At 40.8% G+C, this 144179-nt stretch overlaps 12 protein-coding genes across 14 annotated transcripts; 6 read left to right on the top strand and 6 right to left on the bottom strand.

Moving 5' to 3' along the window:
• Positions 1-10938: 10938 nt before the first annotated feature.
• On the top strand, positions 10939-18204 carry LOC310926685 (schwannomin-interacting protein 1-like; the record flags this gene model as incomplete). The annotated part of the gene is made up of 6 exons (XM_083888871.1): positions 10939-10968; positions 12672-12781; positions 16057-16174; positions 16261-16467; positions 17056-17179; positions 18107-18204. The coding sequence occupies 6 exons, from the start codon at positions 10939-10941 to the stop codon at positions 18202-18204; spliced, it is 687 nt and encodes a 228-aa protein (XP_083744997.1).
• Positions 18205-23333: 5129 nt separating this feature from the next.
• On the top strand, positions 23334-27344 carry LOC310927265 (zona pellucida sperm-binding protein 3-like; the record flags this gene model as incomplete). Its single annotated transcript, XM_083889559.1, has 8 exons — positions 23334-23753; positions 24345-24460; positions 24569-24672; positions 25416-25593; positions 25677-25794; positions 25947-26032; positions 26671-26771; positions 27238-27344. The coding sequence occupies 8 exons, from the start codon at positions 23334-23336 to the stop codon at positions 27342-27344; spliced, it is 1230 nt and encodes a 409-aa protein (XP_083745685.1).
• Positions 27345-30849: 3505 nt separating this feature from the next.
• Positions 30850-31692, bottom strand: LOC310927693 (ADP-ribosylation factor-like protein 14). The gene has a single exon (XM_083890064.1). It carries the CDS (start codon positions 31663-31665, stop codon positions 30934-30936), a length of 732 nt encoding a protein of 243 aa, XP_083746190.1. The 5' UTR covers positions 31666-31692; the 3' UTR covers positions 30850-30933.
• A 3877-nt stretch (positions 31693-35569) lies between these two features.
• On the bottom strand, positions 35570-44992 carry ppm1la (protein phosphatase, Mg2+/Mn2+ dependent, 1La). Its single transcript, XM_083890272.1, has 4 exons — positions 44217-44992; positions 40461-40635; positions 38756-38917; positions 35570-38454 (listed from the first exon to the last, which is right to left on the bottom strand). The coding sequence occupies exons 1-4, from the start codon at positions 44613-44615 to the stop codon at positions 38099-38101; spliced, it is 1092 nt and encodes a 363-aa protein (XP_083746398.1). The 5' UTR covers positions 44616-44992; the 3' UTR covers positions 35570-38098.
• A 3003-nt stretch (positions 44993-47995) lies between these two features.
• On the top strand, positions 47996-49881 carry otol1a (otolin 1a; the record flags this gene model as incomplete). Its single annotated transcript, XM_083889558.1, has 4 exons — positions 47996-48491; positions 48572-48661; positions 48772-48843; positions 48983-49881. The coding sequence occupies 4 exons, from the start codon at positions 47996-47998 to the stop codon at positions 49879-49881; spliced, it is 1557 nt and encodes a 518-aa protein (XP_083745684.1).
• Positions 49882-54173: 4292 nt separating this feature from the next.
• On the bottom strand, positions 54174-58623 carry LOC310928071 (T-cell acute lymphocytic leukemia protein 1; the record flags this gene model as incomplete). Its single annotated transcript, XM_083890541.1, has 4 exons — positions 58556-58623; positions 56466-57011; positions 55619-55707; positions 54174-54697 (listed from the first exon to the last, which is right to left on the bottom strand). Exons 2-4 carry the CDS (start codon positions 56984-56986, stop codon positions 54174-54176), a joined length of 1134 nt encoding a protein of 377 aa, XP_083746667.1. The 5' UTR covers positions 56987-57011; positions 58556-58623.
• A 13024-nt stretch (positions 58624-71647) lies between these two features.
• On the top strand, positions 71648-87403 carry rc3h1b (ring finger and CCCH-type domains 1b). The gene is made up of 20 exons (XM_083890081.1): positions 71648-71696; positions 72923-73347; positions 74783-74903; positions 75267-75506; positions 75638-75813; positions 76199-76399; positions 76551-76683; positions 76812-76930; positions 77216-77328; positions 77436-77681; positions 78243-78454; positions 78561-78973; positions 79302-79457; positions 79625-79780; positions 80136-80358; positions 80813-80909; positions 81359-81449; positions 81810-82022; positions 82185-82288; positions 83748-87403. Exons 2-20 carry the CDS (start codon positions 73117-73119, stop codon positions 83902-83904), a joined length of 3402 nt encoding a protein of 1133 aa, XP_083746207.1. The 5' UTR covers positions 71648-71696; positions 72923-73116; the 3' UTR covers positions 83905-87403.
• Positions 84502-89892, bottom strand: LOC310927263 (putative oxidoreductase ZK1290.5; the record flags this gene model as incomplete). Its single annotated transcript, XM_083889557.1, is given in 6 exon segments — positions 84502-84516; positions 87761-87852; positions 88819-88891; positions 88895-88920; positions 89029-89277; positions 89817-89892. Coding segments are annotated over 6 exon segments (531 nt in total).
• Positions 89893-90475: 583 nt separating this feature from the next.
• On the bottom strand, positions 90476-95952 carry LOC310927893 (glyoxal reductase; the record flags this gene model as incomplete). The annotated part of the gene is made up of 7 exons (XM_083890302.1): positions 90476-91084; positions 92369-92428; positions 92562-92744; positions 93107-93198; positions 93302-93406; positions 94450-94698; positions 95880-95952. 7 exons carry the CDS (start codon positions 95950-95952, stop codon positions 90989-90991), a joined length of 858 nt encoding a protein of 285 aa, XP_083746428.1. The 3' UTR covers positions 90476-90988.
• A 660-nt stretch (positions 95953-96612) lies between these two features.
• Positions 96613-99421, top strand: extl2 (exostosin-like glycosyltransferase 2). The gene is made up of 5 exons (XM_083889922.1): positions 96613-96672; positions 97729-98180; positions 98272-98342; positions 98608-98723; positions 99013-99421. Exons 1-5 carry the CDS (start codon positions 96668-96670, stop codon positions 99416-99418), a joined length of 1050 nt encoding a protein of 349 aa, XP_083746048.1. The 5' UTR covers positions 96613-96667; the 3' UTR covers positions 99419-99421.
• A 1060-nt stretch (positions 99422-100481) lies between these two features.
• parla (presenilin associated, rhomboid-like a) lies at positions 100482-103799 on the bottom strand (the record flags this gene model as incomplete). Its single annotated transcript, XM_083889921.1, has 10 exons — positions 100482-100718; positions 100848-100945; positions 101216-101317; positions 101414-101484; positions 101593-101742; positions 101863-101958; positions 102277-102409; positions 102527-102622; positions 102712-102895; positions 103717-103799. The coding sequence occupies 10 exons, from the start codon at positions 103797-103799 to the stop codon at positions 100565-100567; spliced, it is 1167 nt and encodes a 388-aa protein (XP_083746047.1). The 3' UTR covers positions 100482-100564.
• Positions 103800-114907: 11108 nt separating this feature from the next.
• Positions 114908-139975, top strand: fgf12a (fibroblast growth factor 12a; the record flags this gene model as incomplete). 3 transcript variants are annotated; one of them, XM_083889844.1, is made up of 6 exons in its annotated part: positions 121978-122173; positions 123475-123522; positions 125949-126059; positions 130330-130433; positions 137700-137898; positions 139860-139975. In XM_083889844.1, the coding sequence occupies 6 exons, from the start codon at positions 121978-121980 to the stop codon at positions 139973-139975; spliced, it is 774 nt and encodes a 257-aa protein (XP_083745970.1). The 3 variants fall into 3 exon arrangements, with proteins under 3 accessions (XP_083745972.1, XP_083745970.1, XP_083745971.1); XM_083889846.1 differs by lacking the exons at positions 121978-122173; positions 123475-123522 and adding an exon at positions 114908-114998; XM_083889845.1 differs by lacking the exon at positions 123475-123522.
• Positions 139976-144179: the final 4204 nt, after the last annotated feature.

The raw sequence follows: 144179 nt of genomic DNA, 5'->3' as shown, positions 1-144179 counted from the left end.
TCCCCAGCTTCCGAAGCTTCCTCCCCAGGTTCCGACATTTCCGACTCTTCCTCCCCACCTTCCGAAGCTTCCTCCCCAACTTCCGAAGCTTCCTCCCCAGGTTCTGACGTTTCCGACTCTTCCTCCCCAGGTTCCGAAGCTTTCTCCCCCGGTTCCGACGTTTCCGACTCTTCCTCCCCACCTTCTGAAGCTTCCTCCCCAGTTCCCTTACCAGCTTCCTCCCCAGTTCCCCCTGCATCTTCTGCAGTTCCCTCCACAGATTCCCCAGAAGGATTTCATTCCATATCCAACAACTCCTGTGATAACCACCACAGTAACCCCAGCCACAAAGAAAAGTGAACCCATTCAAGGTCCAGTGCTATATTATCACTCTCCTGAATTTCAGTATAACCCGTTCAATTATGGATATGCTAGCTAGCATGCTGACTGTTTAATAAAATGGTTGAACAACAAGTTACTGTGTGAGTTGTTTTTTTGTTTTTTTTCCTGATCATTATCTGCAGATTTAAGGGTTTTGTTTGCCTGTAAATGGACTTGGAGGTTATCCTACACATTCAAATTAAACAACCTTAATTTTAATGAAGCAATTTCACCACTTGTGAAGTGGTATTGTTTTTCCCTTTTGTAGTTATTGAAGTTATGGTTTGAAAGACCTGGGCCTGCAATCCAACACCATATTTTTTGGGTTGTGTGTGGGGGGGGGGGGGGGGAGTTTTAAATAAACAAATGATCCCAAGAAACTACTCAACATTTCCAGGAGGATGAGCATGTCTGATCTCCGTACACTCCGAAATTAAAATGATAACTGTTCTAAATGTGATGTCCCACCTTATCCACAATCCTTGCTATTGCTGTCTTGCACTATATATTGTAACACACAGATGAAACAATAAGCTGTGAAATACAGTGAAATCCTACAGAGTTTCCATTTGGTTGTATCTATTGTAAAAAACAGGAATGCATCCTGTTACAATTATGGACCATAATTGTCCATAAGTTTACATTATGGCGTTTGCATAGAGTATTGTAAAGTAGTGCAAAATGAGCACCATCATATTGCACACATTGTCAAATAAAGACATTTAGTAAAATTAACTCCTCGAGGATTACTAATGCAAAAACTATTACTGTGATGCATATGCAGATAAAATACACTGTTAGAGATGCATTTGACATCAAATATAAGCTATTCAGTATTGTGCAATAGCCTATTGTCACCATTAAGTTAGTTACATGTATATGTAATGGTCAAGCACGTCTTGTATAAACCAGATATAAATTAGGGTTTCACTCCAGGTTTTAGAGAGTCTTGCTATTGTTCAAAATGTAAATACTAAATACTTGACATGTATACCTTTAGTTTTATTTCTTCTATAAAAGGAAACCGTTTTTTATACTGCATACATATTCCCTGGTTGTATTCTTATAAAGACATTGAGAAATAATTATATGAGGTCATTATAGCATTGTCAGAACAACAAGTTCTTCCTCTTCGATTCTTTTAATAGTGATTAAAGAGTCATTTTGTCCGTGTTCTCTTTGGCCCTTAGTGTATCTTGTTTTAGCTTGCAAGGGCTGGGAGAAAATGTGCTACAGGACAAGGTAGTTAGTGAAGCAGGAGTGATGAAAGAAAGGGCAGGAAACATCCTCATTAATGAGAAAGAGTTGGTCTCTGAGCCAGGATCTGCCTCTGCTGAGGCCTCGGGTTACAATGTTTCGCTAATGTTTAGATTTACTCAGGTGCAACCAATATGTGTTAATTGGAGCACGCAGAACCCGACTTCTGATTGGCTGTGGAAACACCTGCCGCTGCCACTTTACCATACTTAACTCCGTGTCATGCTGTCGTATAGTCGCTCTTAGCCTTTTGTGGACTCAACAGACCAATGTGTGGAGGAAAAATGAAAAGTGCCACTTCTTACTTGGCTGTTGGTCTTCTGACATGCGTTTTGGCGCAAACGATACAGGGTTTTTGGTTGAGGAAAACGGGAAGAAGGGAAGGGGGAATCGGGGCCAGATTTACAGGTGTCCAAGAGGGTAAAATAGTGTTTGGGAGGGTTTTTCAGAAGCGGACGGGCCGTGAATCACCATCAAACTCTTCTGTGGACGACGAATCTGCTTATCAGGCGGACTCTCCAGGTAGATATTTGAAATGTGGTTCATAGGAAAAAAAAAAACAATTCCGCAAAAATGGTATAAGACTATGTTCACACGCCCGCATGTTGCGCGTTTCCTGTCAGTCGTAAATGGTCAGGGGCAGAGTACCAGTCCCAGTGATGTGGCGTGGAAACGCATGGCTACCTCGCTGCAGTGTGGTGGAGAACAGATGAGGTTGAAAGTGGTCGGAGCTGGAGCTGCAAATTTTGCAGTAGACCAAGGTAACTGATGAATTCCAAGAGCCACACATTGTTCTATAATGTATGAATGTTGATTGTTAAATTTTTAATTTCAGGAAACGCAGGGCCACCCATGGCTTTGTCCCAGGTCCCATCCACCTGTGGTTACACCATGCAGAGGAACCCGTTTGCACTTCTCATGTTGGTTCCATATGATGGTTGCAATATGGTTCAAGAGGTAACTTTTTTTCATTTTTATTTTTTTAAATATAAAAGTTCATTTTGAATACACCTTTTGCTTCTAAAAAGTACACAATGTGTTGAAGCAAGGAATGCATAGATGCTTCAAATAGCTCAAATGTGTAGAACAGTGAGCCAGCATGCATTCTGAGCTCTACCATGTTATATTTACGTTTGTAAATCCTGCACCATTTTGTGTTAACTCTTAATTTGTCAAAATGACAGTTTGAATTGAGTTAAGTGAATTTTAGACTTGCAAGATCTGCTCACTTGTTTTGCATGCACTTTGCCTGCACAATGTGCTAAATAATGCTATAGCCTGTATTTTTGTTTAACAGCAAGTTTCTTTTTTCTCTCAAGGGTGGAAGTTACAAGCTGCCAATGCTTTGGAAGGGAATCCCAGTCTCTCTCTGGTGCCCCAGCCCTGCAGAACCTTCTGCAGAACCTTCTCCTGAACCACAACAGCCAATTACCATCCCCCAAGTGACTGTGACGCCTATTCCACCAAAACAGGAGCCTCTAAATCCCCAAAGTCAAATTTCCTACCTGCTTTATCCGTACAATTTAGGGGCTCTACCAGATCCTACACCAGCACCAACGACAAAACCAGTAACGCAGAAGGTCCAACAGTACTCTCTTTTCTATCCACAAAATTATTACTTTCCTAACCCACTTCAGACAACTGCAGTGCCCACAACAGCAGCGCCCACTACTCAGCCACCTGCTGAACCCCAGACTCTCCCCAAATTTCCTCCCCAGTACCCCCCACAATATCCTCTGCATTTTCCTGTCCAGTACCCTCCTCAATTCCCGCCGCAGCTTCCGAAGCTTCCAACATTTCCAACTCTTCCTCCCCATCTTCCGAAGCTTCCTCCCCAGCTTCCGACATTTCCGACTCTTCCTCCCCAGCTTCCGAAGCTTCCTCCCCAGGTTCCGACATTTCCGACTCTTCCTCCCCAGCTTCCGAAGCTTCCTCCCCAGGTTCCGACATTTCCGACTCTTCCTCCCCAACTTCCGAAGCTTCCTCCCCAGCTTCCGACATTTCCGACTCTTCCTCCCCAGCATCCGGAGCTTCCTCCACAGCTTCCGACATTTCCGACTCTTCCTCCCCACCTTCTGAAGCTTCCTCCCCAGTTCCCTTACCAGCTTCCTCCCCAGTTCCCTTACCAGCTTCCTCCCCAGTTCCCTTACCAGCTTCCTCCCCAGTTCCCCCTGCATCTTCTGCAGTTCCCTCCACAGATTCCCCAGAAGGCTTTCATTCCATATCCAACAACTCCTGTGATAACCACCACAGTAACCCCAGCCACAAAGAAAAGTGAACCCATTCAAGGTCCAGTGCTATATTATCACTCTCCTGAATTTCAGTATAACCCGTTCAATTATGGATATGCTAGCTAGCATGCTGACTGTTTAATAAAATGGTTGAACAACAAGTTACTGTGTGAGTTGTTTTTTTGTTTTTTTTTCCTGATCATTATCTGCAGATTTAAGGGTTTTGTTTGCCTGTAAATGGACTTGGAGGTTATCCTACACATTCAAATTAAACAACCTTAATTTTAATGTAGCAATTTCACCATTTCTGAAGTGGTATTGTGGGGGGGTTCAAATAAACAAATGATCCCAAGAAACTACTCAACATTTCCAGGAGGATGAGCATGTCTGATCTCAGTACACTCTGAAATTGATGTGATAACTGTTCTAAATGTGATGTCCCACCTTATCCACAATCTGTGTTATTGCTGTCTTGCACTATATATTGTAACACACAGATGAAACCATAAGCTGTGAAATACAGTGAAATCCTACAGAGTTTCCATAATTTACCAATTTGGTTTTATCTATTGTAAAAAGCAGAAATGCATCCTGTTAAACTTATGGACCATAATTGTCCATAAGTTTACATTATGGCGTTTGCTTAGAGTATTATAAAGTAGTGCAAAATGAGCACTATGATATTGCACCCATTGTCAAAGATATTTAGTAAAATTAACTCCTCGAGGATTACTAATACAAAAACTATTACTGTGATGCAGATAAAATACACAATATAAGCTATTCAGTATTGTGCAATAGCCTTATGTCACCATTAAGTTAGTTGTTCCCTTTGCTGATGCAAAGATAAACATTCTGGGAGCTAAAGCATTAATCATCAAATAATGTGATTAAAATCTGGTTTAAGGTTAAAGTCATACATGTATATGTAATGGTCAAGCACGTCTTGTATAAACCAGATATTAATTAGGGTTTTACTCCAGGTTTTAGAGAGTCTTGCTATTGTTCAAAATGTAAATACTAAATACTTGACAATTATACCTTTAGTTGTATTTCTTCTATAAAAGGAAACAGTTTTTTTTTTACTGCATACATATTCCCTGGTTGTATTCTTATAAAAACATTGAGAAATAATTATATATGGTCATTATAGCATTGTCAGAACAACAAGTTCTTCTTCGATTCTTTTATTAGTGACGAAAGAGCCCTAACAAGGCCACCTGTTGTGATCTTAATGAACAGCACATGTGAGCTGCAGCTGACAACTCTGATTGGTTAATTACCTGGTGCCAGTATGACCCCTTTCCTTCAGTCTATGTGTTTAATAGCTCTCTGTCCCAGACAGCTGTACAGCTCCATTATGGCAGGTGAAGCTAGATGCTGCTGTAGACTACCTCAAACTGTAGCAGTCATTTTGTTCGTGTTCTCTTTAGCCCTTAGTGTATCTTGTTTTAGCTTGCGAGGGCTAGGAGAAAATGTGCTACAGGACAAGGTAGTTAGTGAGGCAGGAGTGATGAAGGAAAGGGCAGAAAACATCTTCATTAATGAGAAAGAGTTGGTCTCCGAGCCAGGATCTGCCTCTGCTGAGGCCTCGCGTAACAATGTTTCGCCACATGTGGACCTGGATCAAGCCGAGGGCTCGGGTGAGTTTTTTTCTCCTGCTTAATTGTATATGCTACATGCAAATATCCATGGAAAAATGAGCAGGATATTCAACAATGTTATGTTGTCTGAAATTTTGAAGAGCTGTTTGCACAGGAATCACAGCTGAATGACGTCATGGTCAATAAAGCAGCATGGGAGCTCTTGAACCCTACACTGCATTGTGGTCAAACCAAGATGAAGTTCAAAGCCATGGGACCTGGTGCTGCTGATTTACAGCTAGACCTTGGTATTGTAACACATCTAAGTTTCTCAAGGAAAGGAGTTTGTTCAAGTTTAGTAAATGTTTGAATAGGAATAACGGCCCTCTACTCTTGCAGGCAACGGATACTCTCTTCCTCTGAACCAAGTGAATGAAAGCTGTGGGTACTCGATGCAACAGAATGCTCTGGGTCTTGTTTTGGTTGTCCCTTATGATGGCTGCAATGTTCTGCAAGAGGTAAACCTCCTTCACTTTTCTCATTGATTAACTAGTTAAAGGTTTCCATGGTAGAAAATACTTAAGTTGTATCACTCTAGTGCTATATATGAAGTTAACTGTTTGGAAACAAAATTTATGGGGATAACCTGTTGTAATAAGATGAAGTCCATTCTCAAGACCATTTACTTCTTGTTAATTTCAGAATGGAAACTATGTGGTCCTGATGAGATGGCTGAATACTCCAGTTAAATTTACCTGCCCCATCTTGCAAAGTATTGAAGAAACACCTGGTTCAGTGACCTCTAATCCTGCTATCCATCCCCAGAAACTTGCTTCACTTCAAAAGCCTTGGAGCTTGAATCGTCAGAAACGACATAATCCACATTCCGCTCCTGACAGTCAATATTATATTTATTGGTATTACAATTACTTGAATTGGCTCCAAACATATTACCCATACTACTATTACTACTACTACTACAACCCTTCTTATTATCCCCTTCCTGCAACTGTGCCACCTGCCACTACCTCCACCACTGGACCAAACATGACGACCACCCAGGCCCCGCCTACTTATTATACTGTCTACTACCCAAATACAGTACCTAACAACTCTGACATTTTCTACTACGCAGTCATTCAGCATTTCTATGGAAAAGATCCATCCATTCCAATGGAACCTACTGCTATGCCCCTTACATCTACAGCTGACACGGCAACACAGAGTCAATCGAGCCCTATGACAACTACAACTATAGCTACAGCTACAACTGCTCCCACCCAACAAACGACTAAAAGGTGTTCTGACACAACACCCACGAGTAGCGCTGGCACCACCACCAGCACCAGCACCAGCAGTAGCACCAGCAGTAGCGACTATCCAGGTCCACAGAATCCCTTTGTACCTTACACGGCCCAAACCTTCAGGCCATATGTTCTGTTCGATGCCTTTAAAAAGACTGGCACGCTTCCAGATTACGAAAAATACATGCCATCAGCTGGTTACAAATCTGGACTCCAGCCTCGAGCATATCCAAACCTATATTGGCAAAGTCTACCGTGGCAAAATCATCCTCCAATTGCCTGGGAAAATCTACAGCCAAAACAAGATTGAAGCCAAATGGTAAGGCTAGATTGATTTTTAATATTTGCATCAGCACAAAGTTTAGGTTCCTCAATCATGTCTGTCTTTCAGGAGCTGCTGTCCTGGAAATTGGACCTCTAATAAACTCGTTTTACTTTTGAACTCTGGCGGTCATCCTTCATTTTATCAAAGTGTCCCTCTTTGTAATATGGTGAAATTACATTTGTGTTTGGTAAATCGACCTGAAGTCAAACATCTGAGGACTTGAAATTGTGGGTTGCAGTAATGAAACTTCTAAAAAATGTGAAATTAAAGCGTGCAACTGCATTTACATTATTTGACAAAAGACTACAGTTCTGTGAAAATATAGTTTCCATGAAGACGGTTAATCTATATTAAAATAGGGATGAGCACAAGTCTGATCCTGTTTTTTTGTTTTCCTCCAATGTGCTACAGCTCCACATAATACTGTGCACAGTCTGTTCTTACACTTCCCTTTGGTCCCTCACCCTGTGACAGGACACCGCCACTTGGATCTTTGCATGTGACCGATGCAGCCATTTCCAGTCTCTATATGTTTATTTCCTGCAACAGTTTTGACATGTACAAAAGCAAGAATAGACAAGAGCGCAGGAATAAAAACTAAGGAGAGGAGACGGGAATCCTAAAATCCATGTGCAGTTGTCATTTCACTTTTGATCATGTCTTCAGTGAAATGCACAGTATGTGCTACACTACTGTTCAAAAGTTTGGGGTCACTTAGAAATGTCCTTTTTTTTGTAGGGAGATCTTTTTTTTTTTTTTACATTAAGTTAGTCAGAAAACACTCTATACATTGTTAATGTCGTAAACGACTATTCTAGCTGTAAACGTCTGGTTTTTTTAAAAAAATGGAATATGTACATTGGTGTATAGAGCTTGCCAGTGTTCTAATGGTACATTGTTTGCTAATCGTGTTAGAAGGCTATTGGATGATTAGAAAACAATTATGTTAGCACAGCTGAAAACAGTTTTGCTTGTTCTTTGACGAAAGCAAAGTTTTAAGGGCAAAATTATTTCCAATCTTGTCAATCTCGTCTCAATGTCTTGACTATTTTCTATTCATTTTGTAACTCTTTCGATTTATGAAAGTGTGACTTTTAGTGGAAAACACAAAAAGTGTATAGGTGACCCCAAGCTTTTGAACTTTTCTAAGATGCTTTACATATTTTGATGTTTTAGAGCATGTTGAAATCCCATTAATCACTTTATCGTTACAAGAACATTAAAGACACCATGGATGGGGAAAAAAAAGAGCGACTGACACTGCCATTATTGTGGTGGTCAACACAGAACTGTGCATTCTGAAGATGCACAGAGAACTGTGCATCTCTTCTGAATATCCTCACTCTATCTTTGGCTATATTTTCAGCCAGAGCACTAAGCTCCTCCCCCACATCTGGCATATGCCCCACCCTCTCCACATAATTTGTCTCCATGCAGGATTATGATGTGGACAGGGGAGAGGTGTTTATATGAAAGGCCACAGTGGGACACTGGTGGGAGGACCGTGGAGATGATGGCAACTGTGATATACCACACCAGAGAGGAGGAAGAGGCTGCATGGTCAACAGTCACAGCTGGGCTGAGGAGCTCCAGGATATGTTTGCACCTCAGCATGTAGACCGTTACGGAAGAGAGCGAACCATACTCTCCAGCATCTCTCTGAGTGATTTTTCCCTGATGTTTGAGCCACACAAGCACTGAAATACTGTCTGTGTATTTTCATTCTTTTACACACATTCCTCTACATCTCGGGGGACAACAGACACAATCATGAGCAGTGAAGGGTTTTAGCACAAGTCCAGGTTTCTTTGAATAACAGATTTCAGAAACTAATACAGTCATTGTTTACTGATGATAGAGTAAACGGTATAAACATGAAATAATTTGCAGTGTAGTTGAGCAGTTAGTTACAGTACATGATATTAATGGCCTGTGAGAAATGTGTGGCATAGAGACACTTTTTGGGATTTGGCCCCTGATGGTGATGACAGATGAAGATGGATTTCAAGTTATAGTGTTTAAAAGAGCCTTTTGCATGGAGTTTGGGGATTAGGTAAATTTTATTTTAAATTGACCGTAGTTATGTGTGTGAGAGTGGATGGTTGTTTGTCTATCGGGCCCTGTGATGCACTGGCGACATGTCCAAGGTGTAGTCCACCTATCGCCCTATGTCAGTCCGTCATGTGGAGGGTGAAGCGGTAGAAGATGGATACATGTTGTTTAAAGGTCTAGTAAATCTTGTAAATGTTTCGGTTTTCCTGGCCTTACAGTAGGCTATTTGTATATACTTTAGGCAACAGCCTTGCTTTAAGTCCTCCATCTTGCACCACCATAACCCTAACCCAACAGCAGACTGAGTGGACTAACCACTGTACCAAAGTGTATGTCTCATTTTGAAAAATGTCTATCTTTATCTATGGGGAACTAATAAGCTGGTGGACATAATTGTTGACAGAGGCGCAGCTTGTGAACAGGCAAGGCAGGCAACTGCTTGGGCCCCCGAGCTGATAGGGGGCCCCCAACACTCCGAGACTGAGGGCTGTTTTTACTGAAATGTGCAGTGACCAGCCGTCTCCCTGCCCCCCTTAAAAAAACAATGGGCGATTTGCAATGACATCTCAGTAGGAAACCTCCCTAAAGGGGCCCCACCTCACTTTAACCTGTGTGAAGTTATTGTTCTGCAAGTTGGAAAATGAAGAGGATTATTTACAGTGTAATGCATATCTTTTTTTTACTCAGTTTATATATGTTTTTTTCAGTTATTTACAGTATTTTATTGTTCTATATATTCATATTGTTTTATGTAGGATCTTTACTAAGTTTATATAGTTTTTTTAAAACTATTTACATTATTTTATTCTTCTTTACATTTATATTTTCACATACTTTTTAATTACAAGGTTTTTTCCATGTTATTTCATTCATTTCGAACCAAAAATGTTTTTAATTCATACATTTTTCGTTGGTGTCAGATTATTTATAACATAATGGTGATGAACATTGGTTGGAAGGGCCCCCTGGGAATTTTTTCTCAGGGCCCCTACAGACTCTAGAATCACCTCTGATTGTTGATGATAACGTCCTTTCTTGTATGTGAAGTGAGGGGGAGGGGTTTGAGCGTTAGAGAGTCCTCCATGTGTTGCAATCTGCAGTTTCACTGTTTGATGTCATTCATTCTTGCACACTGGACCTTTAATCATCCCTCTGCTTCACGGTGACACAGCACCGTATGGGCACACACTATACACGATGCGCGTGTGTTCCTGTGTATGCACATGTGGGCATGAGCGCACTGTGCTCCTCCTTGTTTCTCTTCCAGCTCATCGCACTTGAAATTGTGAAGTGGAATAGGGGGCGGGCAGGGCAATTCCTTCAGGAGGCAAAACAAATAGACAATGTGTAATTAAAAATTCACAGCTCTGTTCCTCTGCCGTGTCAGAGTTGCTGACATTGACATTTAGAGGAGCATTCACTGGCCAACAAAGGCCTCCTTAATGATTTTGTGTTCCAGTTCCATCTATCTCTTTTTTTGGGACACAGGAGCTGCTATTATTTGTTCCTCCCTTTCTAGTATGAAGCAGAGGCTGAGAAAGCATGTGAGGAAGATGGAGGAACAGATAACAGATCAGCAGAGCTCACCCCCCCTCCCCTCTCTCTCCCATCATCCTTCATTTTTCTCTCCTCCTCCACTTCCGCCTCTACCCACTCTTTCCTCTCCAGTTCTCACATGAACCCCCTCCCTCTCTCTCCTGCTCTCTCCTCCCTCCCTCCCTCCCTCTCCTGCATGAAGCTGCAGTATATGAGAGGGTCTCCTGGGTCCAGCTTCACTGCAGTGTAGAGAAAGGCACAGCGTCTGTTTCAGTACGATGCGATAAAGGATGGTGCACCAAGAGAAACGCATTTACCAGGTGCGTGGGTTTATGTTATGTATGACACGGTGTGTAATGTGGAGCGTGGATCATATGTATCATATATTATTCACATGTATACATGATAGGTGTCCATCATGGGTGTGCTGCCGTAGAGGAATCAGCCATACTGGAGCAGATGTTTCTGGTTGTAAAGGGAGTGGGTGTGTTTTTTTATTATTTTTATTATTTGCCTATCTCTGCTTTCACACCTTTTTTGTTATCAGGACTGATTCCATCTCAGCATGATCGATGTTTCTATAAATCGTGTCACCTGACGACCACAATGACAATGACAACCAGTGTTTTTACCATTTCACATTTGTGATCATATAAAAATATGCTTCGTGTGAATTTGTGCATGTATGTATGTATGAAGACAGGTGGTGCTGGTAATGAGGACAACTGGCTGTCTGTAGTAGATAAGCATTAGGCCAAGCGTTTGTCTGAAAGCGATCGACTGTGATTTATGTCCTTACATCACAGTGTCACATAATGACGAGCCACAAAAGGCGATGTGTGTGATGTTTTGGGTTATTTCAGGAATTGGCTTGTCTAATTTTGGTGGTGTTATGGCTTGGTTGGAGATGAGGGTGTGTGTGTTATCGACCCACATTTTGAAATTTGCCACAATATCATAATATAAGATGCGTTTATAGAATGGAAAAATGTTGTGCAGTAGCATTTAATCCGTTATCAATATATAGTCAAGAAATGTGAGGCTTTGAATATCAAAATACCGCAAAATTTTAGATCCTATGAACTGAGATGAAGTGAAAATGACAGATTGAGAGAATAATTTTACCTGGGAATGGATGAGTCGAAAAGGTATTGGAATCTAATCAAGACAAGGAAACTAAATGTGAGGAGAATTAAGAAAATGATAAGAGAGTGAGAAGGTGTGAAATAGTAGAATGATATGGCATTTTAAATGAAGACCTAGCCAAAGAAGACCTTCATTGAAGCCTTGCAGCAGTTATAGTCATGTGATTGCAAGAGATTAACACTGAGTTTGAACATTAATTTCTTTCTGTATTTGGTTATAAGAACAGAAGGAGAAAAAGGTGCATTTAAAACATATAATATATATATATATATGTTTATATTATGTCTGATGTGTGGACTGGAAAAGGTCTATTAGATGCTTTACCATGCTGAATTATTTGTTCTCATTCATTAACTCCTTGGGAGCTGTGATCTATCCCAGGATGCATTTGGTGTTAAGGCAGGAGACATCTCAAACAGATTATTGACAGATTAACAGTAACACGGGGCAAACGCATGCACAGGATACATGCATTAACAATGTTCTATGCACTGCATGTCATGTTGTCTGTACCTGGGAGAAAAGGCACCTGACCTACTTTTAAAAACACGGTTTTATTTGATAATTTAATAATATTATACAATGATAATGACAGCTGGATTATCTTAATGTGCGACCGGCCATAAATTGGATTACAGGGCTTTGCCCATGTCTTTCTATCTACATTTTCTCTGCACAATTGATCCTTATCCCTCCCTTTTCCTTTAATCCTCCTTTCAAAGCAGCCTATTAATAGCTCACATTTCAATATCAGTTTACGCACCCATCTGGATCATTTCCTCCAATGTGTCAAGCAGAGATACAGCCACACCACTTTTATTCACACTCTTTGTACTTGTGCATGATTTTTTTTTTCCTCTCTTGTTTCTGACAACAGGCCCAGAGGAATGAGAGAGAGTCCATCAGGCAGAAACTCGCCCTTGGCAGTTTCTATGACGACGAGCCCGTCATCTACAACAGCTGCAGCAAGAATGGTACTTCCTCTCGGTGGGTTTGAGCCGAGTGTTGGTCTGTGTGTGTGTAAACGTGTGTTACAGTTTGGTCATGAGGGCTTGTTTTAGCCTCAGACAGGTGACACACTTTATTCTGGGAACAAATGTGGAGACATACTCCAACCTAATATGTTGTTGACAAACCAATATATAAGTATGAGTCTAATCATCATTGTAGCAACTAGGTATATTCAAATTTGGCAAATCAAAAAAGTTCAGTTAATCTTAAAGAGCACATTATTAAATTAAATTAAATTAAATTAAATTAAATTAAATTAAATTAAATTAAATTAAATTAAATTAAATTAAATTAAATTAAATTAAATTAAATTAAATTAAATTAAATTAAATTAAATTAGGTAGTCTGAGAAAATGGCTGTTATTTGCTTGTTGGTATGGCTTTATATACTACCTACATTTTTTTGTGTTTTCCATTAAAAGACACTTTTATTCATCAAAAGAGTTGCAAAATGAATAGAAAATATAGTCAAGACAAGATTAGAAATAATGATTTTTATTCAAAATAATAACTTTGGTTTCGTGTTTTTCAGCTGTGCTAATATAATTGTACAAGGGTTTTCTAATCATCCAATAGCCTTCTAACGCGATTAGCAAACACAATGTACCATGGTGGCTGTAAATAGGCCTCTATACACCTATGTACATATTCCATTAAAAACCAGACGTTTGCAGCTAGAATAGTCGTTTACCACATTAACAATGTATAGAGTGTATTTCTGATTAATTTAATGTTATATTCATTGGAAAAAAAGTACTTTTCCTTAAAAAAAAAAAAATGTCTAAGTGCCCCCAAACTTCAGTCACCATTTTTGTTGCCTATGTAATATCTGAGCTCTTTCTACTGGCAAATGCGAGAAGTAATTGAACGACCAGGAGAGGGAGCTGTTCAACAGCTCACTACATTTAACAACTGAGAAAGAAAAAGTAAAGAAAACACCAGAATTCCTTTGACCTTTCACCAAAGTGAAAGAGTTCCTGAAAAGCCACAATCATGTTTACAGTCGGGCTGAGAGAAGTGACATTGGACTGAAACAATACCTTATTGACTTTCAGCAACGGGACAACGATGCGTGAGTGTCAGAAAGAGCTGGCACCGAGGGGGTGGTGCTGTGGTTAACCTCTGATGAAACAGAGATTACCACGCCTCGGCGTCATAAATCAGACATAATTGCAAGGAAATTCTAACAAAAATGATACAGGGAGGTGATTGTCTGTTGCCAAAACGAAAGGTTAAAAAAGAAGAATAAAAATGCTCCAAAAAGTATTGTGGGATGAAACTGTGACATGAGCAGTGACATTATGCAAATGCATTTTGAAGCATTTATTTTTATTGGTGGAAGATCACAGATAAACAAAAACAAAATCCCATCCACACTTCATCCCACTGAAGAAAAAACAAACTCATGACCAAGGCTTACAAACAACACACACACACAATAGGTAAGAACAGAAAAACCTAGATCTTTAATCTAAGTGCAAAAATGACATGATATCCTTAGAGCCAGGTGGAGGATAATGTTGGAATTAGATGATTCCCAGATTTTCCAGATTCCCACTGTTACAAAAGCTGGCATATTCCTCTCATTTAAGTTTCTAACAACACAGAAAACAATATAGATGTTGTTGTTTTTTTTAAGAATATCATGCATTTAATTCCAATCTGATGAAGGGTAGATTACACAGATGGAATCAAATCAAGGGGAATCATTTTCACAATTAAGTGAGGTTTCATATTTCTTATCAAAGTTTATGACGTCCTCTGGGACACACAAGCGATGGAAACTTTGCATTACATCACACATGTTGGTTAACCATCTACAGCACAACTCTGATTTCTTTTCATGACAGCTTTGAAGCACTTTTTTTTATTTGAGGGGGTGACTTAATTCATCGTGGCCGCCTTTTAAGGAAGTACAGATTTAACCAAACGCTGAAAGAAGAAGTGGTTGCTGTTATGAGTCCAGGGCTATGATTGGTGCTCAAGTAGTAATGTGACTTGATCGGAGGTTAAGGTGGACCAGGCCTTAGTTTGGGTTGGAAATTCCAAAACAACCCTGTCCACTCTGTTTTTGTGTGTGTATGTTATTGTTCTTACCCTGTTGAAGGGTTACTTTTGGTTGTTAGGGTCTTTTGTTGAGTGTCGTGATCAGGAATTCAGGGAATTGTCGTTTGAGCTCTTGGAGAAACTGAGGTCAAGGTTTTTCTGCGACTGCTGTGAGGGATCTGCTTTTATGTCTGTGATTCTAATTGTTATGAATCGCAGTTGCTTTCGTTTCTAGTGGATGAGGTCATACTCGGTGGCATTTCTGATGTCTGATGAAGTCTATAGATACCTGGGTATGTAATTATTGAAGGTGTCATTCCAAAACTGCATAGATTGATAGATATACATTAAACCGTTCAAACGTTTGGGGTCATTTTTTTGTGTTTGTTTTTTGTGTGTGTTGCAAAATGAATAGAACATATAGTCAAGACATTGACAAGATTAGAAATAATATGATAAATAATAATTTTGCCCTTCAAACTTTTTCAGCTGTGCTAACATAATTGCACAGGGGTTTTCAGGGGTTTTCTAATCATCCAATAGCCTTCTAATGTGATTAGCAAACACAATGTACCATTAGAACACTGGAAATGGGCCTCTATACATCTATGTACATATTCCATTAAAAAGCAGACGTTTGCAGCTAGAATAGTCGTTTACCACATTAACAATGTATAGGGTGTATTTCTGATTATGTTATATTCATTGAAAAAAAGTACTTTTCCTTCAAAAATAGGGACATTTCTAAGTGACCCCAAACTTTTGAACGGCATTTAACTTTATTAATCCCAAAACTGGGATTTTTTTTCATTGCTACAAGTCTTTTCATAAAACATTGAAAGATGCATGCATTCATAGATTTGGTCCTATTTAGCTGTAAGAGCATAGCTGAAGTCTGATTGAACCAGGCCATATAAATGCACATCATTGAGAATCTACTTATCTTAACTAAAACACAAAAACAGTGAGTGTGGCACTTCCTGAACTTTCTGCTGTCAACGCAAAAGCTCTTTCGGAGAAATTAAATGTGTTGTGGAGAAATATAAAAACCTAAAATCCTTTGGGGCATTTACAAAATCTCTACAATCAATCAGTCATTTTTTCTCACATCTGAACAGGTTTCATTGGGACTGATACATTTTGAGAGTCTCTTAATGAACACACTAACATGTCCTCTCTCATGTTCACTTTGTATTTCACCTCAGGCTGCAGAGTGGAGTGAACCTGCAGGTGTGTTTCGTCAACGACAGCAATAGTGACAAAGACAGTGATGCGGAGGACAGCAGGACAGAAACCAGTCTGGACACACCGTTGTCACCCGTGGTAGGAACACTCTCACCCCGAACACTCTCAATACTCCACGTCATAACCCCTGAGAATATACAGTGTCATGTATACTTCCTCTCCAGAGCAAGCAGAGCTCCTCATTATCAGACCGGGACACAGCGGAGGAGGACTCGGATCCGTTAGATGACTGCAGCGGGTTCTGGCAGGTGCAGCGGAGACTGCAGGAGGAGGCCAAAGTGGCACTGGCTCTAGCTCGACCCATGGCTCGCATGCAGGTCGAGGTGGAGAGGCAAATCCAACTGCACAGACGTTCACCAGTGGCTGACTTGGTTAGTCAGTGGGTGTATATGTCTCTGTGTGTATTTTCGGACAATAAAAACGAAGTCAAAGTGAACTAAAGTAAAAGAGAACTGAGCTGCTATTACAGGAAACACAATACTTATGACAGCACGTGGTAATTGCATGCTGAAAAAGTCAGTTGGGGTTTAAAAGTGAATGTGCATGTGACCACTCTCACAGATTTCCTGAACAAGATTTCAATATTGATTCTCTTAGGGAGATTTACAATTTTGGCATTGTGGATAGTTGATATGAAAGAAATTCTCTGAACTAAAAGCTTCTTTCCCCCCCCTCCTCCGTTCCATTCAAAATGAACTAAGACAATTGCCTCAAGGCCTGGCAGTGTCTTCAGTGGAGGAGCTCCTGGCGTTACTGCCATGTTTTCAACATCATGATGCTCTCACATGGGCAGATCATGTGAGACTAACAATGTTACTCATGGAAAAGTAAACAAAAGAAAGCAACGTTTTTGGTGACGAATACCACAGCTTTAGTCTTTTATCCACATTGTGTGTGCTTTTTGCACATATATGTATTTAACATGCAGTGATCTCCTCTCTATGTGTGTTTATGTGTAGCTTCCCCATTTGCCTCACATCAGCGAGGGCTTGATGAAGAGGAGTTTGAGGCGAGGGGACATGAGAGACATGAGTCTTGGACAGCTGCAGGTCATCACAAATGACTTGCACTCACAGATTCAGAGTGAGTATCAGACACACACACTTCACACAAACAGACACTATTATTTGTATACATATATACTCTCTTTCCAAATAAATGTCTAAGATACACTTTTGCCCCAGTTCTTTAGTGGCTAAATACAAATGTAATTGAGAAAATATTGAATTGCTCATTTGAATGCACTTTAACTGCTCTCAAAATAAAATAAAATAAAAATTACAAAAACAAAACTGAGACTTAAAGGAGCAAAGTTTAAGGAGTACACTCTTTAGTGAGTACAGGTAGAATCTTTTTTATAAAGGTTCCACTAAGAACCCTTTTAAAAACCTTCATTCAAGAAAGGGGGTTTAAAGGGTTCTTTGGATCAAAATGGTTCTTACTGGAACCATTAGTGTTGCCAAGAACCTTGAAAAACCCTTTCCCAAAGAAAGGGTTTTTCAGAAGCAAATGGTTCCAGGTAGAACCTCAGCCCTTGTAGAATGACCCTTTTGGAACCCTTATTTAGTGGAAATGAATGGGGACACAACAGATTTACGGTGGCCTGTTGTTCAGTGAACTACGGTGGCCCGTGCAAACCAGAATGATTCTCGTCTTAGTTTGTGTCGTAATTTTTCCACCTCAAAAGGCAAAACTCGTGTTCTGGCTGGTTTGTCCTTACAGGTCACTGTAGAAACATGGCAGCAGAACATGGTGGCCTCCATCCAGCAAGGCCCATGGCAAAAGTACTAAACCTACAAAAAAGCAATTATACAATCATAATAAGATGCTTGTGGGTAGTAGTTTTATTATTTCTTATTATTTCTGTCAATAAACCCTTGTAAATGTTACAAACTGGGCCTTTAAAAACTAATGTATATATCAAAAAATGAGATTTTTCCAAATGTTCCTCTCCTCTCCAACCAGTAACAATCCCACCAATGCTTTAATCTTGATTATAATTTTACACAGGTTTAAATGAAGAGCTTGTGCAGCTGCTGCTAATGAGGGATGAGCTGCATGTGGAGCAGGACGCCATGTTGGTGGACATAGAGGACCTCACCAGGTGACGCTCTCATATCTCTGTCTGGTCTTTGTCTCATGAGCTGTGTTTGGATATTTACCGGACGTCTTATCGTCATCTTCTTGTTTTTTTTCTTTTTTTCCTGTCATTACAGGCACGCTCACAGCCACCATCGTCACCAGGCAGAGAAATCTCTCTCGAAATAAAACACCCACGACGTCCCCCCCCCAACATGTGTCTGTCTGCACGTCATCAGTGTTACTCATGAAACTCCATCTGTGCTGTTCCTAAAGAGCTGAATACGACACAAATAGTTATTATCACATACGCAGTCGCGTTGCACTACAGGATGTTGTCGAGGGGCAGAGGAGAGCGCTGCTTTCAGCGTGGACACAGCTGAGTTGGTGCGGGCTTCTCACTTCCACTCAGCATGATTAATCATAGCACATTCAGAGAATGGAAACTCTTGACTTCCATCCCCAACACTGATTTACCTCTTGATTGATTTTGCACAGTGCACTCATGAATGCTGGCATGGACTCAAAATGAAGAAGTGTCCAGTCTTCTCTACATCACCTTTTAACACTGAAATCTACCGTCTGAGCTGCTGCGACACAAAACAAACACAAAAATAAATAACACCATGCAGCTTAGCTTCACCGGTCTTGAAAAGATCACACACGATTGGCTGTGACAGTTTCCCACCTGCTTTAAATGCTGTGTGTTAAACATACAAAACATTTGTATTTGTCAAATGCGGTGAAACGAGATACCAAAATGAGGTGTGGGTTCAAAAATGATTTGAGGTCCACACACAGAGAAAGAGACTGAGGAAGCATAACTGAAAGGCATGCTGACACAAACAGCCTCTTCATTAAAATATGCAATGGGATTTTTGCTCTGCTCAATTTACTCAACGCTCATGGAAGTTGAACGTGAAAAAAACAAAGTATAAAACAAATATATTCATAAAACAAAATAAGCTATATCTATTTTACGTGTTTGAAAAGTTTATGGACATACCGTATGTAAATGTTAAACTTTATTGAAAGGACAGAGAACAATACCTTGTCGTCTATCTGTGTTTTAGTGTGTTCACTATAAGCTTTTCAAGAATGTCAATCAATCGACACAAAGGAATCTTTCATTTCCTATCATTTGCTCCATCAGTTGCTCCATCAACGTTCCGTATAATGATTGTATCATGATTGTAAAAAAAAATAAGAAGAGAAAAGAAATAAATGTTTCACTGGTGTGAACTCTGGTATTTCACAAGACTTATTTTGCATTGAGTGTTCCGACTAACTCTGATTCTGACTGTGAGAGTGGAGTTTCTCTATGCTTTCACACTTCTGTTCACACTTATGTAATCTCTTTATTCTGCAATTCATGCGTATTCTTAAATGCAAATTACACTTACAAGTAAGTAAGGGGAATGAGACACTGGGGACAAAACAAACTGCTGTTTTTAGTTTTACAATAGTACCGTTAAAATATGAAATGAGCCTATGGGAAAATGCAACTATTGTGATTAATACGTACATTTTACAATAACTTAGTTCAGTTTCAAAATTATTATAATATGATTTGGCTAGATAAATGTGGTCGGATGATATTAAAAATAATCAGAAATGAGGGGATTGAAACTCACTATCTTGGGGGTCCAACAAGCAAATAGAAGAGATCTGCCACAGCTAATTACCTACACCGAGTAAGACAGGTCCTCAAGAGTCAGATGGTCAGAAAAAGATCCAGTAAGCCATCATTGTCCTGCCCTGCTCGCATGATTACCTGGTCAAAGGAAGAGATACGCGACACTGACCAATACAATACCGTGCAGAACCCTAGGCCTCCGAGGACCCGAGCTTTTAAGGGAGACACGTTGGCAAGTGGTGAATTTATTTTTATTTTATACACATGTATATGGGAGGATAAATCGGTGGATAATGGATGGATGGATATACCGTATATATAAATATAGATAGATATGTATGTGTTTATGTATGTTATTGTGTATTGTTACTCTAAAAGTAGTGATGGTGATGGAATCGAGTGTTACAGATGAAAATGAGAGTATGCTTTCCCCTTTGGAAATGTCAATGTCAACAATGAACAGTCATCAGCTTCAGTGTGAAGCTGCACAGTTACTTCATCGCTGATGTTTCACTTAATGTTAATTCCAGTTTCACTAGAGCACAAGGTGCTATATGGTGGGAAAAGGAAACTGCACAACCCTTGACTCTGCTCTGTCAATTTACTGTTCGGTGTCAACACAAGTCTGTGATTTTTGGGGGAGGGGGGAACCCCTGCGTCACTCTAGAGTATAAAACACATAAGCTGAGCTCAGTTAGACTCAAGAAGAAATCTGCGTCAACCCTCCTCATACAAGATGCTGCTCATCAAACCTTGTGAGTATGCAGTAACTGAATAATATATATTTTTAAAAAGAACAAACATATATGACTAATATTTTGTTTCTTCTCGTTGACAGACCTCAGTCCAGCGCTCGTGCTCCTGGTGCTCAGCTCTTCTCTGTGGCACGTCGCTCAGCCCCTGCCAGTGAAGAGCAAAGGCTTGATAACAGAATCCTGTGTCTTATATGCAAACACTCTCCTACAGAATATCACCGTTGCTCTCACACAGGTAAGCCTCGAAGACACACACAATCTCTTTAATGTCTTTATTTTTTCATAAAGCCTCTGTTTATTTGTTTTTGGTGGGGGACACAGAACGACCTGTTCAGTGGAATCGACTGCTCAAAGCAGAGTGTGGAGATGAACACAGAGACGGACACGCCATCTGTGTGTGCACCAAAGGTACATATGTAATGATGAAAGATGGCACTTTTTTATGTGGACATTCAGTATTCCAGGAAATGAAAACCATATTACAGACACACAGGATATTATATGTCTCAGTGTTTGTCTCACAGGGATTATCAACATGTTCTGGAACCACTACATCAGTATTTGATCAGGTAGGTTAAGTCCTGTCTCTACGATAAACTGTATTATTACTACATAATCTTGTCACTTTATAGATTACCTCATAAAGTAGAGATTTACACCAAGGTGTAAACACATTCAATATAACTAATTGTGATGTTTTGCCATCCAGGAGTCATGTCTGAAAAACATTGTGCAGGATTTGGAGCACTACTACAAATTTCTGGCATCTCAGCCGGACCCTAACAATCAGCTCAGTCCAACAGTTCTGTTCAGCCTCAGAGAATTCATGGAAGTAAGTCATTTTTACACTACATGTCGAAGTTGTAGCACAATATGAAGCAATACTAATAAAATACATGACTGTCCAGTGAGTGGCTAGTTGGATAAAGGGTAGGCAAAGTCACATTGTGCTCAGATTTGTTTTAATTATAGATACATATAAGATAAATAAGATTAATGTAAAGGGCTATACAGTAAGAGGAAGATATTGTAAACAGTGGTAATGAGTTAAATGTCAAACCTTTGCTCTCAACAGAACTGCTTCACATGGTCTGCGTTCACAGATTTGACCTTAAAGCAGGTAAGTGATGCTCACTGTACATTCTGTGGTTTCAAACGTGTAGACAGAACTGTGAATCGATACTTATTCCATATGATAAAACTAGAAAAATGTCTTATACCAGTTGAATGTATTACAGTAATAAACCCTTAACCGTGGCTGCTTCTTATGTTAAAGGATGCTGAAGACCGTCCGAGCACCTACGACGAAAGACTGAGCCTCTGCAAAGTGTTAAAGGGCTTCCACGTCCGCGCCATCACCATCAACAGGGTCGTTGGATACATGCACTCTGGAGATCACACAAAACCTGTGCTCCAATAGATTCAGAAACCTTCACAGAACCACTTTACATCCAATAATGTTACAATCCCACTATCTAGTCTTGACAGAAAACACTCTTAACTACTCTTAATTATCCTTTTATTTTTAAAGGGACCTTATTTATATTTCACAGAAATCTATATTTAACATCAAGATGGTGTGTTTAAGTACTTTGTTTAAAAAGTGTATTTCCAAATTGTGAACTATTTATTTATTCGTAAACATTTTTATTTATGTCACAGACTATTTATTTCCATCTATTTATTATTGTAATATTCTCTGCACTCATTAAATAAATATATTTCCTGCATAATCCTGCTGATGTGTCTTTTATGTATTCAGTGTTATTGGTTTTTGCAGTGTAAATTTAGCCACTTGACCAAAATCCATGGGTTTGGAGTCAGTGACATGGTCATGTGACATAAAACTATTGTAAGTGATTTATTGATATTCTACTGTATTTGGATTTTGAATGACAGAGCAGTGACTTCCTCTGAAGTGAATGTCTGTCAAATATATTTACCTCAAAGCACTAATAGTCCAGATTGTTTTAGAAACTTGATGTAATACTGTGATACGGACTCTGGGCCCAAAAATCAAAACCTATAATCAACTCTTTTTTTTTTTTTTTTTTTTTTAACTCAGTTAAAATGTAGTGAAGTAGAAAAAAAAAAACATACAATTTTAAAAATGACTTGTACATGACTTTGTATTTTACTTGAGTACGTATTGACTCAAGCATTGTACTTAGTTACTTTATAAATCCTATCCGTTACCCCAAAATAGTTTTTTTATATATTTCTACTACCCTCACACCCCACGCAAAGTAACTAAGTAATTTTTACTTAAAGTACATTTCAAATGAGCTACTTTTACTTCTACTTGAGTAATATTTCATCAAAGTATTGGTACTTTTACTTGAGTACAATATTTTAGTACTTTTTCCACCTCTGCTGATTAATTATTCTTTCTTTTAAAATGCAAAGTTTTGAACGTTGGACTGTCAATTTTTATTTTATTTTTTTATTATTGTGTGAGCATCACAAACTGGACTAATATTGCTGTTGTAGTGCCACCTAGTGGAAAAAGTAACCCACTGCACATGTGGCTGCACCACAGAACCTCACCACTCATGTACACACAATTTAAAAAAAAAAAGTTGTAGTAGTTCATTTATTAATTTGAAGTGTTGAATAATAACAGTTTAGTGTTAAACACGTGTGTGAGTTTAGTGAACAGTGGCAGGTGTGTGAGAGCCGGTTAATTGCAATCAGCGTCAGTTCTCTTACACCTGTGTTAGTTAGAGCGAACTCTTCCTCTACACCTGGATTATCTCGAGCCTGAAGGATGGACCTGAACCTGCAGAAACCCTTTGCCTGGCGCATCCTCGTCTTTATCTCACTTTACACATTCGCAGAAACCCGGTTATTAGAGCACAACCGAGGCTCGAGTTCAGCAAACATCCGCACACCGAGTGGCAGTCTTTATCGTCCAAACATCCCGCCGCAGGTGTCTGCAGCCGAACAGCAACAGCAGAGAGCGGAGCTCAGTGTGCGCCCTCGGCCCATCGTCGTCAAATGTCACCCGAACTCGATGGAGGTGGTGGTGCAGGCTGACATGTTTGACACAGGCCTTCAGGTGGACGGTCAACACCTGCGCCTCGGCCCAGATCCAGTATCTGAAGAGAGTTCATGCAGAGCAGTCCAGTCAGGAGAGGCTGAATTCACCATGTGGACTTACCTTGTGGACTGTGGAACTAAACTCTCGGTAAGCACTGAACTGTTCTGTTTTTATGGATTATAGAAGTTTATTTTATGCCAATGTGACGAAAGGAAAAAAAGAAATAATGGTAAAGAATGACAAGATGGCCTATAGTTGAAAATGATCCATTCATCATAATCACTTATTGTGTTGTGTGTTTTAATGTCATATTTTTTTTAGGGTATTTAAGGGTTTTAGTTTGTCTTTGTCTTGAAAACATAGTATCATTTCAGTGTGAGCATTTGTTCAAATACCATGTGAAATGACAAATAAATGGCCTTGAATCTTGATCTTGAAAAAAATAATAATGAAACAAACGCAAAATGGTTACTTACAAACTCACAATATTGAGGGAAGATGTGCTGATGCAAAAATAATGACTGAAAATGACTTGCTAACTTAAAGTAATGAGTATTTAAAAAATCATGATGTCTTCTTTTGAGATACTCTATCTACTTTCCTTTTTTTATTATGGTAATGCAGTCGTTATTTTTCAGCAGAAATGTTCTTCCATAATGAGCAGCCTGACTGTACAGTCGTTGTAGAAATTCTTTACCAATGTTGACATCATTGATCACTGACATTGTTCTTTTCCAGTCAAACAAAGAGAGGATTGTCTACTCCACTGTCCTGGTTTATTCACCTGACACGTCACCCAGTAGTTTGCTTAGATTAGATGGAGCAACAATCCCATTAGAATGCCATTATGAAAAGTAAGCACATTTTGTTACATTTGTTTATATCTGGAGCTTATTTTGCTATTTTAACATTGTTAAGAATTCATCTTGGAATGTTTATGCATGTCTATCTATATATTTCAGGAAATATGGTGTGGACAGTTTTTCTCTGCTTCCTTCCTGGATTCCTCTCGTCTCCACGACATCAGCTCAGAACCAAGTGGATTTCAATTTCCGACTCATGACTGGTATTTACTGAGGGGCAGTTTTTCGGGGTGATCAAGGATCTTCAGAAGTGTCTTAATGCAACATTTGCAATTCTTAGCAGAGGAGCAGACGCACAGTTTTGCAGCTCTTTGTGGGTCTGCCCCAAAAGAACATAGGAATTTGCTGTCAATGTGTCTGTCCACTGTCTTTGTAACTTTATATCTTCTTTTGAGGTTGACCTGTCCAACAAAAAGGGTTGATTTAAATAAAATAATAGTAAGTTTCAAACACAATAAAATTGAACTTATCAAATTTGCGTGCATGCAAAGACTTGCATGCATGCAATGATATTTACTCATATTTCCGTCATGGTCATGGCCTATACATTATCATTATTGTAACATTTGTTAATGAGTACAATAATCTTGTAACACACTGCCCGCTCATGTTAGAAATTGTGAATTTTATACTACTTTTTAAAAAGACCTTTAAACAGTGGTTAAAAACATGTCAGACCTGCTCTCATGGGGTAGCCTCTTTGTGTTTCTGTGTTGTGTATGGACTTTTGACCTTTGTGTGAATCGGTATTGACTTGTGTGGAATTTCTGCATTTTTTTTGTCCACTTGTCATGGTTGCATTCTCTGCATATGTATATATATTTTTATGACCCCTGCTTTAGGACAACGGATGAAATGGAGCAAATGTTTTTGCTGACATGTTGATCAATGTGCATTGTCCTAATCAAATGAATGATATGAAGTAATGCTTTATCATTATTTTTAGATGACTGGCAGTTTCAGAGGGGAGCTCACTCGTATTTCCTCGGTGACCCGATTCATTTCGAAGTGTCTGCCATCATTAGGAATCACTTGCCCCTACGCGTCTACATCGACCGATGTGTTGCCACACCAGATGCTGATGCTGAGGGAACCTTAAAATATGACTTTATTGAGCATCATGGGTGAGCACTGCGACTCAATTTCAAAACACTTCCATTTAGGAACCTTAAAGTGATGATGCATATTTGTTTTCTGCTCTCCACAGATGTCTTACTGACGCTTACCTGACAAACTCCAGCTCCCGTTTCCTACCGAGAGTTGAGGAGCACAAGCTGAGATTTCAGATGGATGCATTCAGGTTTTATCAAGAGCCCAGAAGCCAGGTTGGTGGCTTGCCTGATTTTATTTTCTTTTTTTTTCTTTTTTTTTTTTTTCTTTCCCAATCTTCATTCTATTACAATCTTATGGCTCATCACATTGTTCTGTTCAGTATATAACGCCTATCTGGTTAGTTTGACTAATATCTCTACCACAGGTCTACATAACCTGTTACGTAAAGGCTGTTCCTACCACATCAACAGTCGGCTCACACAACAGGGCCTGCTCTTTAATCGAGAAACGGTACAGTATTAATCCAGTTTGTTCACGTCATCTGAAAGTGTTCTCTCTTTAATTTATTTAAAGCGGAACTCTGCAACTATTTACTAGAGACTTTTTGCGTTTCAGCTCAGTGAGTTGAACCATGACAAATGTATACTTTGTTTCCTGTAGATAAATAATATATTGCTGTTTTATGATCTCCCCATGCACACTTTTACTTTTACTCTTTGGTTGTCAGCAATTTTCAGCGCAGAACTGCCAAGCGTTTTACAGCATTTTGACTGTTTTTTTTCCAAGACACAAACTGTGTGTTCTATGACTATGTGAACACCAAAACTACCAAAAGAAAGAGCAGATTATCTTCAGATTATCAGACGTCATTGGTATTGAATGATTTTATTTGAATTGACGTCTATAGACGTCATTGTCGGCCAATAAGTTAATTAAATACCATGCATCAAAGGTTTTGATTCATTTATCATAACTTATTTAACATTTATTGCTTGAAAAAGTGTCCAGCCATCTTCTACCACTTTAACCTCTACAACAGTTATTCCCAAACGTGGTACGCAAAGTAATGGGGGGGGTGCATGGAGACGAAAGAACTTTCTAATCTCTTCATTTTAATTTAATTAAAAAGAACTTCCCTCCCGGTCCAGATGGCAGTCAGTTGATGGGAACGACCAGGCATGTACAAGCTGCGATATCTCCCAACCATTTGAGGAGGTGTCCCCCACAGAACCCCCCATATCTCTAATCGGTACCAAAGCCTGGTCCATGAAGACTTCACAGGAAAGTTTAATGCAGAAAACACCTGGAGCAGCCAATTATATCCATTTCCGTCCAGGAGGGCATCAGAGCCAACACGGCAATCTTTATCAATCATCTTCTCGATTCATGAAGAGAGCGACAGAAAAAAATCCAGGTTTGCACAACAAATATTTCAATTACATAATTATTCTTCGTTTATTTTTTGATAAATCTACTGTATTTAAAATTGTCTCTTTTCCTAATCTGTCGTTGATGCAGACTCAATAATAACCTTTGTAACCATATCAGGCCGATCAACATGAGAAACACAACAGATTTGTTTTTAATTGAATGATTAACTGACTGAATTATATGAATATACCATTATGATTCATTGAACCATCAGCTGAAAGATCCTTTCAGAGATCCATTTTAATGAGCCCTAATGTGATTTCCTTTTTCTTTTTTTCTTTCAGAGAAAACGATGCAGCTGGGGCCTCTTATTGTCCTCCCATCCAGAAAATTTGTATCTGGGGAAACCAATTCCAAAACTGCACTTTCAACAAAGAATGACACCACCTGAGACCCTGATGGAACATTAGAGACTCTTGATTAAGGGGGGGGGGGGGCTGTGTAGTTGTCACTGCATTTGAAATGGTTTTCCCCCCCGTTTAGTTTCATTCATTAGTAATACTTAATATTTCTGTTACAGTTGGGTTTTTTTCTATAAAAAAGAAACCAAACCTCTTTAATTTCCAAAATATATTATATTTTACCACATCATAATGTTTGCTTGTATCTGTCTTGTGCAAAAACACATGAACATGGATATCTGATCTTTACAAAAAGCCCACATCCTGTAGTTCTTGGCCAAGAATCTGATATGGCTTTAGCAAACAATTTCATTAGTATAGGATTTCAAGCACTCAGACTCATTAGGCTCAAACATCAAAATTGTGTGTTTTTAAAATGCACAATGCATCCTTTTGTCATCCACCCCAAATATTAATCAGACACAATATTGGGTATTTTTGAACCAAATAGAAAAGCAGGTATGCTATTAAGGAGCACTTTCCTCCATTACTACCCACACACTACTCCTCCTGTAATCATATAATTGATTAATCATTGTGAGGTTTAATGGAATATTAAATTTTTCTTGGCTGCCACATCCTGAATGATTAGTCATCCTGGTTCTCTTTAGTAAATGTCTACTCTTGATATTGTGTGTTGTATGATGATTGTTTTTGATTGGGTTGAACAATTTTGAGTAAAGCAAGTATATAGCGTCACTGTTTCCATGTGTTGTTTCCATGCGTGTCGGAGAGAAATCTTTGGTGACAGTCTGGAGGGAGCTCACTGCACTTACAGCCTCATATAGACCGCTGATCAGCCGGAATGGGCGTGTCCGGAGCTTTTAACAGATGACCTGACTTGACCTCTGAATGTACACAAAGCGGTATTAATATTGCAGGTGCAAATGGAAATCCCTCTGCTACTGCCAGCGAGAACATTTAAGATGTTTGCGTTTAGATGTATCAGCACCACGGACAGCGCTCACAACAACGAAGGGCGCTGTCCCTGTTGCTGCTGTCCGTGGTCCTGGAACGACAAACCATGACAAAGCGACTCCCCGGGGACTTTTTTCTCAATGCTTTCGATGCGACTAATTGATTTTCATGGCGCCTGTTTACTTTCATATGAAACAACAAAGCCAATGCATGTTAGCAAGTGTTTACAATGTGCTGGACGGCATCATTATACCTGCTCAGTGTGGAAGGAGTTATTGACGGACTGAAATACTTGGGGGTTAATGAACTTACTTAATGGCGTTAATGTTTATGTATTTGAATATGTTGCAAATGTACCGGATCGCATACGCATTCATGTGTGAGTGAGACAAGTTGTTACATTTAGTGCGGGAATACATGGATGTATGGTTTTCGGCTTCCCATTTTTTTCCCCCCCAATTTTTTTTTTGGTTTCCTGGGCACGCAGTGCCCTCATGATGGCTCTGCGTCAGCCTTTCAACCGACGCATCCTTCAGCGTATTATCGACAAGTGAGTGATCTAGCACGCATCCTGTTTCCCCAAACGTTTCCATCGAGGTTCAAGACAGAAACATCTTCACCTTTAGAACAAAATGGAGATGTTTACCTATAGATGCCAAGTGATGTCGGTGTTCGCTGTTTGCTTTCTTACGAGCGCAACTGTGTTTTCCATTCGAAAATGTGGACAGGACATTTGTCGGGATGATCAGGTCTGCTGCGCGCAGGGCAACGACACCACCGCTGTTACCTGCTGCAAACAATTCGTGGACAGGACTTATTACAACATCGCCATGGTCACCCGGAAACTTTCTGGGGTTCTTATTATGCTGCTTCTCTTCGCTGTGGGATACTTTGTCCAGAGAGTGCTGTGTTCTCGGTCCAGGCAGCTCACGCCGCCGCACAGCGGACACCCAACTGTTACCACGTCCCAAGAACCGCTCGTGGAGAGCTGCTTACCGGACAGCTCCACGCATCTTGCAGCCCCAGCTGCTCTGCTGCCCACATACGAAGAATGCAAACGCCTGCCCACATATGAAGAGACGATGCGGGATGGGAGCAGAGGAGAGCCGGAGACTCGAGAGGGACATGCAACATGACGAGGACGACGCCTAAAGAATGGAAGTTTGAGATTCCATCTTATATTGCATTAAAATGGACATTTATGAAAACATACCAGAACGTTGATTGCACAATAAACGTTTCAAGCCATCAGGTTTGCTTGTACTGCAATTTAATCTTTGATGGATCAATAATGAGGGACTGCTAAGTAACTTCAGTTCAGATTTTAATTATTAAAATCCTCATAATTTATGAGAAACTTAACATTGACTGGATTACTGACCTGCTTAATTGAACTGCAGACTAACATGACACAGGAGCATGTCTTATCCAGTTTTCAAACATTTATTGAATGATGTCATAGAGTGACCATGATGTGTCATCAGAGCTTATGGAAACATGTTGAAATGGGGCCAGCTATTTTCACTGATAACAATAGTACTTGCAGTTTATTTGCAGTTTAAAGCTGAATTTACAAATTCAGCATATGTTTGTGTGGTGGAAAATGGATACAAGTGTAGATCCTTTTTCTGTTCCGGGAAAGATTCCACCAACCTCTAGTCACAGCAGGCAGGAATCCAATATTTTAAATGTACATTGTATAAATTTGTACTCCATATCTTGCACATAGCCCCTTTAACTCATTGGCTGCCAGTCACTTTCGGTGCAAAGTATCCCATACTGCCAAGTGTTTTACAGCATTTTGACTGATTTTCCAAGACCCACAGAACATGTGTTTACATGTAAACACTGAAACCACTTCTCCCATTTAAAGAACGTATACTTCATTGGCAGTCAACAGTTGTATTTGAATTGACGCCTATAGACGTCATTGGCAGCCAGTGCATTAAAAATAAAATGCTCTATTGCAAACGCTTATTGGCAGAAGAGGATTCCTGCAGCAGTCAAAAATGTATCACCACAATATAACATAAAAGTCTCTGCTTCTTATCTGTGACATAAACGCTGTCAGTGCCTGTGAACCAAAGAGTTTAATGTACTTGTCGATCGCTGTGAGAGATAATCAAATTCTGTTTAATTATTGAAAGAAGGTTATGCATAGAGTCAACATCCATGGTGCTCATCAGTGCTTTTAATGAACCATCGTCCATGTTGTATTGTGTCCATAAGAAATGTGTAGCCTCAGATTCTGTAGTTGGTTTGTGTACATATATAAATACTGATTACATACTGATAAATACTGTCAGTCAAATCATTGTCAATGAGTTTACACAAAGCTAATTAAACCGGCTAGCTCTGTACAGCAGTATTTAGATCGTGTGTCACATGGTGAATCTCCTGTGCTGCACACAGGAATGATTTGTTTCATGTCGAGACAGACAGAAAAACAACAAGACTGTAAAGCAACACGTAAAGTGAAACAACCAATCAAACAACCCTGATTTGCAGCACTTTGATGGAGTAAATGCTTATTTACTCTGCACCCTCACATTTTGCAAACCAAAATAGAGGCCCAAAAAGAAATCACCAAACGTTGCACACTGCAGCTTTAAACGAATATAATGGCTATGTTTATGATTCGTAAACAAAGTAAATGAAATCTCAGTGTCTGGTCGCTCTTATATGGTGCACTCTGTCCTTGATGTTTTCTTTCATCGCGCCAGGTTCTGATGAGAATTTGACCATTTGGACCACTCGTTTGAAAGCATCCTCCACGCCAAACCCCGTGGATGCGGAACAAGGCTGGACGAACCAGGCCCGTCCCGAACAAATCTTCTTCAGGTTGATTTTTTCCTTCATTTCCGTTGCAGTCATAGCGCCGTTCACGTCCTGTTTGTTGGCGATGAGAATAAGCGGAAGGCCGGACAGAGGCTCGCTCCTCAGCGTTAATTCCAGCTCCCGTCGCGCCTCTCCCAGACGCTCACGGTCCGCGCTGTCGACGACAAACACCACAGCTGCTGCGTCCTGGTGGAAACTCGTCCAGTGCTCGCGCATGCTGCCCTGGCCACCCACATCCCACAGTGTCACGGCGATGTTCTTGCCCTTCTTTCTCGTCTCGATCATTTCCACGTTGAAGCCGATGGTGGGGACGGTGCTCACACACGCGTTGTGCTTTAGTTTGTAGAGGAGAGTGGATTTACCAGCGTTGTCCAGGCCCAGAAGAAGAACATGGGCTTCAGGTGGCTTAGATCCTCGAAGGCCCATCGCTGCGTGGGGAGGTGAGACAGTCAACTCAAGAGCTGCAAAGTCACATCTTCCCCGTCCAGTATACAGTGTTTGCTCAGTGCGTCGCCCGGTGTTTAATAAATAAACCATTTGCTCCAGGAGGCCCATAACTCACAGATAAAGAGCCACACCAGGGAGCAAAGTTTGCTCCTGACGTTGGTTCCACGCTATTGCGCACTGTAAAATACACTGGTGTAGTAAAGTCAACAATTTTCCATCCATATTTTATACAGTGCATGTGCCATTTTTATGCAAGGGAAGTGTTGTCACAAGGCATATTAGGAAATTGACTCTAATTAGGATAAGCCCATTGAGATGTATCAGAAGTGCACTTAAGTAGTTTGTGAAATGGTGTGTTACAGTTACACTAAAAGAGTCAGTTTATCATCCATCCCATTTAGGCCCCAATGTACTCTGGAATATAGTTAAAGTTAACATTTTCACTGTTAAACTTGCACCAAAAGAGTAAGATTTGTGTTTAAGTAACAATGAGTTGAAGTCAAAAGTTCAGAGTGGATTTGGTCTTAAAGGGGTCATATTATACCCTATTTCTAGTTAAACTAGTTCCCTGGTGTCCTAATGAACATGTCTGTGACATGCTTTGGTCAAAATACCATAAGGATAAAACACCAGAGCAGTTCAATCACCCTGCCAAAACAGCCCTGTTCAGAACGCTCTGCTCAGTAGTATCTCTTTAGGTCCACCTTTATAAAAAAAAGGGACAGGAAATGACATCAGCCACAGAGGCTATTGGGAGCTAACAGCAGTTAGCATTTGGAAAAGTGATCATTTGCAGGCTCTAACAGACACATTGGCGTCATATATAACATGTATGCACTGGACAGATAAATCCTCTGAGGCTGGAAGTTTGTGAAGAACTCTGTGCTGCACTGTGGAGCCAAAAGTAGACCTTTTCAGGTTTTCGGATGCCGTTGCCCGCACTCTCGCGTGTTTTACGGACAAAGTGGAGCTCCGTGAGACAACAATTCCAGGAATTTAGCGCATTGTGACGTCCCAATTAGTGCGGATGTCAACATTGCGTCTTTTATCTCCTGTACTTAAGACTGAAGAGGACCACAAAAACATGAGTCGGTCATTTTTTTTTCACACTTTCCCAACTGATAGGACCTCCAGAGTCCCAAATATAAGGATTTAAATGATTAAAAAGTTGATTTTGCATAATATGTCCTACTTCAATTTGTTGTCAAACAAATGTAAATCTTAAACGTTTCTGAATGTATACGTATGAAGGTGTCACCTTTTCTGTAGTAGAATCGTGAAATAGAGTGCTTATTTACTTCATCTCAGGAATTTAATGTTCACAGTGACAGGTAAACAAAAGAGACACACAAGCTGAAGTCATATGAAAAATACAGTCCTTAAGAACCAAAGACAAAAAAATAAAAATCTTCTCTCTGAAGAACCACTTTAGTCTTCGCATCTCTGTTCAACATTAAAGTCCATCCACTCCCTCTATGAGATCAATATTCAACATCTGATGGATGTTATCGTCTTCATATTACCATCATATTTCTGTAAAACCCCATTAACTCTCTATAGAGCTTCAATAAACAACTCAGTACAGCGAAAGGCTCGAGTTACTGGAAGACATTCAAACTCTTCACTGACCACCACACGTCATACTTAAAAAATAAGATTGATCAAAGTACAATGTGCTGTCGTAAATCACAAGACATTCGTAAAAATAAACTCTGCAAAGGAAGTTTAAGTCAAATTAAACCAAAGGTAAATAAATAAAAGTCAGGCACTGAGGTGGAGGAGGGGGACCATGGACCCAGTCAACCAAATCACAGTGTTTACAAACCACACTGGTTGATTTATAGCAGAGTGGTGGCTTCATCCAAAAGTGGAAGGTCTGACCAACTCTCAGTGCTAACTGACACCTGTGTTTAATCTGATCTACTCCACATTATTCTTGCACGACGCATTAGATATCTTCTCATCATTTCAGTATGACAGTGTCTCATTTGACTAAATCAATCAATTTCAAAGATGATCCAATTCTCCCCACGTCGCGGATACGATATAAATCCACCTCCATCATCATTCACCACCATCCCGGTGCTGCTGCAGCTGGGAGTTAAGACGCCAAAGCTTCAGGGCGCGCAGAGCTTCTGATCACGAGGCGCGTGGACTTAATTTCGTCGCTGAATTCGTTTGAAAGTCTCTCAGAGACTTGATACGTCAATCAGGATCTGGTCCAGTTCTCCTCCGGCTTCACCCACACGCCTCCGGTTGGGTTGTCCATCACGTACACCAGCCCTCTGCTGTCACAGCGGCGTTGGAGCCAAGAAGACCGGGGTGGTGACTTCTCCGGTGCCCGAGTTGAAGAGTGGAGGCAGATGGACTGAGTGGTCACCTTCTTCTCAATGTGGACAACAGTAGCAGACGCCGAACACGCGTCTGCTCTGTGATCCATGTCCACTGTGACAACGCGGTGGAAAAACACTCTCGTCTCCATGGAGGATTTGGAGCCTTGTTGTCCCATACTGCAAATGAAAAAACAATAGAGTCCAGAGACGGTAGATGCTTTAAATCGCTGCTTTTGTATTAGTAGTAGTAGTAGCTGGTCCAGTGGCCCGAGCGCACGCTTATAAAGTGCCAAACCCCATTAAGATCCGTTTAATAGTTCCAGTAAAACTCTGGTGTGACGCACTTGACTGCGTGGTTACGATGCAACACTGACTGCGCGTCTTGAGCGTTTGTATCAGTATGTGTCCCAGTGTCCTATTCCGAGTCTCTGCACCTGGTACAGAGTGTCACTTAAGTTGGCACCATGCTGCAGCTACTGCAGCAGCGAGCGCGTCCGAGCTGCATGGTGTCCTGGAGCGCGCACTGATTTGTACAGAGAGCTATTTGTGGTCCAGCAGAGACATCAGAGACACTCAGAGGACGTCACGGTTTTCCCCCCAAAGCTATTCTGATCTCATTTTCTTTGTTGACCTCTCTGTGATTCCGGTCATAGATAGATAGATAGACAGACCTTGATAGCCTTATACACTACCGTGCAAAAGTTTGAGGTCACTTAGAAATGTCCTTATTTTTAAGGAAAATCACTTTTTCCCCAATGAATATAACATTAAATGTATCAGAAATACACTCTATACATTGCTAATGTGGTAAACGACTATTCTGTGAGACAAACTATGTTTTGTAAACTGTGGGCTATATAAATAAAGATTGATTGATTGTTTGATATTCTAGCTGTAAACGTCTGGTTTTTGATGGAATATAAACATAGGTGTATAGAGGCCCATTTCCAGTGTTCTAATGGTACATTGTGTTTGCTAATCACGTTAGAAGGCTATTGGATGATTAGAAAACCCTTGTGCAATGATGTTAGCACAGCAGAAAACAGTTTTGCTGGTTCTTTGACGAAAGGGCAAAATTATTATTTTGAATAAAAATCATTATTTCTAATCTCGTCAATATCTTGACTATATTTTCTATTCATTTTACGACTCTTTTGATGACTAAAAGTGTGACTTTTAATGGAAAACACAAAACGATTGTATCGGTGACCCCAAACTTTTGAACGGTACAACTTTGACTTGTATTATTATATGGCTATAAACTCACATTGTTGACGTCCGAGACCCACATATAAAAGTACATTTGATGGCCACTCATTTATCAGATATAAGTAAAGTTACTTTAAAGCAGGGGTCGCCAACCTTTTTGAGACCGAGAGCTACCTGAAGGGTAAAGAATAATACAGAGGGCTACCATATAAACATTTTATGCCCCAATTTTTTTTTTCCCCATTTAAATGATTAATATTATGTATTCAATTGCATACACATTCATTCCAAGTGAGGTGAGGTGAAGTGAGCCCGCGGGCACCACGTTGGTGACCCCTGCTTTAAAGAATAAAATATCATAATACAGACTAAATGGTGAGATGTACCTTAATGTCCTTCATATACATCTACTACCCATGTGAATCATAAAAAAATACACTCTCAAATTGACTTGATAGGTATTTATTTTATTGTAAACTTCTGCTCGGCAAGACAAGGCCAGAAACAATGAATATGCAGAATTGTTATTCTCAACAATAAATAAAGCATGAGACAAACTAAGAAAAGCTAAATAGAAAACTGGGCTTCTTTCAGCTTATGTCAAAATCATGTTACAGAGTGATGAAAATGAAAAGTCAGTGGTGGTTTACTGTAACTTCCCTCGACACTGACTGTACTGGTTCAGGAGCAAGATCATATTTCTTGCTCCATAGCGTTCCTGCTGCAGCTGTATACGGTTCACGATGTGTCACCGTGCATGGACGTCTGTGGTGTGGTGTGTCATGTATACGTCTGAGGTGAAAGGCAGCCCACAATCCAGAGACGAACAAACACTGGAATTTGTTCTTTGACATGCGTTAAAGCACATGCCCTCATACAGATGAAAAACGGTTGACAAACTTTAAAAATGTGATTTCAACTGGCAACACTCAAATGAATTGAAACCATAAGGTTAGCAACGTACCTTTGTCAACTATTGTCTTTTTTTCAGTGTGGCTCCATAAAATTGTCACGAGGAGGTAAAGGTCAGGAACTAAACATGTTTCTACATACATTAAAACCCTCTTGTATTACTGAGGATACACAGTATTTACAATTGCTGCTGCTGTATGTAAAAAGAATGTCCCATTCCAAAAAAATAAACATCTGAAAAGTGCATTTTTTTTTTCATCTTTAACTTCTGCATGTGTTTGTCTGCATATGCGCGTGTTGCATGTTTAGGTGGCATTAGGCCCAAAATGTTGACGAGGGGGAGGAGTCGCACAGTTTAACTTCCTCTTACCTAGAAACACACAAATGTTATTTGTAAAGGTCTAGTGTTTTAACAGAGGTGGGTCAGCGTTACAGAGGCCACCATTTTGGACCACCATGTTTTTAACAATGGACAAACTAATTGAAGGCAACATAGGTTTTTCCAACACACTTGGGAGGGGGAGGGTGAGGCGAGGGATATTCAGCTGCAACATGCAACTTCACCCACAAATTATATTAAAACAATAAAAAGGTAATAGCATTTTGAACTGGAATAAAAACTATTTTATTTGTTGCCACACTCCCTTTTATCCCACAACTAATTCATTTCCAGCTCAAAAATAAGTAATATTTGATTTACAAGAGTAGTGAGAGCTCAGTGTGACGTCTCAAAATAACGATGAAATCAAACCCTGGAGCAGATTAACTCTAATCAGCTCTGTCAGATTCCAGTTGCTCTTCAACTCGATATTTATTTTTACACACTGTGATGACGCCAGATTTTAGGAACCGCAGGGTGACGTGAGGCTGAATGCAGCTGGACGACGCAACTACATGTGGTTGACAGTCACCTCTCAAGTCATCATGTCATGAGTTGGAGTTTGAGTGTAGCATTAAAGTGGGAGATCATTTTCTGGAGCCTTTTTTTTTTTTACTGTATTGATTAAAATCCTCTTTGTAACCCGGTTGTAACCAATGAATGAATGCATTGTCACAAAAATGACAGGCCTGTAAAAACACCATCCAATCATATTGAGCGGCCCGATGAAATTAATTGGATCGTGATGCATCGATCAAACTGCCATCCGACCGCCATGCGCGTAACCTTCTCCGTGCACTAATCGCGCATGCACAGAAGACGACGCCCGAGCTTATGCTAGCTTGCTAAGTCCAACGAGACGAGTTACGGCAGACTAGGTGCCAACAGCAGGTGTTGGTCGCAAACGAAAGAAGTTTTTTTGGGAAAAACTACTGCCAAGAAAAAGGCTGATGCAGAGCGATCCAAGACCAGTGTGAACATCGGTGCTGCGCTTGAACGCTGGCGACAACTGAAAGCCCAGAAAGGGCTGCAAAGTGATGCCATGGTGGCTCTGTTTGTACTGGACCGTTAGCTTAACTTTGTCTTTGTGAACTTTTTGAGTGAGTATTTGTTGTTTTTCAACCAAGTATCCAAAAATCTGAATCTGTGTTCGTTACGCGTTCCTGTGATCTGGAGGTGTAGCATCCTGCATCCACTGGAGTCGCTTTTCAAGGGTCAACACTGGGAGTCATGACATAAATTATGAGAGAGCGTCATTAAAATGCAGCAAGCAGTGCGTTCCCGGCAAAAGCGTTTTACAGTGGCTTCCTGTAGTTGCACAAGTGACTCTTAATAGGCACTAGTTGAAGCCTCCTCTAAAGAAGCTTCCAGTGGAGCTGTACCGTTCATGTGCATGTACAGTAAACAGCAATAAATCAGTCCGTCTTAAGTGTGCTGGTTAAGAGAAATCCTCGTTTGGTGTCCAGCATTTATGCATCTCTATTTTACCGATGTATTAGAATCAGTCCATAGTTAAGTCTATATTGTAAATGTACATGCCCTTATCTCAATCATAAACCTACAAACAAACCAAAAATAATAATAAGTCTATACATATTTGCGTGTATTGTTTTCAGTGTCAGTACTTCATATCTGCTCTTGCAGCTCCATCCATAAGATGGGGAAACTCATAGACAACATTGATCACAGAGTGAGCTCTAAACTTGACCTACTCCCCTCCCTTGCTGCTCCCTCCTGCTCCGCTTTTGAATTTCACCACCATGACAGTAATGTTGTCGGGGCAGCCGCGGTAGAAGGACTGGAGAACAATGCTTTTAGCCCCAAAGTGAGGCTCGTTCAGACGCTCCCGGACAAATCGGACGGCCTCTTCGTTACTGAAGGCATCCCACAGGCCATCTGAAGCCAGGATCATGAACTCTGGCTGCAGTTTGTCCAAGTCAAACGTCATGATGTCGGGGTCAGGGATGACGACGTTGAGATTTTTTAGTGGGTAGTCCCCGAGAGAGCGGGACATTGCCAGGATCCCCTGAACCCTCCAGGAGCCATTAAAACTAATGAAACCTCCTGAAAGTGAGGATAAACATTTAAAAAAAATATTAGTTATGTACAATTAGGTGACAATTTAATTTAACACTCACAAAAAGTGCTGTATTGAAACTCCTCTCATTTAATTCGAGATAATGTGATTAATGTTAACTGAAGGAAAATCCTTTAATCACACAGATTAGATGGCCATATGTGACACTGTGTAATGTTTACCACAATGCAGTTCCTAGATTGACCAACAGATGGCAACCAATGTGACCACAGGGAAGTGCAGTGCAGGAGCATGTTATATTTCTTGGTTTGTTGCAGTCTTGCGTACCTGCCCTCTTGATCCTCTTGCGTTCTTTGAGCTGATACGGCTTGTGGTCGTGTGACAGTGCGACGGCGTTCCCATCTTTGTCGCACAGCACGCCACGAGAGTCTCCGACATTTGCCACTGTGAGCTCTCTGTCTGAGAGCAGCGCCACCAGACATGTTGTCCCTGCAGGGGAGACAAAGACGGTAATCAGAGACAGCTGAGGATTCTATATATGTTATTAGAGCTGCAGTTTTGTTGTTGATGTTAATATTCTGCCTCTGTTTGGTCTTCATGAACAGAAATTATGGAACATTATTTGTGGTATTTGTATTGCAAATGAGGTCTGTCGGGCAATACTATCAGACCTGACTTCTGGAGAGTGTGTACAGGGGCAGGTGAAGGCAAGAAGCAATATTTGACTCTGGGATTTAATCTGGGAAACAACTGGGATTTTTTTTTTTGAGCAGTAAAAATCACTTGTGAAACTTTTTGTTGGCACGTTTCTGTGTTTTCAGTCACGCCAACCTGTTTACAGCCATCTCACTTTACAAGCACCTCCTGATCTGTCCTGACATGAAACAAATCACTTCCTGCAATCTCAATTTCTCTTAAGACCACTACGAGAGCTGTGTTAAGCTGTAAGGCTTAATCAGCAGGGTGTAGACTTAATGATTTAATCTAATTTAAAAAGTTTATTGATTCAATTATTTGTTATCATAGTCTCTTTAATGTCATAATTTTTACATATTGCTGAGAACAGTTTAATACATAAATTGATATGTAAGAATTAGACTTGGATACATTCTCATGGCTTAAAATATCATGACAGTAACGATTTAGGTCTTCTAGCACTACTGTCATTACTGTTGAACTGATACAGCTGCAGGTGGAAACCAACAATAAGAAAATTAAAGAAAAAGGTAAAGTAGGCTCACTTCTCTCTGTCTTCTATTCAAGTGAAGTGTAAAAAAAAGATATCAGCTGAGAACTATTGTACTTATCATACAGGAAACTGAGTTAATTTGATTGCCAAGTTCGCGGCATAACGGCCTTTAAGAGGAAGGCAGTAATAACGCTTGAAAGCATCCTTTTTAACATCTCTGCTTTTACCAAGTATACCCCAAAAGAACATGTAACACATTTGAAACATCAGGTCTTGGTCTCAAACCACTCTCAGTTTTGCTTCAGATTATGACAGATCTCTTGACTTGAATTCAGACCAAGACCAACTGACGTATTTGTATGAATCATTATTGTAGTTCAAACGCAACCTGTGTGTAACACAAGTCGTAAGAATGTTAACCCTCGCCAAAAACAACTGCTACCCCTCTCTGTCGCCCTTTTACACAGGATACAGTTATGTTCATGGAGCTTTGCAGAAGCTGTGTGTTTGTCTGGGAAAGAAGATGTTGCCAAGTTGTTGCTTTCTGAATCTGCAAACACAACCACTCACTTGGATGAGACGGTTAGAGAATGCACATAAAAAATGATCAACTGAGCTGCTTTCCCTAAGTACACACAGAAAAGACATTAGAATATTAGTGTTGATTTTGTGTCAAAATGTTATAAATCAAATATTTAACATTTCTTGTTAATTTAAGTAAATGTAGTGAAAGTAATGCTGTGAGATAAAATGAGAGCAAAAATAAATCTTAATATACTGTACTATACTAATACTGTGTGACACATGCAGAAGCTTCCCACCACCACTGTCCATCATCCTCACCTGCTTCATCATGGCTGACAGACAGTTTGTCAATCATCTCTCGATCCACAGCCAGGATGCGCTGCTCGAGGATGCTGTTGTAAGACAGCGCACTCTCTCTCTTCTCTCTCTCGAAGGACTGCAGCTGCTGCTTCAGCGACTCTGGCAGATGGGCCTTCACGTAATCGGCTGCAGCCTGGGAGTGAGAAAAGACAGGGAGGACAGCAAAGAATGTTAGATCACTGATTAAATGACTTTGTATGTCGTGAAGGGGAACACGCGTAGCACCAGCTGGTGTCAATGGGGCCATAGAGGTATAGAGAAAACTAAGTATGACTGACGTCTGGCATCAAAATACATCCTGGATGCATCTCCTGTGACCACATATGATCGGATCTGGTCACAGTTTTAAAGGGGACATATTATACCCTATTTCTCCAAGTTAACTTAGTTCCCTGGTTTCCTAATGAACATGTCTGTGACATACTTTGGTCAAAATACCGTAAAGATGAAGCACCACAGCAGTTCAATCACCCTGCCAAAACAGCCCTGTTCAGAACACTCTGTTTAGTAGTATCTCTTTAGGTCCACTTAAAAAAAAAAAAAAAAAAAAAGTAAAACGAAACTTAAGGAACAGGAAATGACATCAGCCACAGAGGCTACTGGGAGCTAACAGCAGTTAGCATTTGGAAAAGTGATCATTTGCAGGCTCTAGCAGGCACATTGCCGTCATATATAACATGTATCCACTGGACAGATAAATCCTCTGAGGCTGGAAGTTTGTGTAGAACTCTGTGCTGCACTGTGGAGCCAAGAATTAAACTTTTTGCGGACTTCCGGTTTTCGGATACCGTTGCCCTCGCCAGCACTCTTGCGTGTTTTACGGACAAAGCGGAGCTCCACGAGACAATTCCAGGAATTTAGCGCATTGTGACGTCCCAGTCAGCGCAGAAGTCAACACCGTGTGTTTTATCTCCTGTACTTAGACTGAGGAGGACCATGTGTGAGTCGTCTTTTTTCACACTTTGTCGACTGATAGTGCCTCCAGAGTTCCAAATATAAGGATTTAAATTATTAAAAAGTTGACTTTGCATAATATGTCCCCTTTACACACACTGACGTCTTGTGTGTTTGTGAGGACGCAATTCTGTTTTTAATGCCTCTGAATTCACAGATGTACAGAGATGTATATTGTGACAATCAGTGCTATTGTTGGCAGTGACTGCACATAACGTATAAAAGCCAATTCGAGTTTAAAAAAAAAAAAAAAAAAAAAAAAGTCTTTATAGCTGTCTCCTGCCTCTAAAAACCCAATTCACAAATTATTTTTGAGGGGCTTTTATTTTTGTAACACACCTTTTGTGAAAAATCCAGTCCTGTTCACATGTTTGTTATTACCTTACATACATTTAATCTATTAATGTTTAAATGAATTCTCCTCAGCTTGGCAAGTCAATACACTATTGTGTGAACGTGTTACTTATTTGATCTTTGCCAGGTAATATGGTGGATCTGTGCAACTCTAATTTAGAGGAGTGTTTTATTCATTACATAAAGCAAGTGCTCTGTGCTGAATTATTGAACGTCACCAAGCTCACTGGCCTTTCTCCTCCTCTAGTGCTTACTTGTCTGTTTCTTTCTCATTTTCTCTGCCAAGATTTCCATTACGCTAATGCCGTTGAATGAAATGCAAAATGGAAAGGAGAAAAAAAAGCACACCTTAATATCCTTGTAGAAGTCAGATGTTTATAAGACAGTTCAATCTCCATGCTTCTTTGAATCTCTGCAGTGATGTGATTTAGCGGTTGTGAAGCACAGATATGGGATGGCTTACGGCAAGTTTTATTATCTTTACCCTTTAGAACCACTCTCCCTCTCCATGTGCACGTTCCAGCACTGCGGATAATGTTAAAGCAAGGAGGAAGAAGATCAATGTCAATGTGTTTAACCTGCAGCAGAAACTGCCTGTCTCGATCAAGATCTAGTGAACTAAAAGATGTATCATAAACTAAATATTATGACAGGCTGAGACATTCCTAATGATCTCTGAAACCACATTTTCCTGCTCATTCATTTATTTAATTTGAGAGAGAGCGACAGAGACACACAACTGAGTCGACAAATTACTGAAGTAATATTCAATCAGAGGATTGGACCAATTTTGATTTATTGGTCCACACTCAAACTGAGTGATTGATATTCTGGGTCTCTCTCACACCCGATTGAATAATTAGATTCCATCTTCTGTTCCAGTCAGTGTGTGAATACATTTCATGTTTTAGTTCCTGCAGAAAAGCAGTGAAAACTCTGCAGATTCAGCACAGAACAGTTTATTTCCCCTCCACTAATGACACGTTCTTACGTATTGTGTGAAGTGTTGAAGCGGCTTAAGATATTGTGTTTTATTTGGTACTTTGATATCAGAAATGTACAAACACTGACGACCAAAAAACCTGGTCCTCATGAGACAGAAGCTCATTTGTGAGGAACTGGTTAAGTTGTTAAGTCAAGGTGTGGGATAATGCTTTAATTAGGCTGTTCAAATTAATGGATTAAGTCAATGAGAGCCCATAAATGGATAGCTGCACAACATGCATGCATGTGTGTGTGTGTGCATGTAAACATTGCCATAAGCATCACCATGGACTTTCCCAGAAGATAATTTACTTTTCTATTGACTCAAAACATCATCTGTAATTAAATGTAATTACTGATAGCGCTTTGTTTTTTTCTCTTTTTTTATATGTCAATTATGTTTGTAGCTGTGTGTGTTTCCATATACAGCATCAGGGTGAGGTCAGTTGACGCATTTATAGCAGCTGAAGTTAATGACAACACATTTATAAAAAGGACCTGATCAAACAGGGGGAGATGAAACTAGACAATGCAAATGGATACACATTTGAAAAACAGACACAGAGAAAATGAATAAAAACGGGCAGAAAGAGTGATAGATGTGTTCACTATAGGCAGGAAAGACCTGTTTGTGGTTTCTGTCTATCTGGCACAATCCAGTATTTCTGTGTTAATCCAGATCCTGCCCAACACTAACTTGTTAGACGAGAGGAACTATTGTCTCACAATTAAAAAAAAAAAAAAAAAAAAGCTGTTTTTTTATGCCACTTTTGGCAACAGTTTTGATGTGACCTGGTGTTTCTGTGAACACTTTGAAAAGCCCACAAAATCCCATGAAAGCATTAAGACTGGGCTTTGAATATGAAACTTAATAAGGATGATTGTGTATAAAAGCGTCCTATTCAGGAACCTCCTGGGGCAGCAGTGATGCTTAGACAGATGGTGTCCAGGACATATGGTCTTTAAAAAAAAAGTCAGCCATGAGAAACAAAGACAGAACACACACACTCTCTCTCTTTGTGATGAATCCAAGTCAACTCCCTTGCAGTAGAATGGAGGAGGTTTCCACACAAAAGAATACAATGCAGGGGGGAGTGGGGAGGGTATGGCTGCTTCTGAAATGGAATGAAGTGTTGTATGACTGTGACCCAATTCACACATGTTCCCATAGTCAGCTGCATCTCTAGAGGGTTTGCTGTTTGTGCTATAGCCAAGTTTGTAATCTGTTTTGTCATAATGCAGCATAAGTGATGCAAAGAGGTTTTTTTTTGTTTTTTTTAATGGGCTTCAAGGCAGGAATAATCTCTGGTTGTTCCTCTCTGCTCTGAGTCTAAGTGATGCTGAGAAAGTGATGCAGCAGCAGGTCTGTGCTGTGTCTGTGCTGCGTACCCCCACCACCAAACCCCGCACACCCCAGCCTACCTCTCCACCGTGACCGTCGAATATCCCGAAAATGGACGGGTGGGTCTTGTTGGTGATGTCGGTGAGCACCTCGAAGCGGTCCTCCATGTGATCCCTCCTGCCCTGTATGGAGTAGACGGCGACGTTGTTGCTCTTGAAATCCCAGGTCTTGGAGAACTCCGCGTCCAGGACGCTGAGGCCTCCGAGCCGGTCATTCTGCATCATCTCCGCCACCTTCCCCTTCACCATCTTCACGGCATCGCGGCTCGACTTGACGATGGTTTTCACCTCGTCGGTGTGAAAGAAGTAGCTCCACAGCGCCAGACTGATGCACAACAGAAACAACGTCTCCGGCCTGAGGAGGAAATATCGCATGATCCGACCCAAAAGAGACAAGAGCGTCATTGTGTCTCCTATCATCACACGCAGCCAAACGGTGCGCTGCCCCCCTCCCCTTTGGCACAATTCACTCCATCCGCTCAGCGGGTAGATGAAGAAATCGAGTCACCGCACAACGACGTCTGTCAAGAACCGGGTCTGGACATTTACAACGCGGATCAGAGGCGCATTTACGCACTGTACGCTGCTGGATGTCTGAAGAGCAGGACAAGAAACATTCATTGGTTTGCCCCGATGTCCCTCTTCTATCCCCGGACAGTTGCAAGATGGTTCTACGAGTTGAGTCTCCACCAGTCCATTGTTGTACGATGGTTGTTTTTGAGTTTAGAGCCACCTCAGAGACACAGAGGAGTAACGTGAGTCACCGGGAGGCGACAGACAGTCGGTCGACGCTGTGACTTGAAGGTGCCCTCCTTTTCCGCCGTTGACCCCGTTTCCTCTCTCCCAGATATGCGTCTGCTCAGTCTGCGCATAAACACAATCCGAATTCGCACACCTCCATTCTTGAGATGTGTCAAAACCACCAAAGTTAAACCGGGCTAAAACGGGAAGTAATGTGCGGTCAACGTTGAGCAACACAAAGCCAAGCGCCGTGGAAAAAAGACGGCGTGTGTGACTGTCTGATATTTTATTTTGAAGGTTCCTAACGGAAGTGAACGGCGTGACTCGGCTCTGTGTTTGAATGAGCGCTGACAAGAATGCGCAGCTGCAAGCGCGAGCGAAACATTTGAGCCAATGGCGGTGACTGCGGAATCAAATGATGATGTCATCTATCCGTCTATGTATAGAAAAAGCATTCAAGAATAAAACGCAAGAATAATCAACAACATAAGAAAGTAACATATTAATTATAACTAAGCTATAACAGAAAAAAAAAAATGTTCTCTCTCTGCAAGGATTGGGAACGAAGAGTAAACTTAACATCTTTCTGATTTGTATATTCCTATACACACATTTAAAAAAAATACAAAAATGGAAAATATTAGGATTGAGATGATCTATACATTATTTTACTTTGTTGCACACACACACACAAAATTAATTATAAGCAATTATACTAATCATTGAGCCATTGCATGTTGGTGAGAAGTCATTGCACTTAACAAACACTGCCCTCTAGTGGTCTCTAGTTATCTCCAAAGCAGTCACACAGAGCAGTCAACGTCAATCCACATTTTTCCTACCCTGCCAACTTAGTGATATATGACATCTCCAGAGTCCCTCACTGGCATGAGTTTCTCTGCTTAATTAAAATGTTCCTATATGACAATTAAAACACTAAAATCAAATTGAAAAGTGGTATGTCCCTATTAATATAGGGTAATAATACAATTGTGCGTTGGTGACAACTAACCCATATTTAAATAAATAGGAAGAGACTTGTCAATAATGCCAGAGGTGTGTGTCCGCTTTGGCAAAATAGGGTGTTTCACAAATACTTATATTTGCATACAATAAGCACTCAAATAATATAACATAAAGTATGTATTACATCCATTACAATTATGTGTGTGCTCTCTTCAGAAGGGATAGTAATACACTCTGATTTGGAGTCAGTGGGTCACATGAGTCGGAAGCTATGGGGGAAAAGAAATATGGATTTCTATGGATTTATGTTGATAAAAGTAACCCAGAGAAAATATTGATATGAAAATACAAGAAGCACTAAAACCTCAAAACAAAGAGGTCTTTCCTGCACATAAGGTAACAATCTTGTTGACATGTGTTTGAAATGGAAACAATTGACAAACTTTAAGAAACCCTAAACCTGGAGCCTGCAGGATTTGGAGTCACATGACATTTGGTCACATGAAATAGAAGGTTTTGAAAAATAGGTACATTTTAATCATGATTTTCATCTGAAACAAAATCACAACCAATATAAAGAGGTTTCTTCTTGGCATCTACTGCACATATGTTGTTATTATACACAGTAATAACAGAGTTAATGTCAGAGGTTGAAAGTACTGCAACAAACGTCCTGAGCCGTGTGAAGCAGAGCCAGGGTTACCTGAGGCTTCCACAGCCTTTTTTGGGGGGATTTGTTAGATCAAGTGAGCGACTGGTTGGATCAATGTTGCCATGCCGCCTGTTTGGAGACATTGATCCTTCTCCCACTGGATACGTGGTGATCCCTTTCCTGCTTTTGAGGTCCTGCCAAACGCTGTGATCACTTTGTGGGTTTGCATTTGATAACTCTTTCATTCACTACTGTGCAGGGTTTGTGTGTGTAACCAGGACGTGTAGATACACATGTTCTCTGAGAGTGTGTGGGGGCGTCTGTGTTTGTAATTTTATATTTTCGCCTATTTGTGTACAAAGCATCCAAGTGTGTTGTGAATGCCACGGCAGCAGTGTCTGTACACTCCTGGGCCCTGGAATCATATCCCTTATCACAAAGAATAAAGTCTTGCCTTGTGTACAACCTGCTTTATTTCATATCCCTCAGGAGTCACATAATCTGTTCTTGCCAGCCCAGCTACCTCCCAATAACCCCTGGTGTTTTCTGTCCCTTGTTCTCTCATTGGTTTGATGATGCAGGAGTTGGGTACTGAGTGCAATAAAAGGAAGCAGGGAAGCTGCATGAATCACTGGAAGAGGATGGAGTGAAATTTCAACACAACTGACATCAGCAGGTAAGATGCACTTGTTGTACTTGTAATATCCCAGATCATGCTAATTTTATGTTTTATCCCCAAGAAAGTTTTTGGACTGAGCCAGAAAATACTTACACAATACACAATAATGTGGTAGAAAGCACTGTATCTTTTAAAATAGTGACACATTGTCAGGAGTCAAGTGAAACTGTCCAAGAGTTATTTCAGTCAATAAAATCCACACATGCAGCTAAATCAGAATGTTGCAGTGTCAAAGTAACACCCAACGAGTCAATTAACTTAAAATTAGGACCAAAGACACCCTGTATAGGTGTTAAATGCAAATCTTTCAATGGTATTTTAACACTAAAACAATCAAACAACATCTGGATTAGTGTTCACTTTAACCTAGTTTTAGTTTCCCTATTGTATTTTAATCCGAAATGAATTAAATCTACTCTTGATTGGTGTTAAAATGTATATTGTATGTAATATTCCAGTGTATGTGGTTCTAATTTCTCTAACTCTGGTGTTAAATTGGTGTTAAACACTGCAAAAGAAAAAAGAATGATCTGCCACATCCTTTGCTTTCCAAGTTTGAATTACTGCCTTCAGGAGGGTATTTTAGAAAGAATCATTGTGATTGGCACCAATTGCAATTAACAAGTGAAATTGTTAACCCAACCTAACATAATTGCACTGTGTTGTCAGACCTTTTCCAATGTGCTGCATATGTTTTATAAGTAAAACGTCTTCTAACTTCTACTCTCCTTTTTTCACAGATCATTGTACCAAGCACTCACAATGCTATACATCCACCTTGTTTTCCTCACCATGGTCCTTGTGGTCCTGATGGCTGTGCTGACCTCCAGTACCAGAACCACACGCTGGCCCAAGCCTCAAAGCAAGAAGCCCCCTCGAGCTGGAAGCAGCGGAGGTGGAGGTGGAGGTGGTGGTGGAGGTGGTGGTGGAGGTGGAGGTGGAGGTGGTAGAGGACTTGGAAGAACCACCGCAACAGCGTCCTCTTCCAGCAGCCAGTACACAGAGGAGACAACTGAAGTCATGATGGACACTTACTCGTCATTGCCAACAGACAGCACCACCTATTCTAATGATGCTTACTCTACCGAGTTTCATACAGACGCCATAGCACTCCCTGGGAACACCCTTGGCAACTTTACGCTGGACTACAACGAATGTTTCTTCAACTTCTGTGAGTGCTGTCCACCAGAAAAAGGTCCTGTTGGACCCATGGGAGAAACGGGGCCACCAGGACCAGCAGGTGAAACGGGTCCTCCAGGTAAGAATGATTTTTATGTTTGCGTTAATCACACTAGATGTCAAAATCTGCCCTTCCTCTCAGTCGTCTCAGTTTTACAGGGTTGCCAGGGGTGAACGGAGAAACGGGGCCAAGTGGTCTTCCAGGACCACCAGGACAACCTGGAGCCAACGGACACAATGGTACCACAGGTATTACAGGACTTAAGAGCAAATGTTGTTTCTCTCTCAATCTCTGCTTTTTGCAAGAAAAAGAAAATGTACCAGTAGTTTGGGGATGTTATTTTCTCTGTCTTATTAAGGTGAGAAAGGTGATCAAGGACATGGAGGTCTACCTGGGATCGCTGGGATACCAGGAAGACCAGGAGACAAAGGTGTGTAAGCTTCAAAGAAAACTTGTAAAAATATGTATGATTACACTTTTGGTATCCGATCATTACTAATGGAACATTTAATATTTCTAACTTAAAACGCATTTTGGTTTTTTGACGATAACCTCTCCACATACTATAGGAGATCCTGGGCCTAGAGGAGAGAAAGGTGAACGTGGCTTCAGTGGTCTGAAAGGGGACCCGGGAGAAAGAGGAGAGCCTGGCCTGAATGGGACTAAAGGCAGTACTGGGCAAGAGGGGCCTATGGGTCCCCCAGGGATAGCTGGGACGAGGGGTCAGAAAGGTGAACAAGGACCTACAGGCGAGAGTTTACTTGGCGAGAAAGGTGATGTGGGTAGACCTGGGCCTCCTGGTCTGAAAGGTGATGAGGGCCCCCCAGGGATGAATGGAACCGTCGGTGCAAAGGGAGAGGGAGGGGAGCCAGGGCCTCCTGGGCAGAAGGGGGATGTTGGTGCGAGGGGGCCTCCAGGACTACCAGGTGGAAGAGGTTTGTTAGGGCGGAAAGGGGACAAAGGGCCTAAAGGTGGGAGGGGGCTTCGGGGCCCTAAAGGACAACCAGGTGAGAGTGCAGAGTTTGTTCGCTCTGCCTTTAGTGTGGGCTTGTTCCCCAGCCGATCCTTTCCTCCACCTGGTGTCCCTGTGAAGTTTGATAAGGTGTTTTACAATGGGGAAGGGCACTGGGACCAAGCACTCTACAAGTTCAATATCACCCATCCAGGTCTCTACTTGTTCACTTATCACATCACTGTGCGTAATCGGCCCCTGCGTGCTGCCCTGGTGGTTAACGGGATTCGGAAGCTGCGTACTCGGGATTCTCTGTACGGCCAGGACATTGACCAGGCGTCCAACCTCGCCCTGCTGCAGCTGAATGAAGGCGACCAGGTGTGGCTGGAGACGCTGAGAGACTGGAATGGAGTCTATTCCAGCACGGAGGATGACAGCACTTTCTCTGGCTTCTTGCTTTACCCTGAACCTAAACCTACACCTCCTCCTCCTATAGAAAACCAGTTAAACCAGTAATCAGCTCTCATTCTAACTTCTTGTAGACCCTTCTGCACTGCTCTGTCAAAGAAAAGTGCTTCAGCTACACAATTATCTACTCACGTCTGTCGTTCTAATCAAATCAAATTGCTTTGCTGGCCTTGCTGTATTTACAGATGGATGGCGCTTGATTACAGTGCTGTATGCCACACTTGACACTGCATTAAAAAATGTCTCTGCTTGAATGACCCTTGATTTATTTACTTCGAAACAGAAACAGAAGCTTATTTATAAGCCATTAGTCACTGGAACGAGGACAGATAAGCTCTGTCAGTGAGGCCATTACAATTTTGGAAATAATTGAAGTTAATGACATACTGTACAATTGCACTACTTCCCCACTAGAGGGTGTAAGGTGTCTAGGTTTTGTAAAGAAGCTGTGAGCATACAGTGAGTTGTTCTTTCCAAGCATCAGACTGAATATTGCAGTTAAATGTTGCAAACACTAAAGAATATGATGTTTGGTATATGGGTTTCTGTAAGTTATCACTGCTGCATAAAATCAAAAGTAATACTTAGTGGGTACTTGTACACAATGCTCCAATTGTTCACACGGCTAATTATTGTGGAGTCTCATAACTCACATCTCACTCCAACATCTCTATTACTAAAGCTCTGTAACTGCTTAAACACTGAATGACTATGACACTGAACAAAAACTGGAATTTAAGAATAATCAGTAAATAGAACACACTGGAATATTTTCTTAGAAATAAATGATTGATATTGGTGAATTCCATGACAAATGTATGAATACAAAATTACTACTCATAATAATTTTTGTGAAAATGATTCAGACTGCACAAACAAATACATTTCACTCACCTTTTAATAATAACATTTGAAAACATGTTTTTGATGTTGTGTATTTTACGATCAGCTGAATGTACCAATATATATCTTCAGCACTGTGGCAGGACATTATTTTATTTATCCTGTTAAATAATTATTATATCAAAATCTGTTTTATTAATCTGCTCACACACTGATTTGAAATTACAACCAATCTATAAATGAGAATTTCACACACATTCGCGCAAGAGGTTTTACGTGTGTGTATGTCATCTGCAGGTTTTTTTAATGTATTTTGTTGAAAATGCATAATTTTTCTCTTTTTAATTATATTATAACATAGCATATCGTAATCCAAAAAAACATTACAGAATTATATATTGTCAACATCATCAAACACAAGGAGATTGGTTGTAATTTTTTAATAAATGTGACTTTTTTGACAGAATAATTTGCTGCTCAGTATTTCTCTTTTCATTGCATTTGCAGGTAAATTGAATGTTAACTATATTTAGCGCCGTTTGTCATATTTCACTAAGAATATTCAAACAGAGAGTAAGAGGGAAGCCTAGAAAGTCATCTCCATCCACTGGATGAGCTGCATGAGTTTACCTCAGGTTTCTACCTTATTTATGCTGCTGCAGCTTTGGCAGTGTGTGTGTTTGTGTGTATGTTAAAATGTTGTTTTTGCTTGTTTGTTTATAGGCCTATCGGTGGATGTGTGTGTGCCTGTGTGTGCGTGCATTTATGTATTTTCTACTACTCTGTGAAAATATAAATAACTACCTTGGCGGTGTGTGCAGTGTAATCTGCTCCCAGCAGGCTGGATTCCCACTGTGAGAAAGACAGTATATTGTTCCTGCAGCACCACAGATAACAGCTCATTAGCATACTGAATCATTTGGCTGCAAGAGCCACTCTGCCACCCATCTGCACTGAGCTGATAAACACACGCGCGCGCCAGCTCAACAACACACACATACATAAAGATCGACCATACACACACATACACACTCCCATAAACACACACACACACATACACAGCCACCTCTCATTCCCTCTCTTTCAGTCCCTCCCTGCATCCCTCTCTCTCTGTGAGTCAGTGTCTTTTCGAGAGTCGGAAACACTGAGGCAGGTAAATGTTTGGCAGGCATTAACCTAAAGAGGCCCTCAGAGGCATCCCAGCACAGCCAGAGCAGAGCACACAGGAGAGGTCTCCAAACACCTGGATGTCTCTGATCTTCCCTGGAAGCAATTATAGGATTTTTTTTTTTTTTTTTTTTCAGAAATGTCCAAGAGCTGAAGCTGTTTTCATAATGGTACATGGTGGCAAATTCTGCTGTGTAAACAGTGACGATAAGGAAAGTCGACTTCCAAGAAAGTTGCAGAAAGTAACCCTGCTAATTTCTTATTAATGACCACAAGATGGATAGCATTGCTTTTCCACCACAGAGGGCAGGGGGGGACTGGATATGGCAGTATGGCGGTATTACAGTGTGTGCAGACACACTGTAAAACCCACCATACACTGTGTACAGACATAACACTGGGCAAGCGAGTGCAGTGGAGGCTGTGAAAACCACTTTCACAATGGCAGGATATCCTGTAGGTCACAGAGCCACGTAAACCTCCAGGGGAAGTTGTCACTTGTGGGTAGGAAGTGAGGATTCCATCGTCTGCTGGGGGACTTGTGGAGGGGCTTGTGGTTTTAACTACATAAAAACATAAAGCTCAGGTGGGAAACCGCTGTATCATATGTTCTACTCTATAGGGAAATGTGTGCATTATGGACACCCTTATATGATGCAAAAGTACAGTTTTCAGTTTCAATCAAGTCATAGAAATGAACTGAGCTGCATTGAACCGCACCAAACTTGGGTGGATTAAAATGTAATTGAACACAGCTTAATTCAAATTAACTGCAATGAATCCCACAGTATGCTTGAATAAAATTCAATACAAGGCGTTTTCTTCCGTGAGTTTTATTCGGTGGTTTTGTATAAAATTCATTGATTTTAACATTGGATATATTTATAGATACAGCTATCTTACAACAAATATGTCATTACCAAACGTACAATGTCCCTTTACTGCAATTCATAAAATACCATAGTTACCAAAGGTACCAATAGAGACTACTGAGTCCTGCTGAAAAAGCAGAATAACCCCCAACAGTGAGAAAGACTTTACTGTCTTTGTCATAAAACCGCTGGTGTCGTTATTATATGAACAGTGTGTGTGTGTGTGCGTGTGTGTGCGTGCATGCCTGCGTGTCTCTGTTTAGATGCGTATTTGTGAAAAGCTGCAATGAAGGGATTTGTTTGTGTACCTTACTAAACTACAACTGCAATACAGTTTTTTTTTTTTTTTTTAAACACACTGAAAGAGACATTCATATCAAAAGGACTGCGTGGGTCTCCTCATTATTGTGACTCATATTTTGTACACTTTAAGAAACACACTGCATGTCTTGTACCTCCACAGCTATTTCAAATAGATATAACTAGTCTTTTCAGGCAGTGACATTGTTCAAATGCCTGCTCTCAATGCTGCATTTAGTGAAATGTCACCAAAGTGTAAAATAATTAAATGGTACCACATTTGATGTACGAGGTTTTGCTGCTTGTTATTCTCATTTCCTCTGGTTTATTCTCATCTCCTGTCCCAAAAAGACAGTTTTACCTAGTAAACCCATTGACAAACACACTACGGTACATCTTTAACCACATGACTTGAACTCGAGTCACTGTCATTACATTGTGCTGTGGAAATACGATGCTATTTACAATACATACGTAATTCTAGTCTATTCATTTACAGCCTCCAACTGAGGCAAACTTATTTTGTGTCATTGTTCTGACACATTCAATTTGATCGGGGGGAAACAAATCCAGGTTTATTCAGGGACATATATTATTATGTTATTATTGACCTCCAGCAATCTGCTAGCATGTTAGCTCTACTCTGTCCACATCCTTAAATAATCAATAGTGTCATATTACTTCTTGGTGAAGAATCTTTAATTTTGGTTTTGTCCCGTTTTTGTGTTGTATGGGTTAGGGGTTAGGGTTAGGGTTAGGGTTAGGGTAGGGTTAGTGTAACCCTACCCTAACCCCTATCATTACCCTTTCATTGTGTGTTTCGTAGAGTATCCAGTCTTTGGACTTTCAAAAGATGGAAAGTTATAACCCACAGTTCAGTCAAAGACATTAGACATGCAGAATTTACAAGGATCTAAGTCAATTGAACACCAATCGAACCAAGCTATTCATCAGCGCTACCTCAGATGAATTGCAGAGACAGGAATGTACTCATGATCCATTGTGGACTCCACTATCTCACCACATGGTGTTTGATTCTCCTCCCTACTCTAACAACTCAAATCTTACAGGTCCTGAGCATATCCATCTCTGTTATAGACGTTCTCATTGTTCTCTTCCAGCCTCAGGTGCTGTGTCAGTGGTAGGACGGCGTCAGCATCATCGGCGATTGGAACCGTCCAAAGGGCGTCCATTGCGCCTCAGATCTCTGGCGCCGAGATGCAGCGCAGTCCCGCGAGAAGCTGTTAAAGTCCTTGGAGCTGGAGGTGAGTCCTGGTCCTCCATGAAGCTCTCGGGACTGCCCTCAGCATCACCATCAGGCAGGCTTCCACAGCTGGAACCCGGTGACATTGTTTCCAGAAGGTCATCCCTAACCAGACCCACCACTGTGTCCTGATGTGGTCCACCAGGAGGCCCCCCCTCATGGGATCCAACTAGCAGCCCATTTTCCCCATCTGTTGTGCTGCTAACGTTCCTTCCTCCATCTTGGTCCTCGAGGAGGTTTGAGAGGAAGCTGATGTACTTCATCGCAAGACGAAGGATCTCGTTCTTACTCAGCTTCTTGTCTGGAGGGTGAGTGGGGATGAGTTTGCGAAGCTCCGCAAATGCCCCGTTTACGTTCTGCTGTCGCCAACGTTCACGACTGTTGGTGAAGATGCGGCGAACAATCTTGGGCTGACCAGCTGGTGGAGGAGAAGGGGAAGAGGATGGAAATGGAAAGAGTGAGAAACAGAGAGGCACCAGTGTCAAAATACACACAGTAAAATGCTGCGCGGAAAGAGGATAATGTGGTCAGTAACAAAAGCCACAAAAAAACAAGGATTTCATAAAGGTTTTCAAAAGAAAAAGGTAAAAAGAAAAATGTATTATGCTAAAGAAAAGTGTCCACATTTGAACCATGGATTTTTAAATAACAGTATAGAATCTATAGAGCCTTGCAAAAAAATAAATATAGGGCATGTTGCCAAGTACACTGCAAATGTGATACAAAATACATGTTTTGGTTAACATGCTAAACCCCATTTAAGGGCTGTCTGGCTCCATTTAATATGCTGTTTTTTTTACCTGAGGTGTAATTCTTTTTTAAATATACCCTGATGCAGGTACTCACATCCCTCCACCCCCTACAATGGTGTCTTCCAGTCTATTGTCATCCTTGGAACACACCCAGTCTATCTTAATCCTTCAGCCCACTCTGCAGTAAAACCTTGGCATGGAGGCAGCAGCACCTCCATCCTCCACCCCTGCATGTGGCAGTGAGTCCATCCTTCCCACCAGTGGGAAGGATGTTTCATGCTAAATAACCCCACAATCTTCCTGAAAAGATGCCATGCAGGTATATAGTTGGCATATATTATAGGCGTTCATTTATTCCATGAGCTATGATGCATTTGCTCCCTCTTGGATGAAACTCTTACGCCGAGTGATAATTTTTGCAAGACATCTTCTGCGACACTCAGATTAGCTGTAGTGCAGATCCATGTCAGTGGATGGATGACAATGGAGATGAGGACGAAGGGATATTTAGGAGACTATATTGGCAGAAGGAGGACACAGCAGAAAGTGCGTCTTACCATACTTATAAAGATCTAAAATGCACCTACCCTCGTCGAGTTCAACCTCATAGGGCGCCGGGCGGCGCTTTACCCTGTTGCTGGGGTACATGCTGTACTGTTCCGACTCCCCTCCAAGACTGTACAGTAACAGGAAAGAGAAGGAGGTGCACAAGCTTGTGAGAAGACATGGGATCCAGCATGCATCATTTCATTTATGGCATATATTCTGCAGAACATCAGCCATTCCTCACACACACACACACGTTTGTGCAGAGATTATTATGAGAACACTGCATTGACTTCCATTCATGTGTACAGCATAAACATAACATTATCCCTAATCTGAATCTTAACCTATACCTGAATCTAACCAAATTTCAGATATTATAAACCATAGAAATTAGGTTCTGTGTCGAGGTTTATACCAGAAGAGAGAGAGAGGGAGAGAGAAAAAAAGGATTTTGCATTTGACTTCCATTCATGTGGACAGGCTGTAACCAAAACCTTATCTAAACAATAACCAGTTATTAATCTAACAATTCACATCTTCATTCTAACTTTGCCCAGAGCCTCACAAATGAAGTTCTGCCTCATTAAACCCAGGCTTTGGTCTTCATGAGGACTGCTGGTCCTGTCAAGGTCAGTGTTGCCAGAAAAAGGTCCTCGAGAGGCAACAAAAACGAATGCACACACACGTATAAATATGGTATAAACAAACGAAAATACAGATCAATCAAAATACAATCATCATTTCACTGTCTCTTATAGGCTACAATAGAGCAGCATAAAACTCATAGATCCCACTGGTGAACACTCACACTGATCAAAGTAAATGTGCATGCATTAGTAAAAACGCTCTGATTTATTTCCCCCCTTTCTCTTCGTCCACCTTTACCTGTTGATGGCGGCGAGAGGCTGCGCCAGATTGTAGAGCATCGCCCGGGCCGGGACAGGAAACGCGTTTGGACTCAGTTGGACCATTCGAGCGTCGTCTCGGTGCGGCGGAGGCAGCGGCAGCGTTGGAGGTCTGCGAAGTTCCGTGATCGGCACCAAATGGCTTTCAGTCCTGCGCTCCACCGCTTTTATAGCGTCCCTCCTGGAGAGCTCGATCACCGGCACTTCCCTTTTCAGGTCAAGGGCGTTGTGAGAGGCAGTTTCCTTGGCAACGCCGTTGATGATGATGCTGATGTTGGTCCCGTTGCTCGAGTTCTGCAGAGGAACGTCATCCGTCTCTTCTATCCTCCTGAAGCACCCTCCCCTTGCCTCCTCCCCCCTCTCCTCCCTCTTCGGCTTCGTGTCCTCCTTGCAGCCGTTCTGTCTGGAGATGATGGAGAGGTCCTCCCGCATTCCAGGACCGGACTCTGCATCGGGACTTCCAGGACCAGGACGTAGCTCCGGTTTCCGTTTTTCCATCATTTTCACTCACTCGAGTCTTCTACTCCTGCAGAAGATTTTTCATTCGATGGATTAACAGCTCAAAACCCAATTTGTTATATTTTAATACACCACGTAACATTCATATCCAGAGCACTGCCATCTATCATGTCATCTTCTAATCTCAAAATGGTCCGATTCTTGAAAACCAACTTTGCTTTTTTAAATATCATGCTTTTCAAGAACGGAACTACTGGAGGAAACATGCACAACTGGACAAGTTGATCCCTTTTCACACCAGCTTTAGTGTGTGTGAATGTATGTGCTTGACTGTTTCTTGTCTGCCTTATGTTTTCGTAGTAATGTTAATGTTATATATATATACATACATACATATATATATATATATAGATATATATATATAAACATAGTGCTTGTTTTTATATGTAATTCTGCAGGACGACCTTGAAAACCAGAGCTTGGCCCTTTCATGTTTTAAATAAAAAATGATGATTTGCTACATGATGGGGAATTAATTCAATTAGGCTATTATTACTGCAGTCGAACTGAGCATCACCTACTCTATGTTATTTTCAATTAAGATGTCATTATCATCACTGATGTTAGGCAGCATTATTATCATCTGCAGACTTCACATTTACAAAATAAAGAATGTACAAAAAATGCAGTTTTTCACCAGATGCATTCTCTTTTCTTGTACCAAATCAACGAATATTGTTGTCATATTTTTTACACTTTATTATAGCAGATATATTCCCACAAATGACACAACAAGACCAGACTATATAACAATTATGACAGATACAATTATAGTAAAAAATGTGTTCATGTTGTATAGTTGTTTTTATACAGGGTGTTTGACGTTATGCCTTCACTCTGGTGTGTTGTTTTCCTTTTTCTTTCTGTGAATCTCTTATCTACAGGCTGCTTGGCCCTCAGGACCGTTGATGTCCGTTAAACCACACTTGAGCTTTCACATTGGATGTCGTGGAATTAATAATTACAATAAACAATTTCGACTGCGCCTTTTTTAATTATTGGTGAAACTGTCATGTTGTGAACGGACCAAGAAGGGAGCTATTATTTGGTCGAAATAACAAACCTCATCCTTTCATCATATCCACACTAAAACTTTATAAAAAAACAACTGGAATTATACATTGTCAAAGCCACAGATGTTAGAGATGGGTGTGATTTTTTTTTGCGTGTTTTACGCGCGGTGAGGGCCATGGTGCCGAACATCAAAGTAGTGTCATATTAAAGCCCATAGCATTCTGATGTTATTACCTGTGCGTTTCATTCTGTCAATCGACGAATATAAACATCCTCACATGATCAGACCAATAACAGACGCAGCCATTTACAAAACACGGCCACTTTTAATTTCTGTGAATTCTCCAACAGGCCTCGCATCCGTTATATCCCGCACAGTCTCACCCACACGATCGGACAATGGCAGAAATATGTGCTAAAACAATTCGCTCCTGGCACCAACGAAATTTACACGATAGCAACACGATCGCGGCCTCAATCGGAATAATGAATTTGCTCTTTTAAATATAAGAAATGTATTATTGTATGTGCACTTACCGATCCAGCCGTGTTGTTGATGTTACTGTGTAAGTGGAGCCATTTTGTGAGTGGGTCATCCATGTCTGAGCTTTTTTTTTTTTTTTTTTTTCCCTGCCAGTTGTGGAGCTCTGTGTGTATATGTGTGTGTGTGTGTGTGTGTGTGTGTGTGTGTGTGTGTGTGTGTGTGTGTGTGTGTGTGTGTGTGTGTGTGTGTGTGTGTGTGTGTGTGTATTTGTGTGTGTGTGTAGCTGAGTTATTTCTCGCCGCATCCAGTGCGCTCCCTCAGTATGGGGAGCGGAACACAGGCCGCAATGTGGCCGAGTGAGATAAGCGCACGGCAGCGGCCTCTTCATTCCCGATAAGCCCCTAAACCCATTATTTATGAAATGATTCATTATTATTTGGTTGTCGTGGGCTATACAGGCGTGTGGAGGGCAAAGCATTAAAAAAAATGCAAACAGCCACAGCGCAACGGTCTGTAACAACGTAAGGTGGTTTACTGTATGAGCTCTGTGAGGTGTTTAAATTTTTTTTTTTTTTTTTTTTTGATGAAGAAAACAAAAGCTCAGGTTAAGCCTTTGACCCATTGCTATTCTTATACAAAGCCCGTTTTTAAAATAAGATCAAATATAATAGCAGATGGGGCGTTTAACCTACATTTATTTATGTATTTATTTATTTATTTATTTATGTATTTACTATATGTATATATATATACATATATACAGTAGGCTAAATCAATTAACATATATGAGCCTTGAGATTAGATGTCACCGATGCACTATTACTAAGGAAGGGGGAACTAATTATAACGTTGCCTTAATTGGATTAATCAAATAAATAAATAAATAAATACATACATACATACATAAATAACTGGTGCTTCTGCTTGTCATTGTTTGTGTCAGAGGCTTTGGTCGGCGGTTCCCTCCGGGTCCGTGGGGAGTCATGGCTGCGGGAGATAAAAGAGCGCATCAGCTTCTGGTCCATCAGATAAAAGCATCAGCGGCAGCAGCATCAACGGTGACACGCTATCAGAGCACATCCAAGACACACTAAACGGTAACAGGTACACCCATAACAGCGGGTTTCCCCACACTGCTTCTCTTCTTTTTTTTTTTTTTTCCTCATTGTCGACAGTGAAATGTACACATTTGACAAATAATAATTGCTCCAATTCCAAACAACCAATTGCCCTAATTCAGTCAAATAGTCCGGCAAAATTTCAAATATGTCATATAGATGATGATTGCACATGCACATTGTGAAAAAGCAAATTTAAACACGTTTAAAAAAAAAAAGATAAAAAGTCACGATTCACAACAGTCACGACCTTTGAGCAGCAGTCACGACCCTCATCCTACATCCTGTGCTGATCCTCTGACCTTAAATCTTCTGTATCCAGTGACGCCACTCGCCAAAGCACTGACATTAATGGTTTTAAATGTGCACACTCAGCTAAGATGGACTTGGGTATTTCATATTTAAGAGCTTTACGGTGAAAATGACTGGGCACAACTGGGAAATTATTAGTTATTTCAAATCATGTTCATGATGTGACACAATTACATAAGGTAAATAATAACAGTGACACAAATAACAATAAAAGAGCAAAAGGTTTGACAAAATAAAAACAATTTATTATTTTGGAGGCAAATATTATAATGTCCATGAAGCAATTGATGAAGTAAAATAAAAAATGACCATGTAGTGCTCCAAGCAGGACAATCTGATCTATAAATATACTATAGCAAGGGATTGTTTTGTTATATTGGTGCAGCTGCATTACAGAGAAGGGCACTAATGTATAGCATAGGAGAAAGCTCTTCACTATAGGAGGCTGTACAGTGAATAATCATTTGTATTGTAAAGAAAAAAATCACCATAAAAAAGAGCATAAGCAGATTTGGTGAATTCCATTTGTGTACATCTGAACATACATAAAAATATATATAGTGAATGAATTCAGTGCATCACTACTACAAGCAGCTTTGGACCCTGTTATTTAATACAGTCATTATGCATAATAAAGTACTTTAGAGCGATAGGTTCTAGTCCAGGTTTTTAGCATGTTTCCCTGCTCAAACACACCTGATTCAAATGGTCAGCTCGTCAGTAAGTGACCATTTATTTGAATCAGGTGTGTTGGAGCAGGGAAAACACCTAAACCATGCTCCCAATGACCAGGAGTGAGAAGTCCATCAGCAGAGTTTGCAGTGTTGAGCTATAAACTGTGTATCCAGGATCATGCTGTTGTGCCACTGTCTGTCTATCGCTGGTTGCGTCGGGCCGGCATGATCCGAAGCGAAGCGGTGCTCTCCCGGGTCATGAGCCGCGTCACCTGGTCCAGGCTGAGTCCAGCCACCGCTTCTCTGTTCACCTCCAGAATCTCATCCCCTATGCCAAGGAGACCGACATAGGGGCCTTCGTCACTGCCGTCAACCACTTTCTCTACGTAAACACCTGCGAGAGGGAGACAATGTGAGGAAGTAGCAGATGGAGAGAGAAAGGAGACAGAGGATGGATCTGCGTTTGGTGAGCTATATGTAAATATACCATACAGCCATTAGCACACTGTAGAATATTTGACTGCCAGTAAATGACTGTGTCTTGTTCCTGTATCATGTAATAGTGACTTCACATTTATGCCATATTTTACTGTGATTTAGCAGTATTTTACTGCACCTTCACAGTTATTATGTCATCCAGTATATTACATTAATATTATATTATATTAATAATTATTGCACGTTACTGTAGTATTTACTGTAATTATATCATACAATTCCTGTATTATGTAACCATAAATTGACAGCTGTTTACTGTAACTTCACAGTCATGCCATATATTACTAGTCGTATTTTTCTTTGTAAATATATGTATTATTTTTATTTTACTGTAATATCACAGTATTTTTCTGTATTTGTACTGTATTAATGAATTTATTGTAAAATACACACTTGAGATGAGTTGCCTGAAATAGCCACACTTAGGGCAATTCCACAGTACAACACAAAATGCGGTATTATTTTTTGAATTATCACCATTAAAGCTGGTGAAAAGCCTGGAAGTCATTTACAGCACGGGCTATAATTACAGCAGCTTTACCCCGATGAAAATCAATTTATTCCATTTCACAAAATTGAATAGGGGGAATTTCTGCTTCGTTGGCTTAATGATTTTAATACATTTGCCTATAGCCAGATACAGAAAATGTATAATAAAATTATTAGTAAAATCACCCAAGTTACCCGTGTCTGGTCGACCTTTGCCTCTCGAGATGACAAAACCAAAAGGACCGTTTGGGGGTCTGGTGAGCTCCAGGAGGAGGGTTCCATCAGGGAAAGCCTGCATGACTCGGCCCACTGGACGCACTATTCTGGAGGCAAGTACATCGTCAACTCTCAGGGCTCTGTCCAGTTCGAGCTGAGGGCTGTCAGGGCTAGAACAAAGCAGAAATTGTCATTGATTTAGTAAATAAAGGATTACAGTGTAAGGTGTAACCACAAATGATTTCTCTTTACTTACCTGGGCGCCAAGCCGTATGGTATCTGTACCTCTCCCAGTATTGTTGAACGCTCTGTTCTTCTCTCTAAACTCTGCACTGAAGAGGCTTTGCGAAGTTGGGCCAGTGGCAACACCTAGTGGCAAATATACAGAACTGTAACCAACAGTAGAATATTTTCTGTGTATTTTCTAATCATTCGTCTGATTAACAAGCTCCAAACAATGCTACGGTTTTATGGTGTAATTGTTTGTTTGTAAATGTTTTTCAGTGTTTGGTTTCATTTATTTCTATTGGGTGAAATGGTCAGCTTTTAACTTGGATGGCTCTAACATCCAAGTAAGGCAAACTTTAACTGAGGCTGTGATTGGTTGAAACAGGTTGAACGCGTGTTTCATGTACCCTTGCAGCTCCCAAGAGAATATACATCGAGACGTTAAATGACCCAAAAAGGTTCTCCACACTCAGCCACCACCTGGCCACCATAGAAAATGTAAGGAAGCATGAATGCAGTATTTGCTTCACCACCGTTGGACAGCAACACTTCAAAGCTTTGGTTAATCCTCTATAGCAAATAAATAGTGAAAGGAGCTCCACAAATGTGGAACTCAGCGATTATTTATACCTTTTAGAGGTAAAAAGGGTTACACAGTGGTCCAGAAAGGATATAAGAAAGGTCTTATTGCTCACTGTGTGCAGGGCCTGCAGTGAGGGTGTCCTCTGTATGCGGATGGTCGGCTGTGGTCTGCGTGTGGGGCTCGGGGAAGCAGAGCTGACACGGCCGGCAGCCGGGACGCTGAGCTGCTCCATGCTGTTGGATCGGCCTCCTTTAACAAGTCTACCGACGCTATTCAGACCGATGGAGGAAAAGAAGCGGCGCAGGAAAAGCTTCGGCCGTCCATCCAGCTTTCTGCTGAAAAAAGGTTGAATGTCTTATTGTAATATAGAATCAGAAACATAAACACAATAAAATAACTAGCGAAGCTGTTGGTGCTTTTAACTTCCAGAAGAGGGCAGGATTGATTTACTATTCATAGAACACATTTAAAATCATGGGAACTTGTAGGTCAGGGCTATAATCTCCTACCTGTTACCACGGGGATGTTCAAAACATTTTGGGAACAGCACTGTTGGAGGCATGGGACTTATTATTTAAGCTATGACACAAGAGTTGTTGCCTTGTTTTACCTGGACCCATCAGAGTTTTCCTCCCACAAGGCCTCAGCTTTCAGATGCTCAGCTCTCAGCAGCTCAGCTCTGAGGTCCTCAGCCCGGGACAGGCCTCGCAGAGCCGAACGACACTCAGGGCCAGAACCAGGGTCTCCGCTTAAACCTGCTGATAGAAAATAACGTAATGAACTGATGTCATGAAGTCATTATGACCTGCTCTGTTTAATGCACATTTATTAATTTGTTATACTGCATACATTGTTATTGGACTGAACTTGTCATACTGCGTGTGTATACAAGTAAGTAGCAGTAACCATAATTGTTATAGGCATGTTATATATTTATTGCTATCACTTTCTTGTTTTTCTTACAGGGCCACTTTAACACCCAATTATCCCACATGGGCATCTTTATCTCAATCTTTTTTTGTGCTGAAAGTAAAGTTGGTTCACTATTGAAATGTCACTTCTCTTTTACAACATTACTACAACACTTTTACAGTTGGCACTTAGTATTGTTGTTCGTGCAGTCACCGCTCACCGGCTCCATCTGAAGTAACATCCCAGTGTTCAGCTGCTGGCAGGTCTGTGTTGAGTCGGGCTGGTGAGTACCTCAGCGTGAACGGCCTGATACAAGGCACCGGGTTGCTCATTGCTGGTGTTCCTTGTGTCATAGACACCAGACCTGGAGAGTCCAGGAGAGCTGGATGTTGTAACCCGCCCTCTTCACCTTGAGCTGTGGACTGACCAGCTGCAGAGCGATTCCTTGAGCTTGACTTTAAGGCTGACTTTATGGGGAGCGACGGTGCCGGCGATTCCCTCGGTCCACCGGATGCCAGCAAACATGGCTCAAGAGTGATGGGGCTGCCTGGAGCAAATGAAACAGCTCTGCTGGAGTTGATCCTGCTCCTAGGATTGGAGTTACGACGTTGAGCCCATGACGGACCGTAAGGACCATGGCCAGACTCCAGTCGACTTTCTCCTTTCCTGCTCCTTCTTCTAAGTTTCCCGAAACCTGATGACTTCCATCCTGTGCTACTCTCCTTATCTTCCCCCAGCACGTAAGCTCCGGCAAAAGTGACAGTGAGAGAAGCTTTTGGACGTGTACTTCCCTCTGTCTTGTTTGAAGGGACACAGCGTGGAGCAGATTTTCCCTGTGTGTCCTCAGGGTTTCCAGGCTGCTGTGGCTCAGTGCTCTGTGGATCTACTGGTGACAAGACAGGCTGAGGTTCCCTGACTACAGAACCACATGCCTCACATTTCTTCACCAGCACTATTATCTCTTTAATCACCGTTGTGGTCTCAACACTGATTCCTACATCTTCTTTCTTTTGTGGTGCCGGCGTGGAGATACTTCTTTGGCTTCTGCTCCACTCTGAACCACTGCTACTAGAATCCGTATTGCTTTCTTTACTCTTGGACTTGGGGAACCCAGTCCTGCCGCGGTGCCGGACTCTGTCCAAGTACCGAGACTCTGCTTCTTTCTCTGATTCATCCTCAAAACGTACACGTGTGGGTGAACAACCGTACCGTCTGGATCGACCTCCATGTTCAACAGGGGAAGTCTCCCTTTGAGTGGGGACGAGAAGGGGACCAGACACAGTTTGAGCTGGAACATCTTCATTGGGTTGAACAGCTTTCGGCTCTATCACTGGGCTGGGAGGTTCAATTTGCTGCTTCTTTCTGCAATAAGTACGAACAGAAAAGAAAATGAAATGCTGAACATGACATTAAGAAGTGAATTATGAACAGAAGTCAAAGACGCCACTGCTCATGTAAACATTTGTAGACGACTTACACCGCGGATCTGTGATCAGAATGCGAGCGTCTGGAGGGGCCGTCGCCTTTAACCTGATTGGAGCGGGCCTTGAGTCGCGCCCGCTCCAGGAGAAGCTTGGCTTGCTCGTGTCTTGGGCTCAGAGGAAGCTCGTCACTGATTATAAGTGACCTGGACATCATGGGAAAGACAAAGAAAGATGCTTTGGTACAGGAATTATTCACTGAGAAAATCAGAAAGGGAATGAATAGCGCTAAATGCACGACAGGTTATAATCCCATCTGAAGAAATTAAATAGAGGATATCTTCAAATGTGTCTAACTTTTTTGTGTGTTCTGTGAAATTTCTGGAGCACATAATGAAGAGGGAATCAAGCTATGTTTTCAAAGCTGTCTTATGTAATATCGGACAGATATACTGAGGGGAGTGGCGCCAGCGTTGAGCAGCAGAAACGTCATCATCTATCCGTCCTTACACTCAACAGATAAGCTGCTCTGCATTGTGCTTCACCGCCTGTACTTGTCTTTATCCCCTGGCCCAGTGATAAAGATAGCAATGATACACCAGTCATGTGGATTATCCTTGTCGTGGACTGAGTGTGATTCATTCTCTCCTGTGTGTCAAGAGGAGAATACATGGTGTTTGAGTAGATTACAGTTTGTCATGTTAGTGTTTTACCCCAACAGACAAATATAATAATGTATAATTAGCCATGTGTTTTTTGGTGCCTTGCAGCTGTTTCCTTTTGCAGTTTCTAATGATTATGAGCACAATGCACATTGCAATAATACTAATGGTATCTCACGCAATGCCACCATTGCTAATGTTTAAACTAATTGTAAAAACAAATGCAAATTGAAAACATGAGAAATGTGTTTTTAAACACTTTCAAATGAGTGTATCTAATTATTTAATTTGGTTTCAAGTACTTATATCTGTAATAATTACAAAGTTTAAAGAATGTATCCATCATAACGTATTTGTTAGGGTATAAACATCAGCTTCATCAGTTTATTTTTGTATTTCAGGCCTTGTGTAAAATGATTATACCGTGTTGTCACAAAGCTTGATTGTGCAGGAGGCAGGATGTCTGGTAGCTTCAATCTACATCAACAGAATACACTCTAAAAAGGGGACAGTAATAGTATACAGGAGTGATGTGTCATCTACCCTGCTCAAGTGCATGAAGAAGAATAGTGATGCTCACCTCAAATAGGGTTCAAGTTCCTGAGCAACAATGGCTGTGTCTGAGCCGTCCAATATTCCATGGACGCTCGCAACTGTCAGAAAACAAAGGAGGGAAAGAATGAACCTCAGCAGATGTGCTGATGCCCTGAGCTGGAATGAAATCACCATATGGTGTTATATTTTAGGCTTTTTAGGGATCTAAATTTTTACTGTAGCTTGACACAGAACATGTTTGTTTTCACTAGTCTTTTGCCATGTACATTTTAACCTGTAATTACAGTGTAGATTGTGCTAATTTAGAGTCCAGTTTCAATCTAATTTGTGTATTAAAGGACCAATGTGCAAGATCTGGTGCCATCTAACGGTGAGACTGCAGATTGTAACAAATGGAGGACACCTCCGCTCACTCTTCTCATTCCCAAATACTTTGTGTAGGCTGTTGTATAAACATGGCAGTGCAAGATGGTGGCATCCACAGAGCAAGGCCCTTGTGTGCATGTAAAAGGCTTATTCTAAAGCTATTTTTAGCTATTTTTCATCTTTAAAGGTGCATTATGTAATAAATCTAAAGCAACTGGCCGTAAAATCCTCCTAATATGTCACAGAGACTCAGGAATAATGTTCATATCACATGCCGAACTCACCAACAACAGCCAACAAAATATTTTGCAGACTGCAAATCATGTTTATGTTTTGAAATCATGTTTTGGCATGTGGCGCCACCTACCGCCATCTACCAATATTGCAGTCAGTAGAGTCTCAGCTGCTGAGCAACCACGGGTTGCCAGTTATGTCTGAGCTACAATGGCGGAGAAAACGAAACCTAAAAGACCTCTGTATTTTGAATTTGAATGTCGTAACTGTTTTCGGCCACATTCTTACATATGCCGCCTTTAAGTGATTATACACATATGCAAGCAATCTTATAGCTAGTAAGTTCCATTTATGTCAATAAAATCTCCTAAATATTACACACTAGACACTTTAAAGACAACTGTCAAAACACTGATCAGCCAGCGACTATTCGAATAATTAAACTTGTCTATGATCATAAGGATTCCCCTAACTCTTAACAACATAAGTTTTCGAGTTGTCAGTCTCTGTTATCTCTGACTCACACTTAATGTGGTGAAACAACATAAATTATTCAACCACTGAGGCAGTGATAAAGACAAGAGGTTCCGTTCACTGACTTGATGTCTTGCACTGACCTACTCTCTGACACACAAACACACAGCAGACAAAATATTACAGAACAACAGCACGGGAAGCCTCGATGCACACAAAGATATCCATCAGCACACAGCGATACAAAGGCAGGGACACTTCCCCCACAGCCTATTACTAATAATAGCAACACGCTCTTGCACATCTGCACATCTGCACATCTGACATCTGTTCAACACTGAGAATCAGCATGAGGTTTCATTCAACTTTTCCAAATACTGCAGTTGTTATATGCCCAGCTTATGTCATCCACCTTCACGACACAAGATCAGCAACAATATATAACTAAAAGTGTTGTTTTGTTTCTAATATTTATTACAGACAAACCAAAGCAGACTGAATAGTCAGTGTCATCTTTTCAATAACTTCTTAAGGAGTTTTTGTTTTAGCACGTTGCCATCATGTCTTTCCTGTCATATTCTGTTATGAAACGTTTTTTTGTCATGAATCAGTTCATTTGAACCAGTTCTGTACAAAGAACGTTTACTAAATATGCGTAAGACTAAAGATTTTGAGTTTGTTTCAAAGTCACACAAGACAATCGATTCGTCGGTAAACTAATTATAAACCCATTCCAGATGGAGATCAATATATTGTCTGTGATCTGCTTCTAAGGTGATCTCTGAAACCTTTACATTTTCCTTTTGGCCATTAGTAAATTCAATTCAAAAATACTGAATCAATATAAAATAATATTACTTTCTTTCAGTAGACTCACCTTTACTCTCCACTTTTGTGTAGCTGTAACAGCTGGATCGCTCTTCTCCACTCTGCTCTCTCTCCTCCCTGCAGTTTTGGCGTCTTTCCCTTAACTTTGCATAAGCTTTCTGCTTCACCTTCAGCTTCTCATCAGCGGAGAGCAAATCACTCTGTGAAGACGTGCTCTCCCAACTGTCTGAACTGCACAGTCCTTTGTCACCAGCGTCCGCCTCCTTCTGCTCACACCTGTCCAGGAAATGCTCCACACTGTCATTGTGCTTGAATACCGGGGCTGAATAGCTGTCATCCACCTCATCTCCGACAATGTTCACGGCACCTGATTCGGGTTTCGCCTGAAGCTCTTCCAGGGCCTGTAATTGAGTATAGTCCTTCAGTGGAACTGTGGAGGATATTTTTTGAGGGCCTACGCCATTTAGAGGCAATGTTTCTGGTCGTACCACTCTCCAGAAGCCCTTGGGTGGTGCCCAGTGTCTGGTGGACATGGAAGGTGTGGAGGAAGATGATGTAGAATTAGAGATGGTGGCTGATCTTTTGGACAGCACTGGTGGAGGAGGAGTGGATGGTTCATCCTTACTATTGCTTGCTTTATCAGACAGAAGACTCTCCAAACTGGAACATTCCCTAAGGCCACAAGGCTGGTCTGTCATAAAACTACCCTGGCCTTCCTTTCTTTCTGACAACCCTTTGTCAGTTTCCTCTCCACCCTGGGACACCTGTTCCCCTTGTGCTTCAGCTGGAGGACTGTGGATGTCCAACTTGACTTGCACTTCTACCTCCTCCGCTTCATCACTACTGCTCAGGTTCTTTGCAGCCCTCGATTGCCAAGAGGGAGGAGGCAGAGACACGTGACCCTTTCCTCTGGGCCTCTGTCTCAGAGAGACTTCAGATGAAATCCGCCCTATGGGACTGCTGAGCAGCACTCCTGTTTCTGACCTCTCTACTTCCTTCTCTCTGTCCCTCCCTCTTGTCCTCCTCAGTTTGAATGACTTCACATCTGTCTGTAGTGAGGGCACAGAGGGTACAGAAAAAACAGGCTGTGGGACGGGGCCTGTGATGAGAGCCCAGTTAATAGGAGCCCCGGTGGGTGCAGGGGAACTGGATTTTTCCTGGGTATTATCCAACCTCTCCTCCTCCATTGGCCGATCATGCACAGCAACGTCGTAATATATCCTGTAGAAACAAAAGAAAACCCCACAATATTCATTTAAATATATGCAGCTAAAACCATGTCTCTTACATCTGTTCTACATCTCTGTTACCAGCTTTTTATCTGATCTGCAGAGAGAAGCGATATGTAATGTGTGTGTCAGTCACGTTGCCTTATCCACTGATTACTTTGCAGTGGACAGGATAATCCTTTAGAATGAGAATAAGCAACTGCTGCCTGCAACTGAGCCCCCACTTGAATAAACAATATTACATACTGAATCATTTGACAAGCAAAAAAAATCTTCTTCAATACATGCTTTTTTTCAATTATTAGCTATTCAACATTCAGAAATTCTAATTTAAATAAGTTGACTGAGCTGACTTAGATATGCAAAGTCAAATTCTATTATATAATTGACAAATTAACAAATATATTTAACATGATAATGATCAAATTGGCACATTCAAAGCCTACTTTCTGTTACACATAAATCTAACACATACAGCAAATGAGTGTTGTATCCTACCTGGTTATTTAGTGAAGATGTGTCTTCTTTTAAAACACGATTCCTGCGCTGAACATCATGACAAAGTTCACAAAATGTCAAGTGCAGCTGCACAAATGTACCATCCACGAAAAAAACACGCGCGACCCACATGCAGATATGGTTGCAGCTTGCATCGCCATGTCTCCGGCCAGAACAAGCGAGAATATGGAGCAACTTTCACCCCCCGCATAAAAGAGACACTGGGAGAAAAGCTGTCACAGTGTTTAATGTTGTGCCTTCACTCACTCAGCTCCCTCACAGGCAGAGGCAGGCGAACCAGTGGTCTCTCAATCATCATAGGTCCGGTAATCCCTTCAGAAATCAGTGGGATTAGACAAAAATGGAATACAAAAATGCCTGCTTTAATTTCGTCCTTGCCGAATGAAGCTCCCTGTTGCATAAGTACACAGCGCGCGCGCACACACACACACACACTTGTTTTTAAGTCTTAGTGAGGACACCTCATTGACATAATGCATTCCATAGTCCCTTACCTTAACCATCACAACCTAGTGCCTAACCATAACCCCTGACCTAATTCTAACTTAATCCTAAACACAACCCTAAAACCAAAACAGGTCTTAACCCTGAAGCACTTTAAAGTTGTGGGGTCCTTGTGGGGTCCTTGTGGGGACATTTTGACTGGACCTCACAAAGATAGAAATACAAGCACCCACAAAGTAATAAGCCAATGAAAAAGACATGCAGTTGTATGTTATATAAGAATTAAATAAATTATAATGTGGATTGATTTGTTCATCCTTATTTGTCAATATACAGCTGACCCCCACCCCAGATGCCAAACCGTAAACTTGACCTAATTACAATCTTAAATCTCAGCCCTAAACTTACATTCTGCATAATTATGAAAACATATTATTTTTTTATTTTTTTAATAATAACCCTGTGATGAACAGTAAACAATCTAACAAACGTTTTGTATAATTAATGTATTATTAGTATTTTTATTAATATTATTATTATAAGTTGTTGTTGTTGTTGTTGTTGTTGTTGTAATAGTATTACAATTACAACTACTACTAATAATAATAATAATACTAATAATACAACTTCTACTAATAATGATATTACTGTTATTATTATTACTTTTGTTACGATTACAACAACTACTACTAATAATAATAATAATAATAATAATACATAATAATAATAATAATAATAATAATAATAATAATAATAACAAAAATACATAAGGAAATGAACCGAGATTGCAGATCAAAGGCAGCAGCATGAGGACATTATCTGTTTTGTTTTCTCTCATCTTTCTTCTATTTCAGCTCTGGCATCTCTCGGCACAAGTGCACAATTTAGCGTTCATTTTGTAGCAAAATGGGTCCTCTTAGTGTGCTTTTTGTAGCTGTCAGACACGATGGTTTGGCTGTGGTTTCATAATAGGTAGGTACACAAAATACACAAAGACAAAGTTACATCCCTTCCCTATGGCCCATGGATACACACAAAAAGTGAGTGGAGTGATACACTTCTGAAAACAAATGTTTCACATGTCTGTCAGATAAAATGACGGACAGCGAAATAAATGTTGTGGCTCATTGACACGAAAAATACATGCACATAAAAATACAAAATAGAAATTGCCTTTGTATTTAAGGCTCTACGTCGTTGACAAAAGTATACACTAGAGGGTGCCATTGACAAACATAACACATACACACAAGAACACACACACATACACACACTCTGTGCTCAGCTAGCTGTAACCGGCTAGCGAGCCTGTTTTCTAGTCGACACCCTCCCCAAACCTCGGCAGCAGCTAAGCTGCACAGTCGACATGGCAAGAAAATATGGCAACCGTTTTCTGAAAAAGGATGAAAATCTTCCAAGTGTTTTGGAATGAGTGAGTAGCATCGGCAACCTAGACCTATTTTCCGGCTCGGGAAGTAACGGTGGATAGTGTGTATTTTGTTTTAGTCACATCGAATTGACGCATAGCTATGGTTAGATGTTGCTAACACGATAGGTAGCTAAGCTAACACGCTAACCGCTGCTACAGGGAGGAGTACGGTTACTTTGCTACCCTGTTAGCCCTCAGTCCGACGATGGTAGTATATATATGGGCCGTCTTACACTGTGATCAAAACACAGCCGTGCTTTGATCTCGAACATTTAATTAATAACGCTACGAATTTAGTGCACCCAATGGGACATAAATACATCTGAAGATACTTGGTTTGATTGGTAGTTTCGGACGCTAGCGTTACATAATCTCGCTATGGCAAGTCAAATGGCTCCACTTCGCTCTCTTCTCAAGCTAGGGTTTTTCTTGATCAAGAGACGGTATCGGATATAATGCGTTGGCAGTGTAATGATTTCAGGTTCACAATACTAACATTTTCAACACTTAAAATCATTGGCGTGGTAGTAGAAAATAGTTTGTATTAATCAAGCGACGTTTGCTCGCTAACCAGTCTTGCAAACTAGCCACCCATAGCTTAGCTTGGTATAAGTGAGCTAATGCTACCTACAAATTGGTTGCAAATGCTAATTTTAGATACATCAGTGATGTTTGTACAACGAAACGCCAGAGCGATAACAACCATGTTTGCAAACCAGCTACCATACACATAATCGGTGTTTTAGAACAATAGCAGCACATTTATAACTATATTAGCTTCATAACAAGTTAGCGCGGAGAGACTTGTTCGTTAGCCTCCACAGGACCCTTTGTCCACAGTCATAGTGGTAACCAGCTCTTTTAAGTAGGCCACAGAGCAGTTGTTTTGGTTTTTCACAATCGCTTGTTTTATCCGTGTTATTCTGGAAATATGAGCTTCACATGGTTTACATCTGATTTCGCTTTTTACTTTGTTGTTATGACTGAAGAACGATCAGCGGCAAGTAGCCGACGTCAAATATACTTTGTAATACAACCGTTTTGTATGCATGTGGGAAAAGTATTAGCGATGCTACTTCTGATGTACTCGTTCACAGCACATCCACGTTTTCTTGATGCAATCGAATACTGGCGGAGTATTAAACTCATCAGTATGAAACTTCGCTGCATGTAAATATGTGAATAAGGCAAAATTTTAATTAATGTTCTCCTTCTCTTTTGCCCCACAGTATTCATCACGCAATGTGATCCAAAATCCACAATGTGTGAGGACATTTAAGAACGATTAAGTTCGGAAGAAAAATCTTGATTCCAGTGGAATCTTCCATATATATATATATATATACATATATATTATTATATTTTTTCCTCTGTGTAAAAGCTTACATATATTTACACACAGTCGTCCCATCAACATAAAATCATGCCAGTGCAAGCACCACAATGGACGGAGTTCCTGCAGTGTCCCATCTGCACACAGACATTTGAAGAGACTGTTCGCAGGCCCATCAGTCTCGGTTGTGGGCATACTGTCTGCAAGATGTGCCTGAACAAGTTGCACCGCAAGGCCTGTCCCTTTGACCAGACAGCCATCAACACAGACATTGAGCAGCTACCTGTCAACACAGCCCTGTTGCAGCTGGTGGGAGGCCAGGTAAGACACTTGTTTCTGTTTATTTATACAAATGTTTTGCCGGCGATGATATATTCTCAGTTGATATACACTTGTTTATATATACATTATTTTGTAGATGCTTGGTTAGAAGTAACGGCTCAGTGATCAATTTAGACAATGTGGCCAAAAAAGGTTATCGTGATGAAGATTTTTCAATTTTAATGTTGATAACATATTGCAAATAATGTCAGCTAAAGACTGGTTTTAGTCCCCGAGTCCTGGAAACCTTGAGCAACCAGTTAATTGTGGTTTTAGACTTTTTTGAGCAGGAAGTGACGAAACAAAGAAATCAAAGAAATGTGTGGACCAAACAAGACTTTTTTAAGAACATCCTCATTTTGAGGTCTGGGAAACGACAATCAACAGTTTGTGGACCAAAAATCAATTGATAAATAAAATGAAATAAAACAAATAACGATCAACAGATTAATTGATTATTAAGGTAATTATGAGTTGCCCAACATATGTTTTGAGTCTGAGCAGTAGGACATTTTTTGGATTTATTCTTATCTTGACCATATCTTATGTTGGTTTCTTTAATTACTGTTGAATTAGAGTGTTACACAAGTAATTCTACATAGTGTGCACAAAGCTCGGGAATTCCTTTTATGACTCACACTCCCTACATTGAGCAATACATTCTGTATATTCTGGATGTTACAACTGAATATTTCTGAGTCGGTGTTTGACCAACAGGGTGAGGCTCAGCTAATGGTGTTTTGGCTTTGAGGTCAAGTTTCCAGGCATATACCACATAATGGATAATGGCATCAATTATAACTGTTGTGTTTCTGATATGGGCTTGTCGCTCAGCACATTGCCTTGCATGTTTGTGTATACCTAGGTTTGCAGGGTATAATATTTATTCATATTGTTGTGATCGTAGGGAGATGTTAGTCTAGACACTTTTGTTACACTGTTATGTGGTATTACACTGGTATTGGGGGTTGGGGGTCATTGTCTGAAAACTCTATCACATGACTAGCCTCAAAGCTGCAGTTTATTTAGGTGATGATATGGTAGTTGCACTTGTAGTGTAATTTGTTGTCTGTTGGTTATTTAAATTTGCCATCGCATAGCTTGAAAAGTATTACTACGTGCTACTAAATATGATAAAGCATGTGTGAAGTGCTTTTGCTATTTCTTTTATTGCCATAAGCTTGTTGGCAGTCATGACAACATGTAGCTAATTAAGCAGTAGCTTACAGTCCATTGTAATTTCATATTTTTGTTCTGAGGTTCATGTAAACTTGAGAGAAAAGCACAGTACTGTGACATCACAATGGGCAGTTTTATGCAACTGAAAGAGTAAAATAAAGAACATTAAAACTTTGTTGAGACATAATTGTATTAAATTGTTTCAGCGTTTGCCATCTGTTGTTCTAATTCTTCCCTCATCTTTGTTTTGTTGCAGGTTCCTAAGGCTCAACCAGTTGCCTTGATTACCAGTCCAGAAGACTCGCAGCATTATGAGGAGGCCAGGCAGTGTGTGGAGGAGCTGGCCCTCTACCTCAAACCCCTCAGCAACACCCGAGGTATTTATACACATATGAGTAGCACCTCTAGTTCTCCCTTTTATTGTTATTCTTTGCCTTCAGAATAAACCCAGATGGTTGTTTACTACAAGAACTCTGTTGTCTGGGATTTTCAAGTGGTCTTAGATGTGAGAATACTGTTGCTATGGTGACCACTAATGGACATGGCCTTGCTTCCTTTTCAGATATGCTTTCAGTTAGTTTTTTTCTGCATGTTGTTCTCATGTAAAAAGGTAAAATGAGAAGTAAAGAAAGAGAAGTAATCAATTAACCTCTTTATTATTTTCTCAATTTATCAAACGATTGTTTGGTCCATGAAATGTCAGAATACTAATAAAAAAATCTAATCTAATCTCTCACCAGGTGTGGGTCTGAGCAGCACAGCCCAGAGCATGCTGAGTCGACCCATGCAGAGGAAACTGGTTACTTTAGTCCACTGCCAGCTGGTGGAGGAGGAGGGCCGAGTTAGAGCCATGAGAGCTGCCCGCTCTCTTGGTGAACGAACTGTCACCGAGCTCATCTTGCAGCACCAGAATCCACAGCAACTTTCCTCCAATCTGTGGGCTGCGGTTCGTGCACGGGGATGTCAGTTCCTCGGCCCAGGTTAAATGCTTTCCATTACTCTGCAAAGTGAAATTAACCAGTTATTTGTCCATATGCTCTCATTAAATACTTGCTGGCTTTTGCTTATTGACTGTCAAGTTTTGTGTGTGTTGTTGTTGTTTTTCTATCAGCAATGCAAGAGGAAGCTCTAAAGTTGGTTCTCCTTGCTCTGGAGGATGGTTCTGCTCTGTCTAGGAAGGTGTTGGTTCTCTTTGTAGTCCAGAGGCTTGAGCCACGTTTCCCACAGGCCTCTAAAACCAGTATAGGTCATGTGGTGCAGCTGCTCTACAGAGCTTCCTGCTTCAAGGTAGGTCTCTGGCTCAGACCCAGAAGATACTTTCCTAATGACATAGGTTGTAGCTGTTGTTGCTGCTTTACACTGGAACATATTGACCTAACATTTAAGTTACCCTAACCTCACAGATACACATATTGTATTAGTTATATAGTATAAGTATTCATGAGTAAATATGTTTATGAACAACCTTTTGCTATCACTAAGTTGATGCGGCGCTGCTGCCATTCAGGAATTAAAGTAACTATATCAGTTTGCATTATTGTTGACAATAACATACAGGACTAATATGTAATTTTAACTTACTTTAAATGTGTCCTTATTTTTATGGATGCAAAAGAAGTGGGAAGTGTTTTTAGTAACAATGTAACACATTTCTGCATTTGTGACTACCCAGGTAACGAAGCGTGATGAAGATTCCTCCCTGATGCAGCTGAAAGAGGAGTTTCGCACTTATGAGGCTCTACGGCGCGAGCATGACTCTCAGATTGTTCAGATCGCCATGGAGGGAGGGCTGCGCATTGCACCTGACCAGTGGTCTTCTCTGTTGTATGGAGATCAGTCTCACAAGTCACACATGCAGTCCATCATAGATAAGGTGTGTAAGCAAAGTACATATTAGTTTTTGTTAGTATCCCGGGTATACTTGCATCATAGTAGACTCTGCATTAGTTCTGCCTTTTCATTTATTAATCAACTAACCAAAACACTTACTGTCCAATCTCAATCGCTTTGCCTCCCTGTCATAGCTGCAGACCCCGGCATCTTTCGCTCAGAGTGTCCAGGAGCTGACGATTGCACTGCAGAGGACCGGCGACCCAGCTAACCTTAACAGACTGCGGCCCCACCTGGAACTACTGGCCAACATTGATCCCAGTCCTGGTAACAATGATACTGATTTAAATTGAATTTTGGGTTTTGAATTGGCTTATGGGCTTTGTCTGATATTCTGCGTACAGTGTCTGTTTTTGAAATCCATATCTTTGTTCATTCCATTTTTTGTCCTGCAGATGCCCCCCCTCCTACATGGGAGCAGCTTGAGAAGGGCTTGGTAGCAGTGAAGACGGTGGTGCATGGCTTGGTGGATTTCATCCAGAACCACAGCAAGAAAGGAGCTGATCCTCAACAGGTCAGTTTTTCCATCTTAACTTAAAAAGTGCAGAGAATAGTTTCAGAGCCCTTTACAAACATAACGGCTTGTGGTGACCCAGCACCTTACTTCCACTTTAGTTTATTTCCTTCTCAATTTTGCAACAGATTTTTTTTCACTCATTGTCTCCCACTTTATCTGCCACATGAGGGTCACGTGGTGCTGGAGCCCATTGTAGTTCTCATTGGACGAAAGGCCAGGGGTGGACAGGTTGCCAGTCCATCCATGTATTCTAATTCATTAACACTTGCTGTCTCTTTTTAGCCTCCTCAGCACAGCAAGTACAAGACATACATGTGTCGTGACATGAAGCAGAAAGGAGGCTGTCCTCGTGGAGCCAGCTGTACCTTTGCTCACTCTCAGGAAGAACTGGAGAAGTGAGTTTGACAAATAACACCTTGTTATTACCTCTCTTGAATCCCAAATTGTCATGGTTCAGTATTTCAGCATTTTTTAAACACCATGCACTTCTTTTTTGCCTCAGGTATCGTAAGATGAACAAGCGTCTGGCAGCTCGCCTCCCCGGCCAAGGAGGTCTCATGCCAGATGATGGCCTTCCTCTTGATGTGGCAGTGACCCGGAAGCCTTCACCCCTCCCCAATGGCAGTGTTGCACCTTCTCTGCCCCAACTCATCGCTCGTGGCACTGACACAGTCCCATATGAGCTGTTGCGTAAACCTGTTAAGATGGATGGAGTGAATTTGAGTGCCCCTGGATCACCACCTGATGTGTGAGTATGGTGTATTGATTTCATTTTCAGAAGAGGCCGCAATTAATGAAAAATGCATAAATGTCATCAATGATAATTTCCAGACGAACGTTGCTTGTATGAAAAAAATAAGTAAGCCTCTGTTCTGTTTTATCTGACGTTAACCACGAGCCAATACATTGAGAAGCATTTGGTCCTGCTTTGGAAATTGCTACATGCACATATTGCAATATATTTGATTAAACAAGAATATACTACCTAGTAAGTAGGACAATGATATTGGAGGAAATGTACATGCAAAACCCTTGCAAAACGTAATAATCACTTGACATTAAATACTACATCTATAATTATAGTGCTACCTCCATATTTTCTCAAGAACAATTATGCAGCTGTATTATGTAAATGTGTTGTTTTGCACATATGCAAAATACCTTCACATCTGCTGTATTTCACAACAGTTGAGCCTTTATCTATTGAATAATACAATCTGAAAGCATCCGTAAAAGCAGGGTTGGCTACATCTTGACATTCTGACCCTGAACTATTTTAATGAGGAATCTGAAATTCTTTTTTCTACAGTCTGGACTCTGTGTCGAAACCTGGTATGCCACTGCCACCTCATTCTCTGGGCCACAGCAGGATGCCAACTGACCACCTGTCTGGTGTAAAGCACATGCCTGTGGTACCTAGAAGTTCTCCTGTGTACCCGCAGCAACAGCTCCCTGAGATGTGCTATGACACTCGCCCACCACCTTCTGCTTCTCAGTATGAGCCACCGCAATACCAGACAGGTCAGAGTCTAGTGCAGAGACCAATGCATATTGTTAGATGGTTGAAAAACATTGTGTTTTTTACATTTTCATTCACATAAATAAAAACTTGCTGTTTATTTCTCAGGTTATCCCTATCAACCACCCCCACAGTATGTTTCTCGGGATTACATGCGTAATCCTCCTCCCCCAAGTGAGTCAGGACCCCCATACCAAGATCCCTACTCTGGTTATGGCCCCCCAGAGCGCTCATACCAGGCCCCTCACTCTGGCCCATCCTTCTCTTACCCTCATCCTCCTCACTACGACCGGGGTCGCCATGGGACCTACAGTGGTCCACCACCTCCTCCACAGCCTTACCCATCTCAGAGGGACAACCTGGTCAGAATGAGTCCTGCACCATTAGATGTTCCTCCGCCATCAGTTGGTCAGGGAAACTCACTGTACCACCAGGAGCCCAGTGCTCGAGATAGATACCCACCAGACAGCTACTATCCACCAGGTGCCCAGGCTCCACCCATGAGGACCTATGTCAGCAGGGTGAGTTTGTTTGCATTGTTGTTGTTTTTTATATTTGCTTTTTTTAGCTCATTCAGACATCATGCTTGTTGAAATAGTGTTGTCATGATACTAGAATTTCAGACTCGACATTGATACCCAGAAAAATACTTGATACCATTTTGTGGCGTACTACCTTTTAGCCACAACAGTTGCAACATGATACAAGACAGCACTGTCGTATTGATACTGTTGTAAATGAATATATAATCCAATACAAATTTGTAATAATTAATAATACCCGAATTACAAAACTGCAAAAAAATAAACAATAAGTCTATCAGTAACAATATGTCTCTGTTTGTTTTAGGGGCCATCATATAGTGGTCCACAACCCAGCCTGGACTACCTACACCGACGTCGGCAGGAGCTTCTGTCCCAGCTAGAGGAAAGAAAGGTCATCTCCCCTCCACCATTCGCTGCCTCTCCCACTCTTTCTCATCCCTTCCCGAGTGATTACCCTGAGGTGAACACACAACCAACTTCATATGTTTTTACTCGGATTGAGCATTTATCAGTAAAAGTGCACACATGATTCAATAAGTCGTATTTGATGCTACTGTTATTAAATATTGGTAGACTGTGAATGTGTTTTCGTAATGCTTTCTTTTTCCTTCAATGTTGTGTCTGCAGTATGGTGATGAGAACTCCAAAACCATTTTGAAAGGCAGAGAGCCCGACTATACCGGGCAATACTCACCCTGGTCTTGTGAAACCATTGGCTCCTACATTGGCACAAAGGATGCCAAACCCAAAGATGTCATGGTTTCCGGTACCATGGAAATAATGGTGGGTTCTAATGCTGAAATCCATAACCACATCAGTATTTCCTGTGTCGACATTAAGGGTGGGAACACACAAGACTCCTGATTGGAATATTATTCTGTTCTAAATGACCGATGCTGATCTATTGCACTTTCAGTGCAACACAGTATAGTAAATGATTTTAGATGTTTAATTGCATAAGCTATTTCTTAACCAGCACTGACATGTTTTTTGTTCCTTTATTCATTATTCTACTGACAAAACAGTATTTGTTTAACCTCAGCGTGTCAGTTTATGAAATGTTGCTCACACCACATTTTTTTCCTGTGATTTCCTGTGATGCCCATATCATAACCTCTTCTCTCCCCATGTCTGTCAGAACGTGGATGCAAAGAGTCTGAGGGAACCATCGCTGGAGGCTCCTCGGAGGAGTGCAGAAGTGAAGGATGATGACCCCATCATCCCATTTGGCCCTCAGCCCACGGTGTCACGTTTCGGTGCCATCTCCCGCACCTCAAAGACAGGCTATCAGACCACTGGCCCCGTGCAGGCAATGGTCACCAATCCTCAGAACCCAAACTCTAAACACATGGCCATGCCAGGTAAGAAGGTGCCCAGCACGATATTAATGAATGATAAACACAGTTATTCTGTCTGTATCGGAAGATAATTTGTCTCCTAACACACACACTTATGGGACTATATGGGACCTCTTCATGTTTCAGTGACGTTCATATAATTTTACTTTAGTAGAGCACAATATATATTATATGTTATTGGGAATAATTAAAGTTACCCTCCATTAGCTTTTTAAAATAATAATAATGTTAATAAATGTTAATATTGTATTGATTACATTTTTTTTCTCATGTCAAATGTTATCTACATGTTTCTAGCTTATTTACTCAATACTTTAATACTAAAACCTTCCAGAATAAGGAGATTTTCATATAGGGTAATTAGCGTTTATTTGATCCGTTGTTACATATCTTTGGTTTTATATTTCCCCAGTTTGACATAAAAACATTTCTTACAACTAATGTCCCCCCTCACTAGCAACAGAATATACATATGGAAGCCATGGAGGATGGGGTGGAGCGCCATACCCCTCCCACCAGACTGCCACCTCTTCTCAGGGACACTTCAGTGAGCGGTGAGTCACCCCCCCCCCCTTTTTTTTATCCTTTTTTAATATTCATATTTATATATATGGAGATTAATTTAATTTGATGTCATATCAGTAATTTCAGGTTCTATTTTTTAATTGTAGTTTTCAGTATTTGGATGGAGAAGCTCAAAGAAAGTATTAAAAGTAGTGTAAATTATGTGCACATTTGGTATCAGCAGATTGGATTAAAGTCAGAACTTCACTATTAATATGAATATAAATCATTTGAAATAAGACAACTAAAGTCTCCCACACAACATACACTGGAATTAGAGCTGTGTGTGATAGGTTGTGAAGCGAAAGTCGATATTGTTAACACATAACTGCAATCCTCATGGGAAATGAGCATTACGTGCAAGAGAGTGACCGTTTGTCACATTTTAATGACTTTTAATACACTTTTTAACATATCTTATGTTATGTCATCCTCACAGCCTCCCCCTGGCAGACAGAGAACAGTTGAAAATTGAGCTGCAGCAGGTCAACCAGCAGATCAACCAACAGACCCAAATGCACAGCATGGAGGTGTGTATTCTCTCTCAACTATTAAACACTTAAATGACAGGAAAAGTGCAGAAATGTGTTCCCTCAGGACATTTTCCTACTGTTATCATCACAACAATGAACACAAATTCAACCAGTACTTGTTGTTGTAGTTCTAAAGATGCAAGAGTTTCAAATTTACAAACTGCGATGAGATGATGCAAGACAACTCATGTAGGAAAACTCTACATATTAAAGCAACTTAAAATACATCTTTGTCACGATCAAAAATGAGTCGGTGCTGAAATATTCATCCTCTAAAACCAATATTTTTTAATGTCACAAGTGTATTCCTCTATTTCTCACATTGATGCCAGTGCACTTCCTGTTTCACTGTTACAGGCTGCCAGTAATTCTTTAATGCTGCAGAGGGAGGCCAGTGCATTGGCAGGTCAGCCTGTGCAGCCCTGCCAGGCCCAGGCTGCAGTCGTAGCTCAACAACCCAAGTGGCCAACAGGGGGAGCAGGTGTAACTCCCGTCTCCAGTGAACAGCTAAGCCTTGAGCTCCACCAGGTGGAGAGAGAGATTGGGAAAAGGACCCGTGAGATGGCCATGGTAAGGAGAGCGGGTGATGCTTGGCCATACAAAATACATGAAAATGAAGCTTTTTTTTGAACCTCTCATTGTGGAATCCCTGTTAACCCCCCATGTCCTTTGATAAACCACAAATTAAATCTGTACAAATACTCATTCAGTTTTTACTCCTTTGGAAAACAGGAAAACCAAGTAGCACATGATGTTCAGCAGTACAAGATGAAACCTACAGAGAATGGACAACTGGAGCACAAGAGTCAGCTGGAAGAAATCTCCCTGGCTCTTGGGTGAGTAGGTACTTAATTTGAATTTAGGCTAAATCTGTCTGACTGAGATTTAAAAAAAACAAAAAAACATCTGTGTTGAGTCAAGCATGCATCAGAAGTTATCAACACAACATGTGACACTTGTGGTGCACTATATATGCATGTGCTAGTGTAAAGGGGAAGCCGTTTTTCTCCTCTGAGGTTGTTTACTTGTGTTTTGGAAAGTATTACTCAAGAGAAACGACAACGGTGAAAAGTCAGAGCAGCCATGTCTTTTATAACATTGTTGAGGAGAAACTAAACCTGAAAGTAACCGTGAACTCAGCTTTTCCTTCACAGCTGATTGTGGTCTGAAAAGAACCAATCAGAAATCAAATGAGGGGGAAACTTGTCATTGTTTCTAATGGTCTCCATTTTATGCGCATCCAGACTACAAACCTGCCCTTGAGTTTTCAAACTGAAATAGAGCCAGCAGAATTGATGTTTTTTTTTTTTTTTTAAATGAAAAATATGTTTATATATCCTGATGATTCATGTATTTCCTAAAAAGCCTTGTTTATACTCGCCTGAGGCACAGTGATGTGGACCCTCAGACACAGTGGCATCTATGGTTAAGCAGCATATAGTGAAAATGTCTGGATTAACAGGAAGTCAGCCAGATCATGTTTGCTATATATACAGTAAATCACTTGTTTTACACATACCACAAAGCAGTAATAGAGGAAAGCATCCGTGTCTCACTGATACAGCTTCCATGTTCCCTGTGTTGCTTTGTTAATTACTCAATTAAAACCTGTACAAGACTACAGAACAGTGATTTCTCTGGTGCTTCAGAGCTACTTACAATACCGTTCAAAAGTTTGGGGTCACTTATACAATTTTTTTAAACTTTTCAATTAAAAGTCATTCATCAAAAGAGTTGCAAAATGAATAGAAAATATAAGATATCGACAATATTAGAAATAATGATTTTATTAAAAATAATAATTTTGCTTTTGTCAAAGAAACAGCAAAATTGTTTTCAGCTGTGCTAGCATAATTGCACAAGGGTTTTCAAGGGTTTTCTAATCATCCAATAGCTTTCTAATGTGATTAGCAAACACAATGTACCATTAGAACACTGGAGAGATGGTTGCTGGAAATGGGCCTCTATACACCTATGTACATATTCCATTAAAAACCAGACTTTTGCAGCTAGAATAGTCGTTTACCACATTAACAATGTATGGAGTGAATTTTGGATTAATTTAATGTTTTATTAATTGGAAAAAAAGTGTTTTTCATTCACAAAAAAAGGACATTTCTAAGTGACCCCAAACATTTGAACAGTAGTGTATAAAGACTAATCTTTGTGGCCCAATTTTTCGTTTGACGACATAGCGCCGCAACAACTTGTGGAGCCCTCAAGCGAGTAACGAGTAGGCTTAATTTATCTGTCCTCTCTCTAATTCTCACTCTCTCTCTTTCATCCCCATTACAGCGAGGTGTCAAATGGCTCCAGCAGTCTGCAAGAAAGTGCAGTAGGCGGGTCCATGCTGTCACTGACCAATAAGACATCTGCATTGAGTCTGTGCTCTGATCCAGGTGCCACTGGTTCAGAGATGCAGAAGAATGGCGTTGTCCATTCCTGCTCTTAGGGCAGTATACACTTACACACACATACACACACACACATACGATGCTCGATTGAAAAGCATGCACACATACACCCATTCGATTTAGAAGATGAGCAGTATCTGCCGTGATATGAATTTTCTTTCTTTTTGTTCTGTGAATGAGCTTTTTTAATGACTTTCCTTGCCTGGAAACCAGGGCATATGATAACATTTCTTGTGTGTTTCTTTTGCTTTTTTTTGTACTGGGATAATAAATTAACAAGGCTCACAATAGGGAATACCAGAAAGAGAAAATGGTTGTGATGTTGATGGTATTGTAGTAACGTCTTTCAAAAAAAAAGAAAAGAAAAAGGGAAATGACTATTTCCATCCTTTTTATGAATAACAAAAGTGTATTTTTGCATTTCATTTATTCCCCCCTAAGTCTTCTAGACTTGACGAAAATTGTCCCAGCATGCAATGTAAATGAACGGTTAAACACAGAGGAGCAAGCAATCGAGCGCCCTTGCATCACATGACTTCTCGTGTCGCGTGTAGGCTTCGTAGGAAACAACAGAGGTGTGTCGCTTGGTTCTCTTCCCCTTCCTAGAGTCGTAAGAAAAAAAAAAAAGTGGTTGCTCAGATGTAGATGGTCTGAGGAGGGAAAAGCAGCTCAATGTCCCACAATATTCATCAGAAACGGAGATGCAATGTCTTAGATGTCCCCTTTGCACCACATGCACTTCCTCACCTGCCATGTGAATGACGTTTTTTGTTTCTTTTTATATTAATGCATTTTATGAACACACCATAAATCAGTATACTCTATATTTATTTGAAGCATTCTGTTTTAAAGATTGCACCAGGTCTCTTTTGATAACATTTTTTTTGTTTTTTATATATATAAGGGAATCTACTAGTGCTTCTCTTGGTAATTAAGTGACCTGATGTGGTTTTGATTCCAAAGCCTTTAGACTGCGCTCCAAATCATGACACTCAGTCAGTCCGAGATCGTCGTGTTGTGAGATTTTTCACAGCGTACTCTGAATGTTTTTTATTCAGGGAGGCGGGGTCTTTCTCTGTCTGCTTCCGGAGTTGCGTGAAAGAGTGTAACCTTAACTTATTAACACCAGGGTGCAAAAAAAATAAAAAATCGGATTTCCCTCCTTAGAGCGTCTCATCTAGCCACACAAAAGGCCTCCCCATTGGGATTATCTTGTCATTTTTTTCTCCTTAACTTCTATGAAGTTGCCTTCCCTTGTGTCTTTTGTTGAATTCTGTTTAATTTTTTCATGCTTTACATTGTTGCGATTTTGGGGGAGGGGGGGGGCACCTGGAGCCTGACACCTCTGTCTTGTAATGGTTGCGTTCGGAGCGAAATGTGGATTTATCATTTATACTGTTAAAAAATGTGACTGTTGTGCTTTTAGCGACACAGTTCATATCTTGTTTACAGCTGAGGATAATGAACAGCAGTTGGCTACTGAGGAGAAAAGGAAATAAGCTCTCGATTAAGGTATCTCTTCAATATTCTATTTTCATCGCAACGTCCCGTCAGCATCACCACCATTACCACTGTCATAGCTCTTTCTCCGTCATGTGAATCGTTTACTGCTGATGCTCGTACACGGAGCTCTTTGCCTTCTGTAAACAATTAGCATGACGGACAACAATTACTTTTATTATTTTTTTTAGAGCAAAAGAGCCCTTGTTTGTGCTTGAACGGTTGAAGGATAGAGGAGACATTCTGGGTCAAGTCATATATTTAATGTTGAGCCTCTTGTTATAGCCAGACGAGATGTACAGAGGAACTGACAAATCCCGTGTAATCTGGTGAGTGAATTCAGTCGACGACACAAATGATTTTGTGTCTGTAATCCTCGGCTTGATCGGCATCTCTTCCAATTTGTCAGCACATTAATAGCGGCTTTGTTTTGTTTTTTTTTCTTTTGTTTTTTTTTGTTTTTTTGCAACCACACCTCAAGCCTCTGGTTTTTCTTGCTACATTTATTGTTTAGGTACACAGCTCACTTATACATATGAGTATGTATACATACATTAATATACTAAAGCACTATTAATGTGCCACCTCTTATTCTACTCGCTCAGCATTTATATTAAATGATCTCTACTTAGAATCAGCAAAATGGTTGTTTGTTTGTTTGATTTGTGTTCTGTCCACTGGTTGCCAACACAGACTTTATCCTTTCCCAGGCGAAGGACTTCTGTGCGCATTGTGTTTTTCACTTAATCGTTTGTGTTCAAACAAAGATATTCTTTACAGACTATGCTTCCAAAGAAGACAAATTTCTGTAACTTTGGAAAAAATTATGGAGAAGTTTTGTGTGTGCTAGATTGTATTGTAGAAAATGTACCCTAAGTTTTTTCTCCCTCCTTCTGAGTGTGTTGTACTGGGTGATAGTGTTGAGGTATTAGAAATGTGTTGGGGGGTTTTTTGTCCCCCCCATCTCCTACCCCCTCTCCCCCCCAGCGATATTCAGGAAGTCTTTAATGAAAGGTTGGCCTTAAATTATCTTGTAATGCTCCTTTTATTTTGTTTGCATTAGGAGCATGAGATGACCTCAAAAAAAAAAAAATTACTAACACTGAATTGGCATGATTTCCAGTCCCACAGATGAACTAGCCACCACCCCGATCATCATGTTATACAACGCAGTTTTGCAAATGTCAAGGTTTGTTTCAATTTTGTTTGAAGAAATGTTGTCGAATGTGTAGTTTTTCTTTCTGTATTAGACAAGTGAACTTACTGGCCTGAACGTCTTGAATGCATCATGTGACATGGTGTGTAGTCGAGTAGTGAGTGTGATACGTGAGTATCTGAGTGACAATTGATTTTTTTTCTTGTTTTTTTGTTGTTGTTTTTTTTGACAACTTTTCTGACAAAGTTTGCAAGCTCGTTCTTAAAGAATCTCAGTATATGATGACTTTTGCATCGAGGAAATGGCATTTGTTGGTGTTAATTCACTTTGGCGTTTCTCAAATCTGTCAATGCTGATCGACTTCAATGACTTACGGGGTGGTTTACTAAATATCGGTTAGCAGGAGCGTCTCCCCTGTGATGTGCCGCCTCTTCCTCTCATCTAAATGACCAGTTAATCCCTCCACTCCCACCCATGACCACTGAACTCTGTTACTGCTGTTTGAGACTCACATTTTATTCCCTGACTTTCTGGGGAAATTCGCAAATGGCTTTTTTATATAATTACTCCCTTGTAAAAAAAAAAATATCTCTTAAATTAAGGTACAGGTTTGATTTCAGCAAGAAAAAAAAGTTTTTATATGTATATTATACTCCATTAAGGAATGTCTACAATTATCTTCCTCCAATGTGGATGTAGCCATTATTACGCCATTTTATGACTTTGTAAGAGAATTCACTGTGTGAAAATTGGTTTGCATTTTTGTATAATACAATCTGCTTTTTTGTTTGATACGAGAGGGAGGTCAAACTGGAAGTTTGAAGAGAAAAAAAAAATTAACCTGTGAAATTGAGAAAAACAAATGTAACTTATGTACAACAGTGATTCTAAGCTGAGGGGGAAAGATTAAATGATATTGCTAACTCTGAGTGTTTGTGTCATTGTTTTATTGTTTGTTTTGTTTTTTATGGTGGTTAAAAAACAGCCATGTATATTTTTTTCCAATGATCTGCAAAGTTTACAAAAGTGATGCATTAATCACATTAGAACATACACACTGTACTGCCTGTATCAGCAGACTGAAGTAGCTTTGTATAACAGATGCTGACATTCAAAATGAGTGAAAATTCTTCTCACTTGTAATAGGAATAAAATGTGAAATATGTGCTTTAAATTTTTATTTCAGATTTTTTTTTATTCCCCTGTATGTAAGCATCAGGCGCGATACTACTGCTTACTTGGTTAACATGTGGCACGACGGTGCAGTCTTGCTTTAACTGTTCCAGATGGTGAATCATGAAGTTGCTGACCCCAATGGAGCGACACAACCCTGTAGGAACACGGGGAAACGAAGGTGTCTGTGAAGGTTCTCAGTCGCCGTATCTTGAATTCAGGTGAGTGGACTTGATTTAGTTTACTTTGAAGACATTTTACCTCGCATTCAAGAGGCTTCTCTTGTTCTGACTGACCTTTCACCTCTCAATAGAGTCATTCATTCCGTAAACATAATTTCAAAATTATGTTTCAACCTGAGTCAGGGCACTGTCCAAGGAGAGGTGAAACGTCCAGTTGCGTAACTACCCTTGTGTTATATGTGTTATATTAATGTTATACATGAGATGTGAATGGAGTGAATGTGAAGCTGGTCTAGAACGGCCGTCAGATGTTGATGAAAACCGTCATATGACGTATAATATTCAAACAGACAATGTTTGAATAGACAATGTCTACCTGAAAATTGTACTTCATTCGTGGACGTTCATCCATCAGATTTCTGTAGTAATCTTTCAAGAAATCTAGAAATGAATGTTGTGACTGATGGAACTAAGTTACTGCATGTAATCTGAGTTCAAAGTTCGATGCTGAAAACATCCAGTAATTACTATCCATCCATTATCTACCACTTTATCCTCCACCGGAGGGTCGTGGGGGGTGCTGTGCCTATCTCAGCTGACATAGGGTGATAGGCGGGGTGCACGCTGGACTGTTCGCCAGTCCATCACAGGACCACATATACAACCATTCACTCACACTCTCACACATAGGGTCAATTTAGAGTGACCAATTCACCTAATCTGCATGTTTTTGGACTGTGGGAGGCAGCCGGTGAACCCAGAGCAAACCCCACGCACACAAGGGGAGAACATGCAAATTCCTTGCAGAAATGCCCTTGTTCCAACCGGGCCTCAAACCCAGGAACCCGCGTCTTTGTGCTGCAAAGGCAAGAGCGCTAACCACTACACCAACCGCGGGCCCCAGTGATTACTATTTATATTTCATTATTAGTGTATTTTACCTTCTTGATAAAGGTCCTCTAAAGCTCTCCATGCTTCAGCTCTTAGTTGTCTGTTGGAGTGACCAGGTTGCACTTACTCTGGCCAGTGCAACATGTATAGGTCTAAAAAAAATAAAAATGGATTCAGCCAGGGAAACAACAATAAAACAAGTGAGAACATGAGCAGGAGAATAAACAGTAAACATGTGGTAACAAATACTTATAAAGTACCAAGATAATTCACCCCCATCTGAGAGCAAGATTTGTGAAATGCTGACTTGGCAGTTTCATATCCATAGTCCTCTGGCCAGAGTTTATTGGTGAGCCACAGGTGACCTCGTGCTATCCCACAGTCTCTAATGGCTTCAGCCAGCTGTGCCTCAAAGCCACTATACTTCGATGTGTCAATGAGGCGTATGCCGCAGTCACGCAGTGCATACAGAACAGCGTCCTGAGAGAAGCCTCCTATATGTGATGTGCCTTAGGGAGAGAAATACAAATGAAGGATTGCTTGAACAACAACATTTTGTACTGCTCATTTAAGTAATATCAGATAAGAGATAAAACAAATCATTTAAAGGTGCGTTATGTAATAAATCTAAAGCAACTGGCCATAAAATCCTCCTCATATGTCACAGAGACTCAGGAATAATGTTCATATAACAAACTGAACTCACCAACAACAACATTACAGACAAAATATTTGCATAAAAAGAAATATTTTGCAGACTGCAAATCATGTTTTGGCACGTGGCGCCACCTACCGCCGTCTACCAATCATTGCAGTGAGTAGAGTCTCAGCTGCTGAGCAACCACGGGTTGCCAGTTACGTCAGAAAACAAAACCTAAAAGACCTCGGTATTTTGAATTTGAATGTAGTGACCGTTTTTGGCCACATTCTTACATATGGCACCTTTAAGAGACAGAAGATTCTGCAACATGCTTTTCTTTTGAAATTTAAAACCCTGAGATTTGTACAGCGTCCATGGAAGGAATCATTCCTAAAAATGTATACTTACCTATTCCTAGTATTGGCATTTGCATCCCATTTGAAAGTTTGACTGTGGGAGTAGTCCAACCTTGCGCCCCAAACATCGCTGTAACAGTGTGACTGTCCAGACCCCTCTGCCTGTGAGGTTTTTCTGTCAGGAACTCCTATCATGGATCATGTTAGTCCCGCCCAGTTCACACAGCTGACAACCATAATGAGATGCTGTCATTCCACTGATCACAAGCTTGACCTCCTCTTGCAAGGTGATACGAGTCACTTTATTAAAAGTGAGTATTTACTTTTCAATGAACTTCCATGAATGTTTTCTTTCATAATCGGTGTTCACCCCATTCACTTGTACGCCTTTATTTTTAGATAAACCTTCGAATGTAAGCAATAGATGAATTGTGACCCGACTGGTTAAACCAGCTTTGTCCCCAATTCCACAAGTTCCTTCTTCTGTTTTCGTGATGCAATGTTACTTTAGTGATTCATGTGGTACTCGTGTTAACTGCATGGTGATGAGACAACAGAGTGACTACAAATTCTCTGTAACAGGAAGCACACTTTTTACACACAGACTGTTTAATTAAACAATCACACAACACAAACAAGTCACAATTTAACCTCATAACCCTTGGACCAGAGGCCTCAAACCTGTGGCCCCAAATTCAATTTAATTCAGCCCGCAATTTCATATATACATATATATGAATTCTGTTTTTGCCACAGTTGTCCGTATGTTATTGACTTGATTTTTTATTTAATTTTGCACCATAAATGTTATATGATATGATTATCTACAACAAACACTTTTACTGTGAAATATCATCATTTCCCACATAGTTTAACTTCTTTCCCACATGACCAGAATGAACGGTTTATACTGTTTACACTGGGTTTTTATACAGTAATGCACCTTTTACCTTTACCCCCTTGAACCCATCTTTATCTTTAACTTTTAGGCAACATATTGTCGAAAAGAAAAGAAGAAAGGTGTGTTCCCAATGATCTGGCTGTCAAACCACAGTGGAGGAGTGGACCTTGGTCTCAGTTAGTGTGGTCTTAACTCCAACTCTAAATTCTCCTCCACGCCAACTATTAAGCATTGACCTGATTAACTTTTCCTTTATTCCCATTATCAGCTGCTGACAAACCCAGATTCAGGAGAAACACACCGTGTGCTTTTCCAACACTTCATTACTCCACGTCTGTTGGATCCCATGAGACATGTCTCCCGTCATGTAATCTTCGCAACATGGCCATGTCCTCGTCCTCCAGCTGGAAATCAAACACCTGTGCACACGAACAGAGGAAGGGAAGGAGAAAGAGGTAATGAAAGGCATGAGAAAATGAATGACTGTATCAGTCCAGATGATAAACCGCTGGCTTCTGATTGCCTCTATATCTGGTTTCCTAAGAGAGACTGCCACTAATTATCACACACAAAAAAATCAAAACAATCACACTTATCATTGTATTGTCTTCATATAATCACGTGAGTCAAGATCTTTTTTTTTTTTTTAGAAAGAAATACATGACATAATTTACCCCAAGAAAACTCAAGAGAACCTGGTTACAGTGACCTCCAGTGGCGTGAGAGTGAGCTCACATACACAGGAAATCTTACCAAAATCTCTTTTTTCAGACAAAAATTTGGGGGAAAAAAACACCCACTTCCTTGGCAGAAGAAGTAAAAAAAAAAAAAGAAAAGTAAAAAAAAAAAATGTATTTTATTATTTTATAAATCCAGTTTCCTGGATCAAAAGAGTGTGTTGCTTATTTTTAAGTAAGCAGGAAATTGGATTTAAAATGTACAGCATATTGTGATATAGTGCCGGTAAAAACAAGTCTCAAATCAGTCGATATTGATAATTCTCATGATAAAATATCAGATACTTAATGATGGAGTTTTAAAGTTGAAGAGACTTGATTTTAGACCTCTTAATGGACAGTAAACGACAAATACTGACGGAAACTTTTCTGCAAAATTGAGGCAAAACATGTATAGCAATTATTAACGTGTTTTTGTCTTTAAGTGTGGTTGCACAGTGCATAAACATTGATATACATATACTGTACATATGATATACATATACTGAACCTCCCAGCATTAGTGCCCACAACATACTGTAATTCATTTAATATTTAGAGCATGTGTCAAACTCAAGGCGAGTGATTAATTGGTCTTAAAAATCTGTGTTAAAATAGGTCTATGCTGCTTTAAGGCGAGCGTTGACCATAAACTACATTTCCCATAATGCATGGCAATTGCTTTACCCGCAAACTGACGGCATCACCATCGCGGACCGGGTTACATCTACAATGCATCATATTTGCAACTTGAATAAGAAATAAATACAGAAAGTTATTTAACAATATGTTGCGGAGAAGTTACCTTTATCTTAGATTATATTTGGTTACATTTAGTTACATTTATTCTGTATGACGGTTACATCTGGCCCTTTGAGGGTAACCATTATGCTGATGTGGCCCTCAGTGAAAATGAGTTTGACACCCCTGATTTAGAGCACTTAAAAATGCTTTTAAGGACGGCACAAAAGAGTGTGACAAACTCACTTGAAAGTTTTCTTGGATCCTGTTAATTTTGGTGGACTTTGGGATTGTGACAATTCCATTCTGAAAAAACAAACAAAAAAAAAAGAACGAACAATGACATTTCATTTGAAAGGCGTTCACACAAAAGAAGCAGAGTGTTATGTGTCAGGCCCATTCAGCTTTAGGCAGACGATGTTTGAAATAGTGTGACAACCTGAATACTCCAGCGAATACAGATCTGAGCGGGCGTACGGTGGTGCTTTGCTGCGATCTGCAGCACGGTGGGATTCTTCAGGACTTGACCCTTGGCCAGAGGACTGTATCCTTCAAACACGATCCCTTCCTGTCGACAGTACTCTATCAGGTGATTGGGCTGCTGGAAAGGATGGTACTCCACCTATTATGTGACGTCAGAACAAAGTAGTTATTGCATCTGTGTCTAACCTGGACTTCTGACGCACTGACCGTTTATTATTTAACCTGCAAATGAATACGTATTTAAGTTTTCAGAAATTGAAAGACTAAGATTAGCTTATTGATTACCTTTTGCATTTATTTAATATTCAAAGTATGCCTTATTTTTTACTTAAGTGCACTGTCATGCAGATTGTAGAGACGTTATAAACAATGTTCAATACTGACTGCTCTTCTTTTAAAACATCATAACCCTATTTCTTTTATGAATGTTGAAAAATAGACAGATTAAATCTATTCATTTTATTATTATATTTTCTTTAAGTAAAGACCTTAAAAACCCACCTGGTTAACATGTGGCGTCACACTGCAGTCTTCCTTAAGCTGCTCCAGGTGGTGCACCAAAAAGTTGCTCACTCCAATGGCTTTGCACAGTCCTATAGAAACAGAAAATCCCCACACTTTGACTTAATTCTACTGTGTATGGCAACAATGCTTTTGCACACTTCCCCCGTTGTCATGTTTATCCTTGTTCAGTACCTTCTTCATAAAGTTCTTCCAAAGCTCTCCATGTCTCTGCTCTAATTTCTCTGTTAGAGGAGAGACCAGGCGTCAGTAACCCAGGCCAGTGCATCAGGTACAGATCTAAAAACAGATAGAGATCATTTAGATCAGGGGTGAGGGCCACATCAGCATAATGGTTGCCCTCAAAGGGCCAGATGTAACTGTAAAACAGAATAAATGTAACTAAATGTAAACGCACCCTCAGAAAAAGACTTTGAATTGATTTCTCCAGCCACAATTAAGCTAGCTTTCATTGCTGCATCATTTTTGGTTATGGCTTTTGTGAACGGGACCGTACCTATGTTCCCCGGGTCCTGTGTTCCCCGCTTTGTATGTGACCGGGGAACATAGGACCCTTTCTCTAACCCTAACCCTAACCCTACCCTTTTTCAAAAAAGGGTCCTATGTTCCCCTCTCACATACAAAGTGGGGAACATAGGACCTTTTTTGGAGAAACGGGGAACATAGGTACGACCCCTTTGTGAACACATTCTGCTGCGATCGCAGTTTGCCTTTTAATTCTTTGACAATGTGTTGTTTTTCTTGAAGGCTAACTTTGGCATACTTGGCTCCTTGTTTGGTGTCAAAATGCCGACGTAGATTGTAATCTTTTACAACCGGCACCGCCTCATTAAACAAAAGACATACCGGTTTTTCTCCTTGAAGCTTGAATGTATTCACCTTCCCATCTTTCTTGAAACTGCCGTCCATCTGCATCAATCTTTCTCTTCCTGGACATTTTGGGATCATTTGTGGATATTTCTAACTCAATTTCAGTCGTCGCATGATGCATATACAATGATACACTGTAAACTAGTGGCGGGATGCCGTCACTTCACGGGTAACACAATCGCCATGCATTGTGGGAAATGTGGTTTATGGTCAACACACGCCTTAAAGCAGCATAGACCATGCGGGCCACATAAAATGATGTGGCGGGCCGCATCTGGCCCCCGGGCCGCATCTGGCCCCCGGGCCGCATCTGGCCCCCGGGCCGCATCTGGCCCCCGGGCCGCATCTGGCCCCCGGGCCGCATCTGGCCCCCAGGCCTTGAGTTTGACATGTGATTTAGAGGCAAGAACTGCGAATGAAGACATTTTAAATAACCAAACAGCAGCCCATACCAAAATATTCCACCCCCATCAGTGAGCAGGATTCAAGGTAGGCCTTCTTTACTGCTTTGTGTCCATAGTCTCCTGGACACAGTTTGCTGGTGAGCCACAGGTCACTTCGTGTGAGCCCACTTTCTTGAATAGCTTTGCCCAGTTTCTCCTCACAAAAATAGCGTTTGGCTGTGTCAATGTGGCGTATGCCACACTCACTGAGTGCATACACAATGGCTTCATGGGAGAATCCACCGTCATGTGATGTACCTGGTTTAGAGAGAGAGAGAGGGAGATTATCAGACTAAGTGGAGGCAAACCAGTGTCACTGCCGACATAATCTCAAAAATGTCAAATTGTATGTGTATGGTGTTATGACCTAAGGAAGTGACTGTTTTTTAGTTCATTGTGTGAAACCTTAACAGAGGCTTGCTCTGCCCAACTTCTTTCTCCACCTTTCATTTATCCATCCATCAAATTTCTACCGCTTTATCCTCTACACGAGGGTCACAGTGCCAATATCAGCTGACATAGGGCAATAGGCAGGGTACAGCCTAGACCACATATGTCAAACTCGTTTTCACTGAGGGCCACATCAGCATAATGGTTACCCTCAAAGGGCCAGATGCAACTGTCATACAGAATAAATGTAACTAAATGTAACCAAATATAATAATATAAATATTATTCAATTTCACTCGTTGCATGATACATATACCATGATACACTGCGATCTAGTAGCGGGATGCCGTCGCTTTGCAGGTAACACAATCGCCATGCATTGTGGGAAATGTAGTTTATGGTCAATGCACGCCTTAAAGCAGCATAGACCTATTTTAACACAGATTTTTAAGACCGATTAATCACTCCCGGGCCACATAAAATGAAGTGGTGGTCCACATCTGGCCCCCGGGCCTTGAGTTTGACACCTGTGGCCTAGACAGTTCGACCTTTAATTTATTTTATTTGTATTTACAGGAGGACTGTTTTGAGAAACAGTAATGCTACAGCAGGGTTTCTCACTCATGGGGAGCCACTGCCCTGCATTCTTGCTATTGTAGTGTTAGATCAGGTAAACATCGAAAGCCTGCAGGGCAGTGGGTGTGGTTTTTAGTGCCAGCTTGGCACCTAAAACCACACTGACAACCAGTTTGGCACCAACAACCACACCCAAATTTCAGAAAGGACACCATTTACAGAGAATGGTCTGAAAAGGGGAAAATAGGCAGTGAGCAGCAGGGTGAACAATATGCCCTGTTGAGGCCAGAGGTCAGGGGAGGTCACATTTTCATTACAAAATTATAAAAAGCCAAAAGTACCTAAAATTACCACAGTTAACACCAAGGTACACAGAATGTCACTGTTTATCTTCTTGTCTGAATGCACACAGGGTGCTACTTTATTAGATGCCCCCCCCCCCCCCACCACCAAAGTAAATAAATCAAACGCACCTAGTCCATAAATCGGGATCTGCAGACCACAGGACAGTGGGACAGTAGGACAGCTCACTGGTGAAAGTGACATTCTCTCGCTACGCAGTAATCGGCAAAATTACTTAATTTATTTAAATTCTTGACGACACTGAAGTGATTTGTAGCTTGTTTAAAACTTTGAATTGCCACCTACTTAACAACTTAAATAAATAAAAAGTAAAACAAAATAAAAAACATTCCAAGATAACCGGACAATATCTGTCTCGACAGTAGACGCTACAGTTTAGACAACTTTATTTGTCTTTGTGTCTAAGTACAGATGTTAGCATCTCTGGAGGCAGAGGAGATTTGACACCAGTGGGAGATCAGGAAAGTTGTTTTAAGGTCGGACATTTAAGACGCCCCTGTTTTAAAAATGGAATTGTAATGACTATGTGTTTAGTATGTACAGTATATTAGTGCCTTTTTAAATCATTTAAGTTATCGCTTTAAAAAAAAATAAATAAAAAAAAATGCATTTTTTCACTTTTAATCTGAACTAAAACACCTTTTTGTGTGTAGTTTTGAACTATAAAGTGAAATTAATTATGTGGCAGTGTAAATAAAAAATATCCAGACTCAAACCACCTGAGGGTTTGGTCAATATTAACACACAGTGGTCAGTTTTTATAGCACGTGCCTGTATCTGTGCTCAGTTGTGGCTAACGCTAGTTTGTGACCAGTCTCATTCCTTTCAGGCTCTTTGGTTTGAGCCAACATGGCGGCGATATAAAGTCAGCGAGTTGTTTACAATCGGTGCCAACAAAATGAGGTGAGTTCTGTCGAGACTTACAATGGAAACGAATGTAGCAAAGCGCTTAATGTGTAGCATTATGTATAGAATAGCTCTATCGTGATTAAGCAATAAGCACGGCGGTTTCAATGTTTTGCGAATATAAACGGGAAACAATACTGGCACTTGTGTGTGTGTTAAAATTAACACATTTGTTTTATTAAACAATGCAGGCTTTTGTCTCTGAATTACGTTTTAATAGAGGGATTTTATTTGAGAATATTGCAGTGCGTAGGGGGATGCAGCAAATGTGCAGATGTAGCATCATGGCTGCATTGGTTGATTACAGACCCCACACAGAGCCCCCTAGTGTTCAGTGATGGTATTACATATGGGCAGTGAGAGGTAATTTGAAATCTACAAATGCAACAGTATCCTTCTTGTTTTTTGTTTCCATGTATATTAAAATGTCATAACCATTGACTAGGGTTGCGTTACAAATGTTTGTTTACGTGGATTCACTAATTTAAAGAGGTTTTTTTTTAATTGACTCAAGTGTGCAATGGATAGTACTAGTACACCTTTTTAATTAACTGTGAGTGCTTCAGGTAACCTTTACATGTGTGCACAATAGTAGTTGTATAAATGTAGCTTTACTTGTAAAGCTGGCTCATTAGACAGTGCCTCTACACTGGCACCTCCATCAAAGTATGAGCACCATAGGAGAGAAGTTTACCACTTGCATTTGGCATTTTAATCTAAGACAGTTTTGTAGCTTGTAAACGAATGAAAGGTATAAGTAAAGGCAAGGCAAGTTTATTTGTATAGCACCATTCTTACACAAGGCAATTCATAGTGCTTTACAGGCAGGAAATACATTTGAAATTTAAACACAATCAATTAAAAAATCAAGTAAAGAAATTAAAACAAGTAAAGAGCAATTCATTCTCTAAATAAACAGCAATTATACACAATATCTACTATATATTAAGGCAACATTTCATTGAATATGTAAAATGTTGCAGTTGTAACACAAAGTTTAAATTAATTGGGAGGAGAAAAATGACATGTCCTTCGTATCCTCATTTGTTGCAGGGTCCTCCTGCGTTGCTGCGTTGGGCTCCGGCGAACCTATTTGGTTTGTCCAATCCTATTGATCCTCATAGTTGGCGCAGCCTTGACAGCTCTGCTGCCTCCTGCAGAGGAACAAGGAGGCCTCGATGTCCTGGGAGTGCTACGCCGGACAGCATCTCCTAAGGAGAATCCTCCACAGGGTCACCATGATGACAGCACCAACAGGGACAACAAGTTCACCCTCATCATTCAAACATACAATCGCACTGACATTCTTCTTAAACTGCTCAACCATTACCAGGCTGTTCCTCATCTTCAGCGGATTATCATAGTCTGGAACAATGTAAGGGAGGAGGCTCCGCTTAAGTTATGGAACTCCCTGGGTCCTCACCCAGTTCCTGTTGTCTTCAAAGAGCAGGCAAGCAATCGAATGCGGAACAGACTGCAGCCGTTCCCTGAGATCGACACTGATGGTCAGTATATTTACCATTATCATGCGTCATGCACACGCTTCAACATTTTCTCTTTTTAATGCAGTGTAATGTTTCTTTTTCTAACCTTAAGCTGTGCTGCTGCTGGATGATGACACACTGGTCAGTGTTCCTGATACCAGTTTTGCATTCTCAGTCTGGAAGGTAAATATACTTTTGAAACAAAGTGAATGAGACTGATTAGCAATATGTGCTGAAACTTCTCAGAACTGGTACTGATCCAGGTTGCCTTTAAGTATTGATTTTCATGGTTTAAATTGTGTTTTTACAGTGCTTTATACATACTAAAATGTTATTAATAGTAGATCACTGTCAGTTGTGCAGTGCACTCCGATCCTCAAAAAGGTTAGGAACCCCTGCCTTAAACTCGCAATTGCACCATGCACATATTTTATGCTTGGCTCCACAGCAATTCCCAGACCAGATTGTTGGCTTTGTGCCACGGAAACATGTCTCAACACCAAGTGGAGTGTACAGCTATGGCAGCTTTGAACTGCAGGATCCAGAGACAGCTGGTGGTGACAAGTAAGCTTTATCCTTTTTTTTATTCAAACTCAGTACATCACCATGTTTTGTTTCAGCCCCATGTCTTGTTTAGAACATTTCTTTTTCTGTTTCGGAAATATTGCACTGACCATGCTGCCACCCCGATATAAGATCAACCGTGTACCTTAAAACATGTCCATTTGGAAATACTGTTTTTATTCTTATTTATAACGTCTTCACTGATTTGTGAAGTTCTGTTCTGTTGAATTGCCCTGAGGACAATTATTATTTAATTGAATATTCACTGATCTCTATCCACTCACTGCAGATACTCCATGGTGTTAATCGGCGCTGCCTTTTTCCACCACCGCTACCTGCAACTCTTCCAGGACCAACCTGTAGCAGTACATGCACTGGTGGATGACACGCAGAATTGTGATGACATTGCAATGAACTTCGTTGTATCTCTGTATTTGAGGAAACACTTGAAGTCCATAGGCAGAATCAACAAACCCTCTGGGGTCTTTGTAAAACCCGTGGACCTCCGCAACCTGGAAAAAGAGGCCAGCAGTGGGTACCAGGGCATGTGGCATCGTCCTGAGCACCTTCTTCAGAGATCCTACTGTCTCAACAGGCTTACACAGATTTATGGCTTCATGCCTCTTTGCTTCTCCAACCTGATGGTCTCACAGTTTGGATTCCCCAGCTATGCCAACCATAAGAGTGGAGGCTGAGGCTGTGCAGCATCACTGACTGACTTTGACTGAAAGAAAACTCAAGTTTCCATCTGCCGAGTCAACTGATCTGAGGATTTTGGTTAGTTACCCACAAGTATTATTGATATTTATGTACAGTATGTGTGATCTGTGCACTGTCCACATTTCAAAACGGTAAACTGTACTGTTGCCAAAGCTGCATCTTCCCTCAGTATTGTTGTGAAATTAGACACAACAGTTGGTACTCTTAGATTTGCATTTCCAGTTTGCTTTGTTCCTGAATGATTTACAAAAACAATTTTGGTATTGATACATTTATCAGTTTTATTGGGTCATTTTTCTGTGGAGCTTGTGTACTGCATCTACAAATTTAGTAGATTTTGGTAAAAAAAAAAAAAACCTCGAAACAGGAGTATCATGCTACATTTAAGCCTTATGAGTCATGTCTATAATCAGATAAACTGAATCATGGTGTTTATTAAAGTCCACACTGTTTGTAAAGGCAGTATCTGTGGAAGAACAAATAACTTTGTCTAGAATCAAGTGAACACAGATCCGAAACTAAAGTCAATGACTGAAAGGTCATGTGTGGGGGTTAGTGTCCTTACGCTCAGTTTTTCTGTACATGTCTGCCATAGATGCAGGGATTCAAGGCAAAATGACTGATATGAGCAGTATTTCCACTTCACAACTTTGCACAGATGTGCATGTATGTATTTTCAACCAAAGCAAATGATTGACAATATAAACTTGTTTGTTACAACCTCAGGATTGATGTCTGGTACATTTATGGTCTGGCTGGTTTGGCTAAATCGGGGCAACTAATGGAAATGGAGCAGTAGTTAAATAACAATTTTTTTTTTTCATGACATAAAAATATATAAAAAGAACAAATAGCAACATAAGCAGATTTAATTAAATGACAAAAGAATGAAGGTTAAAGAGCTTTACATTATGAAGAGGTAGGTCATATTGCTAGTTTGAAGTGTGACTTCAAACTAACCATCACTAAACATCTGGAAAGTGAAACAAGAGGTTTGAACTCTGACCTGTTTTCCATACTATATTTACTGATAAAAAATACACCTCCTCCATCTCAGCAGTTAAAATGTCTTTGCATATTCTGAGGTTACTGTAGACTTTTACAGGAGGGATTGTCAAGAATTATTGTGGTCTTGGCCCTCCAACATCACCACTGGCTCCAGACCCGCCTCCAGGCCTGGATCCCCCACCTCCAGGAGAACGTATGTCATGCCATAACTTTACAAACAGCCCCCTCTTTCTCCAGATGAGTTTGTGACCATATGCCACATACCATCTGTAGGACAGATAAAAAAACATTTGAGGTGTAATGCATTTCTTGCAGAACAGGGGTTTTGTCATGACCCACCAGTTTAAAAGGAATTTGTTACTGCTCTTGGAAATGATTTAACGGTGCGATACTCACATTCCAAACAGGGCTCCGCCGAGGTGAGCTGCGTGGTCAAAGAACCGCCATCCCAGAATAAGCCCTGCTGCATCTATGGCAACAACTGCTTTCAGCGCCTGAAATACAATTAACAGGAATGTGGTCACAAACAATGCCGTGTAATTTAGACACGCACACATACACCATCACTCGTTCATGCACAGCTCTCTGTTCATTTGGTTTACGCACAGACGCCTGCAGCAAGAATTCAGCATTCAAATGTCATCAGTCTTGTAAATACTTGAATATTCATTACCAAAAAGAGGTTTACTGTATTCATAGGACCACAAGTGCAAATTAAAACACTTAAACAGACTTGTATGTACTATCAAGTGTGTCTTTCTTACACTTCCTGCTGTTAAAGTCACCATAGGGAGGAAGATGATGCCAAGTTTAGCCTCTGGCACTTTAGCACAGACTGCGGCCAGCACTGCCATTACAGCACCAGACTACAGAACAAAACAAAAGGACAGATTAAAATGCTTGAATTACTGTATGTCTTATGTGTGTGTCAAGCTTTGTGACTGGTTTATCAAATATCTTACAGCTCCTAATGATGGGTAGAGACGTCCAGAGGCTGCTTTACACATGTAACTAACCATTGTGGAAATCACACCTGGAAAAAAGACAATTACAGAACAAGATATTGCATAGCATTTCTTTTTATATTTGATTACTTATGTATTTCCCATTCCCGTTCAGGTGACCAGTTAACTCAGCTCACCGGCAGACAGGTAGACGGCGAGAAACTGTTCCTTCCCTAAGAGTGAGACAATGCCAGAGGAGAATGTCCACAGGACATACATGTTAGCCACCATGTGGATGATGGAGTAATGGCTGAAGGAGGACAGGACCATGGGAAGGCAGCGTGTTTCTGGCGGAGACAGAAATGGACACGTTGAATGTGGGTGCTTGCTTACATGCCAGGTACCCCAATTCCAAATATTACAAGAACATGAATGTCACTAGTGTCACTCTGAACAGGCATACTCACTGGAGGCTGGGTTGGAAGTAAAGTACTTAATCATGCTTCTCTGCATCGACGGGATTCGCCACAAACACAGGACCACAGCATTCACTGCAATGATGCCTAGAAAACATTAACAGGGAAAGATCCCATGAAGAAACATTTCAATGCTAGTCTTGTTCTCACCGTGTATGCGCTGGTTTCCTCCTACAGTCCAAAAACATGGAGATTTGGGGATTAGGCAAATTGGACACACTAAATTACCCGTAGGTGTGAATATGAGAGTGAATGGTTGTCTCTGTGGCCCTGTGAGTAGCCTGCCTTTGGCCCCATGTCAGCTGGGATTGGCACCAGCGACCCTCATGTGAAGGATAAAGTGGTAGAAGATGGATAAATGGAATGCTAGTCTCTCGATTTCAGTCTGTTCGCAAAATAAACTACCTGTGACAGTCCTCTGTCCCTCTGTGAGGCTGCTCCAGAAGTCATCCATCATGGACATGAGGAGGATGAGCTGCCGCTGCAAGCCTGACAACTGGTTCCACCAGTCATGCCAGTATGCCATGTCCTGGGTACCCTGATAATATAAGAAAGGAAAAGCTTAAGCACAGCAAGCAGCCAATTGGTTACAGTAATAATACAAGATGGCAGCAGTGAAGGAGAGAGACAACAGCTTTTACCAATGAAACCTCACTTTTTCTGTCCCCTCTTCATCTTTTGCAGTCTGAATCCTTGACCTCAGGTTCTCGTACTGCAGAATGGCAGCAGCACCAAAGGAGCACCCTGTAAACTGACATGAAGTCAGACAACGTCCAGCAGACTCATGCTGTCCAATTTAAATGAGGTAAATCATTCAAGTATCACAAGGAGCGAACCTACCCCAATGGTGAACATTAGCGGTTTGAAGAGGGTCATCCTGGGGGTCACGGGACGAGGTGGGGGACCTGGTGTGCTAGCTTCATGGGGTGAAGGGTTTGTTTCTTTACTGCCATTGCCCTTCTTTGTGTCCGGCCTTTTGGCCTCGCGACGGAAACCACATCTCTGTTGGTTGCAGAGATTGAATCTGCATGGTACATGGTAAAATGGATTTAAACGTAATGTACAGCTCGACTCTATGACTCGACTTTCTTTAAATTTATTTCAAATGATTAAGGGGTGAGGCAATCCAACTTAAAGTATCACAGCACTGGCAGTAGAGACATTAGCTGTTATTTACTTATTCGAGTGTAATTTTTAAGCAACTTTTGAGCATTTTCAGCATTTTGTGGCAATTCGATGTCCTGGTAAAGTATTCCTCTTTTTCCCCCATTCTCTGTAAACCCTAGAGATGGTTGTGTGTCACAATAATGTCACATTCAAATCTCCTTTCTTCACCATTGTGATGCCTGGTTTCAGCTTCAGCAATATGTCCACGTCTTACATGAGCTTTTCTATGACAATATCTAAACGACATGATACAATACTATCTTATTAGTTTCTTTGTCACTGGATCTGTGTTTCAGTTTCCTAGTGAGATGTGCTCATGTTACTATTTTTCTTTTAGTTGCAAACATTGGTTTGTTATATATATTATTATTATTATTATTGTTATATTTTATTTATTTTTTCAGTAAGTACAGTAGGCGTTACACTATAATACAATATACTGAAGTGTTGGTATTACTAAACAGTTCGGTTCCTCCTCCTACTTTGACCAGGAACCAGCGTTATTTCATATTTACCAGGGTTGTAGCAGGAAAATAACACCACAGATGAACAACTGTCCTCAGAGCCGTGGCTCTCATTGCAATGACAGTTAGCTAATAACAAATGTCCGTCAGTGTAATTAGTTTGTTTTAACGTTTGTTTGGGATAAAACACACTGTCACATTCAGATTCACTCACCTGCAGCTTCGTGTCGCAGTGTTACTGGACCTGAAAAACTCTGTTTTGGTCCATTTCATCATCACACAAGCTCTCCACGCCATCTTTGTGATGTTTGTGAAACAAACTTCCGGTCTAAGTCCCTCCCACTGCTTTACTGGTGAGTTTGAGGACTCGTTCAAAATGTCGGACTTTTGAGTTTCACTCGTGAGGTGGAGGATGACATATTTATGTCGTTTACGTGCGCATGTTAATTTATCCATGTTGTCATCTATGTTTTTGTCGAATACGGGAACATATTACGTTTATGCAAAACACATTTGGTGGAATTCTTAAGCAACAGGCAATACTCGCGATTGTCCAGTTTTCCCCCCTCTATCTCTCCCTGCAAGATACAAAATAGATACAGTATATCAATTATCTGGACCAACTCATGCTTCCTTTGGAATAATTTGACTTTAATTGTTAATTTAATTGTGTGAATAGAACATCATATATGAACTATATCAGAATACAAAATGAAAAACTAATTTACCATTCATTGCAATATGAAACTTTTAATCAAAAAAGCCTATTGACCCAATGATTAACAATATTTGATGGACTAATCTGAGAACTTTGAAAGAACCCCTTTCCAGTGTAACATTTGAGAACCACATGTTCTTGTTTATATGGATGTAAAAATGTAGAAATATGCAAAATAACACATAGCTTATCTATATAATATGCTTTTTATTTCACTTCCTTTGAATTATAACACCATCTTGTACAATTTATTGCCCTGTAGAGTGTTATTTTTATCTTTTTATTTTCATATAGTGCACTATTCCCCAAACTGCGAGCCAAACCACGACTGACTTAAATCCCTGATGTGGTTAAAGTTATTCCAAGTGGTTTACTGTAAGTACTAGCACTGGTAACTGTGGACATCTGTTTTGCACATTCATAGGGTGCTCTTCACTCCCCTCTAGTGGTAGAGGAAAGTAATTGTATGGTCACACATGGTAATGGGAGTACTTTTAAGTAATCTGGAGGTATACTGTATTGGTGTAAAGCCAAACATATGTGAATGAAAAAGATTATTGCTATAAATCACCTTTAATTATAAAGAATTTAAATTATACATTAAAGCACACACTGAAATATATAGTTTGATATATATGTGCGTATATTTATATATATATATATATATATATATATATATATATATATATATATATGTATATATTAAATTGTTCAATATTAGACTGTAGTCCATTATTTTCAGATTTTACACAGACACAGTAATTTACTCTAATCCAAATTATAAATATTACATGAAAGTAAAAGTTTTGGGCGTAAGTGGAAGCACTGTATGATATACAGGGCTTAATTTGTTCAGAAGTGATAAAAATATAAGTAATCATTCAAATTTTTATTCTCTGTCTTATTATAAAAAACACACAGTAAGCACACAAAAGTTATTTTTCCCCCCTCTAAAAACCCCAAAAACCTAACAAGTCAGAAGCTGAGCAGTATTGATAGCATTAGCTGCTGCTGTTGGCATCTGGACAAGTTCCACAAACTTCTCACAAGCTTGCCAGTGACTCCACAAATAAGCGAAGAAGGTAGAATTTACCATTAGAGGCTGCACTGCAGTGTCTGCAGCGTAACTGGGCCTCTCCTTCAGTGCACTTGACTCCATGCGCTACTTCAGCTGTGGACAATTTTCTCCACGAAAATCCTGCAATAAAGAGGTGGAGCAAAATGTTTTGAAGAAGTGCTGTTGCAGCTGTATAGGTGATTAATAATGACTGAAGCGGACGGTGCATCCCACTGGGACTTTATAATACAATCGCATCCCGGTGAGGGAATTTGACATTATGCATAAAAGAAGGGGGTGCTGGTTCAGGAAATAGAAAATACAGTGGACAAAGAATGGAGAGCAATATGCCTTTGTCACTGTAGGAACCCAAGGACACAATGCCAAGTTAGGTGATATCCTATGGGTACAGGTCTGGGGCAGGGGAGGACACAGTGGTGAGGGAGAACAGGAATACAAGGAGGAGTGAAGACAAGAGCAGAGGAGGGAAAGGAAGGATTACAGTGATAGGAACAAGCACAGGACAGATTGAGGTGGGGAGGCCAGTAAAAAAAAAAAAGGGTGAGAATCATTAATATTTAAGTGGCAACCAGAGTTAACTAAGGTAGAAGCTGTTTGTGTTCTATATGCTGCAAACCTTGTCACACACACAATATTCTCTCTGAATCTATAGAGGACTTTAGGTTTCTTTCTGATCAATGCAGTGCATTTTTTCCCAGCAGAGGTGTCCTCTTTCAGGTCCTCTCATCGATTCGCTGCGAACCGACGCCAGCCAAAATTTGCCTGTGTCGGCAAAAGGGCACGCGGGGTCTTCGCGAAAGGAAGTGCAATATGTGAAATTTAGAACAACCGTCGTTAAATTGCTTCCATTATTCATCCCACTGCAGTGACGGTAAACGCTCACAGGGATGAATGAAGCAAACTCTGATGCATCTGTGCTGTGATTTGGAGCCACGAGCTGATGCCGAGCATCATTTGGCCTTGAGGCTTCTGTTTCAACACAAAGGGTAGAAACATCTTATACCAGCAGAACATTCTTTTTATACCATCAGAGGAAACTCTAGCTGTTACCATAGCGTCCCATCAGAGTGCTGACAAGGAGCTTTCTACGACACTGATCAATGGACCGCTTAGGTAATATCACACTGTCATTTGTTTTTTTGATGGTTTTCCTGATGATTTTTAAAGCTGAATGTTTGGTGTGTTATCATGCTGTGTAATGTAGAGAGTGAGTGGGATTTCACATCATTTCTGAGGTTTATTTACCCAAAATGACCACAGGAGAGTGCACAGCGTGATACCATAAACACAAAGACACTTTTAATTTAATAAAGCACTTTTACTTTTTCCAGAATGTTTTGGAGGAGTCACTTGAATCAATTTGGGAGCTCTGGGAGTTCACGGCAACATGAGTTGTTTACACAACACTATAACAAGATACTCGAGAGCCTTTTGCACAAACCCATTACACTGGCTCATCCTGAATGCACAGACTGGTGTTTTTACACCTATCAGAATCATAATTCTGCTGCAGGATAATCAAAGAACAGGCACGGTATGGAATCAGATGCTCAGAACATGACTACTGATCTGTGATTGACTCATTAAATATTGATGCCTCTGGGCAAACAATCATCTGCCTGTGGTCAGCAGGTGGGTGAGGATATTCATAACTGTAGATTAGAGGTGGAGATTAATATTCATTTAGCAGTAAATGGTTGAAATAATAATAATCATGTATATCCTCGCACCTTTGTGCATTTCAAAGATTATGTTCCATTCAGAATCTTTATGGTCTTTATAGTCTGAAGGACCATACTGTGCTGTTGTGTGAGTGGATCATGTTGCTCTTTTCATAGACACACAGGCATAGAAGCTATTGATATTGATATATAATAGCCATTCATTTCATTGAATTATAGTCGGTGGGAATGGAAGCCATTGTCATAGTAATCATCTCTATATATGACTCTTCATATATGATATAATACATGTTAAACATCTAATAAAAACACTGTGATGCACATGATTTTGTGCCAGCAGGTCACATGATATGAACGCTATTGAAAGTTATGCTGGTATTTCCTGTTCAAACATGATTTTATTGATAGTCTCTAAACGCTCTGACCTCTGCAGTGAATGTCTACAGAATAGACGGATTAAATTCCCAATATTTAAAAAAAAAATCAAAGTGATGGATTGCTATATAAACAGAGAAGCTCTGCTGTTCAAGCACAATTTCCAGTAATTCTAACCAGCACATGATGGACAAGCACAGTGTTAAGGGACTAGTATAGAACCAGAAAGGATGAGGTTAGACGATTATGGGAAACAGATATTATTAAAGCACAGAATCCATTGCTTATACTGCAGTGAGCAGGCTGATTGAAGAGCATGTGGTAAATAACCACCTATATCTAGCATGGTTGTGTTGCTGGGTGTGGAATTGTTTACTTTAAGTCTATACTCCATGTATGAATTAGATATGTTTTTAATATAAGCGTCACAGGAAAAAAAAACCTGGATTTATTTAGATTCTGGTTGACAAATCCTAAAGTCATCTCTTTAATTCGAACAACCCAGAAAAGAAGAAGAGAAGGAGAAGTGAGACAGATGATGATCGGACAGTTGATTTTTGTCATTTTTTTTAGTCGTGTTTAAGTCTCAACGGCCAGAAAATGAGAGGAAGAAAATGATAATTTAATGAAATTGTCAAATTTGATTCACAAACATTATTTTTATGTGAACTCTGATTGTGGCCTATAGTGATTCTCATGATCAAGCTATTACACACACAAACACACACAGGGATACATATGATATATACAGCTGAGCTATCATATTATATTTATTGTTTTATTTATTATCTTATCATATTATTAGCTGGAAATTGCACTCGAAATAAGATGGTAGTGCCATAATATTACAAATCATTATACTGTGTTGTTACTGTACTCTACTCCTGTTATGTTACTGTTTCAGCACTAGAGTGAAAGAACAGCTCCTGACAAACTCACAGTAGCTACTCCTGCATCAAGAATCAAGAGATACTGTACTGTAGCCTACACTCTGCAGCAAAACACACACACACACGCACACACACACGCACACGCAATCAGTCCCACCCCTCTCTGGTTCTTTACCTTTACTTCGTCAGTCCACCTGACTCAGAAACTCCGCGGGAGGGTCAGTAAGCACGAGCTCCACACTAAAGTGAAGCCTATTCCACTTGACCAGAATCCCAGGGGGGAGCTCGTGTTACAGTTCATGACTTGGAACTTGCCTCTGTCTCCTCTGCTCTCATCTGCTCTCATCTGCTCTGCTGTCTGTGCCCGGCTCGCTGTCCCAGCTCAAGACTCGAGCGCGCTCGTGCTCCAGGCGCAGTCCCTCACCTCACACCGGCAGTGTCTCCAACTTCTGCACCGCTAAGGGACATGGGTGACAAAAACGCCGGTAAGTCAACTTTCACGTGTCTAAGTTATTCTTTTATTTGTTATTAAGAAATGATTAATCGTTGTTTTTATTATTATTATTATCATCAACATTAGTATTGTTATGCGATGCTGGTGTGTGTGCGTGTTCTTCTAAACACACACTGCGGAACACAGTCAGGAAGCCTAGTATCTAACTTTGTCTGCATGCAGTAGCTACTGTAATAATGAAGGGCAGAAGTTGATTGTGTGCATGTGTGGAAAACTGTCCACACATCTCAGCACATGTCTCGCTGCTGCAGCGCGAGGCTGCTGCTGCTGCTGTATCCTCACATAGGTCCGCGCTCTCCCTTTAAGCATCCATGCATCTGGCGCGAGGTGAATTTATCAACATTAGTCCACATGTAGTGAAATGCACGAGAGCTTTAACTTAAATATCCAGGCTGCACGGTGTTTCCAGTGCCGGTGTTGCGCATGGTAAACGACTGAGCTTCCCTTGACTCCATCAGTGCTGTCAGCTGATTTAGACAAAAAAACTGCTGGCTCTCCACTTCTTTTCGGTGAGATGAATGCACACTGCTGTTCCCAGAGCAGCAGCGGTGACATGGCCTCAGAGCTCAGCGAGCGTGTTGTTGACAAAGCTTTTCAACTCTGCCAGTAATGGACTTTACAGATGCAGATGTTTTAAGAGCTGTATAATCCTGTGGTTGCATTACACTGCACATGGAAAAGATGCACAACTTAGTCCGAAAGAGCATGTGGGGTTGGTTGTGTTTGCAGCTTTTGCAGGAAAGAGTAGGGAACCTTGGGCTATAAAGCACAAAATAAGCACATCCCCCACAGTATATTTGGGTAAGGTGCCCTTGTTAAAGTAGGGTAACCTTTCCCTCTCACTCTGTCCTGTTTTCTTGAGGCAAGAATACCTAGAACAAGTTAAACTGGACATGGGGATTCTGTTCTGCACACTTTCCACACCCTCTCAACCAGTGGTGTAGTGTGGTCTACTGTACTGTATACTGTCAGCATGGGTTGCCAAACCAGCAGCACACAAACCTACAAAAAGAGTATGCATATGATGCATTTTTATTATATTTAGTGTTTTTAATGAAAACGACAGTCATCTCTTCCCTTTGTTTGCAAAAACAAATTACATGAGTATAATGTATGTCAAAAAAACAGAGTTGATGCGTATGAATGCCCATTTTTAAGTGGTTATACCGAAATCCTGGCCTTTTTGTTGTGGGTATATACCCTGTATACCTGCGTATCACGTAGACCACACCACTGCTTGTTTTCTTGAAACAAAACTGGGATTAGTACAGGTTTTGTTCATTCATCCCACTCATGGAGGCTGAAAATGCTTTATACTTCACTTTTCGGCACAATATAATTGATGTTGTCTTGTTGTTTCACTAACACACTCTCTGCCACAGCAATTTATCGGTCACCTTGTATTGTAGTTGCTTTTTGATTCATGTGATCTCATTGATCCCTTGTGGGTCTTTTCTTTCACCTCTGCTCTGTGGAAGTTTTTGTGCCACATGTGCAGTTGAACATCAGAACAACGCTGACAATGCAAATCAGTTGAATAACTGTCCTGTATCGGTCATTTTAGTTGAGTTTGCTGTGTTTATGCTCTTTGCCGTGACTCTTGTTGTCTCTATGGCTCCATTTATAATGATGGTCTTATTTATTTACTTGTTTATTCAATCTTTTATATCACAGGTTAGCTGTTAGGAAAACAGTATCAGTGTAATTGTTGTTTTTCTGTGCTGTTGTACCAGTAGTTTCTGCCAGACTTGTCTCCTCTGTAAACATACATGCATTGCAAAAGCAGTTTTTTCTCTGATAATGAATACAGTTTTCTTGTCTAATTATAATTTTTGATAATTTTATTCATTCTTATTTTATTGTTGCATATGAGAATATGCTCCATCTGATCCTGAGCTGTTTAAAGTTAATGGTTATCATATACTGTCTTTACAGGGTGTTAAGTTAAGAGAAAATCATGTTTAAACTGTAATTTTATTGGGAATACTGCACACTAAGAGAGGGTGGAATGGGAGGGCTGTTGACACTTTTTTAGTGAAAATAACAACTTTTTCCATGCTGTGCAAACAAATTATGTAAATATAATCATCAATAATTTTCATGCATGCTTTGCAAAGAAAGAATGTGTACACACAAGTGCTGCTCCCACGCTAAAACGGCTGCAGTGATGTTGTGAATTCACCTGAAACTTTGGAAATAAGTTTTTTAATAATATATAAGTGTAGTGGTTAGCACTCTTGCCTTTGCAGCAAGAAGACCCAGGTTTTGCGACCCAGTTGGAACAAGGGCCTTTCTGAATGGAGTTTGGTATGTTCTCCCAGTGTGTGTGTGTGTGTGTGTGTGTGTGTGTGTGTGTGTGTGTGTGTGTTTTCTCTGGGTTCTCTGGTTTCCTCCCACAGTCCAAAAACATGTAGATTTGGGGATTAGGCAGATTGAATGGTTGTTTGTGTCTATGTGGTCCTGTGATGGACTAGCGACCCATGTCGGTTGGGAATAGAACCGGCGCTCCCTCATGCAGAGGATAAAGTGATGCAAGATGAGTGAGAGAAGCCATAATATATGCATTCTTTATTAGTTTAAAGGGCTGCTGTATACACAGCAGGATTCCCACCCCAGAAGTTGTGTCTTTGATACTGAGAGAGTGAAAACCTCTAACTCTTACCTTATCTGTGACAAGTATCTTGTTGCTGTGTTGTCGTGTACTCTCTCCGAATCCCTAACCTCAAGTTTACACACTTGCCGTTTTTGTGCGAGATTGTTGGCAGCGTCACCTACTGCTTACCATGAACAGTTTTGTTGTACAATGCAGGGCTTGCTTTTGCTTTGCAGAATATGAGAATGCTCTCTGGCATTTCAGCAAATGCGAGTTACCATCAGCAGAGTTGTTGGTATACTTTTTGTCCCCTCTACGCATTCAGGGGTCACCATCTCTGATGATGTTGATGTCATACCCCCCAAAAATTAAAGAAGTGCTGAAACTATGTTTACAATATTTTTGATAAATGTATTGGTGCAAAGCTTTGCAGCTTTACCTGCAGTTCTGCATATATGTAGCTGTAATGTGGATTCTTCACAACTATAAGTATTTTTTTTCGTCTACTGTTACAAATGTAAGCAATCAGTGGTTTTGTATATAATCCCATTAAATGGAATGAACAATTGTCAATGCATTTTTATGTGACTTTTTGAGATAAAACATACAATAACACCATACTTACTGGCAAATGTTAAACCATATAATACTTGTAAAACTGTAAAATATGAACATGTCATATTCTGCTTAATATGTAGATGTGTAAGTATGTTTTAGTTTTGTCCATAGAAATGATCGAAAACATCTTATCGCTCAAATCAATTGATGTGGCACAATATGATAACTAATTAAACTACACAGACTTTGCTAAAATGTGGTGCTTTCTTAAAAGTAATCGGAGTAAATTACTGATAGCATCATCTCATAAAAGTGAACATTTGAACTGTTCTTCTGTTGGCAAATCACAGAAGGTGAAAGGAAAGCTGCCATGAAGAGCATCTTTATGCAGAGTCACCCCAGGCAGGTCTGAGTAAATGTAAATATAGATGGGACAAAACAGTCGTGAACACAATCGAGGGCCATGATTGCACATGGATGATGAGGAAGTGTCACATCAGTTCTGCGCTCATATGTGCATATAAAATCCCTACTTCATTCACAGGCACTATATACTGTAGGTGTACATTCATGTACTTTGTGCATGGAGTTTGCATGTGTTCCCCGTGTGTCCCCCGCGAGGATAAAGTGGTAGAAGATGGATGTGTGAATTGCATATTTACACCATAAATCTGTCAAAGTAAGAAAAAAAAGATTGACCTTCACTGTATTTATCTTACTCTATAAAATGCTGACGTTTTGAAAGTGGATGCCTCCAAAAATCTACCTTACCATACTGAAGAAAAAGGAGTTTTCCTTTTTTTATTATTATTATTTTTGTGTACAGCTCTTGCTTTTATTTTATTTTTCAACTAATCATTAGGACACTTTAGTTTTGTTGGTTATAGTAAATTTAAACATGCTTTAATCATCTCAGCTGATTGAGTGGAAATGAGGTAAATAAACGTATGGCATTCTGGCATAACTACACACGTCTGTGAAGTGATAATAAACAGGTTCACGTAATTCAGACACAATTTGTTTTGCTCACAAATATGCTGTATGTAAACTCAGTTCGATCGACTTGTGTTTTAGTTTGCCCCACATCCTCTGTGCCATAGCCCTCGTTTCTACAGTTCACAGTGCTATATTGTTGTCCTACATATCATAGTGATTGGCTTTGCAGTGAGTCAGAACAGTGTGAGCTGATTATACAGCACCGTCACAATATCTGTGACTCCATAAATGCCAGCTCACTCCCTGCCTTCCTGCCTCGCTGCCACCTCTTTACTCCTCTCTGACCTTCCTGATTTGGATATGGATGCTGGCGGTGAATCCTTTTGCTGACGCAAAAACTAATTTATGTATGATGTGTGTATATATATATTTATATATTTATTTATTTTTAAAACAGCGAGGGCATGTTCTAAAGGTAGTCGAGGTCATAATGTGTGTTGTCCTTGTGGTGTTTGACAAGAAAGAAAACAGTGGTGAGGTATAAATGCAGCAGTATGTAAAGCCAGTGCTGCAGTTGACTGTGGCTGTGAGCAGTAATGTCACTGAGTATAACAAAATCAATCCTTTGTGTTTAGTCTGGTCATTTGTCTCTTATGTCACAGCACCCCCTAGAGTTGGAAGTTGGACCTTCAGTTTCACAACTCGGGCCAATACAGAATGAGATCTAGAATCTTCACGTTTGGATCCTGATTCATAAACAAAATAGACTAAAGAAAGTCACTGAAGCATGTACATAAAACAATTGTGACGTTCACATGTTAGGATGTAAAACTCTGTCCTTTCTGTATTTATTCAGCAGCAAAACACATCTAATGTTTTTTGGTTTACAACATCTGATAAACAGCTTTGGTTACTTTAAGAATGGACAGTCATTGCAGCTAAGGAGTTGGCTCCTTCAACTTATATGCATGAGCCAAATAATCTGGTTTAATAACAGACCTCCAATATCATAAATTAACACTTTAATGCCCTTTTATTTACCAAAGTAGTGTTTACAGACACATTTAATGAAGCAAATTAAGACAAAACAAGACCAGGTTGAGCAAACAAGGTTGTTTTCAAGATTTGAGTAATTTTTCAACAAAATATTTGTAAATATTAACACATTTCATCACTTCCTTCATTATTATTCACTGAAATCAGTCTCACGAAATCACGTGACTGCTTTATGTAAATCAGGACGCCTACTCGTGCACAGAAACTGTGATTTATAGGACTTCTACTACTTCTTCCACTTCTACTGTTGCTGCTGCTGCTGCTGCACTGGTGGTGCTTATAGGAGTTTCATCACGCAGTGACGTGGGCAGTGCCCTGTCCACGGTGGATTTGGAGGAAAAACAACTTAAAAAAAAAAAAAATCCTCCTCCAACATTTTGTGCAAACAGCATCGTGTTGCCACTTTGCACCGCTGCAGTTCAACTTAGGGCTGCATGCCACCATTCCTTCCTTCCTTCATTTTTAGTCCGCAGAGAAAGGTGTGTGTGTGTGTGTGTGTGTGTGTGTGTGTGTGTGTGTGTGTGTGTGTGTGTGTGTGTGTGTGTGTGTGTGTGGGTGCGGGCGCGCGCAAGGGGCGCACAATTAAGAGAGCACATTGTAACGTCCTTGCCTTGCGTTGCCTGCCGTGGCGGAAGAGGAGTGTGCAGAGAGAACACGAATGACAAGAAGAGGATAGACACACACACACACAGAGGGAGCCACGGAGAGAGCGAGAGAGTGTGTGTGTGTGTGTGTGTGTGTGTGTGTGTGAGAGAGAGAGAGAGCGCGGGGGAATCACTCAAGATGCCTCGTTTTAGCGTAATTTGTCCTGCAGACTGTGCCCTTCCGGCGTTTTGAGGGCTGCTGTGAGCCTGGAGAGAGACAGATATATATATGAAAAGAGAGAGAGAGAGAGAGAGAGAGAGAGATGCTGGACGTCTACGCTATCTGCTGCCTGACCCTGCTGTGTTGTGATAGCGTTGTCCGATTGTTTGGATTGAGGAAGGCTCCCATCAAGCCAAATCAATGAGGATTCTGAGGCCATTCCTTCAGAAAGGAGCGCATATGCTGCAGTGTTTCTGTGGACAACGATCGAAGTCGACCACTATCACCAACGGTGAGGAGACACACATACACACACACGCACACGCACACACACACACACACAGAGCAACATATAGCTACCTCTGCATGCTTTCTCTCTTGAGTGATGAAAAGGGGGAGACTTGCATAGGAAGGAGAGGGGATGAGTGGTTTCTTTGGCCACTGAATGTGTGAGTAACATCCTCCGAGTCTGCAGTGGAGAAAGCCTCTCTCCCTCTTCCTCTTCCTCTCTGGTGCTCCTGAGCATCTGTCCCGAGTTATGTGCCGCGGGTATCTGTTGGCAGTCACAGCATCACTAAACTGAGGAGTGGAGAGGAGAGGAGAGTGAAAAAGGCTCCAGATCATCAGACCGAGCTATATTTTGCAGAGTTGTTCCAATGCTGCATGTGAAGCTGGCCAAAAAAATGGGACAATGCAGGCACGAGTAAGTCATTAAAGTTCAGGGGCCTGGAAAGAGAGGAATCCTGCGTGCTTTTAGGGCCCAAACACAGATGGCTGAAGTGCGTTAGGGAACAGGCTCCTATAAACTTTTCATGATGGGATTTCACTTAATTCATCCATATTTCATCTAATTGGAATCAGAGATTGGTGCAGTCCTGACACCAGGATGATGCGATGCTGAGAATTGAACTTTTTTCCCCCATAAAATTTAACCACTGAACAGCTTCAAAAAGACCAATCAACAATAACAACACAACTGTTTGCATACACATTAAGTGGAGTCTGCATAACCTGTAACACAGCATCACTGAAAAAGTAAAGTATGAAGGTAACTTACTTTAGTTTGAAAGAACTTCAGTTCGTTGTCATTTAGGTGTTATTGAAATACTATATTTTCATCCCTTTAGTGCACTTTATGTTGAATGACTTTCAGTCAAAATCAGTAGTCACAACTTTGAGCTCCTCTACTCAGTCCCAGTACAACCGCGTCGTCCTGTAGTCGCACATATTTAATCCGATAATGAAGTTGTCTTCAGCACAGGCCTATAGTGTGGTAACATTTCATCAAACATAGCCATTATAGCTGTCAGCACTGAGTCGAATATCAACGTAAAACAGCATTCATAACTACCCACCACTGGATAAACAGAATGTAAATCATCATTATTGTTCCTGGAAGTTCCTAAAAGCTGTAATCTAGACACAGTTCCAGTGCTACTTCGTTTCATTAAACGTGTTTAGTCTCACTAACAAAGCAGCGAATGCACAAAGTCTCTGGACATGAACCTCTTAAAGATGTCATATCTTCCTGTCACAAACAGCACCAGGAATTCTCTACATTGCTGCACTCCAACACATTAAGAAACACAAACTTGTCCCGGTGTAAAAATCAAACAATGTTTTTTTTACTCCTGTAATGGAACAGTCTCAGTATATAAACTGGCGTCCCTCCCCGTCACTTTCAGTTTGTAAGCTCTCTGCTGGAGCAGCTCTCAAATTCAGGGCAGACAATTAGAAACTCCATTAAGCACAGTTGATTCCTCAGAGGAAGTTGGACCAAAAGCAGCGTGCACAGTGGGATCGTGCCGATATAAAGCTCCATCAGTCCTGATCCTGCATCTCTGCTCACTTACATGAACCTTATGACCTCAATCAAAACTTTGCCACTCAGCTCATTTGTGATCCAAAACCCTGACACACAAATCTACAGTAGTTGGTGTTTGATATGAAGCTGTGTCGCTTGATTTTACATGATTTGCAAACTTAATCTTTCTCTCTCTTTTTTTGTCATTTGATTCCCTTTTAGTTGTTATGCTTGTTTTTAACATAGTACATACGCAAACAATCAGTTCAGATAACAGACTACACTTTCAAGTAGTATTATTATGGAATCATAATCATATTGCTGCCACACCAGCAAACTAAAAGTTTATTGTTAGAAAAATATACAATGATACTGATCTGTCTTTATTTCCCTGATGTGGCAGCGACATGCTTTAGTATTAGTGGTGGGGAAAAAAACGATTCACATAGGAATCGCCATTCTAATCCTCCACGATTCTGAATCGATTCATAAACTTCAAAAATCGATTAAAAAAAAAAATTAGTTTCTATTTTGAAAACCCACACAAAACAATTTGTGTACAGTTTATGTTCGTAACTTCTGGGAGAAAATGGCAGCTAGCCTAAGCTTTTATTAATGCAAGTTATTGTTTTTGTATAGTAAGTAAGTTTTTATTTGTTTTGAATGAATAAATCTTAACTTCAGTCTTAAGTGTGCCTTTGTGTGATCACATTATCACATTATCTTTATACAAACTGTATTGTTTTGATGCCATAATTTGCCTTAACACACTATGCATTGTATACATTTTTGAATCGAGAATCGATTTTGAATCGAATCGTGACCTAAGAATCGGCATCGAATCGTGAGCCACCCGAAGATTCACATCGCTATTTTGTATATTATGGTCAAAACACAAGAAATAATCATTGAAAGAACGATAGATAGATAAATATGTCAATAACAGAGAAGGGAGATAATAATCTTCGCCAAGTGACTGTCTGTGACTAAATGTAAGCAGGTCTCATGCTTTTGTTTTTGTTTTTCTTACAAATTCCAAATGAAGGTGCTTTTCCAAGACTCAATTGTGTCATATAAAAAAAACAAAAAAACAAACAAAAGAAATATGACAGTGAAAACAATTTTTGTTGGATTTTAAAGAGACACTACGTTTTTCACGGATGAAACGAGTGATTGCAACCTTTGTCTGAGGTGATTGTGTAATAATTATTATTATTTTATTTATTTAGCACCTTTCAGGAAACCCCACCTTATGATACAGCAAACAAAGAAATATCAGTCAAATAATGAAAAACCCATCAATGAATATAATATTTACGGAATCAATAATTGAGTGACGTGTAGACGAGAGCCAGGAAACAGAGAGTGTAAGATAATAAATAAATAATAAACATGAATTCCCACATTATGTGAAAGATATTAACAATACGACTATAAAAAGTTCAACTAGAATGCACATTAGAGACAGTTACTACGATATATACAGTATGGGCTTGATATTTACAGTATAAACACAGATTCAACATGAGATATTGTATATGTATACTGCACTTATGTAAATATTATTATATACATATTTAGATATTGCACATCGTCAATTGCAACTAACGCATAACCACCGTTTTTCATGGAAACAGACTTAGAACAAAATAGGGTTTACATACTTAAAGGTGCCATATGTAAGAATGTGGCCAAAAACAGTTGCTACATTCAAATTCAAAATACCGAGGTCTTTCAGGTTTCGTTTTTCTGACGTAACTGGCAACCCGTGGTTGCTCAGCAGCTGAGACTCTACTGACTGCAATGATTGGTAGACGGCGGTAGGTGGCGCCACATGCCAAAACATGATTTCAAAACATAAACTTGATGATTTGCAGTCTGCAAAATATTTGTTTTAATGCAAATATTTTGGCTGTACTGTTGTTGTTGGTGAGTTCAGTTTGTTATATGAACATTATTCCAGAGTCTCTGTGACATATTAGGAGGATTTTAATTTTGCAAAAGTCTATTTTTGTTGGTGTAATGGAATCACTGATAAATGTGTATTTATAAGATGTACAGTACATGCAGTTTTTTGTTGTACGTCATAGGACGCCGGGTCTATGCTTCAGTATACAGGACGTCTATTGCCCTCTGGTTCCTGTAGTGTGACAGTGATCCATGGCTCTTTGCTTCCTGTTGATGATGACAACTACTTTCTGCTTTTGTGAGTCAACAAATCTGTATGGTATCTCAAGGACACGGTGAAGAGTTTAGGAAACATCCACGTGTGTCTGTGTGAACACCTGTGGTTTTTCCACAAGGGGGCAGCAGATATTAAGAATGTCCTCCTGCACACCAGGAAACCCCTGTTGGTGCTTGGTGTTTGGTTCATTTATCTCACTTTATGGAGACATTTAGTTGCTGCTGGTACAACTCTTTTCATGATACGATCTACTACATAAGAACAAGTACATCACACTGTGATTAAACAGCGACTGGATACTGACACCTTTTTATAAAAATAACGAACAATAACTGTTTCCTGTCAACCCTGTCAAAGTAAAACCCATTTTCACTCATCATCTAAATCATTGTCATACATTTTATTTATAGCAGCAGCAGTGTTTTCTCACGTGTGTGGTTCTCTTGCTGCTGGAATGAATCGATCATCAGTTGTCTGCGGTGGTAGAGGGAGGAAGGCTCGCAGACTCTCATTAAGAAGAATACTTCATCTTTCCCTGACACTGTCATATGTCTCATGTCTCATGTCTCTGTACGGATGCTCGACACCACACAGAGTTCCTCCCATTTCTGATGGAAGCTCACTTCATATTGAAGAAACAACCCCCACTTTTTCCCGTTATCATTGTTATTCCCGCATATCATTATCCACTGGAATGATGAATGTTATAGTGGATACATTATGCTGCAGTGTTGTATATTTATTTATTATATTACAATTTTTATTCTATACATCTCTCTCTCTCACACACACACAACTGTCTCTCTATAGTTGTGAGGACACTCATAGACAACTGTGGATTCACTCCTTAATCTAAGTTTAATTCTAACCCTAAAACCAAGTCTTAATTCCTTAAAAAAAAAAGGCCATGTAAAGATGTGAGGACCAGCCAAGACGTCCTCCTAATGAAGAAAAATATGTCCTGAGAGACTATCCGACACACACACATTCTTGCTCATTTGCATATGGACACTCATAGCTCCTTATACCCTAACCTTAACCATCACAAATAAAGGCCTTACCCTAACCTAAACCCTATTCTAACCCTAAAACCAGCCAAAAATGTCCTCATACAAGAACACACACACGCCACTGCACCACCCTGTAAGAGAGAGAGACGCACACAGGGGACACATGAGCTTGTGACCGAAAGGTTGCCTGTTTAAATCCTGGGAATTACCCAGGGCTAGGTACCTCATCGCCCATTGCCTATCCGGGTGCAGATAAGTGTGTGGGTTAAATGGAGAGGTCAGATTCACTTTCATTAATTGGAGTGTGTGTGTGAACAAAAATGGCAAATTCTAATCCTAAAATCCTGTCGGCTCTCACGTCTGATATGAAATATTTTGTGACAGTGTGCAGAGAGAATGTCAAACCGAGTCCCAGAAAAAGCCTGTAAATATTTCATGCTATTTCATCAGAGAGAAGATGGGGGAGTGTGTGTGTGTGAGTGAGTGAGTCAGTGAGAGCCTCTACCCTGTGCATTAATAGATATGAAACCATTAGGTGACATGAACACACACACACACACACACACACACACACACACGCAGGTCATTTTGGGGCCTTTGGACTGATTAAACGTATCATGAGTGATAATTATCTCTTATAGTATACTTTTGCTGCTGTGAATCTGCTTGTGTTTGTCTTCCAGTGTGATCTTTTGACAGTGTGTGTTTGTGTGTTCATCATGGAGCAGTTTCAGTGTAATCTAAGAGTCACTGAGCTGATGTTGGTGATGTTAATCATCTAAACGTTTGATGTGCCATAGTTCATTCCATTTGTCCTTCTCTTGGTTCTGGGTGCATGAGTTGGAGGGCTTGTTGGGTTCATACTCATGTGATGGTGACACCTGTTGCAGGTAAATCATTTTATGGCATGTATTTTTTTTTTTTTGTGGCAAGAAGAAAAATCCAGTGTCAGCTGATTAAGAACATGCACATTTTCATGCACGTGCAGTTCCCTCAGTGGCATCGTGTAACCTGCTCCTTGTGAATTAAAGTGTAATTCACTTTAGTGCACATTATCCCAAATCGTGTTCGATCCAAACCCACTCTCCCCTTTATAAAACCCACACAATTCCCCTTTAGTGTCACACTCGCATATATGTATATGCTTTTTTAAATTATTCTTATTCTTATTCTTATTCGTAGTATTTCACATCTCTATATTCAGATCATCTACCTTTCCTAATATGAACCGCAATCACGTATGATTGCGTTGAACTGGAGAGAGAGGGAGAGATGAGTAGAGAGAGAGCGGGAGAGAGAGAGGGAGCGAGAGAGTCGTCGCTGTACCACACCGACAGCATCCACTCAGGACACACTGAGGAGAATAATGCTCAGTCTACTTTATCATTTGTGCGCTACGACGAAAAGCACTCGGGCGCGCGCCCGCATCAACTAATTGTTGCTTTCAGACGAGAATCCCTCCCCGGAGACTCCAGTCACATCTCTGCAGCATCCTTGCTGAATAAAGCTAAAGCCTTTGCTGCCGATTATTTTTTTTCCCCCCTCCTGTCTTCCATCGGCTGCATTTTGGTGCCATCGACGGAACCGGACGCATGAGCTCAGATATGTGCACAACTGCACAGCGTTCCAGAGCAGCCATGGACGCTATCATTCAGCCCCTGGAGTAATTTATTAAAAGGGGGTTTAAAGAAAAAGAAAAAAAAAAGTTAGGATCCGTTTACGAGCGTCTTGTGCATGGATTCTGGCTGATGCGTAAAAAATATCAGCGGCGTCAGACTGAGGAGGAAACAAGAGAAGAGGCTGATGTGTGTGCAGATGAGGATCGTTCGTGCTCGCCAGACGCGGCGGCGCTGTTCACCTGGAATACCTGAAGCTCTCCAATGACGCGCGGCTGCATCGACTCATCCACACCGACACTGTTGCATATGTTTCCACGTCGGTGCTGCTGACATGTGGGCTTCCCCGTAGGTTTTGTGTGACAGACAGACTGACCGGCTGGGTGTTGTGTGTGCACAAACCGCCGAATTCCGCGGAAGAGGATGCAGCTGCCTGAGGCGCGATGATGCACGGAACTCGCATCAGGATTTCGTGATCAGGATGACATTTGGTTAAAAAAAACATCAACCCCAAAAAACAATCGTGGGCCGAACACACAGACACAAAGTCTCCTGTTTGTCTTGCAGCAAGAAGCTGCTGCACCAAGAGCCGACATCTGCCGAACTAGACTATCTTTTTTTTTAGTTGGGTTTTTTTTGAGACTCGGTTCGGGGAGATGGCTGCGATCGCCAGCTCCCTGATCCGTCAGAAGCGTCAGGCGAGGGAATCGAACAGCGACCGGGTCTCTACTTCGAAACGTCGCCCCAGCCCCAGCAAAGACCCCCGCTCTCTGTGCGAGAGGCATTTCCTGGGGGTCTTCAGCAAAGTCCGCTTCTGCAGCGGCAAGAAAAGACCCGTCCGGAGGCGACCAGGTCAGTGCAGTCGAGTGTTTTTTTTTTTTTTTTTTTTTTTTAACTGATGTGTGATGTTATGTGTGCGTATATGGACGCGGTTCTCTCCCCCCCCCCTATTCAACCCCCCCCCCCACCGCACCCCGCCCCTCTTAGAGCAGCAGAGGCATTACACTGCAGTCAAAAGCTCCACTCAGATCCGAGGGAGAAGCTATAGATTTTCCTCCGCGGTCTATATATATATATATGTATAATATATATATAAAAATCCACCTGTTCCATTATAGGTCTCATTGTTGTCTGTCGACCCACCAACACACACCTCCCCCCCAATAAGAAGAGCAGGACACCGTCTATATAGTGACGTTACCCCCTCTCCCCCTTTTTTCTTTTTTTTTTAAATTTATTGTGATGCTGCTCTGATCAGAATAATCAATTACCCTGAAACAAAAACTGATGGCACACACACTGTATCCCAATCGAAGCCAAACACATAGGTGCACGTGCACTTACACGCATCTCAAACATGATCCAAAAAAAAAAAAAAAAAAAAAAGGCTGCCTCAAGTCTCCATAATTCAATATTAATGCAGATTGGAGTAGAGAGCGCGGGACAAGTTGCACCGCAGTGCACCAAGGCTCTTTTGAGATTAAATGTTTTAATGGTAAATGTTTATTGCAGAGAGGGGAGTCTTACTGCAATGAAGGGGGGGTGGGGGGTATAGCTTCAGTGATTAAGAGGCACTCTGGCAGTGCTGAGAGACACTACATGTATATACTGTATATAGGCTATGCATGCTTTCTTACTTCACTGCTGCCTGTATAGCCTTCTTTTTTATATTCTCCTGGTGCACAGATAAGACAGATGTCTCCTCATCCAGACAATTCTGCTGTGTGATGAACAGCAGTAATATCCACTCAAGAGTGCCCCCCCCCAACCCCCCCCAAGCCATTCAAGATTAAATTAAAAACCCTGTCATTGTGCAGCCTCATCACACGGACAAACAATCTTGGTGCCAAAGAATGTTGAGTTAGAAGCATACGCAGACAGACAGACACTGAGGGACAGGTGGGCAACTACTTTCCCCTGACATACAGCCCGACAGAATGCCCGTCAGCTGTAGATCTCGCACAGACAGATGCTCCGTGTCCCTCTAATCGATCATTCTCATTATTTTTTTTCCCACTGATGCCTTGCCATATATTTGTATATATATACAGTATATAATCAGCCAATGACACTGGAGAGTTCTTCTGAGTTCTGCCTGTTTAAAAAGACTGTTGTTTTTCCTTCTGTCCCATCCTCCCCCTCCCCTTCATAAGATGCACCCTCGAAACCTCCACAGGTGTCCCATAAGGGCTGCAGGCTAGGTCAGTAGCTCAGCCTCCACATCCATGTGTGCTGTGTTTCTTCTCGTCTCCACCCCCATCTCGCGTCCGTGTTGGCTCCCCCTTGGCCAGGGAGTGTGGGGGGGGAGTGGGGAGGCTGGGGAGGATGGGACAGGGTTAGGGCTGGGGGCTTCAACACCTGTCTGACAGCCGACGACCCTGTCTCTCTTGTTGATCTCTCTAGTCTTTCTGTCATCCCTTCCCCCGTGTGGCTTTCTTTTTCAAGCTTAATTTCTTCCCGTATTTCCGTCTATAGCCGAAAACTCTCCCGCAACTGGTCGTTTGTTGCTCCTCTCTGTCTCCTTTCTCTCTCTCTCTCTCTCTCCGTCTCTGCCTCCTCTCATTTCGTATCTGCCTCATTCTCTTTGTCAGTCAATGTCGGATCAGTCTTTATCCCCGCCGCTCGTTCCGTGTCTGTAAATATGTGTCAAGTACTACTGTGTAAGTGTAGTAGAGGTTGTTATTGCAGTGTTTATTAGTGGGTATGTTGTGCTTCTTCCTCCTTGTCAAGCACTTTTATTATCAGAGCAGGTGATCATTCGCCATTTCATGGTCATGACGCCATTTGTCGACATACCTGAACGTGTGTTTGTCCTTCTGTATTAGTATGATGTGAACTTAAAATGGGCTGTATATACACACACAGGCTAATGATCTTTGTGTTACCAGTGAGAGACGTTGTCCACGCACATACACTTGTTATTGTAAACTGCACACATGGGCCCACACGTGCACACTCACCTCCCAGCACACACTCTCTGCTAAATGATTGGAACTGATGAGCTTTCAGCAGTTGCCCAAACCCACTGTGACGCCTTAATTTATGGACGTGAAGTTGTCACATGTGATTTACTGGTGTGTGCGTTGCCGTGTGCTTTCACAAACATGCACACACACGCACATTCTCCTCACCCGGCCTGTGATGAAGGGCTTGTCTCATGAATTGATGGCCCAACCCCAAGAGTAGTTAAGTGGGGGATCAATGGTCATGCGATGTGCAGTTGTGCAAACATGGACCCACTGTAGCAGGGGTTCAAGTCTCTGTGTGCTAAATTCTCTAAGCTTTAAATGTAAAGAGAACTGGAAATGATTGCAGGCGGTTCTGGATGTGCTCTGTTTGTCCAGACACCAAATTAGATTTTTTGGGGATTTTTATATACCTCAACCTGTGCTGTGTGGTGTTATAACCTCCTGCGTGCCCACATACCCGTATTATATTAGTCATATATTTAGAACATATCATGATCCTGCAAAACAAGCATTTTCAGTTCATTTTTATTTAGGAACACACTGTAGCACGAAAGCAAATGCAGATTAAATGCTGACAAAAATGCATAATTAGTTTCTTTTGTCTGGCAGAGAATAAACAATTGATTAATAATACCCACCGTATGATTTCAGTTACATATAAAGAACACAGTTTCTTTGTCTTTCTTTCATTTTATTTGCAGTTAAAATTACTCTCCAGTATTTACCTGTCAAAAGTTGAAAAAACAAGACTTGTTAGCTCCCGTGGTGGTATTTGACTCAGCTTTTCCAAAATAAACTGCTGGATATAACATAGGCTGTGGAGACCACATGCTTTTCTTTCCTTAAGTTATTTTCACATAGGTATCTTTTTTATCCTGGCAATGCCTGAGGCCAAGAGACTTTCTCTGCCATGAGCCGATCCTTATTTCTACCTGCCCGCCTTAAAGCAGAACAGTGGCCATGCGCCAAGTATCACAGCCTCAAAGCTGGAGGTTGGTTCAGGGATATTGTAATAAGACAAAAAACTGTACAACATTAAGTCAGCTTTGTTTAGGTCAATAATTCTTCCTTCTGTGTGAACCTGTTGCCAGGAAATACTCTCCGAGTTAAAGACTGAAACCATTTGCTATCCTTCCCAAATGCTCAGTCGCTTCACACTAAACGAAGAAACCATTGGCATGTGTGCATTTCGTCATTTTTAAAAAGTGTTTCCAAATAATGTCAGGGTTGATTATGTGATGCATAACAAACCGTCTATTGTTGTTTTTCACTTGCAGGTAAGATCATTTTGGCACACTAAGTTTATTTTGAAGGCCACATTGTGCTTAAAATAATGTGTAGCATTATTTGATACTTTTTTTTACACCAGTGAATGTTGAAATGTATTCATTATGCTAATTTAAACTGTGAAAAAGGTGTATAAATACATTATACAGTTGGATAAATAATGTTAATGCACTCCATCTCCCACAGACAAACTGTTCTTACTCTCAATTAACACAGTTTATGTTCGCATTTATTTATTCATCCATTCATTTTTTTTGTCACAATTATGAGACTGTTATTCTGTGGGGATGGGGCTGCGGCTTGGCTTTTCTGTGTGTGCGCGTGTGTGTGTGTGTGTTGTATGTGTGTGTGTGTGCATATGTGTGTTTCAGAGCCGCAGCTGAAAGGCATCGTGACACGACTGTTCAGCCAGCAGGGCTTCTACCTGCAGATGCAGCCGGATGGAACCATCGACGGCAGCAAGGACGAGAACACTGACCACAGTGAGTGGAGCGTGTCGGGGGCTACGGTGCTTCCTGAATGAAACGTTCAATGGCAGTGACTCATTTGGTTATGTAATGCAGTATATTACAGCGCTGTATGTGCCACATGTATCATTTTTAATTCTTATATAACTGATGCCACTTTGGCAGCCCTGAAGCACTCCACAATTAGTTTAAGAAGCCTCCACAGACTGGGATTATCTATTTAAATGCAATAACATGCGCAGATATAAACCTACTCAAATATTTATGTATGTATAGTTTGGATTCCGAAGTCATTCTGACTGATTAAGCTCTGAAAAAGTTATGTTGTTGTGATTGCCACAACAGTGGCCACTCAGCTTCTCCTCTTGTTACAAAGCTGCTTTTCTGATTCACAATATTTTACCATAAATCAACTTTCCATAGACGACTACCAGTGGATAAACAGTCTCTAGGGTGAAGGCCCTTAAAAAATATAAAATCCTTTTATATTTAGTCATTGAGGCGTTTGTGACAATTTCCCCCCAAAGAAGTGAACGATCAAAGAAGAGGAAAACTGATAACCGAGTATGTCAGGGATGAGTGTTCATGAAAAGCGATAATGACAACACTCCCAGTGTGGAGCGAGGCCAGACAGGAAGACCATTCATGACCTTTCTCTTTTCATGCCAATCTTTAAGGAAGCCAGAGCCAAACCTGCTGGACCAGAGCAATCGTGCAGTGAAAAGAACAGTCTCTGTTCTGTGTCACTCGCCATTTTATATTTTATGAGGAGTTAGATCCACTGCAAGAACTACTTAGAGCATAAGGGGCTTCCTGACAAAAAGGATTACTGCACAAAGGAGAACAATTATAATGTCCACATAGCAATGCCCTATTTTTGTTGTAGCAAGAACTGTTTTTTTCCGCCTCCTTTGTATGCTAAGGTTTTGACTGAAGGGTGTTTTTGTTGAATGTGAGGGTTTCCCCAAACACTGCAAGGAAATCCTCTTCTAAAACAGCCCTGCAGGTCCAGGGATGGAGGAGTGCAGTGAATAATTCAGCTAGTAGAAACTAAAAATACCACCCTCTGTGTTTGTACCAATGAATAATTCTTTGTATGAGATGCCTCGAGCTCAGACAGTCCAAAGGATGAGAGGGAGAGAGAGAGAGAGAGGAAACGAAGAGAAGTGAACAAGGTGCACATTTGAAGGTTTTTTCTTTCTTGTAGCAAAATATAAACTGAAATAATGAAAGTAAAAGAGAGTAATGTTACAAATGCTAGAGATAATGACTTTGTATGCAGGTCTTGCACTGAGCTATTGCTTGCCTGGTTGGAATATTAGAATAGATTAGCCCCATCCTTGAACCACACCACCCTTCTAACCTGTAAGATCCTTCTCCGCAGCAGCCGGAGCCCCATCGTTTATTTTGAGTGGCAGGTTCTGTCGCCCCGATGTCAGGTGTCGCATCCATACAAGGTGCAGACGGAGCCCAGAGTCAATTTCTGTTTTTATTATTCAGAATTTCTGCGCTGAATAACAAAACAAACAGGTCTGGTGAAAGCACACAGGGGATCTGAAAGTAGTTTTAGTTCCATGTATGGATGTAAAACAACGTGATGCTGACCTGTGATGATGACATCACCAGCGATATTATTGTCTTGATAACCACTTAACCCCAAAAAAATGATTATCTCTGTCCTCGTCAACAAAACTCAACAATTAATAATTTTAAAAATCGAAAATGCAGTTTGAAAACAACACTATTAGCAATAGCAAATGGAAAAGGCTGCAGTTATTAATTATTCTATTTGTGATTGTTCTATGTACACTCTTAGAAAAATGGGTTCCAAAATGGTCCTTCTACAAGGGCTGAGGTTCTACCTGGTACCATTTACTTCTAAAAAACCCTTTCCTGAAGAAAGGGGTTTTCAAGGGTTCTTGGTAACACTAATGGTTTCAGTAAGAACCATTTTGATCCAGAGAACCCTTTAAAACCCCTTTACTGAATAAAGGGCTTTAAAAGGGTTCTTGGTGGAACCCTCCAAAAGGGTTCTCCTATGAGGACAAGCCGAAGAACCTTATGTGGTTCTACTTAGCACTTTTATTTCTAAGAGTGTATGATCGGAAATTCAAAACATGTCCCAAGACACAAGTCATTATCTTTATCACCCTGCATTCTGATTGGTTAATAGTTTCATTCTGTCATGTATTATTAACGCTACGTCATGTTAAAGATTTATAATGTTTTACACGGTGAATATTGAACTGATACTTGCCAAGATTGAAGATGAATAATTGATTGTTGAGGAAAAAAATGCAGACAAATAGACAAAGATAACAGGTTTTGCCAGAAATGAAGATGTTGGTATCGTATGTAAAAACCTGATTTCATGGTGAGTATTGCCGACTGACTGAAGTACACTTACTAACTGCTGTGGCTGTGGAACACCGTTCCATTAATTAACGCCTGTGTTCCAATTTGTGCAGTTATTAATTTGTCTCCAGTTGATTGCCCTCAGTAATTATCTCCACACACGGAGGCTTCAGAAGGATATTGCTGGCTATGAGATACCTTTTGTCTATCAAGCGCTCACACGCGCCATCTGTGTCTGATACTCTGGGTTTGATTGATGATTTTAAGCAAGACGTCAACCCAGTCACTAATTTCACTCATCAACTTTGGGACAAAGAAGGACAAACGTGGGGGAAAGTAGCCATAAACACCGCACACAAGGACATCTATACTCAAACATCAGTGCTGTATATCAACCCGCTTAGACTCGGGATTAGATTTTGAGACGTGCCCTTGGCATTTAAAGTTTGGCTCAGTGTTTCTCTAAACCTTTTCCGCAGGGTTTTATTTTCTGCTGTGCCAGTATTCTTCACATCAAATACACTTCCTTTACCCTAGCCGCTGGATCAGCTTGCAGCCGATTACCGCCCCACTGAAAGACTTGCTGTTTCATGGATTTGGCTTTATTGAGGTTTTTGAACCAATGTTTTGTGGTTTGATGACAGACGATTGAAATCAGCTGTAATTATGGGATCAATCTAGTCCTGGAGCTGGAAGTAGAAAAGCCTGATATTTAAAATGCATTTTAATGACAGCTCCTGTAACATTTCATTTATTTGGGAGACAAATAAAAGCAGAGACCAACATAGAATAATATAAACAGCTAAATAACATGGTTCATATGTTTCGTCACCTTTCATCCCACTTTCCAGGCTATGGTCTTCAGACCCAGGCTAGAGCCAGACTATATTTTGATTGGTGGATGCACGTTGAGTTTAACAGCCAGTCATCGTATATATAAAGTAAATAGTAAAGCGGGGAAAGGTAGACATATGACAGAAGTGCGTTAACGTTGGAAATCAGAGACTCAGACGCCCGTGACAACAAGGTTTCAGGTGGCAATGGACTAACATTCTGCATTCGTACCCTTACATCAAGCCCTCAAGGGTATACTAAGTGGAAGTGGGGTCAGTGTGTATTAGCCACACCACTGGCCCAAGGTCAGGTTGAAGCCACTGGCAGGCGAAAGCAGCGCATCGATATTTATCAAGTGAAATTGAATCTGCTCAGAGGACGGACCTATGTTGGCACGTTTCCTCTCAGCTTTATCTGATAGTCCCCATCACCACTCCCACAACAATCATGCCAACAGTACAGATTATATAGTGCGACACCGTTAAAAAGTGCACAACGTTCAAAGCGTCTTCACACCTTCGTCTGACCACGGCCTCTAAAAGTCACGTGTCACTCAAGAGGAGATGACAGCAACTCGTATCTACATGTACTGAGTTGATAGGAACTGGAGAACTGGACTTGGTTTTCAGAATTAATAAATTCCCCCATCCCCGATTCCTGTCTTGACATGACTGCATCGCTGTTAGGGCGCATTCACACCAGGGTTGTCTGCGGGGACATGGATTGAGCGGGGAATGCCGAATAACTTCACACCTTCATTTGGTTTGCTTCACTTTCACACTTTTGTAGGAGTTCAGATAAGCTTTCGCACGTGCCTAAATGAAGCAGACTATCCGAGGAAACAAACTCTGGTCCGTTTAAAGCATGACTAAACAGCTCTGGTGTGAAAGCGCCCTTGCAGGTGCCTCAGCGTTGCTGCTGTCCATGTACTTTACTGCTCTACACTGTGATCAGAGGCTCAGATGTCTACTGGGGTAGAAAGCTGGATTGTCCTTTTCTGTCTGATGTGTGTCTTTTGTCTCTCTCTCTTTGTGTATCTGTCTGTCCCCCCCCCCCCCCTCTCTCTCCCTCCCTTCCCTCTCTGTCTGCTCTGCAGCCTTGTTCAATCTTATTCCTGTGGGTCTGAGAGTGGTGGCGATCCAGGGGTTAAAGAGCGGCTTCTACATTGCAATGAATGGCGAGGGCATGCTCTACAGCTCGGTAAGATACAGCCCTTAGGGTTGTGTACCTTTGCCGTCGGCGTGCGCATTAGTTCCTTTACACATGTTGTGTTTTGTTCCCGTTTGTTGTCTCTTTTAATATCCCACTGCAGCAAAGACTCAGCCCAAACCCCTTCATCTCTTGCTCTGTTCAAGAGCCCTTCAGATGTTCTTGTGCTTCTTCTCCCCTTTGTTTTTGAAGCTGCACCGCACGTGTCCTATTTGACATCGAGTTCGCTGCTGAGTCCTTTTTAAATATGCTTTATATTCCTTTACTGGCTACTAAAGGAGGCTAATTATGTAGATATAAACAGAGCGTACTTGCATGGTCTTTTGATGTGAAGGATCGTGAATCTTTGTTTAACTTTCATGCTGAGTTCCATCCAGCATCCCCGCTGTCATGAAAGGATGCTACACACCAAAACACCCTTTCTATATTACTGCAATCTTTGTTTTAGACAATAATTAGAATTCATTATTTTTAAACTCTGCATATGCAGAAAAAAATGTTTAGTTAGGGGAATAAATATTGGGATGAAGACATGGTTCTGCAGCATGTTTGTGGAAATGAGGTGCAGAGGAAGGCAGAGTGTGTGTGTGTGTGTGTGTGTGTGTGTGTGTGTGTGTGTGTGTGTGTGTGTGTGTGTGTGTGTGTGTGTGTGTGTGTGTGTGTGTGTGTGAGAGAGAGAGAGGGGGAGAGGGGACTAAAGAAATTGGTTGGGGACACAGTGTAGACGGAGACAGAGAGATATCTCTGGTCGACATCGTTATATAACCTCCAGTCTTACATTTTCCAATCTAGTTGAGGGTAGTGTTACTGCATTAAACCTCTGCTGAGGGACATGGCAGCCGTGGTGAATAATGAGTAAGAGCTGGACTTCAAAAACCTGCCCATCAATTAGTTGGAAAAAAACCCCACAAAAACCTAGAGAATGAAGGACGCAGTGAGGCTGCTATCTGCTGTAGAGCAACATTCACTGATAAGACTGACACTCTACCACAGCAGGGACAGGAGAACATTATTTCGAATTAAACCAGATAAACGGTGTACATGATTTATTTATTTTCTAAAAAAAAAACAAAAAAAAAAACGTCCACTTGAATGATTGCACAGTCTTGTACAATCCAGCGCCAGAAGAACGAGCGTTCTCGCTCTGAGCGCCACAGATGTATGAGCACTGAGAGGTTCAGGGACGGACAAAGAATAAATGCATAGATTTACGTGACTCATTCAGGTATACACGGCCATTCACGAGTGCACATTCCTACTATGATTCACATAACAACTCTCCGCCCACCACCTATGTGTAATTAAAGTTTAGCTCAGGCCGCATAGCACTCTGTGTATTTGTTAAATTGACTGAGTTGAGTGCACCGTGTGACCCTACTCCACTCATGATGAAATCACCGTGTGCGTCCAAGTACGTGGACTATATTATTATTATTATTATTATTATTAATTAGAAATGATTCAGTGGCTCACTGTCAAACGGTGACAAACATAGCCGCCTGTGTGCCGTTTTTATCGTTATTTTTATGAGCACGGGAACAAACCTTTCTATCAAAGGTACAAGGAGCATGTCGCAAAGGCTAGACGTTTCAGTGGTAACATACTGAAGGCCTTTTTCTTCTTTCTCAAAGCGGATACAGTTATTTAGCCGTATGGTGTGGATTCTACACTGACAAGGCATGGGGAATTAGTATGCATTGCTAAGCATAATGTGGCTGCTACGCTGGAACACAGGGAGACTTTTTAGCCTCGGAAGAGTCACAGAGTGCTCATAAAACGGCTAATTTAAGACGCAAACCTTTGGATGAGAACACAGATGGCCTTGACTTCTCTCTCTCTCTAATTCCCATTATTTACCTGTTTAATTTAGCAGTCGAGAATAATGAGATGGGAGAGGAGGTGGAGGTGTTTCAGGAGGACAGGAAAGTGCAACATTTCTGGTAATTAGTCATACTTTAATGAAATCTCTTGTCGTGCAAAACAGCACTCAAATTTACTTTTATCATTGTTCACCTTTGCCTTTATCTATGCATCACCCGTCCTCCCTCTCTCTGCACTTTCTCATTCATGGTGATTTTTTTGCCTCCCTAAGTGATCAAGTTTCCATCTTGTTTTGTTTTCCTAACATCTGAGAGCAAAGATGCACAGCCTCCTCCGCCTCCCCTCACTGCTTGTAGGGAGATAATTACTGAGCGATATCCTCCTACCTCACTAACACCCTCTCTCCTTTACTTCCCCCCCTCTCCGCTTCTTTGCACTGTCATGTTAGTGAGGGGAAGTGACAGGCTTTAACTCCTGTGTGTTAGAGATTAGATGTTGCTGACTTGCTCCTTTGTGAAAGCCTTTTTCCCCGGCCTTTAACGCAGGTGTCCCCGTACCCGACTAGATTTTAATGGTCAGTTTAATCTCGCTATCGATCGCTTAAGTGGTGAGGACGTGGCCTTTAGTGGTCACAGTTATATATGCTGGACGCTGGTTGGTTTCTGTGAAACTGAAAATGCAGAACTCACAGCTGAGCCCTTTTTGCTGATGATAACCAGGGGTGATAATACTGGTGTGTAGTGTTTAGTGGTGAAGTGCGTGGGCGCTGAATATCTACAACAAAGAGTTCCCTTTCATTATTTATAACACTTCTGAATATGACCTAGTTTACTGCACAGCAGAAACCACTGTACTCTGTTTTCTCCCTCCGTCTCAAACTAAAAATCTATCTATCTATCTATCTATCTATCTATCTATCTATCTATCTATCTATCTATCTATCTATCTATCTATCTATCTATCTATCTATCTATCCATCTATCCATCTATCTATCTATCTATCTATCTATCTATCTATCTATCTATCTATCTATCTATCTATCTATCTATCTATCTATCTATCTATCTATCTATCTATCTATCTATCTATCTATCTATCTATCTATCTATCTATCTATCCATCTATCCATCTATCTATCTGATTTCTGGGAATAGGTATGTGTTTTGGCTTTGAATTCAGCCGTCGGGCCATCAACATCTCTCTGTAGGAACCTTTAGAAGGGCGGAACGGGGTCTTTGCTTCACAGCGACTGAATCACAGAGTGAGGCACAGAAAAAAAAAAAAGATCAAGGGAAAAAGATAAACGGTGAGCCGAGAACAAGAAAAGGAAAAGTTCTTTTTAAGTTGAAGTAATGTCTAGACAATCCCCGACCTGAATCTCTCCTAGAATAATAATGAGCTCCGTGGGACATCCATGGCAAGGCTGGCATTCTCACTGAGTTTAAATCTCTCATACACAGAAATTCTCCATATTCTCATCTTTATCCAGCATTTTAGGACATTTATCAGTGGTGCAGAGCTGCCACTCTTTTCATGTTGACCATAGAGACTGATTTACATTCAGGATGCATTCAGCCCATTTCTGTTGGCAACCCAGTTTTATATCCATTACAAACTGCTCTCCTGCTTCATGTTTCATTAACTTCCTGCACCTGTACCCCCCATCCCACTCCCTATCAGCTCTCTGCACACACATTTCATCTCTCTCAGGCCTGTGCGAGTGCAGTCTCTGGTGTTTTTTGTTTGACATTGTGTGGCAACAAGCTCCCAAGATTAAAATACGATGACACCCGCAATTACAAATAGCGTATGCCATAAAATAAAACTCCTAATAACTCATGCTGGAACAGCGTTTCAGTGACCCCAGTCTCAGTTTACATTCGGCGTGTCACAGCACAGTTTATAGGGTCTCGTGAATGTATTGAACACATTTTCATTTCCATTAAATGGTTGTGAAAGTCAATACTGCTAACATTCATGTTTATGTTGGCTATCAGTCCTCCAGCTTGATAGTTGGTGCATTGCTGAATCTGTATGGGCTTTAATGCCACAAATATCCATCAGCAGAATAGTCTCCCTTATCACCTTCTTCTGATAGACACAGCCATTTGCCGAACTAATTGCCAGTTACCATCACACTGGTTGATTTGATGTGCGAGTGTAACTGGCAACTGATTCCACTGAATGACCCCTCTCAACATATTGTTTCACTTATTTTGCTTGTCTCTCCTGTGTGTGTGTGTGTGGGTTATGGCCTGTAATTGCTGTTTATTTGTTTTTCTGCACTAGATCTGTATACATCATCACACTAAAAATCTGTATAATGATAATGCGCATGTAAAATCACATTGTCTTCCCTTGTGTGGTTTACATTACGTCCATTAAGGGGATCCCATTACTCACAAAAGACTGTGACCCCCGTTCCGTCGCCTCTTATTTGCTCGTCGTCTTCCACAAACAAGGTCCTTTGTGAAAGACTTTCAAGCCACTTACATTCCACTCCATCTCTCCTGAGCCATGGTGCTTTTTAAACTGATGAGGACTGGTCGGTGTCCTTTTCGTGAAGGGTAGGGTGCATGTAATGTATCGCTGCTTCTCCCTATACCCACTCAGACACATACTGTATGATCACACACACACACACACAGAGCCAGACAGGGTCAACGTGACCCCCGTGCCTCAGCAGAGGGTGGAATGTCTGCTCTTAAACAGTGTGTCAGCAGGCCCAGATAAACACAACCACTCCTCCACAGAAGCTGTCCACTCTCCTGAAAGCAGCAAGACGTTTCCACACTGCCAACCATGTTTCCTTCCCCGAGTGTCTTATACATGAGCAGTCACACACACACACATATACACACACACACACACACACTGTGGCTCATTATCTGATCTGTGGTGTGGAGGGCAGCCAAAGCTTCATAGTCTTAGTTAAAACAGCATTTATTTTCACTGGCTACATTTTAAAGTGGAACTCGTTAATATTTTATGGTAAAAAAAAAGACTGTGTTATGCTGCTGTAGTATCAACAAAACCACATTAGATAAGTTCTGCAGATTTCCTCAGCTTCTCAGAGCTTTTTGGTATTCCTGCCACTGCTCGCACAGTATCTGTGCTGTTGTAATTTGGACTCGTCACCCTCAACAACCTTGTCTTCAGCCACAGCAAACTGTTGTTTTCAGAGAAAAAGCTCAGGTTATTCCCCCGTATTCCACTCGTCCAGCAACAACTGGCATCATGCAGAAAAGTTACTAGTTGGAGAAATATGCAGCTGCTACAAGGAGCCAAATAAAGAACTAAACAGACCTAAATGATGAATTAATATCACAAATGCCCTGCCACATATTTAATAATTATTTACTACATAAAATAAACCCACCTTAGGCAAACAATTTGTTTCACAAAAATAAAAAACAGGCTCATTTTCGATAAGGTTGAGTCTAATCAGGGTTTTGAGGTCTTTTCTGAGATTTCCTTCCTTTCTAAGTATACTCAGTGTTTCATCAGTATAAACTACACATTTACGGGTGTATTTTGTTTTCTAGAATTATAAAAAATTAAATATGATGTTTTTGGGTATTTTTAGGTGCCATGTGTAAGAATGTGGCCAAAAACGGTTACTACACTCAATTTCAAAATACCAAGGTCTTTTGGGTTCGTTTTCTCCGCCACTGTAGCTCAGACGTAACTGGCAACCCGTGGTTGCTGGGTAGCTGAGACTCTACTGACTGCAATGATTGGTAGAGGGCGGTAGGTGGCGCCACATGCCGAAACATGAGTTCAAAACATAAACATGATTTGCAGTCTGCAAAATATTTTTTTGTACTGTTGTTGTTGGTGAGTTCAGTTTGTTATATGAACATTATTCCTGTATTCCTATATTAGGAGGATTTTATGGCCAGTTGCTTTGGATTTATTACATAATGCACCTTTAAAATAGTTTTGAGCTTCATAACCCTGTCATGTAATTTTTTTTTTTTTTTTAAATCTTCATTTTAATCAAGAGCAGGCAGAAAATGTTAAGACTGATGTCTGCAAACATGGCTAGATAGAATCTAAACTATTTACACAGACCCTTTTACATAACATTTTGCTAAGCCGCTACTCTCTTTAGTGTTTATCCTTTGCTCTTTCAAGGCCTCTCTCACTCTCAATCTTGCTACACACACACTCACACAGACACACACGTATAGAGTCACCTTCAGCAGGAAGCAGGATTGGGCTGTCGGTCAAGTGGACAACCTTAAAAAGGGCATGGTATCCTGCAGATATTACTGAATAATATACAGCGCCAACACACACAAACACACACACACACACACACACACACACACACACACACACACACACACACACACACACACACACACACACACACACACACCGGTTTGCGAAGCTATTCTTCTAAGGACACTGCATTAACATTGTAGATTCATTTGGACAGCCGAATCAAAACTTTATCCCAAACCTTAACTGCATCCAGTTGATGCCTGACCTTATACTTTTCCTAACAACAATACAAAATGTTAGTCCTACGTTCAACCAGTTCCTCAAAAATGAGGTTCTGCCTCATTAGGGACCAGCTTTTAGTTTCCACGGGGACGACTGGTCCTGACAAGGTCGGTGTTTATGGCTAGAAAAAAAAGTCCTAACAAATACACACAGACACAAACACATGTGCGCGCACACACAGTGTGCAAATTCTACCCAAACTACTGCAACCCAGCGTCCACCAAGCCAGCTGTTCCACTTCACCTGTATCTATTTTGGACACACACGCCTTCACAGTCCTTCAAGCTGATTGGTGTTTTCGTTTTTAATTTCACCTTTTGCAGTCAGGACGTATTCAGACAAAGAGGAGATCAAGGATATGGAGTAAGAATGTATGAAAAAAAAAAATCAAAGACACACTTTTCCGTGTGTCTTTAGTCGGTAACGTTGCGATTTAGCAAATTTAACTAATACTGCAGCTTAGGTCTCTGAAGATTACAGTAATGAACCAAGAACATTGCTTCGCCTCTTGCACTCTGGCAACAAATCTGGCACTGCTCTCTCTTCAGAGGATCCATCATCTTTCCTCACATTCCCCTCCACCTTCTTTTTTGTCCTTGACTTCCTCCTTGATTGATCACTTTAATAATGAAGCCAAGGGATACAGATCTCCCATTGTTTATTGTTATTCTAATAAGACGATCATCCTCGTTATTCCAAGCGCGTGTGTGTGTGTGTGTGTCGTTTGAACTTGCCGATGTATGTTTGCTGGTGATGAAAGCCAATATTGGCTGAGTGAAGCAGACACGGTCTTCATTGAAAATCTTGAATCTGTCCGTTATGTTGCTTGTTATGTTTATGTGGATGCAAATGAATTTTCGGTGTGATTTATACCAACCGCATGCACTCCTTAATGTTCGCATCTGTGTTCCCACTCCCCACAGGAAATGTTCACGCCAGAGTGTAAGTTCAAGGAATCTGTTTTCGAGAACTACTACGTGATCTACTCGTCCACTGTGTACCGTCAGCAGGAGTCGGGTCGAGCTTGGTTCCTTGGCCTCACCAAGGAGGGCCAAGTCATGAAGGGTAATCGGGTCAAGAAGACTAAGCCCTCGTCTCACTTTGTTCCCCGGCCCATTGAAGGTACGAGAAAGCATTAGAAACTGATTTTAAATGTTGTTTAATGCTCCCATCTGTGGCAATGAACGTTTTATCCCATAAACTGTGTGTCCTATCCTGGTAATTGCTTTGAAAGGCCTGTCATAAAAAAACTAAAAAAAAACTTGGACTATTGTAAAAGCTATTACTTAGTTGCTGTATATAATCCATCACATAAGCATTTTCTACTTCACCATCTTCCCATATTATTGCTGAGGTTTAACAGCCGTAAGGCACGAGAAAGATTCTGAATTTTAGAAAAGCTCCTTTTGTTGTTGCAGTTGATATGCTGCTGTTTGTTTTGTTTTAGATGTTTTAGATTTAGAGTCCCCTTGACATCAAAATGACCTCTTTGGTGCTTTAATATATAAAATATGCTCATATAAAACCTAAAGCCGTTTCTCAAGTATTCTTATTGAATTTTAGAGGTTGCTATGCCCAGAAATCTGCTTTAAAGATTTTTGATGACTCATCTTCTACTTGGGAGAGTACAGTGAGTTGCATCCAATCAAGTGCTGTGAGATTCTTTTAATGCCACACACTCAACCCAAAGTACCAACTCCAGTGCAAGGGGTGAGGTCCGGTCTCTCCCTCCTCAGCAGCTTCCAGAATCACGTATCGGTTTAAAAAAAATATGGACACACCCAAAAAATTTCCTCCTTATCATTTTACTCTTCAGAAAGAAAACGTTCAGCTTTCTCCTCCTCTTTTAAAACCGCACACCAGAGCAGTAGCCTTTCTTGTTTAGCCATGTCGTCATGCTGTGTTGCAGCTGTAACGCCCATTCAGCACTATTGGCTTCTCTTATCGCCAATCGATACGGTGACAGGACCCTCTCTAGCAGCTCATTTAAACCATAAATATGTATGTGAAAGCTGCGAGTGAAACTAGAGCCACTTCATGAGGACTTTAACCCTTTAAGGTACTACTCAACCATTTGGTCGACCACACTTTAAGTCACTATATCTCATTGAAAAATGCATCAAGCTGAACTCACTAACACTTAATGTCACTTGCTCTGAATGTTGTACTTTATGAGTTATGCAAACCAGGTTTATTATGTACTGACGTCTCAACCGTTTGGTAGAGGCCTGTATCTGTAATACTGTAGGGTCTAATAAAAAATAAAAAAAATAAATAAATATTGATTGTCGTTGTTATCATTTAAAAAAGTAAATTAAAAAAGACATAATTTTCCTTTGCTTTTTTCTTGGTGCGTACCTTAAAGGGTTAACCCTTAGAATACAGAGTATTTCTCCATTACTGTGTCAAAAATACATACAGTATATACAGAGGCTAGAAGAATGTGCAATATAGAGTGCCTTATATCCTTTTTTTAGTACAACCTAGGCAACCTGATGAAACATTTTCTTCATTTTCACCAACTATATAAACACAACTGAGCAAAAACTTATTAAAAATGTTTTCAATCGGATTGAATTTGTGAAATTTCACTTGGCTCAAAGTTCAAGAAAAGAACAACACTCTAATTAAATAATACTTTTCTTGCGCAATTATTGCTACTTCATATCCCTTCTTAAATGTGATATAAAATGAATCATAGCTTTGACTCAAGACATTTTTAAAGCCTGAATATGTGACCTATAAACACACACCCCCAGGATGTCCATATAAGGAGTTGTGTATTATTCCCACTGCAATTTAATATGAGTGCACGAGTGCACCATACTTTAATGAAGTATGTTTCACGGTTATTCTCAACAGTGCTTTCCAAACATTCAGATATAAAAAAAAAGTGCTGACTTGGCCCTAAGTTCTTGTTTTGTCCCTCCCAGCCTGGAATAGTCGTCCCTCCAGCCTCACACCTGACCTTGTCTCCTTCTTCACATCCATCACTTCCATCTCTACTGTCCCCTTTCTAAAAACTCCTCCTTTCCTTGTCCCCCTCCCTCTTCTCCTCTCCTCTCTCTGCACTTTCCCCACAGTTTGTATGTACAGGGAGCCGTCTATGCACGAGATAGAGGACAAGCACCGCTCCAGAAAGAGCTCAGGGACTCCCACCATGAACGGAGGGAAAGCTGTCAATCAGGACTCCACATAGCAGTGATGGCAGAGGCTTCCATTAGGGGTGTGGTCTCACCGTGACTCAGTGGGAGGGGCCATCGGAATACTCACTTTCCCCGGGAATACAAACCACCTTCCCCTCTGAAAAACATTGTGATGACAACGAGGAGCTACATATTACTGTACAAGACCAGAAAAACAAAAACTGAACACTTGCCTGTGAAATACTTTTAGACAAATTACTATGAAACCAGAGGATATATATATATATATATATATGTATGTATGTATATATATATGTAAAAGATATTTTCAATCAGGACTTGACCAACATTTTATGCAAAAAAAAAAGAAGCTGTGATAAACAGACAAAGAATGGTGGTCTCTCTTCACACAAATACACATATTTATCATTTCCAATTTATGCTGTGAAAAACAAGCTTTAATACATGTTCGATTTTCATATATTGATCCCCCCCCAAATACTGCTGCACTCTCATCATAATTTCTAATCTATTTTTATCACCACACTTACAATCATGGTTATTCATCATGGCTTTTCTTTTTTTTTCTTTTTTTTTAGATAAAAAATATTCATTTATTTATTTTTAATTACTCCTGTTTTTTCTCTCTTTCTCGCAGTTCGATCTTGACTGCACTGTCACACTACCTGCTCTGGTGTGAGGGTAAGAGCGTATGTATTTGGTACTCCAACGGAGTCCTTATAGGGTGGGATGTACTTCACTCAGGTGTGTAATGTATGTTAGACTAATGAGACTGAATAGACAGTTAGGGCTGTTTGAAAAATGTGGACATGAACTGTCCCTGTGTTGTCCCGCTGTGATGGGACAGACGGAACGGATACAAGCAATATAATAGGGTGCAGTCTGGTGTGTCCCTTCAATAATTGTAATAACGTGACAACACATCTCTGTGATTGGTGTGCACGTCAGTAAAGAAGACCGACAGAGAAAGTTGCATAAGGAGGTAAAAGTTTGTTTTGATAGAGCATCGTTTGCAAGAATTATCAGGGTTTTAATGAAAGAGATGTCCAAACTTGTTGAGAAATGAAAAAAAGAAAACATCAACACTATTCTCTCCAGAACTTGTTGAAAATCATGACCAGCATCAGCACTGTATGAGCCATGGCCATGAACGGTCACTTCACTTTTGCACCTCAAGAAACACAGCCCCACGTCCGTTTCTCTGCCGATAGCGAAAACAAAAACTCTCCAAGTGTATCTATATCACAGTATTCATGCTTTTTGAAGTGTATGGACACATGATTCTTGATTTAAAAAAAAAAAAAAAAAAAGTTGTTTGGACTGGCCTGGCAGTTTTCAAGACGTTCTTTCATTTTACCTTTATTGTGAAAGTATTAGTGATTCCTCAGAATTGGTCTGACTGACTGACTGTTCGATCATCCACCAACTCAACCCGTTGATATTTTCATAGTGGAAGCAGCGATCCTCGCTCGGAAGTTAACTCTGAAGTGTTACCATCGCTGTAAGAGCATCTCACCTTTTGTTTTCCCTGGCTTCAAAGCTCAGTTTCTGTTCCCCTTGGTTTGTGTCACCCATGAAACGAGCCCTTTGACCCACTGTGTAGGGGAAAGCTTCTCTTTTGACATGCTGACAGGCCTGTGCCGACCAGTTGAATTGACTGGTATACCGCGAAACGCATAACTCCGTCTTAATCCCCAGTTAGTTTGTCTATCTCATGAAGTCGTACGGGGGGGTAAGATGCAGCGGAGGCTACCACTTGTTGTCCAGCACCCATCGCACAAAGCATGGTCACTGGTGTGGGTATTTAATGAGGTTGGGATGGTGGTTTTTGTCACTAAAGGTGGTGTACAGTTAAGTCTAGGTTAGAACGTTTGAAGATGGGTATTAGAGGAGTCCTGACAAAGCATGAAACCTGCATGATTGTAACGCTGGATTCACATGTAGGTGACACTTGATGGGCAGATGGGTTTGACTCTTGGTAACAAAAGGCGGCTATCTTGAGTTTAGCAAACCAGTGTCGGTCATGGCCGACTACACGGGGAAAGTGACGGTGCACTTTGTCTGACAAAAAACATCGACACTGAGGAGAACAACCAGCCCACAGTTCAGCCACACTTGACGCTGCTTCATTCAACGCGAATGAGAAACATTTCACTTGACGCCTCGACCATATACCTGTGAGTCCAGCATCAAAATGTATGTAAGCTTTTGTTTGATTTTGATGTGAGATGCAGCTAAAGGATTGTTTCACATTAGGGAAGGAATGGGTCCAAAACATTTTACTGGAACATTTTGATCTGTATTTTCAGTGAGAGTTTATCCAGCTCTCTTACAAATGGTTGGTGGTAAGTACAGCAAATAGCACATGTTTAGTTGCACAGAGCAAATTGCAGTGTTTTATCATTATGGATCTGGGAGTGTCTTCCACTTGGGGCCCAGGTCCACAGCTGGTGCAACTAGCCTGCAAGAGCTAATGGTAGATTAGTTCACCTTCCACAGCACCTACAGTACACAGCATAACAGTGATGCATACATGTATAGTATGTTTGATGACTTTGAAAGTCAATAGGCAAGACCAGCATATATCACAATCCTTTTTTTAATAGAGGTTTATATTGTTGCAAATGAGATACATGTTGGACTTAAATCAAATGCATGAAAATGGATGTACTCGATGTCAGCAGCTGACATCAGAATGAGAGGATTTGGGAAACGGATGAATAAAACATGGAGGTGAAAAGAGTCGATGTGAGAAAGCAGCAAAGACGAGCACTTTTTCCGGGTTTATTGACGTGTGACAGGGTCAAAGAATGTAGTCGTACGTGTTATCAATTATGATTTACTTTTACGTTCGCAGATGATTTCACTGCATCAGAACACGCTCATATATGCATTATGAATTGTGAGATGAAATTAAAAATATGCATTGATAATAAAAGATAAATAAATCAGAATGAAGTTAGTGATTGTTTAAAAAAATAAATAAAGACTATGTTATCAAAAACATTCCCTTTTCAGGCAGTGATTGATTCGGTGTGTTTGTGTGCATCATGAGTGACAGCCTGTGTGGGTCTATCTGTTGTAAACGTCAATCTTTACATCAACAGGAGAAACGGCGTGATGAATTCACAGACTAAATCCAACAGCTTGGGCATGGATTCAGAAAATCTCATCTGTCGCCTCTATCAATTCACCAGGGCTGATTTATAATCTCACATAACCCCTAAATCCGATGTGTCATTTTGGGATGGCGAGCCTTCGCCCCTTTATTCTCCCGTTGTCATGGAAACAGACCTTCCGTGCTGTCTGCAAGGAGAATGAGGAGGAGGATGAAGGCTCCACTGACTTTCAGGACATGGCTTGTGTTCTCTCCTTGCTGCCTGGTGGCTGCAGCACACAGAGCAGCAGAATTGGAGGAGGGGTAGGGAGCTAGAGGGTAGTTTGTTCTGGCTTTCTTTTTTTGGCGTTTCCTTTATTACAGGGAACAGCTAAGCTGAGAGCAACACTGCAACCTTGGGGAAATGTACATCTACCCATGACAAGTGGAGGGGGGAGAAGTGAAAGGTAGAGAAACTGCTGCAACTTTTTGCATGTCCTGTTTTTCCGAAGAACATTGTGTTTGTTTTTCCCCCGTCATCTTCATAGGAATGTAGGACTCTCCGAGGATTTTCTTTGGCACACAGTGGTGCTTTGAGATGACCAAGTAAGGGTGCTAATTAGCTCGGAATACAAATAATACAGCTGAAACTGATGGAGAGGTGTTATAGAGGTTACCGTTTGACTGCAATCCAATCTGCAATGACAAATTCAATTTCTTTGTCTGAGAGCTAGAGCCTTTCCTAACACAAGATACCAGCTCCTTTTGTGTATTTGAATTAGGATGTCAACTTGCACCTAACTACAACATCTGCAGGCGATACCTGCAGTAGACAAAGAGGGTGTGAAAGCACGTCCTGGAGGGGCAGACCCCTTCAACAGACAAAGGGATCTGAAAGGGGTGTTCCTCAGGTATAAATGTTTCGGGGCCAGTTCCAATTCCTATCTTAACCCTCAATTTTAACCCTCAAGCTCAACCCTTAATCTTAACTGGCCCTCAAAACCAAGTGTTGAGGGTTATTTTGTCACTTAGAAATGGGACACCCTTTAAATGCAGATACGTCTTCAGACTGTGGGGGGCAGAATAACGCGAAAGCTGCGTCCAGTCTGTCAACTCCAAAAAAGAAGAAGAAGAACACA

The sequence above is a fragment of the Microchirus variegatus genome (assembly GCF_963457635.1).
Source record: "Microchirus variegatus genome assembly, chromosome: 5".
Taxonomy (NCBI): domain Eukaryota; kingdom Metazoa; phylum Chordata; class Actinopteri; order Pleuronectiformes; family Soleidae; genus Microchirus; species Microchirus variegatus.
This window is presented reverse-complemented; position numbering and strand designations above follow the sequence as displayed.

Coding starts and splice junctions, on each gene's coding strand:
- LOC310927693 (XM_083890064.1), bottom strand. CDS start 31,665: ATGGGCCTCCTGGAGCAAATGGTTTATTTATTAAACACCGGGCGACGC.
- ppm1la (XM_083890272.1), bottom strand. CDS start 44,615: ATGATAGGAGACACAATGACGCTCTTGTCTCTTTTGGGTCGGATCATG. Junction 40,636..44,216: donor TCGACGGTCACGGTGGAGAG/GTAGGCTGGGGT, acceptor TCTCACTCCCAG/GCTGCAGCCGATTACGTGAA. Junction 38,455..38,755: donor CAAGAGGATCAAGAGGGCAG/GTACGCAAGACT, acceptor CCTCACTTTCAG/GAGGTTTCATTAGTTTTAAT.
- rc3h1b (XM_083890081.1), top strand. CDS start 73,117: ATGCCAGTGCAAGCACCACAATGGACGGAGTTCCTGCAGTGTCCCATC. Junction 76,684..76,811: donor CAACATTGATCCCAGTCCTG/GTAACAATGATA, acceptor TTTGTCCTGCAG/ATGCCCCCCCTCCTACATGG. Junction 79,458..79,624: donor TCCCGAGTGATTACCCTGAG/GTGAACACACAA, acceptor TTGTGTCTGCAG/TATGGTGATGAGAACTCCAA.
- extl2 (XM_083889922.1), top strand. Junction 98,181..98,271: donor CCCTGAGATCGACACTGATG/GTCAGTATATTT, acceptor TCTAACCTTAAG/CTGTGCTGCTGCTGGATGAT. Junction 98,343..98,607: donor TTGCATTCTCAGTCTGGAAG/GTAAATATACTT, acceptor TTGGCTCCACAG/CAATTCCCAGACCAGATTGT.